Genomic DNA, 144,179 nt, shown 5'->3' with positions numbered 1-144,179 from the left:
AAAAGCATAGATAAAAAAAACTATTAATTTATTCTCAAGCATAGATTAATCTTGGGTATTTGTGTTTTTCTAAGAAAAGTTCGGTTGCAACAGTTGGTGGGGAGTGTTTAAAGGACGGCTCATGCGGCAAAAACCTATCCAGGTCTTGACCAGCCTGGGTATGGTGAAAAATGGTGTGCTTCCGGTACGATGGGCGAGGGCTGACAAAGCAGTCCCTGAGTGAAGTGCCAGGACACCTAAGGAGGATCCTGGAGGGTTCTGACCAGGCGATGCATGGGCTCGCAGTGCTTAGGGCACCCATACGTATGTCGTGGAAGATATATATATATGTATGATGACGAGAAAATTATTGTAATCTGTTACTAGATCTCGTTGTTGCTGACGTGTTGGTCTCAACAGAGAGTCCAGAGTGATACTGTTTTGTGAGAAACAAGGATTGAATGGAAATTTTGAGTTATGACATCTATAACCAATAATTGTTTATCAATGGATTATTTTTAAAAGTTAAAGTTTAAAGAGGAGTGTGTACATATCTGTATTCTAAAGCACAAGTTAAGAAAGGCATTCAATTATGGGTGGGTGAGTACTTATCTGGTTCTACTAATTCCAATGGTTGGGCGGTGGCTAACCCATGGGCCAGATGGGGTAAGCTAGAATCAGTAGAGTTTTAATAATAAAATTTGATTAATAAGAGTACACTTAGAACTCGAGTAGTTAAATAAAAGCTTGAAGACTTCTCTAATGAATAGATCAACGGCTGTGCCTGATTCAATTAGGAAAAAAGCGTTGATCCCTTCAAGTTAAGTCTGTAATAGTTTCCCTTCTATCTGGTTTATTCAGATGAAGGTTAGTTCAGTATCTTGACCTCGTTAGAAAAATTCGTTAATAAATGGTCGAATCGTCCCCGTTTTTCGGGCATGGGAAATTTTCCCAGTTTTAGTTTTCGGAATGACACCAGTTTAGTCTCGTGCCCGGACATTTGAGGGCGAGGCCTCGAGTGAGAAACCCTACCCCGCGCAAGAGGAAGCTACTTCCACTGCTACCATCTAGGAATCCGTGTCTCACTAAGTGGGAATTAGACCACTATCCATGGTGGATAGAGATACACAAGAGGGAGCTACTTGAGAGAGAGAAGGAGATGCATGAGGACTTTAAGAAGAGTTTTGCATGTGTTGGTGTCGAGGAGAATAGATTTCACCCACCTGGTAATAATTTTGTTTTGTTTTGTGTTTCATATTTAATGGTGTTTCTTCTTTAGTACTTATGTTTGGTTATGGTGCTATTTGTGCTTTAAAAATGCACTGTAAAGAAGAAGGATAAGGAGGTGATCAAGGAGAGTGATGACAAGGTTAAGTTAGAGAATAGCATGAACAATGATATGGATTAGTTTATTACTAAGTATGGACGGTTTTCCTTTCTTGGAATAGCTAGTTCTTTTACTTGCATGTTGCACTTCGCTCTTACGTTGGGTGTTTTGTGTGGGTGTTTATATGAATGTTGGTCGACGTGTCGTCATATCAAAAAGAACTATTTCTTTTGTATTTTTGCCTCCATCTACCGATGGGTTAGTTGCTCGAGGTCGAGATCATAGATGTATGGTGGTTCAAGGGGTCTACATTGCCATTGGGAGGGATTTCTCTCTAGGTCTCAAGAACCCAGTCTACACAGAGATCCATGAACATGTTCTAAAGAATGTTGGGGCATGTGTATGGGGAGAAGAAAGGTAGACTTATCTCTTGGGTAGTGGATTTGGTTTTTCTTCATCTTCCATTCGGTAGTGTACATATTGGTGGTGCACACACTCCTCCTTTGGGATATGTTGACAGAGGACCATGTTATTGCCATATACATAGGCAGTGATGTGTGTGAACACACTTAGGACCGCCGGGGCACTTTTTCCCTCTTTAGGAGGTTTTTTCCCCCGGCTTGTATATACGCCCATCATTCTAGGGCTAACTTATCTTTTGTACATTGACACAATCTAACACACTTTGTGTTGTGTGCATTCTTGTTTCTTCTTCTCCAAGCTTTGTGTGCTTTCCTGCAACCCTAATTCCAACAATTGGTATCAGAGCAGGCATCGGCTCCCAGGGCTATGTTGCCAGCACCCTCCGACTCACGTTCTCCGATTGAGATGAGCTTTCACGAGCACTTGCAAGTCCCTATACTCTACAAATAAACCGAAGGGCTATGCGTTCTCAGAATTTGCATCTGAGGTCATTTCGGGCTCCGTTTTTGCATTTCAAGTTCTGCACAGGTGTTTTCGTCATTTTCTGTAAAAATTTCGACAGTGCAGTTTTTTGCAAAACAGGCATACGTACTCTATTGTGGACCGTGCTACATAGCACAAGTTGTTTTCTGTTCAGTCTTTGCTTCATTACAGGTAGCTTTTGCATCAGTTTCAGTCAGTGGCCATGGTGGCTGATAACAGCAATGATGTATTTCGCATGTTATCTGATGACAAATTGGATGGAGACAGCAACTATCCACTTTGGGCATACATGATGCAGCATGTTTTGGTTGCAAAAGGAGTGTGGAACATTGTGCAGGGTATGGATGTACGTCCAGGTTCTGTGGATGTAGGATCTGTTGAGGATGTTGCAGGTTCTAGTAGCTCTACTGTTGCTGTTGTTTTACCCACTGCTGAACAAGCTCGTTGTTGGAATGGTAAAGATGCACAGGCTCATGCCTTGATTGCACTTTTTGTCAAACGTAACATCACCCCACATATTCATTCAGCTAAAACAGCAAAACAGGCTTGGGATATTCTAGCTGGTTTGTGTTTAGGTCGTATAACGAGGCAAAAATCGCTTACCTGCGTAAAGAGCTAGAATTAAAGATTATGCAGGAAGATAATGACATGAATGTTTTTCTTGCTGAGATTAAAGATCTCAAAGAACAGTTGATTTCTGCAGGTGAGATTATTCCTGATCATTCTCTTGTGCAGACTGTTCTTGATGCTTTACCTGAGACATATCAGACTTTTGCTTCCATGTGGAGACTTCTTGCTGAGGACAGACCTGATGCTGTCAAGTATGATACTTTAGTCAACAATCTCTTACAAGAAGCGCAGTCCAGGCAAAACAAGGCCAGGCAGCCTGCAGTTGATCAAGCATTTATTGCTGCCCAGCAGTAGAGAAGAAGTGGTAAGGCAGCCCCTTCCACTGTTTCTTCTCCTATTAGTAGGTCTGCAACTTCTTCTCCTTCCATGTTGAGATATCGAGCTCTAGTGAGGCGGTGGACACTGATGACCCGCCTGGGGGATAGGCCCCACACTTACACCACTGGCATGGTTGGTGAGATCTTGGGTGATATGCGGCCAGTGGGATGACAGGCTGTGTGACAGCCACTCTAGAGACTGGCATAGTTATAGCGCCAGCTCATTTAGTCGGGTTCACACTATAGAGAACCCGTGTATGTATTTGGTTGAGTACCTTTCATATTGTGTGTACTCTTATTCTTGTATATGGTGTGTTGAGTGTTGAGTAGAGAAGAAGAAGATTTTCAGCCTCTCACCTTGTGTGTTCTCTATTAGGGTTTTGTGAGTGTGTGTGTGTGTGCTTGCAAGAGCTCAAGCTCTCTTCCCCCCTGCATCATTTTATGGTATCAGAGCCTGGTTCGTGCTAAGGGCTGAGCTGCAAGCAAGAGAACCACAGGAAGCGGTACGAGGGTAAGAGCTTCAACTACTCTTCCCTATTGTGTTGGTGACTACACCCTTGTCGGGAGCTCTACGGGAGGCACCGGCAAACGATCTCCGATTGAGGAGCTTTCTTCGCTGGAGTGAAGCTATAGGGCAACTATACAGTCCTACGGACTAAAATTTTCGGGCCGAAAACGCGTTTCGGGCGCGTCTGGACCTCCGTTTTTCAGAAAGCAGGCGATTTCGAGCACTGCGGGTAAGTCATCGATTCTCTGCAGAACTCTGTTTTAAGAACTGCAGGAAGACAGATTGACTGTGCAGACACTGTGGGTGCTGCAAAGAGGTCTACAGTTGCCATTGGGTGTATGTATGCACACTGAAGTCACTGGTTGTGACATTTGAGAGTACTGCAGTACCGCTGTGCAGAAAATACTGCAGGTTGTGCAGAAAAAACTAGAGTGCAGGTTCTGGTGAAATTGTGTGTTTGGCAAGATGTCTAATGATGGCATAACACAGATTGTGGCTGAGAAGCTGGATAAGAATAACTTCTATGCTTGGAGGTTCAGGTTGACAAATTTCCTGATGGGAAAAGGCTATTGGGACTACATAGAAGGTGAGCATGAAGAGGCACCGGAGATACCGGATATAAATCCGACTGCTGCAGATGTGAAAGAGTTTAAAGACTGGAACCAAGGAGCCAGGAAGGTTATGTATTGGCTTTCCATTAGTATACAGGACACCATGATTGGGCACATTCAGGATGCCAAGTCCCCCAAGGAGGCGTGGGACACCTTGGTAAAGCTTTATGAAACAAATACCAAGGCACGTAAGATACAGTTGAAGAATGAACTTCATACTGTGGAGAAAAAGAGCATGTCTGTGAATGACTATGCGCTGAAGATAAAGGGCATTGTGGAATCCCTTGCATCTATTGGTGTGTCAGTAGATGATGATGACAAGGTGGAAGTCTGTCTACGTGGTCTCGGGCCACAATACAAGGCGTTTAAGACGTCTATTCAGACTCGGGAAAACATTCCCAACTTTACAGATTTGGTGTCTATGCTGATTATCGAAGAGAAGAACTTGGGTGAAGACCAACAGTCTTCACAAAGCAAAAACAGTTCAGAGCAACAGGCCTTCTACACGAGTTCAGGAAGAGGACGAGGTAGAGGAGGCCGTGGACGCGGTCAAGGAGGTGGCCGAATAGGTAATCAGAATTATGGCCAGCAGCAGCAACAACAGTCCCAGAATCAACAACAACAACAACAACACGCAGGTGGAAGAGGCAGATTCAGAGGCAGGGGGAGTCAAAGAGGCCGTGGAAATTGGCAAAGGCAATATAATGATGCACGTGAATGCTATTATTGTGGTAAGCCTGGACATGTGCAGTCAGAATGTTATAAGAAGCAGGCTGACATGCAAAATGGGAAATTGCAACAAAACAACTATGCATCCTCAAGCAGAAATAATGAGGATAATGAAAGATTGTTTGTTATGCAGCATGTCGTGAATGCCATGTCTGAAAATGTTGATGCAGCACAAAAGGATAATGTATGGTATGTGGATTCAGGCGCTTCGAACCACATGACGAGTCATGGGGAGTGGTTCAAGGAGATGAAAAACCCGGAAAGACCAGGTTTTGTGGAAACAGGGGATGACACTGCTCATCCAATTGCCCACGTTGGAGATGTGCCATTGTCTATGCAGGATGGCAAAGTGAAGTACCTTGCAGATGTACTTCATGTACCGAACATAACAAAGAATCTGGTTTCAGTTGGCCAGATGATTGAGCAGGGTTTGCAGGTTCGGTTTAACCCTGATGGGTGTTATGTTGAAGATTTCAAAGACAAGTGCAGGTTGGTTGCAAAAGGCAACAGAGTGGGCAGAATGTTTACGTTGAATGTAGACATGCCTGAAATGAGTGCTGCGATGTTTGCAAATGGTTCAGGAGTTGTTGCAGACACAGACATATGGCATAAAAGAATTGGACATGTAAATGTGCAGAGATTGAAGTCTATGCAGACAAAAGGAATTGTGACAGGGCTGCCAAAATTTAAAGTGGAAGGTATGCAGAAAATATGTGAAGCATGCCAATTTGGGAAGCAAACAAAGCATGTGTTTCCACGTAACAGATATGTGAGCAGAAATGCACTAGATGTTGTGCATTCAGATGTATGGGGTCCTACGAAGACCGTATCTATGGGAGGCTGCAGGTACTATGTCACTTTTATTGATGACCACACAAGGAAAGTGTGGGTATATTTCATGAAGGAGAAGAGTGAGGTGTTCACTCATTTTCAGAATTTCAGAGTTTTGGTTGAAAAGCAAACAGGGAAATATGTAAAGTGCCTAAGGTCAGATGGAGGGGGAGAATACTTCTCCAATGAGTTCTCTGAATTTTTGAAGAAGAATGGTATTCGGAGACAATTCACATGCAGATATACTCCGCAGCAAAATGGAGTTGCTGAGCGGAAAAACAGGCACATTGCTGAGATTGCACGAGCATTGATGGAAGAGAAGAATATGCCGCATTGCTATTGGGCTGAGGCTGTTTCTACAGCAGTATACATCATGAACAGGACTCCAACTGCAGCCATACATGATGTAACTCCAGAGGAGAGGTTTACTGGCAGAAAACCAGATTTGTCTCATCTGAAAGTCTTTGGATGCATTGCATATGTGCATGTGCCAGATGAGCTGAGAACCAAGCTGGATCCGAAAGCTGAAAAATGTGTGTTCATTGGATATTCCCTTGAGCAAAAGGGATACAGGTGTTATAACCCTGCTACACGTGAGTTGAGGGTAAGCAGGGATGTTGTCTTTGATGAGATGAGCAGCTGGTATGCTGCTGAAAAAGAAGCTGTTGGGGCTGATGTGAGTGGAAGTGTGGTTGCACAGAATGCAGGTCAGCAATCACAGTCTTTGAGTGGACCAGGAGAGTCCTCATCTAGTGGGTCTGTTGTGATAGACCATGGAGTGGCAGGCTGCGTCATAATACCAGCCCTGCAAATGTGATTACTACATCACGTAAAGGAAAAGAGAAAGTGGTTGAGCCCCTTGGTATGCCTGACATTTCTGCAGGGCATTCTCATGTTGATGGAGAGTCTAGTGGCTCAGATATGAGCCTTGATGAGGAGCTTGGGATCCCAGCTATGAGAACACCTGGTGTAAAGAAGGCTATGGAAGCCATGAATGAGAAGCTGCGAAGATCTGGGAGAGTGAGAAATCCTGTGCAGAGATTTACCTATGATGGTTATGTGGCACATCACTATGCATATATGGCAAAGGTTGTGCAGGTTGTTGAGCCCACATGCATTGATGAGGCTATTGGAAATGTGTGTTGGGAGAAAGCTATGGATGAGGAGATGGATGCACTATATGGAAATGAAACTTGGGATTTAGTGCAATTGCCAGAAGGCAAGAAAGCCATTGGATGCAAGTGGGTGTACAAAGTTAAACATAACAGTGATGGAAGCATAAACAGGTACAAGGCTAGATTGGTAGCCAAAGGATATGCGCAGACATATGGGATTGATTATGAGGAAACTTTCAGCCCAGTTGCCAAGATGGCAACGGTGAGAGTTGTGATAGCAGTGGCTGCGTCAAAGAAATGGTCTTTACATCAGATGGATGTAAAGAATGCATTCTTGCATGGGGATTTGCAAGAAGAGGTGTATATGTTGCAGCCACCTGGTTATGAGGATGTGGGTCACCCCGAGCATGTTTGCAGGTTGAAGAAAGCCTTGTATGGCTTAAAGCAAGCACCAAGAGCATGGTCTGACAAGATTTTTGAATATCTTGTCACTATTGGCTTTCATGTAGCCAATGCAGATTTCTCATTGTATGTGAGACATGGTGATAGAGGGGTTGTGCTTGTTGTCATCTATGTAGATGACTTGATCATTACGGGGGACCATGATGCAGAGATCTTTGATGTGAAGATCTTGCTTAGACAGAAGTTTGAGATGAAGGATCTGGGGGAGCTCAGATATTTCTTGGGCATTGAGGTGATTAGGTCACCACATGGTATTGGATTACTGCAGAGACAGTATGGCTTGGACATGTTGTCCAAGTATGGTATGACAGGCTGTAAGCCTATTTCTGTGCCATTGGATCAGAATGGCAAGTTGAGTGCAGATTCAGGAGAGATCTTGGGGGATCCTACTATGTACAGGAGCATAGTAGGAAGTTTGATCTACATGACGATCACCAGACCAGATTTGAGCTATGCTGTTGGGTTGGTGAGTCAGTTTATGCAGGTTCCACGGAAACCGCATTTGGATGCAGTGAGACGCATACTGAGGTATGTGAAGTCTACTTTGCATTGTGGACTATTCTATGAGACTGGGACAGAGATATGTGTACATGGGTACACAGATGCTGATTGGGCTGGTAGTATCTCAGATAGAAGATCTACCAGTGGATTCATGTTTTCTTTGGGGAGTGCTGCTGTGACTTGGAGCAGCAAGAAGCAGCCTACGGTTGCTCTATCGAGTACGGAGGCCGAGTACAGAGGAGCTGCTATGGCAGCATGTGAGGTAGCTTGGTTGAGAAAGCTACTTGCAGATTTGGGTCTATCAGTGGATAGACAAGTTGTCATTTTCTGTGACAACATTAGCAGTATACAGTTGGCCAGGAACCCAGTCTTTCATGCTCGTACGAAGCACATAGAGGTCCACTACCACTTTGTCAGAGAGAAGGTCTTGGCAGGAGACCTTGACCTTGTTTATGTCAGCACAGAGGATCAGGTAGCTGACATCTTCACCAAAGCATTGGGTACAGAGAAGCTCCACAGATTCAGGGCTTCGCTTGGTGTACATGAGATGGAGTTGAGCTCGAGGGGGAGTGTTGAGATATCGAGCTCTAGTGAGGCGGTGGACACTGATGACCCGCCTGGGGGATAGGCCCCGCACTTACACCACTGGCATGGTTGGTGAGATCTTGGGTGATATGCGGCCAGTGGGATGACAGGCTGTGTGACAGCCACTCTAGAGACTGGCATAGTTATAGCGCCAGCTCATTTAGTCGGGTTCACACTATAGAGAACCCGTGTATGTATTTGGTTGAGTACCTTTCATATTGTGTGTACTCTTATTCTTGTATATGGTGTGTTGAGTGTTGAGTAGAGAAGAAGAAGATTTTCAGCCTCTCACCTTGTGTGTTCTCTATTAGGGTTTTGTGAGTGTGTGTGTGTGCTTGCAAGAGCTCAAGCTCTCTTCCCCCCTGCATCATTTTATTCCACAGGTAGCAACAATAAGTCTGAGAAGGCTCTTGATAAAGGCAAGAAAAAGACCAGGTGCAACTATTGTAAGGCAAATGATCATGTCATTAAGAATTGCCCTAAGCTAAAGGCTAAAGAGGCAAAGAAGAAAGAGTCAAATGCAGCCACAATAGTGGATGCTTCTACAAATGCAGATTCTGCAAATGTTGTGCAGGATACAGAATGGGCGTTTAGCGTGTATTGCCAGTATGACCCATCTGTACATGATGCATGTTTGGCAGTTTCTGTTGACTCTCATGTATGGTATTTTGACAGTGGTGCTACAAAGCACATTACCTCGCATCGTGATATGTTCACTTTTCTTGAGGCTGTCCCTAATGGGAATATTGTCACATGTGCCAATAATGCTTCTTACCCAGTGAAGGGCGTTGGTAAAATTATTCTTACGACTGCAAATGGCAGTGCTTTCACACTTTCAGATGCTTTGTATGTGCCAGGGATAAAGAAGAATCTATTGTTTGTCTCTGCACTTGCTAGACTTGGACTTGTAGTCAAATTTGTGGATGACAGATGTACTGTTCATGATTTGACTTCTGGTGATACGATTATTGTATCTGGCACCTTGTTTCGTGGACTATATAGGCTCAATTCTTATGACAAGTGTGTGGAAGATTCAGCAATATGCATGAGCTACCAAGCATGAAACAAAAACCACTTGTGGACACTCTTGTGTCATAGCAACCAGCCCAATCTGAGTCCGAAAAGGCATGTAAATCTGGCGGCAACAATCCCCCCTTGGGATAAAACAACCCAAGATGTATGGTGCTACTCAAGTAGCAAAAGATGCATTTAACTGCCTTCCAATGCTGAGATCCTGGGCTATGCATAAACCTGCTCACCTGTGAGACTGCAAACTGAATGTCTGGCCTCGTAATGCAAACATAAATGAGGCAACCAACAACTGTCTGATAGAGTATGACATCAAAGTGATCTCCAGCATCATGAAGACTCAACTTCAAACCTGTCTCCATTGGAGTAGCAATAGGCTTGCAGTCTTCAAGGCCAAATCTCCTCAAAAATGTCTCAATATACTTTGTCTGACACAAAGCAATACCTCCATCACACTGCTTAAATTGTATCCCCAAATAATGATACAAATGCCCCAAATCTGACATCTCAAAAGAGGCATTCAAATCAGCCTTAAAATTAGCAATATGACTCTCATTTGGTCCTGTGAGTAGCATGTCATTGACATAGAGAGCAATGATTAGATGTACATCATCTACACATTTAACATACAAGGTGCTTTCTGTTGGACTATTCTGAAAACCATGTGCAGTCAAATATGCATGTATCTTTTCATACCAAGCTCGTGGAGCTTGCTTTAAACCATATAAAGCCTTTTTCAACCTGCACACTTTGTTTTCCTACCCTCTCTGAACAAAACCACGAGGCTGTGATACATACACCTCCTCATGCAAATCTCCATTCAAGAACGCAGTCTTTATGTCCAAATGATGTACATTCCAACCATTATGAGCTGCCAATGCACAAACGCTACGAATGGTAGTCATACGACAAGTGGGAGCAAAGGTCTCATCAAAATCAATGCCCTTTTCTTGAGCATAACCCTTTGCAACAAGTCTAGCCTTATAGCGATCAACACTGCCATCTGGCTTTTGTTTCAATTTAAAAACCCACTTACATCTAATGGCCTTTTTACCAATAGGCAAATCACACAAAGACCATGTACCATTCTTCATTATAGCATCATATTCACTTTGCGTTGCAGCCAACCAATTTTCTGATTTTTGTGCCTCATCAAATGAAAGAGGTTCTTCCTCTTCACAAATACTAGACACAGCCAAAGCATAACAATCTGATGCATAAGAGGCATGCTGAAAACCTGAACGAGTATAACTAGTCATAGGTGCCTCAATTTTACTATCACGCAAGGTTTGCACCAGCCATTTAGGCATACCTCTAGCCTACTCATTTTCAGCCCTATCCTCATGAATCACATCCTGTAAATCTGCATCAGAAATAGGATGATCTATGATGTCGTTTGAAATCTGCATAGGCTGAATATTTGCCTCATTAGGACTTACATTTGAATTCCCACCTGTAAATAGAGGCAATAACGTATCAAATACATCCCGTGAGCTCACACCTGTCTCTTTGGTACATGATAACAAAGGCTGCACAGCATCTTCCACAAAAACAAGAAAAGGCAGTTTCAGATGCAAAACTATGGCATGCTCGTTTTGGTCATCTGAACTTTGCTAGTTTGCTGCGTTTGCAGAAATTTGATATGGTTGCTTCATTGCCCCCTCTTGAGGCACCATTAAAACATGTTTGTGAAGGCTATATTTTGGGCAAAATGCAACGTTCTGCGTTACCAAAGGATGGTTCTGTGCGGGCCACTCGCAAATTACAACTTGTACATAGTGATGTATGTGGGCCTATGCAAACTCCGTCATTTGGTAAACACTTGTACTTCGTGACTTTCATTGATGATTACTCAAGGCATGCATGGGTATATCCATTAAAGGCAAAGTCCAAAGTGTTTTTGTGCTTCAAACAGTTTTTTCTTATGGTTGAAAATGTATCTAATTGTAATGTGGGCACCCTCCGTTCTGATCGAGGGGGGAGTACATGTCTAAAGAGTTTGATGCATTTCTGGCTAGTCGCGGGATAAAACACCAATGTACAGTGCCGTATACCCCTCCGCAAAATGGTGTTGCTGAGAGAAAAAACAGGTCACTTATGGAGATGGCACGATGTATGGTCAAGAGCCAAGCTTTGCCACATGCGTTTTGGCTTGAAGCTGTCATGTGTGCTGCATATGTACTCAACAGGTGTCCCACTAAGGCCTTGCAGTCTATTACTCCATATGAAGCTTGGCATGGTAGGAAACCTTCTATTGGTCACTTGCGTGTCTTTGGTTGCTTGGGCTATGCTTTAGTGCCTATGCAACAACGCAGAAAATTGAATGATAAGGCTGTCAAATGCATTTTTGTTGGTTATAGTGCTGAGAGCAAGGGTTACAGATTGTATCATCTGCAGTCAAAGCATATCTTGATTAGTCGAGATGAAAGGAACTTGGTGATCCCCAACCTGAACCCCAAAAGCTTTGTTGCTCTTTGTGCAAGGCACGAAAGAAGAAGTTAGCTCTCGTAGAAAAAGAGGCCAAGAAATTGGTAGAGGAAGAAAGCACTAAAGCAAAGGAGACTAAAAAAGTCTCCAAGAACTTTGAAACCCTCAAGATGGTTGAATGTTTTGTGTAATATGACTCGGCCCAAAGGACCCACAATGGAGAGCCAGGGATCTCTTATGATGGTCCAGCCAAGGTTAAAGAAGTTAACCTAGCATGCCTGAGCGAAGATCCAAGGCCTATCTACATAGAGGATGACCTCTCCACCAAACCAAAAAAAAGATCCCATCACTCTTCTCTCACAAAATTCCAGGATTGCTTTGCCTGGAAGTAAATAGATATGAAGGGTGTAGCTCCTAAAAAGTGGTCAAACATACCATCCCTATGGTAGAAGGAGCAAGACCAATCAAGCAGAGAGCGTACCCCATGAATCCTAAATACTCCAAGATGGTCCAAGAGGAAGTTGACAGACTCATGGCCGAATTCATCTATGAAATAGAGCACACAGAATGGGTTTCACCCATAGTGATAGTGCCCAAGAAGAATGGAAAAGTGCGAGTGTGCATAGACCTCAAAAAGGTCAATGCCACCACTATATGGGATCACTATCCTTTACCCTTCATGGAACATGTGCTCAAGAGAGTTGTAGGGAAGGAAGCCTATAACTTCCTTGATGGGTTCTCTGGCTATAACCAAGTGTTGATCGATATAAAGTATCAACACAAGACAGCCTTTACAACTGAATGGGCCACATATGCATATCGTGTCATGCCCTTTGGGCTGACAATACCCCAAGCACCATCTAGCATCTAATGTGCACAGCCTACAAGGAATATCTACTAAAATTCCTTGAAGTCTTTATGGATGACCTTTGCGGGCAATTCCACTTGTTGGAAAGAATACCTATAATGTTTACAGAAAGTGCTTGAGAGATGTTGGCTCTATCGAATCTCCGTGAACCCTCTCAAATGCTAATTCTGGGTTTGGCATGGAGTCATCTTGGGACACATTATCTCAAAACAAGGAATCTCAAACAGATGACAGCAAGGTGCGACTCATCCTTGAGCTGCCACCACCGACCAACTTCTTGACCCACTTCTCAACAAAGATCAAGTGAGGAGTCTCATTAAAAAGGCAACCCTTATCAATTGATTTTTCCAGACAACTCTACAAGCAAGGGAAGGATAAAATTTTACGACGTTGTGTTCGCGCGAGCGACGAAGATGAGTATGTCTTCCTTTTAGAATAGGCCCACTCCGCCTATGCAGGAGGGCCCTTCGCCTGCAGGAGGGCCCTTCGCAGCAGCAAACATCACTGCTCACAAAGTCCTCACAACAGGGCTATGGTGGCCCACCTTGATGGTGGTAGACATAGCAGAATATGTCAAACATTGCGAGCGAATGCCCAACGAGTGGCAATCCCATGCTTTAAGGACTATATTCCCCTAACCCCTATCATGTCCTTACAACCATTTAAAAAATGGGGCATTGATTTCATAGGACCCAGTAGTCCAACGGCTCAATATACCCAAGCTTGATACATTATAACGGCCATGAACTATTGCACTAAATGGGTTGAAGCCAAGGTCACCCACAAGGCTGATGCGAGATCCACTACGAAGTTTCTTTATAAATCACTGATCACTTGCTTTGGATGCCCTCTTGATATCGTTGACTAACAAACAATGGCACACACTTTGTTAATCAAGTGATATAATTCTTGTTACAAAAATTCCTAGTCACCCATAGAAAGTCTTCCCCTTACTATCCCCAAGCCAATGGCCAAGCCGAGAGCACAAATAAAGTCCTTTGTGCCATCCTGACCAAAACTGTTAGGCCAACTGCAATGACTAGAAATAGAAATTACCTACTGCACTCTGGGCATATAGCACATTCTACAGGACAACCACAAATGCAACACCCTTCACTTTAACCTATGGTAATGAAGCAGTCATGCCTATGAAGTTCTTGGTACCCCAGTTTGAGAACTGCAGTAGAGGAAAAACTCACAAGCAATGTCCTTGATTGTGACCTATTTGAGCTAGAAAACCTTGACAAAACACACCTCCTCAATGCATGATTGTAGAAAAACTGAGGTGTAAACAATGGTTTGACGACCAACTCAAGGACAAAAAAATGGACGAGGGCGATATGGTCTTCCTCTATAGCACAAAAAACCACAAGAAGAAATTCAAATTCAAAGGCTTAGGACCTTTCCTAGTCACTGAGATAACCCCACAAGGTGCAGTGCACATAGAAATGCTCGATGGCGTCGTCGAGATGCCGAGATATTTCAATGGCAAACACTACTATGGCCCAATCATTGAAACTACACTGAGGGCCATTCATGCCAAAAAACAGCCAAAAAAATAGCACGAAGAGATGAAAGAAATAGCCTAACAGGAAGCCAAAGAGCGGCAAGCAAAGCTTCAGGGCAAAAACATAGTGGTCAACATTGTAGACCTGGAAAAGAAGAAAATTAGGAAGTGAATCTTGCTCGGTTGTGATTAGGAATGACCACCCCGACAAGTTTCACCCAAAATTTAACTCTTGTCAACACAAGATCTAATCACTCACAACTTGATGTCCTATGACACATGGCTCTCCCTCGGGAGATCCGCATTACAAAACACCCTAGCCATAGTCGCCAAAGTGGCCTCACAATTGGTTCAATGTTTAGGCACAATCACAACCTTGTTCCATAACCCCTTGGAAGAGAAGTTTTATGTGATGCCTGCAGGAACCACGAGTGAACAAATTCGTCTAGGGCGTGGATGGATGGGACACAACCGCTGCCAAATAGATTGGGACGCAAGGACTGCCACCCTGCAAAACAGGTTCTCCAAGTTATTGTCCTAATGATAGATGAAGAACCCTTGCCCTCGGATAATCCACCCCAAGTTGATACCCCCACTCCTCTACCTGCTTCACTCCGCCCTCTGACCAATATAGAACCATGCCGCATTAAGAAGAGGCCTCTCCCCCCTGTGAATAACCAATTGCCTCGCACACCCTCATCAACACCCAGCTCGGCATCTCCCCGAACTTGCCTCAAAAATGCCACCACTATTGCTAACCCCATTCACAGGACTAACCCCACTAACAAGCCTAGCTCACCCCAGGAACACCTTCAGCCCCCCAAGGCACACCAGCAGAGCTCTCACCCCTAGGTACCCAAGAAACTCCTCTTAGCCCAAGGATATTATTGCTACAACTCTGTGGATCCCCCGTCGATCCACTTCCCAACCTCATACATTGGCAAAACTAGCTCCTCGTACCTCTTGATGGCCCCCAATTCGACAACCACAAGTGCACAAGGTACAAGAAAACTGCTGGCAAAAATGCTCCCCAAGGCCAACCCATCATCGACCACAACCTCGGCCTTGCCCATCGACTACTTACATGTGGATCTCAAAGCCTCTACTCCAAGCTTAGAACTTCTATGAAGGCAATCGACAAATTTAGGTCCCCAACAACCAAGGTACACTATTCCTCCCCTGGTTATCCCAAAGTTTCCCACATTTCAATGGAATCCCAAGATAGCTTCCACCACTACCACCACTACTATTGCACATGACAAAGGGAAAGAAAAGCTTCAAGAGGTCCCCTTGACCATCCAACCATAGTCCATTGTCCCCTGACAATGATACACCATCGACATCTGCTACCCCCCCCACCACTTATCATCCGACTCCCTTAGCATACTCCCACTGGACCACTTGCATCTCCAACCCCATCTAATGCCTCCCTGAAAGCCTCCACAATTCCATATGGAGCTACCAACCTCGCCAAACCAAATTGGAACCCTATAAAGTGAAATAGAGGTAAGAAAACTTCATTTCGTCATTGGCAGAATGTGAGAGATTACCGTTTCGCAACTTATATCATCGGAATGATTCCATAAGGTGTCAGTACAAAACCCACAATGGGTGCTCGCTACATAGCCTTAGGGTACAAAACATGTTCACAGGGTGCCAAAAAAATCCTTGAAGACACAGTCGTACCATCTTGAAGCCACGGCCATATCATCTTATATCATCGGAATGATTCCATAAGGTGTCAGTACAAAACCCACAATGGGTGCTCGCTACATAGCCTTAGGGTACAAAACATGTTCACAGGGTGCCAAAAAAATCCTTGAACCATCTTGAAGCCACACGGCCATACCATCTTGAAGCCACTGATGTACCCTCTTCCTCTGCTCAAGACACGGCCGTTCCATCCTAAAGCTACGACTATACCTTCTTCCTCTGTTCAAGACAGTCATTCCATCCTGAAGACACGGCCGTTTCCTTGTCAAAAAATGAAGGCATGGCCATGCCTTCTTCCTCTACTCAAGACACGGCCATACCTTCTTCCTCTCCTCAAGACACGGCTATTCCATCCTCAATACACGATCGTTTCCTTGTCAAAAAATGAAGACACAGCCATACCCTTCTCAACACCTGAAGCCACGGCCGTACCATCCTAAAGACACAGACATACACTTCTCACCTCCTGAAGACACGCCCGTACCACCCTTATGGAGACATGCCCATACCTTGGTGAAGACACGCCCATACCATTCTATTTGCCACGGCCATGTCCTTCCGTCATTTCCCTCACTTTCTGCTCTCTCCCTAGCCAAACTCTTGCCAATTTTTTTCTCAATCTCTCACCTTTCTCCACCAACCTCCTATCAACACCATGGCCGTGCACTTGGATTCCTCTTACGAGGTCCTCCCCCATACCCCCAGAAGAAGAAGCGCCCAACGGGGTGGGGGCGGTTTGAAGAATATGGGAAGCATCCCACCCAGCTGTCACACGGGTGGCCACACAGTCCACAACCTTATGAAGAATAATCATAAGGTGGAGCACAAGCTCCTTTACTATACATCACCATGCTATAGGGCAATTGCAAACCCAGCAATCGTAGCCCACCTAGAGCAAATCAGGCTCAACAGCCTACCCACATTATTGGAGCCTTGGGGCCCAGAGCTACTAAACTGCCTCTTCTTTATCGAGACCTATGATGCCAACGGAGCCACAGGACAAGTGCTGGATAATGAGAGCCACCCCCAAACAATCCATCTCAGTTTGGACCTCGTTCGGGAGGCGTTTCATCTCCCATGAATGGACCAACCTTATGTTCACCTCACCAATGTGACGCGCCTTGTTCGTGGCACTTTCCAAGGCTCCACCACCAAGGATGGGGTCGAGTGGCCAAATATTACCTAGGAGGAGCTCATCATGCTCGCCCGGGCCCTATCTTTTCTTCTCACCACACCCACTAGATCGACCGTTTTAGTCAGGTGCCACCTAACTACACTCACCAAGGTCCAGCAAGGAGTATCCGTAAACTGGGCTGAGTACTTACACAAAGAGCTTCACTCTATTTGTGTGGCAAACCCATAGGGGAAGCTTGTGGCCACCTCCCTCCTCACCAAGGTCCTCTACCATGCCATAGGGTGGATTGACCTCCCCATAGTTGTCTAGCTGGAGGGTACCCCCGCCATCCCCACCCCTCTTCCTCCACCTCGCCCCCCTCCAACCTCTTGACCCCCAAGCGCCATCACCCTAACCCTCCCCCACTCCCCCGCACACTGGAACAGATACAGAGGCACATGCTGCTAAAAAGTACCGGAAGGCCGCAGCGTCGTAAGGAATTTTTCGATCAGAAACTATTTGAGACACACCTACCTCATGGGTCTTCTCTATCCCCTCCACATTTCTCTGAAGCCAGCCCCTTATCCCCCGCCTCCTCCCACAGTGCAACACCCTGGAAACCCTCCATTGCGCACATACCGGCAACTTCAGATCACAAGAGGTGTATTCAAAGGGCTTTCATTCCACTCACGGTGTAGTGCCAGATTTCACCTAGGGCTTCTCTAGCTTGGCCCTTGAGCTCATGAAACAGATGATTGATTACATGCATCGACAGACAGGTAGCAGAAAAAAGTCATAACGGTGCAACAACAAATGTTGATCCTCGCAAAGGCAAACCAGCAAAACAACACCAGGGAGGCCCTCCATGAGACCACAATGGCCAATCATCAGCTCCAACGAGCCCTGGAGGATTGTGAGCTCACCATCGCCAACACACTAACCTCGCTCACAGAGCTTCAGCACTAGCTCCATGTCGCCCAAGACGCTGAACAGCAAACAAGCTCTCCATGACCTTCACCAAAGAGTGGCCCAAGTTGAGGAGAACCACCAAACCACCAACCTTGCCTTCCAGTAGTACAAAATCCCTCCACTAGAAAGACTCCCACCAAGCCACCAAGGCCCAGGCCACCCAACCTCCACCCACCCCTTCTGGCCTTGCTATCCCCTGCACAGTCAAGAACAAAGTCAACGCGCTCATGGACACCACCACTGAGCTCCTCGCCCTCGCTATCCCTCCCCAAAACCTCGCCGAACTCCTCGAGCTCAACTTCCAAGCCATTTGCCTTAACCTCCTCCAACACAACATTTTCCTCGATGAACCCATCTCCCTTGCCACCTTCTCATACATCCTCACCAAGTTTCCTCCCCGCCTCCATCTCCCTCCTAGCCACCCTTTTCTTCCAAGGCCAAATCTTCTTCACCCAACCCCACACCCTCTTCGATCTCCCCACCCACCTTCGTCAACTAGGCACATCTTCTCAAGTGCGGCCATGAAAGTATTGATGAAACCATCGACCTTGCAGTCCCAGACGGGCTTTGCCCCAACCCCTACTCCTCTACCTGCACCGTAGAGAAAGCCTTCGCTTCCTCCACCGCAAGGGATGGAACATCGTCTACGCGCCTACAGGGCCCTCCGCCCCAGTACACACTCCCCCCTTACACCCTTGAAGGCCTCCTCATTCTCTATCACAGGTGCCACCTCCAGTGCGAAGTTATCCAGGCCACCCGGATCATGCAATTTGATGACTCCCACATGGCCTTCCCCACAGATTTCTCCCCCGAAGCTGAGGCCCACTGCTTCTTCCACTCCAAGAGCCCCCGAACAACAACTCCTCCTTCAATGACAACGATGATAATTATGATAATTATCACAATGGAGGAGAGGCACCTCGCAACCCCCCGAACAAGCCACCCCCACCCTCATCTCCTCCGCACCAACCTCCTCCTCCTTCTAACCCATCCCACCCCAACACAAGTTCCCAACCATCACCACCCCCACCACCACCTACCACCACCTCTCTCTCTCTCTTCCCCTCACAATCCTCTACACCCCCTCACATACCTACTCTGCCTCTCACCAACAACCCCTTTTCCCTCACCCTGACACTCCATTTGGGCATCCCCCTTCACCTAAAAGACATCCCTTTGACATTAGCAAGGCCCCCACCTCTCCTCACCACAACCCTCGCCATGGTACCCTCTTCGTCGATAGCTACTCCCCCATCATCACAGCCTCACCTTGACATCCCTTCCCCCACACCTCTGGAGGAAGGAAAAATCCCCCCTCATCACAACCTCACCTTGACATCCCTTCCCCCACACCTCTGGAGGAAGGAAAAATCCCCCCATTCCCACCGCAAGAGAATGAAGAAGTGGATCCACCCCTTAACCCCTCAATTGGCGCAATCCCTTGGATCTCGTAGAGTTTGAGCAGGCAATTAATATCCTGCTCAGTCGACAACTCCAAGAATCCCCCATCACTAGGGTGAACGACCGTATGGACATCCACGTCTTACGGCCCTACCTCGATGCCAAACATAATGCATGGAAGCGCCAGCACCCCCCTCATCAATGTGGTGGCTAACCCCCCCCCCCCCCCCCCGCGCGGGCGCACTGCTCACCCCATCACATTCGGTTCTATGGGGGAGAAGCCTGCCTGACATCGGACCTTTCTTCTCAAGCCTTTTATCAGGGAGAAATTTTGCAAAGTGCCATGTCAACTCCGGATTGATCTGGCCTATCTGCCGATGTTGGGCTTGGGACCTCTTCCATAAAGAGCAAGTAGAGAACCCTAAATTTTGCAACAACTTTCCTTGGTTTGCCCCACCGACATCCCAAAGCCCTTGCATCATCGAGGCCACCATACTCAAGAAGATCCATGACTTCATTGGCAAATATGAGCAGCTCCCTGATCGCGCAATAGTTGGCTACCGTCCGCTTCTTCCACCTCATCATTACACTCTTGGAAGCTTTCCCAGACTGGAAGCACTACGATGAGGGCAACCAAAGCCTCACCTTCGACCTCAACAAGGGCCCCACCTTAAAGCAGCTATTCAACTACTATGAGTGCATCCAATGTAGACCTTTGAAGACATGATGGAGACCACCTTTTGGATGAGCCACAAGGTATTCCATCGATCCCCCCCACATCCCAAGTCGTGGCGCGACTTCATCTGCACCTACTCTATCTACTACCGCTAAGCACTCTTGCTAGCTCCGAGGACGGATCTGAATTAGAGAGGGGGTATGTTAACCACATTGGTTAACATCATTTTTCAAGCGTGGTTACGCTTCTTGTAATCCATTGTTATGTCACCATGCTAAGTGCTTAATGAAAAAGATATATGGAATGACTGAGCTTACAACTTGTGGAATGCCGGAATGAGCCTAGATTTACATAGAGCTAGGAAGCCAGTTTTGGGTCCCCAATTGTAAATGGGTGGCCGGCCATTGTAAAAAGTGAGCTCATGTATATAAGTGATGTATGAAATATGAAAAGGGACAATCCCATTATCTCACAATTGAGTCTTGCCTTCTCTCTCTCTCTCTCTCTCTCTCTCTCTCTCTCTCTCTCTCTCTCTCTCTCTCTCTCTCTTGTGGCTATGGTGGTAAGCTTGTATTGGTGAATGATTGCGTGTATTGGTGAATACTTGCTTGCTTGATTGTAGTGCGTGCATGGAGTGGATGATTCTTGTCTTGTCTTCTCTTGTCCCTCTTCTTGTCTCCTTCTCAAGATCCCTCTTGCATACACATTGGCATTGAGTTAAGGTAGAACTCTCCATAGTTCCCTTCCTCTTTTCTCACTACCTAGCTTGTGAGACTCCATTTGAGTGACACAAGTGGAGGTGGAGTGAGCCCCTAGTGGCCTTACATTGGGGAGTTAACCCTCATTAGGGTGGGTTGGCTAAATTCTAGTCTCCGATTCGGCCCTTGCATGGTATCTTTCTCTTCTTCTCTTCCTCTCTTGTGTAAGGTAGTATGTTTTTGGGTTAACACCCTTCTAGGAGAAGAAAGAGGATCGTGAAGTGTGCAGTACTTTGTACATGACCGTGAGAAAACATCAATAGATACTCACCACGCCAGATCTTATCTACAAGCTACACTTGAGCGGACACTTGAGCGACATCAATCTCTATATCTTATGAGTAAAATTTCTACTCACTTTACTCTACATTTCTTTCATACACCTTGCAGGTCTCCATTGTCAGCGGTCTTATTAGCAGCCACCTTGGTTTCATCAAAGGAGCACTTTTAGCACTTTAGTTTGTGTGATTACTTGCTTGGGTATTGTCATAATTGGTAGAAAACAATGTATTTCGGATGTTATTCTTGCTGAGGATAGCCTTGACAAGACCAACTACCCATTATGGTCCTATATGATGCAGCATGTATTGGTATCCAAAGGCTATGAAATGTTGTGGTTGATACTGAGAAACCTCATGGTTCCTCTAATGAACATGATGTAGAAGGCGCATCTACAAACATGGACTCGGTTTCACATGGTGTATTACCACAGCATAGCATACCTCTTACGCAGGAACAAACAAAGTGGGATGGAAGAGATGCGCAACACATGCATTGCTTGGTTTGTCAATCAAGAGGAGTATCGTTTCTCACATTCGATCATGCAAGACTGCTAAATATGCTTGGGATGCACTTGCGTCATTGTACCAGGTACTTAATGAAGCACGTGTTGCATATATTCACAAGAAATTAGAGTCAAAGCATATAGATGAGGAGGCTCCATGGACAGTTTCCTTACAAAAATAAAGGATTTTAAGAGCAGTTGGCCAGTGTTGATGAAATATATCCGATAGTTCATTGGTGCCTACTATCTTGAATGCATTGTTGGACTCATATTAAGGTTTTACTTCTACCATCAGACTCATGAAGTTTGATGAAAGGGAATACAAATGCCTTGAAGTTTGAGGAGTTGGTTTTATGCTCTTGCAAGAAGAGCAATCTATGAAAAACATATATGTCATGCATACAAGAGATCATGATTTTGCTACTAGTCAACAAAGAGATCATGATTTTGCTGCTAGTCAACAAAGAGGCAAAGGTAAATCCTTTCCTCAAGGTAGTTACAAGCCAAAACTAGAGTCATTGGGTAAGCTTGTAGACAAGGAAGGTGACAAGCCAAAGAAAAAGGGAAAATGTAACTATTGCAGGAAACCTGGTCACTACATTAATGAATGCAGGAAATGGCTAGAGAAGGAGAAAAGAAAGACTGAGGCATGGTTGCAAGCTGATGCATCAACATCCAATGTAGAAAACAAAGAATCTGCAAACCATGCACATGATGATTGGGCTTTCATTGTGCAATGCTGTTATTATGATCCTTTGAATAAGGATGTATGCATAGCTATTATAGATGTACATGTCTGGTATTTTGATAGTAGTGCTAGTAAGCACATTACTTCTCATCGTAGTTTGTTCTCATCACTTGAATCTTGTCCATAGGGAAACATTATAACATGTGCAAATAACTCCTCATATCATGTAAAAGGAGTTGGTAAAATTGTTCTCATTGTTGCATGGTAGAACAATCACGCTTTCAAATGTATTATATGTACCAAGGATCAAGAAGAACTTTTTATCTATCTTTGCCCATTACTAAGGCTGGCTTAGTGGTTCAGTTTGTGGATGATGTATTGTTCATGATCGTAATGATGACAACATAATTGTTGCTTTTGGTACTTTGTCTCATGGCCTTTACAGGCTAGATGCATATGAAAGACAAAAGCATGCTATGTGTACAGTTTCTACCACAAAGACAATGGGTGATGCTAAGCTTGTTGAGAAATGTGGTGCCAAAGAGCACAAGGAAGAGATAGGAAGTGAGTTGAGTAAGCCAAGCAAGAGCAAAGCATAGCATGCAACCACATGAGCAAAGGGATTTATTTATCCCACATTGATGTATAAGCATAAAGGTGTACCTCCTCATATAGAAGGGGGGAATTTCAAGCAATGAATCATATCACTAGCACTTATCTCAAGTTTCTCTATGTGTCCAAGTTAATCTATCTTAGAGTAAATTAACTTGAGTGGTATTTAATTAGCACACACTCATCATCATCATCACATGAGTTCACTTAGGTATCACCTACCTTAGATTAGTCATGTTAATTGTGTTGTCATTAGATTAGGATTAGAATCTAATTAGGCAGTTGATTGTCATTACGACACCACTGTTGAAGCCCCTTTCAATAGTCGGTGTGATTGAGGAGTGCTCAGAAACTGGCAGTAAACGACACCATTGTGGAAGTCTCTTTTGTCACCAAAAGTAAGCACCAAGGGGGTTTATCTCAGACATAGAACAACAAAGGGGAGTACTTAGAGAGCAAAGCAAAAGAAGCCAATAATCATTTGAGGAAACTTTGTGGTGGCAAGCGGTGCACAAGAGCAATGTATAGAGCATCTCTACGCAGTGGAATCTCTCCCTGCAGTCTTCTTGGCCTTTTTTCCTTGCACACAGCCTTAGTAGTGTGGAAGAGCTTACAGAGTGTAGCTCTACACTTGTGTCATCTCCATTGACTTCACAATACAACATTCAACGGTGCAGCACAATTCAATAGTAAAAAGGAGGTCAGAGATAAAGAGATAAGGTTACACGGGTTTTTTTTTACAAAAAAAAAAAACAAAGGTGTCCTCTATTAAAGGTTGTTCATATGGGCCTTACCAATTGTACTTGGGTTGCACCAAACAAGGTCATCACCGACATATACATACATGTTGGTGTCTTCAATCAAATCATCATCACCCCATCATAGCTTCATTGTCGATTGGATCATCATCACAACAAGGCCCTCATTAAAACTCACAACAAAATCATCCTCGATAAAAAAAATTCACAAAGAATTTGCAACCATTGTACATACTGCCAATATGAGCAGCCAAAAATCTCTTGAGTGTGAAAAAGATTGTAAAAGCGGCCAATATAAGTACGTGAGAGTGAGTGTGAAAATGAAGAGAAAATCACTCGTAAAAATGCCGCAACCACATAAGTGTGCAAACCATGAATGGAAAATTGCATTTAGTTCACAACATCAAAGGAGCTGTTAAAGACCAAGACCTAGGAAGCATTCAACAAAGTGAAGAAGGAGCTACCAATCACTACCCTAACCAAAATCATATATTATAAAAGCCACCAAATGAGTAGGCAAATCAATATGCAAATGTAAAACACTCGACCACCAGAGAGTAACCAAAGTAGCACCTTGGGGGGAGTGAAAATGTACTCGATCATCTCTAAAGTAACCTGTTACCAAGAGAGTAACCAAGCCAAAGAGACTCTGAGTTACCCAGACAAGTTAAAAATGGGGGGGTGAAAATATGTTATAAAACTGCAATAGCCCAAATATTTGGCACCAAGGGGGGGTGTTGAGAAATGCAGTGCCAAAGAGCACAAGGAAGAGATAGGGAGTGAGTTGAGTAAGCTAAGCAAGAGCAAAGCATAGCATGCAGCCACATGAGCAAAGGAATTTATCCCACATTGATGTACAAGACCAAGGGTATACCTCCTCATATAAAAGGGGGCCATTTCAAGAAATGAATCATATTACTTGCACTTGTCTCAAGTTTCTTTATGTGTCCAAGTTAATCTATCTTGGAGTCTAATTAGCTTGAGTGCAATTTAATTAGCACACACTCGTCCATGAGTTCACCCACCTTAGATTAGTCATATTAATTGTGTTGTTATTAAAGTAGGATTAGAATCTAATTAGGTAGTTGATTGTCATTTAGGAGAGCTTGATCCATGATTCTCAACAACAAAGCTGTGGAACTTGAACTTTGGCAGTTTGCTGCATTTGCATAAGTATGACATGGTGTCTGAGTTGCCACATCTTGAAGCCCCTATCAAACATGTTTGTGAGGGCTATATTCTTGGAAAAATGCAGTGGGCATCATTTCCCAAACATGGTTCAGTTAGAGCTATCCAAAAATTATAGCTTATACACAGTGATGTATGTGGTCCTATGAGAACACTATCTATTGGGGGACTACCTCTATTTTGTCACATTCAGTAATGATTATTCTATACATACTTGGGTATATCCAATTGAAACAGAAATCATAGGTTTTTATGTCCTTAAAGACTTTGCTACTATGGTTAAAAATGTTTCATGTGAGATTGGTACCTTGCATGCTGATCGAGGGGGGTATATCTCTAAGGAGTTTCATGCATCGTAGATGATCATGGGATAAAACACCAATGTACTATGCCCTATATACCTCAACAAAATGGTATAACTGAAAGAAAAAATAGGTCTCTCATGGAGATGACACGTTGTATGGTTAAAAGTCAGGAGTTACCTCATGGTTTCTAGTTAGAAGCAGTCATGTGTGCAACATATGTTTTGAACAGGTGTCCTACAGAGGCTCTGCATACAATTATGCCTTTTGAAGCTTGAAATGATAGAAAGCACTCAATGGCTCACTTACGCATTTTTGGTTATCTTGCGTATGCACTTGTGTTTGAGCAAATTCGTAGAGGAGCAAGCTTGACGATAAGACTGTTATGTATTTTTTTGGGATATAACTTAGAAAGTAAGGGTTATCGTCTCTATCATTCTACTACTAAGCGGATTCTTGTGAGTAGAGATGTATTTGTGGAAGATGTGATTCAGCCCTTGCTTTCATGTAAAAAATAGCAAAATGTATGTTCGCAGGACATATTTGACACTCTCCTTCCATTGTTCAATGGAGAACACATTGACGTAGAGTATTTGGGTAATCAAAAAAATGCTGAAAATAAGTCCACACAGGTTACAAATTAGCATGTTTTTTCAGCCCACATATTAGCCTATTGATGAGGCAAATGTGGATGATGTAGTTGGTGAGGAAAGAAGGGAAATTGAGGAGAAAAAAAGTACACTATGTGACAGCAAATTGGCCACTCCTTTGCCTAGTAGAACATGTGCATGTTCTCATTGTGTATCTCATGTTGATGCAGGTCATGCTCTTATTGCCAGTTTATGTAATGAAGAGGAACCTGTCTTCTTTGGTGAAAAAAAGGAATCTAAAAATTGGATGAGCGCTATGCAATCTGAGTTTGATTCGATAGTCAAAAATGATACATGGGATTTGCTAGACTTGCTTCAAGGTAAGAAGGCCATTGGCACGGAATGGGTTCACAAGCTTAACGTAAAGCTCACGGTAGTGTCGAGCGATACAAAGCAAGGCTTGTTGCAAAGGGTTATGCACATGAAAAAGGCATTGACTATGGTGAAATCTTTGTATATGACTACTATGTAGAGTATCATTGTATTAGCAGTACATAAAGGTTGGAATGTATGTCAATTAGATATCAAAACTACCTTCTTAAATGGAGATTTGCATAAGGAAGTCTATGTATGTTAGCCTTGTGGTTTTGGTTAGAAAAGTCAAGAATCAAAAGTATATAGATTAAAGAAAGCTTTATATGGTCTTAAGAAGGCTCCCATAGCTTGGTACGAAAAGATACATGCATACTTGGTTGCATAGGGTTTTTGCAATAGCCCAACTTATAGTATCCTCTATATTGAGAGGAAAAATGATGTTTTTATTCGTCATTGTGCTATAGTTGATGACATGCTGCTCAAGCCCTAATGATGATCATATTTTAGCTAATTTAGAGAAGGCTTTTGAGATGTCAAATCTTGAATTGTTGCACTACTATTTGGGCATTGAGTTTTGGTAACGTAATGATGGCATTGTTATTCTGCAAAGGAAATACATAAATACATTGTTGAAGAGGTTCAATCTTGAAGACGGTACACCTATGGAGCCAGGTTTACAAACTAAGTCTTGAAGATGCAGGTGCCCCTTTTGATGTTGGCTTGTATCAAGAAGCTATTGGATGCCTTATCTTTTTGTATAACATCATTCAATATCTGGTTTACAAACTAAGTCTTGAAGATGCAGGTGCCCCTTTTGATGTTGGCCTGTATCAAGAAGCTATTGGATGCCTTATCTTTTTGTATAACATCAGGGTTAACATTCAGTATCTGGTCTTAATATTGAGAGAAGGTTTATGCATAGCCCAAGCCGCGCAAAGCATTGGCGGTTTGTCAAACGGGTGTTCCGTCACCTAAAGGGCACCAAGCACTTTGAGTTATTTTATCCCAAGGGGGGTAAATCATAGCTGCATGTATTTACAGACTCAAACTGGGCTGGATGTTATAAGACACGAGTGGTTTTTGCTTTTGCTTTGGTGATTCATGTATATCATGGCTCAACAAGAAGCAACCCTTTGTGGCCACTTCTAGTTGTGAAGCTGAGTACGGGGTAGTGTTTACAGCTATAGTTGAGTATGTTTGGCTTTGGCACCTTATTGCTAATTTGGGTATTGGTGAGTCCTCAGTCACTACCATCTTCACTAACAGCAGTCAAAGAGCTATGGTAGATGTGAGGAATCCTGTTTTTAATGCTCGCACAAAGCACATTGAGGTACACTATCATTATGTCAGGGAGAGATGCTCTGCAGGGGAAATCAGCTTGGCTTATGTGCCAACATAGGACAACTTGGCATATTTATTCACGAAGGCTCTTCCACGATAGAAGTTTGAAGCTTTTCACAAAGCTTTAAACTTAATTCCCTTTGGGGACTAGTCTGGGCTCCCTACTATCACAGTCCAAAGAGCCTGGTATATCTCTCTACTTCTAGTGCCAGCTCACCCCTTATTCACATCATCACTCCAGGGGGGATTTGTAGCCATATTTGGTAGTATGTATGTGAACACACTAGGACCAGGTGGGGCACTTTTTCCCTCTTTAGGAAGTTTTTCTCTACCGTACTAGTATACACTCATCTTAGGGTATACTTATCATCTTTGTATAGCACACATTCATTATATATCTATCATCTCATTGTGTGCTCCCTTGAGCTTCTTTACTGTGTGTGTGTGCGTGTGTGTGCATTCCTACAACCCTATTTTCAACAATCATTAACTTGAAATAAACAATGTAAACTTGCTTGGGATTGTAAAAAGAGAGTATATGTATATGTATGTGTGTATATATATATGTATATGTGTGTGTGTGTGTGTGTGTGTGTGTGTGTGTGTGTGTGTATGTATGTGTGTGTGTGTGTGTGTGTGTGTGTATATATTTAGAAATTTCCATCCTATTTACTAACTTCATCATTTTACTAAGTAACCTTCTCCATTCCTTCCGGAGGAACCAAAGCATCAATAGTAGCTTCTCAAATCTCCCCACAACAAAGTCTTCTACTCGACCTCATGAGGATGCGATCGATTAATAGGAAGGGGGAATGTTAACCTGTTTTGGGGTTAACAGGAATCGCCACCATAATTCTACATTAAATAACAAAGACGAAGACACCAAAAGCATGTAGGATCAATCTATGAAGCAACGATGTCCAAATCTATAACTTGGACGGGTGCACAAAAATGGCCCGACATAATATTTATGGCAATTTTTGCTCCAAGAGTGTGTGGCAACAAGCTAGACTGGATTCCCTGTAAATGTACTTCATGCATGTTATGAGATTAAGCATTGTATGAGTAATAGGCTAATTATGAGCCTTGGACACCCGATCAACCATAGTTTAAGTGTGTGTAAACACTTATGGACTTGAATATAAGTCATATTCTCTCATAATACGATACACTCTCCCATTATGTAGTTAAGTCTTGCTCTTGGTAATTCTCTCTCTAATCTTCTTCAATAATGCATGCTAGTGAGTGTGTGAGTGGTGTGAGATGAGAGGAGGGACAAGGACCTGTAGTCCGACGTGATGGTGTGACAATGCTCGTGGGAGATGCGGCTACCCAAGGAGGTGTGGAGCTCTTGAACCAGTGAGCTCGAGCTTGGCTATTGGCCATGATGGTTGTAGCATACTAAGGTAATCTCTTTTGAATGTGTTTCTAAGAGAGGCCGAAGCATATAATAGCAGATACTCAACAGATACAAGTACAAGTACATAGGTACATGGATGTGGATTGCGCTGGTTGTGAGGTGCATTATTATTTTGTGAGGGTGAAGCTTATAACATGTGATGTGGATTTATTTTATGTCAGCACAGAGGATCAAGTGGATGACATCTTCATGAAGGCATTGGGATACATAAAATTCTCATAGGTTAAGAAGCTTACTTAGAGTGCAAGGTATAGAGTTGAGCTCGAGGGGAAGTGTTGAGATATCGAGCTCAACTAGTGTGGATATAGATGACATGCGAGGATATGACACCTCCATACTTTTGCCCACTGGCATGGTTGGTGACATTATGGTTGATATACCGCCAGTTTACAGGCTATACGACATCTATTTTGGTTACTAGAGTTATGGCATAGCTACAGTGCCAGCTCATATAGTCGGGTTCACTCTCTTTCCCTTGCACTTTGTGCAGGAAAAGCTTGGGTTCTATCTCTCATGGTAGGTTGTGACATATTTATGTGTCTGTTTCTGTGTGTGTGTGTGTGTGTGTGTTTACTTAAGGTATCTTTGCTTGTGCAACCCATGAAGAGTAGACATCTTTGCTTGTGCAACCCATGAAGAGTAGACATCTTTGATTTGCGACGAGTAGCATGCGTAATGAGCTTGTGGTAATGTAGGTAAAAGGAGGGAGGCTTCTCATAGGAGGGAGATATGCAAAGGAGACAACCATGGCATCTCTTTCATGGGAGGGAGGGAGAGAAGGAGGGGATCTAATGCTCCCCAGGCTTCAACTCTAGGGTAGTTCCCTTGAGGTATAAGAGAAGTCATTCGGACTTAACCTTGGAAGGCAAAGCAGGCTAGTGGTTTAGATCTCTAAACCCATGAAAAGGCCAGAGAGAGAGAGAGAGAGAGAGAGAGAGAGAGAGAGAGAGAGAGAGATCGTGGCATGTGAGACAGAGAGGCACCTATTTGTGTGTCTAATTTTATGCATGCCATAGACACATACTAAATTACCAAAAAAAGGGGATTCAAGAATATATATTGCTAATTTTGAACATTGAATTTAAGGGAGATGGTAAAACTATTCTCTAATAGTTAAATGAAACCCCCCAAAAACACCAAAAAAAGGGGATTCAAGAATATATATTGCTAATTTTGAACATTGAATTTAAGGGAGATGGTAAAACTATTCTCTAATAGTTAAATGAAACCCCCCAAAAACAACCAGTGGGGGACCAATTTACAAACTAATTTGTATATTGAAGACCCCCATATCATATTGGCAATTGGCAACAATAAACCTTAATAAATGGAACTTGAAAAGCCATGGCAATGGAGGAAAAGGAATGCCATTATGCCAGCAACGCGTAGATGACTTCTCTCTCTCTCTCTCTCTCTCTCTATCTATTGCATTCTGTCTCCTGTAGGACGTGTAGCTGATTGCACTGTGCAACCACGACAGACGAGCTCTATTTCCTGTTTATTTTGGGATCTCCTGACAAGAGATTAAAAGCTTTTGTGACGTGCTGTAACGAATTTTGATGGTAAGATCTGTATTATTAGTAGGAACCAGCTCCATATGCTTTGCCAGATGAACCTGCAGCGGTCATACGCGCGATGGCGCGCGATGCAGATCTTGGGCTAGCTAACACTATGATCTGCCGGATCAAATAAGGGGGACGGAATGTCCCATCACATGGACGCTTTTCCATCCAGCAGAAGGCTACCTTCGGTCAGGGGCCCTGAGCCTACCCCCAGGTCATCTGCAGATACCCAGTTAGCTGCTCCATCATTTTCCGACAGAAAGCAGAGTGCAGATTTGGCCACCCCATCATCTTCCGGCAGGGCCCACAGTGCAGATTTGGCCGCTCCTTCATTTCTCAACAGGACCCAGAGTGCAGATTTGACGACGCCTTCATTTTCCGGCAGGAACTATGGTGCAGATTTGGCCACCCCTTCTTTTTCCGACAAGAAACACAGCGTGGATCTAGATCCTGAGGTCTACAGTGCCGGACAAAGCCTTGCCTCCATTCTTAACAATCCACATTTCGGCAAGGCAGGTGTGTATAGTTCTGATGTTTCATGGGGGGGATGGTTCTTCTCATCATCAGCTGCTGATGTCCAGGACGCCATACCATCGACACCAGTGAAACCCATACCTGAAGTTACCAGAGCCGATTTTCAACCATATCTAGATGCGGTTTCGGATTCTTATGGCCGGTTTGCAGATGTGAGGCAGCATTCTAATTGGGAAAGGATCACCAATCAGGACAGTGGGGTGACCGCAAAGGATACTGTGGGTGGGGAGGGGATAGTACAAGGTGAAGGACTTGTAGCATGCCTCCGTGAAATCCCCTCTTTATTCTTTAAGGAGGATTTTGCTTTGGAAGATGGATCGACGTTTCAGGTAGCATGCCCCTACTCCTCGATACCTCAGAACATGATGCTACAAGAAAAGCTATCCCACTATCTAGACATCATCGAAGTCCATCTTGTCAGAGAGATTGAGGCTCGTTCAGACTCTTTCTACGAAGCACAAGGTCAGCTGGAAGGTTTGAACAACGAGATTATCAGAGCTTGTGAGCAAATCCAGGAACTGAAAGGGGTGGTAGGGCTATCAGAAGTGCATGTGGTAGAATCTGCACAACGTATTCAATGCCTAAGCCAGCAGCGTGACAGCTTACTCTTGTTGCATCGGAAGCTTAATCTCATGTCCTACGTCAATCAAGCACTTGGTGACCTTCCTTTGGTAAGTATGTTGAACAGTTTCTGAATTACAAGCTGGGATTGGATAGTATGGTTTCTCTGAAAATAAGTTTGGACAAAGGTCTGAGTTGCCTTTTTCTTGTGGGCTTAACAGCTTGTAGCTGCAGCAGATTGTGGAGGTGCACTGGATGTGATTGATGTTTTACAGCATCTCTTGGTGAGCAAAAAGCCATTCCCTATTTTTATGAGACTTTGGTTCTTTTTATGTGCGTCTAGCAGTCACTTTTTTGCTCTGCTTAGTATGCTCCCAAGTCGGCCCCTTTTTTTTTGGTAGAATCCTTGTGTGTAAGCACCTGTTTACTAATTGCACCCTCACCTTTGGATTCTTTGTAACAACTTCTACTTTGAATAAAGAGTTTCCTACAGGGGCCGGTCGTTCTGGCTCAGCGTTGTGTTGTCGCGTGCATTCTGCACTTGGATGCCATGTGGACATATCTGAACAAGGTGCATGACTTGGAGTAGCCCAATCCGGGATGAGTCAACCAGGGTTCCACTCTATGCGTCCAAGGTCAAGTGTGCATTGTCTTGCACATGATGCAGTGCTAGTCCACGTTGCGAGACTCTCTCTGGAATAATGTCAGATGCTTTGTGTATCTGGTTTGCAACTGGGTGCTAGACTTCTGTGGGCATGTAGGTTTGCATGTAGAGATGGGGCCAGCCCATAGGGCTGCCCTAGGGCTAAGATTTGCACTCTTAGTGTGGGCATGGGGGAGGTGTAGAACCACCCCGAAGGGGCCAGGAGGGCCCAGGCTGTGCCCACCAGCCATGGCTTGGGCTGGAAGGGGCTGTCAGCCAGCCCTAGGGCCTTTGGACAGCCAGCCGTTTGGGCCCCAAGCCCTAGAATGGCTGTCGGCCAGGTGTGGGACAACCCACACAAGCTGCCCAACAGCTCAATACCCATGCGCAGGTCTGCCCAGCAGCTTGGGCACTGTATTTGGCCCATGCGCAGTTTGGCCAGCAGTTTTGCATGGTGTGAAAACATTATATGGTACTTTTCCCCAAGACTCATAATTCATAAAGGATTGCTGCCTTCCAAGGGCCAGGACATCCAAGGGGAAGCTCCAATCAAGGTGAACATTGAAAGTCAAGATTTCAGTCTTTATTTTGTTGATTTGCATCATTCTAATAAAGCAAACACACCATTCGTGGTGGGGGCCCTACAGAGGGTATTTGGGACCCAATACCGTGTCCTCTTTGATCTTGGCTAGTTGGTATTTGGAAGGTGAGGTCATTCCTTGGTGGACCCATTGGACTCATGCCCACACCAAATTAGGTATGGCAGCCATAGTTGTTTCTCGTACCGGTACGAATGGATTTGTACGGTACGATATCGTACGGTACGAGTTTTTTTTTCCCCAAAAAATTATTTTTCCTTGAAAAAGAATTTTCCAAATGCTTAAAAAAAATATAGAAACCCTGCTTTACGAAGATCCCAAATGCTCGCAATACTTCGCAACTTTTGTATCCACTCAGTATTCCATATGGGGTTGTTGAGAGACCTAAAAAATCTGGCGAGGTAGATTGGTAGTGTACACTTGATTGGTAGGATGAGAGAATCTTGCTACATCACTTGGGGATCCCTGGTATAGGTAGGCTAGACAATTAGATTCTCAAGTTATGTACGAGGGAGAAGATTTGGACATGGCCATTTTGATCTAGAGAGGAGTCCCTAAACTTACTACCCTAGATGCACTCCTCGTATTTGTGCAAGGACGGTCCCTTAGTCATAAACGCTACACTGGGAGACCTTTGGTATTGCATTACCCATCCAGATTCTTTTTTGGAGACAATCGGGAGATCCAACTGGGAGAGACATATCCATGTTCTGGTTCCTCAAGCACTATAGACTCCTCCTCTCCCAACCTTCCCTCACATTCAAGCTTGAAGCTCCATAGGTTGTAAGTGTAAAAAATAAAAACCGTATTTTATCGTACGGTATCCGAAAATTTCATATCGTATCAAAAATTCCCGTACGGTATCGTATCGTACGGTATCGTATTTTCGTACCGTGACAACCATGATGGTAGCTTATGTTTGGGACGAGTTTATCCTTGACCTTAAGGAGCAGTTTCTACCGTCCCATTACCTTGAGCGACTCGAAGATGAGTTTAGGAGAGCGCGTCAAAATGGACAACCGGTCCTTCAGTTTGCCAATAAAATTTTAAACTAATGTTTGTAGTTGGGCTTATCTAATAAGGACAAGAAAGAGCAGTTCCTTTATGGCTTAGACACGCAAATCCAATGGGAGGTGTATATGTTTAGGCTAGCCACCTTTGAAGACGCACTCTCGTTTGCGTAGAGTATCGAAATGAAGCATAATGGCGGAAAGCCCAAGACCTCCTAGCCTGCCACTCCCAAGGCAACTGCCTCGGGGGGAAAAGGCCAGAATTAGATGGAGTCTTCCTCGAGACAGAGCACGGGAGTCTTTGGCTCTAAGAACTCGACCAATGCGCCCAAGCTTACTCTAGACCAGAAAACTCAGGGAGGCAAGACCGGTGGTAAATTAAGTGCTGAGGAGAGCTTAGAACAAGAAAGAGGGTAGATGCTTCTTTTGTCATACAAAAGGACACACTTCTAGGGAGTGCCCTAAGAAGACTATCACTCCATAGATAATCACCCCAGCCTCCATGTCTTCAGTGGTGAGCCCAACTCCCACACAGACCCCAGCGGTTGTCCCTAGTTCTTCAGATCCCAGTGCTTCGGTTGGTGCAATTGTTAGCTGGGAGCTCGAAGATAAGCAGAAGGGCACCCATGACCAGGAGTATGAGCGCAATGAATTGCTCAAGACCTTTGGCTACATAGGTGGCCAGAGAGTCGTCTTGTTTGATAGCGGCAGTATGGAGGATGTGGTCACGGAATAGGCCGCTCGGCAAGCCCGTTTCCTCGACTTCGATGGACAAGAAAGTTGAGGGATTTAGCACAGGCACGACGACGAGCATCAAGTTTGAAGCTCAGAGTGCTAAGTTAGTCATTCAAGGCATAAAGTTTGTGCGTGATTTTATGGTTGCCCCTCTTGTAGGAGCAGACATAATTTTGGACATTCAGTGGTTTCACAAGTTCCAACCAGATATCAAGTGGGACAAGCACACTTTCGTGATTAATCGGAATGTGTCTAAAGCTCCAGTGACCATTAAGTGTGAGCCAGGAATCCCGAACTTTCCTCTCATAAGTCATTTATAGGCTAAAAGAAAAATCAAGAAAGGTGCACAGCGTGCGATGATTTACATCTAGACTGTCCAGACGGTGGCCAGGGCTTGAGAGAAGTACAAGGTTCTCCATGACAAGTTCCAGAAGATTTTTCTTCAAGACAATCTCCATCCCCAGCTCCTCCTCTCCAGATCAGAGGACCATAGAATAGACCTCCTCTTAGGCTCGGATTCCGTGAGCAAGTTTCCATACCGCCTTTCCAAGGCAATGCAATCTGGCTTCATACGTCCCAGTGTGTCGTCATTTGCAGCTCCGATCCTATTTTTCAAGAAGAAGGATGGGTCTTCTCGATTGTGTGTCGATTATCGTGCATCAATAAGCTGACTATCAAGAGTAAGTTCCCGATGCCTGGAATAGATTACATTCTTGAGAGGTTGAATGAGACCAAGGTGTTCTTGAAACTCGACTTGAAGAGTGGGTTATCACCAGGTAAGGATTGTTGAGGGGGACATCCCCAAGACAACCTTCCATACGGAGCGAGCCCATTATGAATTTGTTGTCATGCCTTTTCGCTTGATGAATACCTTAGTTACATTCAACCGCATGATGATGAGTGTGTTATGGGACTTTATAGAAAAGTTTGTTCATTTTTTTGGACAACATACTAGTATTTTTAGTTATCGTTGAGCAGCAGGACATTGATGTGGAGAAAGTCTTGAAGTTGTTGGAAAGCAACAAGCTCTATGTCAATGAGTATTTGTTTGAGGTGCACTACCTTGGATACATTATCAGTGCCGAGGGCATCCGACTTGATCTTGCCAAGGTGGTCGAGATTGTCAATTGGGAAGTACCATAGACTGCGTTTGACATCAGATTCTTTGTGGGTGTATGCCAGGCATACTCCACCCACCCACATAGACAAGTTTTTAGACCTCTCGGCGGATCTCACCGATTTGCTAAAGGGTGTCAAGACTAGAAGGCAGCGGATTTGAATGACTCCACGAGCGTTGGAGGCATTCAAGAATCTCAAGGTGGCTTTGTTAGAAGCGTCGAGCCTTTTGGTCTGGAGTAAGGTGAGGTCCATTGTTTGAGTTCTTGAAGCCAGAGGCTCTCAAGGTAGACCCTGATTGGGTCTTGTTCTAGCCCTTGCCATTGGCTCCCTTGGCTACTCCGGGCTGGGAGATCTCTGGTTTTCTATTGTTGTATTTCATCTCGTTACTAGAGCTGCAAGGAATCACTCGTGCTCCACATGTCGTTGTCGTGTTCGCGTTGCCGCTTGTGTTCAAAGCTCTAACTTTCGTATCTGTAAATCATGCAATGCATGGGACTTCTATGTTAACTTTGCAATGGAGATAGCCGAAGCAGGTACGTGGAAAGGGATCTGGGAAGGGATCTTGGGGTGATGATTGGCGGAGGGGAGAGGGGTGGGGGATGGGTGTTGAGGTATCCGTTTCTCCAAGGCCGGTATAGAAGTTGCGCACGCGTGCACGTGTTTCCCTTGTTGCACTATGATGCGCATAAATTCTTGGTACATGGCGTTTGTATCACCATTGGTAACTTGGCTTCTGGAAGCCGTTGCTGTGGAAGAAACAGTTTCTTTAGGGGTCTGGTGTTCTCTATCATTGTCATAATTCGCGATAGTGGGAATGGTCAAGTTTTTCCTTGACCGCAATAAAACCATTCACTATGTGCATGGGAGACGTCTTCCGGTCGCTTTTGGAGGCTATAAACCAATCGTCCATTGAGGACAGGAGTCGCATCGGAATGGGAGTGTAGCCGGTGTTTGAGAACCAACCACACAAGCGAAAATTTTTCCCTTTTTTTCTTGGTTGAATCTCCAAAAGGCAAAGCTTTTTGATACCACTGTAACATGCTGAAGCTTCTGGCCCCACCAGTTTGGCAGCTGTTCCCTCCTCGAGATTCCCCCCTGATCCTCATCTGAGAGGCCGGCGGGCCTCTCTGAGCCCTCGGCGGACCCCTCCTGAAACCGGCCTCTGGTAGTAACCAAAGTGCGGTAGACTAGCAGTCACCCAAACCAATTGTAGTCCAGCAGATAAAACAAATATATGGGAGCTAGAGTGCTCCAACACGAAAAGAAGAACGACACCTATTGGCCCCAAAGCTTGGCACCCCTTTCGGTATTTCTTTATTCAAATTCAATGTAAAAGTTTAAATGAGTACAACATGGCCATTCATGGCTTGTACGTCTGCATGTCCAATCTGCCAATCCTTTGGACCTCTTAGCATAGAGGTTACACACAGCTTCGTGTCCCAAAAACACCACACTGTTATCTCCTCTAATCTGCTAAGATAGTGCATCCATGAGGCCTTGAATATGCATCTAACTGGCCCATGCACATAGCCACAAACTCAGCCATGAAAACAGTCCACAAACTCTTCCAAATCAGTCCAAAAACTTGCCCTGTTTCCACTCTCCAAACTGCCACACCCTTCCTCTCACAAAGGGCCAGAGAGAACAACTCCAGAACAATCACGAGCCAGTGAAAAGAGAGACTCAGTGTGACTTCCTGCAGTCCCACCTGCTCACAAAGAGAGAAACTTACAGTCCTCGTGTCACTTTACACAAGAGAGAGAAGGCGTGAGAAAAACCCTGTTCTGTCCTGCCCTCTTGTCTTGCAGCCGCCTGCAGTCCAGCACCTGATTCAACGCGTGAGAGAGAGAGAGAACACTTGTGGGTGAACCTGCTGTCCAGCCCTGCACTCCCTCCTACAGTCCACACCTGTGTCCAGCTCTGCCTGTATGTACAGCAGCGCAGCCAGCCAGCCTCTTGCCAAAAGCACAGGAGAAAGAGAGATTCAATAGGTGCCTGAGTGTACTGTTGCGCAGTAGCCAGCCAGCCCTCCAAAAGCCAAAGAGAGAGAGATTCAATAGGTGCCTGTGTGCGTGTTCTGTAGTACAGCAGCCAACCAGCCTCTCTCCAAAAAGCAAACCAGAGAGTGGTAATCAGCTGCGCTTGTATGTGTTCCAGGCTCCAGCGCAGCCCGCCAGCTTTCCTTCCAAAAAGCAAGAGTCGGAGAGAGAGAAAGGAAGCGTGCTAGTCCAACTCTCCAAAAAAAAAGTGTAGGCCCCCAAAATAGTCTAGGGGCCACGATGCTTAACAAAAAGTTTTTATAAAGGTTATAAACCTTTAAACTCTTGTTCCTTTTTGTCCCCTCCACACTTGGGGTTGTCCACATGAAACCGATCCCGTCAAGTGGGAAAGACTCCGTTGGACACCCACACGCTTAATAGCACAACTTTAAAACCACAAATATGAAAAGGACAACTTAAAACAACTTGAAATTTAAATGAAATGAAATGGAAAGATGGACACCAGCACTGGGGCCGGAACGGGCCGACCCCCCCCTCAATATATGATATATTTATTGGGAGTATTTAATAAATACAATGCTCCATGGGTTCCAAGAACCAGATAATGTCCATGTACATATGAAAACAGTACCAAACAAATAGGCTCGAATTTCGATGTAGAAGCTCGAAGCAGGACGACCACTAGTGTGGTCCAATCGCTACGGTCCTGTGCTTTCACTGGACTCCGCGGAGAGCGCCTCACTGGTGTTCCGAGACCACGCACAAACATGCGCTCTCGTACTAACGCCTGGCTCTCCCGATCTCAGCACCTTTGGACCGAGGTTCGCCAATATAGCTTGGACAACCCGGCACCGAACGGGTGTTGGCCGAGCGGGATGAATCCTTTATCAGATTTAAACATAAAATACTTTACTCAAATCTGAAAATCACTTACTTGTAGATGGTTGATAGAAAACCAATACTTGTGGTGTTTGTGTAGAATATGAAGCCACCCTTGTTGAAGAAACAGTTGCCTCGTGGTGAACCACCAAGACAAGAATCACCGCAAAAGACCACAGCCACCTGCTGTGAAAGAAGGAGAACCCACTTGAAGGAGAGGCCTGGCTGTAGTGTGGAAAGAAGATGGCCCACGTTTGCTTGCAAAAGAACAAGGCAACGCAGCCAGTGGGTAAACAGCCGCCAGATAAAGGGTTTAGCCGCCTGTGGGAGGAAGGGCACCTGGCTGCTGTACACAGGCGCCTGGCTGCAGTACACAGGCGCCTGGCTGCAGCCTATGTAGGTATTCGCAGCCTATGGAGTGGCGGCCAATCGCTTGTAGAGGTGCAGCGTGGAAGATTCAGCAACCGCTTGGTAAATTAAGCGCAGCCGTACAGTAGAAAAGATGGCAGCCGCCTTTGCGTAGGAAGAGCAGCCTGTAGGAGATGATAGCGTGGAGTAAGCAGCCGCCTGCAACTTTACTCAGCCACCTGTAGAGAGGCAGGCGCAGCCAGCAACAAAGGGTACTGATGCAATCGCCTTCATGAAGAGCATGCGCCAGAGGGAGAGATGGTCGCCGGTTGGTGAATAATCGCCGGATGATCTCACGTCAAAGGGTGAAAGCGATGTTGTTCTACGCTTGATGGAGAGAGCTTTTTTTTAATAAAATTAATGTGGAGTTAACTTTGTGATACCCACGTTTGCATGTGGGTGGGGAGTTTGGGTAGGTGCCCATGCCCACCCCCACACTCACTTAAAGTGGGGTTCCCCACCTTGGCCCCTAAGTGGGTGCCCAAAGGGGGTGCCCACTTTTAAATAAATGTGAACACCTAACCTTATAAAATAAGAGGTTAGAGATAAAATAATAAAAACAACATGTGCAACATACTTACCACCTGTTCACATGCACCAAAACTCGTCAGAATACAGAGCAGACTTCACGACTCACTGGCAGGCATCCCCGCTCAATAAGTAACACGTCAAGCAGGCAAACACACAAATACATGTCATGCGAAAACAGTTTCAAACATGCAAAATATGTGTGCATGTGCAAATAGTAACATGGACATATCTCCCGTTCATGGAACAAGTACAAAATATCTGTCGGCACAAAACTGGCACGACATAAAACATAAAAACCTGGTCTTCCTATGGAGTGACAGTCCCATAGGTAAGACACAGTTCCAGGCACGAGTCTCCCTATGGTGTGACAGTCCCATAGGCAAAACACGGCACGAATACTGGCTCTTCCATGGCGTGACAATCCCATGGGTCGAACACAGTCCAGGTCATACACGGGTGGCACTGGTCTGGCTCCCGTCCATACGACACCATCCTGCTAACACACGGGTGGCACCGGTCTGGCTCCCGTCCATGTCAGCAAAATACTGGCCTCTTCACACGAGACACCGGCCTGGCCTCAAGTGAACGAGACGCAAAAACTGGAGATGGACCAAATGGTCGGCCAATTGGTGACATCCCCCCGGGCTTCTAAAGAGTTGACCTCAACTGAAAAGCCTCAAGATATGCCTGCAACAATTGTGGATAATCTGCAAAATAATCCTCATTTACCCACTTGGCATCAATAGGCAAATAATTCTTAAACTTCACAAGGTATCTCCTGGAAAGCTTTCCTGCAGGTAGCTTTCTCTCCTTGTGAAAAACAATCTGTTCTGGCTGGAGGATCTCCTCAAGCTCTTCAATTTCTGGCGGATCTTCTGTGACAGGCTCATCAGGATCTGGCCCCACATATTTCCGAAATAGACTCACATGAAAAGCATTGTGAATCTTCCAATGACTAGGTAAAGCAAGCCTGTAGGACACTTCATCTTCTGAATCACCTTGAAGGGTCCATAATAGCGAGGAGAAAGCTTAGGATATGATCCTTCTCGTCCTGGCCTCTTTCGAAGCCTAGCCTTCTCAAATTTCAGCAATACCCAATCACCTTCTTTGACTTCCATGTCCCTTCTATGCTTGTCCGCAGCCATTTTATGCTTATCCTGAGATCTTGCAATGGCTGTCCGCACCTGACCAAAGGCAACATCCAAGTCACGAACATATTCATCAGCTGCAAAAATCTCATCCTTAGTACGAAGGATGGGTGGCAATACTACTCTGTCATAAATAATCTCAAACGGAGCCTTTCCTGTGGAAGCATGGATCGTATTGTTGTAGGCAAACTCAACAAGTGGAAGATACTTCTCCCATGCACTCTTTTGATCTGCCACATAACATTTCAACAAATCCAACACGGCTGAATTTGCAGCTTCACTTTGGCCATCCGTTTGGGGATGATAAGCTGATGAAAACTCAAGCTTAGTACCCATATTATCAAACAAAGCCCTCCAAAATAGGCTTGTAGTCCTGGGATCTCTATCCCCAACAATGGATTTAGGCATACCATGATGCTTGAAAATATTAGCAAGAAAAAGCTTTACCATATGATCAGCTTTAATGGTTTTCTTGACGGGCAAGAAGTGAGCTTGCTTGCTAAACCTGTCCACAATAGTCCAAATAGCATCATTCCCATGCTGGGATCTAGGCAAATCCATAATAAAATCCATCGTGATACTTTCCCAAGGTTGCGAGGGAATAGGCAATGGCTGAAGCAAACCTGGAGGCTTTTGCCTATCAGATTTCACCTTTTGGCAAGTAATACATGCACGCACATAAGCCTCAATGTCTTTACGCATGCTTGGCCAAAAGAAATACCTCTGAATCATGCGTGTAGTAGGCATAATACCTCTATGACCAGCATAAGGTGGAGCATGACATTCGTCCATAACCTTTGGACGCAAGTCCTTTACCACACATAGGCAATTATCCTTCATGAGATAACCCTCGTTGATAACATAAGAGGCATGTGAATGACCAGCCATCAAATCAGTCCATATATGGCAAAAATCAGCATCCAAATGATACAAATCTCTCATAGCAGATAGATCTCCATGAGAGGCCACTGAGACTGCAGCAATATAAGGCCTCCTAGATAGTGCATCGGCCACCACATTTTTCTTTCCTAGAGTATGCACAATCTGAAAATGAAACATGGAAAGAAAGTTTGCCATTCTCATCTGCTTCTCTGAAAGCTTGGTTTGAGATATAAAGTATCTCAAGCTTTGATGATCTGTCTTGACTACAAATTCAGCCCCAAGAAGGTAATGTTTCCAAATCTTTAAGGCATGAATTACAACCAAGAGCTCTTTCTCATAGATATCCATATGAAGCTCAGCATCATGCAAACGACGGCTCTCGTATGCAACTGCATGCCCTTCTTGATTTAGGACAGCTCCTATGCAATCACCACAAGCATCACATTCAACCACGAATGACTTGTGCAAGTCAGGAACAATCAATACTGGACCACATATGATCGCATGCTTGAGCTGCAAGAAAGCATCCTGTTCCTTTGAAGTCCATTTGAAAACAGTTTTCTTCTTCGTGAGATCATGTAGAGGAGTGGCAATCATGGCGAAATGCCTTATGAAACGCCTGTAGTACGAACATAATCCCAGAAAACTACGTACTTGATGTACGTTTTGCAATTCGGGCCAATTCCGAATGGTCTCTATCTTTGCAGGATCCATTGTAACTCCAGTCTTGGATACAATATGTCCTAGATAATGAATCTCTGAAAGAAAAAACTCACTTTTCTTGGCATTGACGAAAAGTTTATGCTTCCGCAACTCTTCGAACACTGTGACCAAATGAGTACTGTGTTCCTGCTCATTCTTGGAGAAAACCAAGATATCATCAAAGAAGACTCCTGTAAACTTGCGATGGGGTCGGAATATCCTATCCATCATACGATTAAAAGTAGCAGGAGCATTGGTGAGACCAAAAGGCATTACCAAGAATTCATATAATCCGAAGGCTGTCCTGAATGCAGTCTTATGGACATCTTGTGGCACCACGCGTATCTGGTGATAACCACTCTTCAAATCAAGTCTGCTAAAGCAAGCCGAACCATCAAGCTTATCCAAGATATCATCAATACGTGGAATTGGGAATCTGTTCTTGATGGTAAGCTTGTTCAAAGCTCTATAGTCCACACACATACGGAATGATCCGTCCTTCTTTTGAACAAGAAGCACAGGAGAGCAGTAAGGTGAGGAACTGGGCTGAACCAAACCTTTCTCTAAAAGCTCGTTTACCTGCTTCATGATTTCTTCTTGTTGTGCAGCTCTCACTTGGTATGCGGGTTTGTTAGGAGGAGAACTACCTGGCACAAGATCTATACGGTGATCTTCGGGCCTTTGGGGAGGTAATTCACCTGGCAACGAGTCAGCAAAACAATCGTTGAATGCATTAAGAAAATTCAGCCTATCATTAGACATAGCATCCACATTTTGATGATTTGGCACAAGACTATCACGCACAAAAACCAAGTACGCTGAAAGACTCTTTTTCATTGCTTTATTAATTTGGATGTGTGATACAACTGGGATAGAATCCCCTTCTTTGCCAGCATCAATAAAATGCATGCGGCCTTTATGCATAAAAGAAATCATATTGGACTTGTAGTCTTTGCGGGGCTCAAGCCTATGATGCCACGGCTTGCCCAACAATACATCACATCCATTCAGTGGAGCAACTAGAAAATGCTCATTATCAAGGTAGCCCTGGATATGGATGCGCAACTTCCCTATCAAAGGGGTAACCTGCACCTCTTTACCAATAAATGCAGCTTCGGCTTCAATCTGAGGTCCCATGTTTTCAACCTCAATACCCAATGCAGCTGCCATTTGCATAGAGATGAAATTGTCAGTTGCACAGTCATCAAACATGAAGAGTGCGGGCTGATCCTTGATTTGCCCCCAAGCCTTGCAAACCATACGCTCTTTTGCATCATGACCTGTATTACCTTGCACATCAGGAACTGCATGAACATTTGCTTTGGTGTGCTTGTCCTCGTGCTTTGGTTTGCGATCTGGGCATTGCCGAAACATGTGGTCTTTGCTACCACAAGAAAAGCATTTTCCATCCTTAGCATATTGCTCTCTTTGCTCCGGGGTTAATCCAAATTTGTTCTTCCTTGGGCCCTGTTCTTTAGATGTGTTATTTTCAGCTTTACCACCCTTGTAAGGCTCCCGGAAGTTCTTTTTAGGTGGCTGTCCACCCTTTTGCTGATTTGGGACAGCCTTGTTCTTCCCCTTGGAACCTCCTTGATCCTGCTTAATCTTGAGCACCAATTGCTCCGTAGCAAGGGCAGAAGCTGTGAGTTGTTGCAACATATGTTTCGGGTGCAATTCAATACCCGATCTATATGCTGGTTGCAGTCCAGAACGAAACTTCCTCTTTCTTTCATCCTCTGTGATTTGCATGAAGGGAGTCACTTCCAGCAACACTTTCCAAAATTTGTTAACATACTGTTGCACACTCTCGTTATCTTTTTGTTCCAGCCTGTCCCACTTTTGAGTGAGAGTTTGCTCTGCATTGGGTGGGAAGAACTGAGCATAAAATCTATCCTTGAATTCCTTCCAAGTAGAAATGGGATCCTTGGTGATCTTTTCAGTGATCCACCAATGGGCAGCAGTCCCTTTTAAAAACATGCTAGCATGGCGCACCTTTGACTTTTCTGTAAAGTTCTCATCGCTAAAAGCAATGTCGAACTGTGCCACAAACGCTAACACCTTAGAAGCATCATGTTCACCATGAAAAGCATCAAATTTAACAGATTTGTCACCTGCTTTGAATTCCTTGAGCTTCCTGGCATGAGGCTCATGGTCTTCTCTTTTTCTTTTCTCCTTATCCAACGGGGTAGCCCTATCTGCATGGGCTCCATGGGCCGTCATAGAAACTTCATGGGGCACGGTGGCATGTGCTCCATGAACTGGAAACTCAGATGCATGTGACTTACCTGCATATGGCAATGTCTCTCCATGAGACAACTCAGAAGGCAAAATTTTTCTAGAAGTAGACCTGTCACCATGAGATACATGTCTTGCATGCATGTGACTTTCATGCCCTCCATGAGCACTGGCATACATATATCTGTCAGGCTTAGTGCCTTGGGGAGAAGATGCATGTCGAGAGGTGACAGTCACCTCTTCCTTTTGCATAAAAGATTTCAGCCTCTGGGATGCGGGATCTCCATGCTTCAAACGAGGTGGATTTCTGAATTTTAGCTCTCCGTCATCCCCCTCTTTGATATCACCTTTGCGAAGGAGATAGGCAAGTGCCAACTCCCTTGGTTTCTTGCCCACTTCACGAGCCATTGATTCAAAAGTTACATCAACCATAGCATCAGCCTTCCTGGCTTCAATAGCACTTTGTAGATGTGGATCTTCATGCAAGAACTAACTCTTGCTCTTGAGCCTGCAAAAGTTTTCTCATATGTTCCATTTCAGCCCTTATAGCTTCAGGTTCTTGTTCAAGCATAACTGTCTTTCCTGGAGACAGTTGACCCTTGGATTCACTATCAAGAACCCTTTCAAGGGGCTTGTGCCTACCACGTAGGGCATCAGACCCACGAGAAGCACTAGATGGACCCCTCGAATTTGGTACTTCCAAAGGGTTGCCTTGGCTGTCCATTGTGTTTTAAGTTTGCTAAAAGCGGGATGTCCAGTACACAGGTTCGTTTCCCCACTAGGAAGAGGGAAACAACCGTGCTCTGATACCAATGAAACCGATCCCGTCAAGTGGGAAAGACGCCGTTGGACACCCACACGCTTAATAGCACAACTTTAAAACCACAAATATGAAAAGGACAACTTAAAACAACTTGAAATTTAAATGAAATGAAATGGAAAGATGGACACCAGCACTGGGGCCGGAACGGGCCGACCCCCCCCTCAATATATGATATATTTATTGGGAGTATTTAATAAATACAATGCTCCATGGGTTCCAAGAACCAGATAATGTCCATGTACATATGAAAACAGTACCAAACAAATAGGCTCGAATTTCGATGTAGAAGCTCGAAGCAGGACGACCACTAGTGTGGTCCAATCGCTACGGTCCTGTGCTTTCACTGGACTCCGCGGAGAGCGCCTCACTGGTGTTCCGAGACCACGCACAAACAGGCGCTCTCGTACTAACGCCTGGCTTTCCCGATCTCAGCACCTTTGGACCGAGGTTCGCCAATATAGCTTGGACAACCCGGCACCGAACGGGTGTTGGCCGAGCGGGATGAATCCTTTATCAGATTTAAACATAAAATACTTTACTCAAATCTGAAAATCACTTACTTGTAGATGGTTGATAGAAAACCAATACTTGTGGTGTTTGTGTAGAATATGAAGCCACCCTTGTTGAAGAAACAGTTGCCTCGTGGTGAACCACCAAGACATGAATCACCGCAAAAGACCACAGCCACCTGCTGTGAAAGAAGGAGAACCCACTCGGAGGAGAGGCCTGGCTGTAGTGTGGAAAGCGTTTGCTTGCAAAAGAACAAGGCAACGCAGCCAGTGGGTAAACAGCCGCCAGATAAAGGGTTTAGCCGCCTGTGGGAGGAAGGGCACCTGGCTGCTGTACACAGGCGCCTGGCTGCAGTACACAGGCGCCTGGCTGCAGCCTATGTAGGTATTTGCAGCCTATGGAGTGGCGGCCAATCGCTTGTAGAGGTGCAGCGTGGAAGATTCAGCAACCGCTTGGTAAATTAAGCGCAGCCGTACAGTAGAAAAGATGGCAGCCGCCTTTGCGTAGGAAGAGCAGCCTGTAGGAGATGATAGCGTGGAGTAAGCAGCCACCTGCAACTTTACTCAGCCACCTGTAGAGAGGCAGGCGCAGCCAGCAACAAAGGGTACTGATGCAATCGCCTTCATGAAGAGCATGCGCTAGAGGGAGAGATGGTCGCCGGTTGGTGAATAATCGCCGGATGATCTCACGTCAAAGGGTGAAAGCGATGTTGTTCTACGCTTGATGGAGAGAGCTTTTTTTTAATAAAATTAATGTGGAGTTAACTTTGTGATACCCACGTTTGCATGTGGGTGGGGAGTTTGGGTAGGTGCCCATGCCCACCCCCACACTCACTTAAAGTGGGGTTCCCCACCTTGGCCCCTAAGTGGGTGCCCAAAGGGGGTGCCCACTTTTAAATAAATGTGAACACCTAACCTTATAAAATAAGAGGTTAGAGATAAAATCATAAAAACAACATGTGCAACATACTTACCACCTGTTCACATGCACCAAAACTCGTTAGAATACAGAGCAGACTTCACGACTCACTGGCAGGCGTCCCCGCTCAATAAGTAACACGTCAAGCAGGCAAACACACAAATACATGTCATGCGAAAACAGTTTCAAACATGCAAAATATGTGTGCATGTGCAAATAGTAACATGGACATATCTCCCGTTCATGGAACAAGTACAAAATATCTGTTGGCACAAAACTGGCACGACATAAAACATAAAAACCTGGTCTTCCTATGGAGTGACAGTCCCATAGGTAAGACACAGTTCCAGGCACGAGTCTCCCTATGGTGTGACAGTCCCATAGGCAAAACACGGCACGAATACTGGCTCTTCCATGGTGTGACAATCCCATGGGTCGAACACAGTCCAGGTCATACACGGGTGGCACTGGTCTGGCTCCCGTCCATACGACACCATCCTGCTAACACACGGGTGGCACCGGTCTGGCTCCCGTCCATGTCAGCAAAATACTGGCCTCTTTACACGAGACACCGGCCTGGCCTCAAGTGAACGAGATGCAAAAACTGGAGATGGACCAAATGGTCGGCCAATTGGTGACACCACACATGGGGTTATAAACATTAATTCCCTTTTGTCCCCAAGTATGAACCTTAAACATATATCTTGCTCACCGACCACCATGCTCACACTTATGCTCCACAAATTCATAGGGTCATGACACCTCCCCCCAGTTTTTCTCTCCGATGGATCCCCCTCAGCAGCACCTCTCCCGGGCGTCTCCGCTCCTCCACCCTCTCCCGCCACCGCCACCGCCTCCCCCTTCTCCTCCCCCAGTCTCGTCACTGACTTTACCTGCAGCAGTGCACTCTGCCTTGCCTTTATTATCCAAGCTCTCTCTCTCCCGCCTTTTGCCTCTCCAGAGCACTCGTTGCCCCCCCAGTAGCCCCTGACCCGGTGCAGAGGCAGCTGGCGGGATCAGTCCGTCGCTTGATTCATTGATTCTCCGATCCGGTAGAGATGACCATCGCTGCCTCCCCGGTGAGGGCTCTCCCGCTAAAAGTTTCAAACAGGTTTCATAAAATCAGCCCAAAGTTTCCTACAAGTTTCCTACCTATAGGTTTTTGCATGTACAAAATTTCAAATATATACTGTATAAAATATGTAAAAATGACACTAAATGCATGGAATACATGGAAACATCAATTTGAAGCCTACAGTCTTTGAATCACAAATAACAAAAACCATATAATCATTCATCATCAATGTCAAATGATCATGATTCAAAGACCATGGTCCACTATCCATGATCCATGATCCATGATCCAATCATCCATCATTCCATGCGACAAAAAAAAAAAACCCTTAGACATTCTTTTCCTCCAGGAGCATCATCTCTCAGAGGGGCGCACCCGCAGATGCGGGAAGATTCTTCCAGGCAAGAGTCATACTTTCTGGTCCCCATCCTTCGGCCCCTCAAGGATGCAGGGAAGGGTGTGTATTTTTGTCAGTGAGTAGCTGTTGCCGGCCGTAGTTGGCTCAGGAGTCATTGTCCCAAGGCAGGGCAGAGTGGATTACCATTACTATTGGAGAGGATAGCATTGGCTTCCTCAACATTTATGCTCCGAACGCCGCTGTAGGTGTGACTCATAGGGGTGTGTGAGTAGTAGTCCCATCACGCGACGGCGGTGAGTTATGGATACAGGTTTTAAAGGTTAGGTGCCAGCGGGATTGTCAGCTACAGTGTTGGGGGCATGTTTCTTCCACTTGTAGTGTTAGTAGGACAGAGAGGCATTCTTGGACCGAGGGATACATGGAGATCCGGAAACCTTGTATCTAGAGATTGGTGCTCAACAAGCTCTGAGTTGAGGCTTGAGTACCAGGGCTGATGTAGACATTGTGAGTCTCTAGGGTGTCTAGAGGGGGTGCCAACAGGGAGACAGTTTGGCGGTGTTCTCTAAGGAGCATATTTTTTCTTGGAGGTAGAGAGTCAGACGACATCCTTTGTTGAGCTGAAGAGGGAGCACATCGTGTGGACTAGTGTGATACAGATTAGGTTGGAGATATGGACATCTGGTGGTTCATTTTGGATATTGCTGGACTTCTAGATCAGGAGCAGTTTCTTGGAGTACGTGGCAGAGGCGGGAGCAGATCGACTTCTCAACTTGCTTTGGAGGTTTCCTTTTCCAGCTTCTTGGACCGGTTTCTCTCCCAGGATCTGAGAGGCAATAGTAGCACGACCTCCTCCTCATCTAGCAACCCCCGACTACATCTCCCTCTTCTTTCGCACGGAGAAGTGCAGAAAATAGAGAGAGAGAGGGAGAGGTGGAGAGGACACAGTATTGGGTCCCAATTACCCTCTGTAGGGCCCCCACCACGGATGGTGTATTTGTTTTATTAGAATGATGAGAAATCTGAAAGAAAATAGAGCAATCTTGGACCTTTTCTTGGCTGGGAATACCCTGCCCTTGACCTGAAATCCTTCACCCCTTTGCTTAGCACCCTCTTGGCTTTGTCTAGCCTCTTATGCTTGAGCTCTTGGTGGAGAATGAGATGAATGAATGGGAACATGGGCTCTCCCTTTTATACTAGCCCAACTACAGCAGTCGGCCAGTACTACTACAGGCGGCCAGCAATAAATGCTCCCACGACTGGAAATTCAGCATAAAATGCTGAAAATATTCACATTAAATGTTGCTTTTTTTCCCAAAAGGCTAGGCATGATGCGCCTGCTTCCAGAGGGCTGGGCTTAGCCTTTGCCTACATTTCAAGGGCTGGGCAGCCTGTATGGGCTGCCCCATACCTGCCCTACAGCCATGCAAAGGCTGTAAACTCTTGGAATCTGCCTTTTGCTTGCCCTAGGGCTGTCCTACAGCCCCTCCATGGCTGGTGGGTTCAGCCTGGGCCTTCCTGGCCCTCATGGGGGTGGTTCTACACCGTTCCCATGCCCACACTAAGATCCGGGGTAGCCCTATGGCCTGGCCCCTTGTCCTAAACACTAACTACTCAGTGATCTAGCATCCGGTACCATACCAGATATAAGAATCACTGGCATCGTTCTAGAGGGAGACTCACAGTGCGGACTGGCACTATTTCATGTGCAGGACAGTGCACACCTGACCTTAGACTCATGTGCAGGACAATGCACACTTGACCTCGGACGACTGAGATGGATCCCTGGCTGACTCGTCCCGGACTGGGCTCACATGGGACCAGTTCACCATCCCAGGTCCTGCACCTTCTGTACAGAAATGTCTATGTGGCATCCAAGTGCGGGATGCACGTGACATCCCCTTCTGCTTAACTTGACGGAAGCTGCATAGCCTCCAAATAATCCGTCAATAACGCCGGATAGTCTTTGAAAAACTCTTTGCCGAGCCCAGGCTTAGTTCCGTACGTCGTACGACTGAAATCGTACGTACTTGCTGTACGGTACGGTACCGTACGGATTCGTACGATACCGTACGATTTTTTTTTGGGTCGTCGTCGTCGTCGTTGTTGTTGTTGTTGTTGTTGTTGCTGTTGCGTGGAGCAATTTCAGTGGAGCTCTATAGTGAGCTTGTGGCAGCAGATACTCGCAGCACCAAGAGTCAGCATGGACGGGGGTCCGAGCAGTTGGAGTTCATAGGCCTCCGCCTTCGGCATCGGCAAAGGGTGGCCTTCGCACATATGTGAGGCGGGGATCCTCGAGCTCCAATCCCCGCCTTCATGATGATATTCCATTGCCCCCTCATGATGATACCCCACTGCCTAGAGAGCCCTTGTTTGATGATGATGGCAACCTACTTAGCGAGAATGATCCCCAGAGTGTCTCGTCCACCTTCGAAGAGTCCTCTTCAGAGAACTCTCTTGATGGACACTCTAGTAGTGATCATGTTGATGATCATGCAGATGTTGGTGATGATGTAGACTTTTGATATGTTATAGCTCTCTAGGCATTGGGCATCTATCTCCTTCTAGCCCATCGATGATGTATTGTAGTATGTAGTATCATGTATGTACGCATGTTGGCGGTCGCCCATGCCATGAGTTTTTGGCCTATCCTTTTGTAGCAATTTTGTACTCTAATGGCATGATGACATTATGTTCATGGTTCTACTATTTTGTAACTTCTTGACTACAATTTTTAAGTTTAGGAAGTATTAAAAAAAAAAAAAACGTACTAATATCGTACCGTACCTCAAAAAATTTTAAGGTACCAATTAGTACCGTATTTTATCGTACCGTACCGTATCGTACCTTTCGTACTAACTAACCATGGCCGAGCCATATCGCTTCATGAGTTCCTTGGTCTTGAAACTTCGTGAGGAATTGTCGTAGTCTTCGGCCTGAGCAATGCTTGAAACGGTGCAGAAGGATCTGTTCTGGAACCGTAACTTCTACTTCATCCACAATGTTTGGTTCCGCTTCGTCTTTGACCTCTGAAGGGGTTGGACCTGCATATGGCTTTAACCAACTGACATGAAATACATCGTGCATAGTCCAACTCGGAGGTAGCTTTAACTGCATAGACACCTCATTAATCTTTTTCCTGATGGGAAAAGGTCCGAAGCTCCAGAAAGACAACTTTGGGCATCGCTTGCCCACCTGCTTCAATCTTTGCTTCATAATCGGAAGATAAACTCAATCCCCTTCTGAAAACTTCATATCCCTTCGGTCTTTATTGGCCTGTCGAGTGTAGGCCTCTTGCGCTTTAGCCAATCTGTCCTTTACTGACTCTAAAATGTCCTGGTAAGACACCGTCACTCTGTTCGCCTCCGGTACTGAAGACGAAGTCTTGGTTAACGATTGGAAAGGTCTTCCAAACGCTGCCTCATATGGAGTCCTGCCAATAGCTGAAGAAAAAGAATCATTCAAAACAGCTTAAACTAAAGGCAAATACGATTCCCACTTACCTTGCTGATCGTGGACATAACACTTCAGCACATCAAAGGCCAACTGGTTGTATATCTCTGTCTGGTCGTCTGTCTGTGGGTGGAATGCACTGGAAAAATTCAACTTAGTATCAAAATTATCAAACAATGCCCTCCAAAAGTGACTGGTAAACTTGGCATCTCGGTCTGACACTATGGTTCTAGGAATCCCGCCAATCGGGTACCAATGCCGAATGAATAACTGGGCAACATCCTCGGTGGTCACATTGGCCCTGCAAGGAATAAGCATAACAAATTTGCTAAACCTATCAACAATAGTTAAGCACTGCGTATTACGCTTACTTGGACTGGGAGGCAAATTTGTGACAAAGTCCATCGAAATGTCTTGAAAAGGACCCTCAGGAATTGGCAAGGACTGTAACAACCCTATCTTCTTTCGACGAGGAGCTTTCACCTTTTGACAAATGTCACAGCGTTGTACATATGTAAACACATCACGCCTCATCTTTGGCCAATAGTATTGCCGTTCCAATTTCTCCAGAGTCGAATTCATGCCCCTATGACCACTTGTAATGGCGTCACGGGCATCATGGAGAAGAGCTGCCCTGAACGACTCCATGACACATAGTCGGCCTTTGTAGAAAAGCCAACCATCGTGTATCAGAAAATGGCATGGTCCTGTGGCATCCAATTCCTGTTCCCACTGTGTACCGAATTTCTTGGAATCCGCGTACGTGTGCTTCATGTCCTCTAGTCCTGTACAAACAAGATCAAGTCTAGTGGTCTGAATCGTAGACACTCGTCCCCTCCTGCTCAAAGCGTCGGCCATTGGATTGGCCTTTCCTGGAAGGTACTCAATCATACCACCGAACTGCTGGAATATCTGACTCCAGCGGTGTTGTCGATCACTCCACTGTGCACTTGGCATTGTCTGAATCCAGCGTAATGCCTGATGGTCAGTGCGAACCTAGAAGTCACGGCCATACAGGAAATGTTTCCAATGTTTCAAGGCGTGTATCACTGCTAGGAGTTCACGATCATAGACTGAGTAGTACTTCTCGGCGGGTAGTAACTTACGAGACATATAAGCTACTGGATGACCATTCTGTTGCAATACACCTCCAATTGCGATGTTACTCGCATCGGTGATCACTTGAAATGGTTCGTCCCATGAGGCAAGTGCTAAACAAGGTGCTTCTGATAAAGCCACCTTGAGGTTTTGGAATGACTCCAACGCTCGTGGAGTCATTCGAATCTTTTGCCTTCTTGTTTTCACTCCCTTTAGCAGATCGGTGAGATCTACCGAGAGGTCAGAAAACTTGTCGATATGGGTGGAGTATGCCTGGCATATACCCACAAAGGATCTAATGTCGTAGGCTGTGTGAGGTACTTCCCAGTTGACAATCTCGGCCACTTTAGCCGGATCAAGTCGAATGCCTTCAGTACTAATTATATATCCCAAGTAATGCACCTGGAACAGATAAAATTTTGACTTCTTTTCATTGACATAGAGCTTGTTGCTTTCCAGCAACTTAAGGACTTTCTCCACATCAATGTCATGCTGCTCAACCGTAGTTGAAAATACGAGTATGTCGTCCAGAAATATGAACACACACTTTCCAATCAAATCTCGAAAAACACGCATCATCATGCGGTTAAATGTAGCTGGGGCGTTCGTCAATCCAAATGGCATGACCACAAATTCATAGTGGGCCCGTTCCGTACGGAAGGTTGTCTTGGGGATGTCCCCCTCCACAACCCGTACCTGGTGGTACCCACTCTTTAAATCCAGTTTTGAGAACACCTTTGCTCCATTTAGCCTCTCGAGGATATAGTCAATTCGAGGCATCGGGAATCTGCTCTTGATAGTCAACTTGTTGAGTGCACGATAATCGACACACAAACGGGAAGACCCATCTTTCTTCTTGACAAACAAGATCGGTGCTGCAAATGGCGACATGCTGGGGCGGATGAAGCCAGCTTGCAACAATTCTTGGAGTTGGCGGTCCAACTCCGATTCCATTGCCTTAGAAAGGCGATACAGAAACTTGCTTGGGGGTTCCGAGCCTGGGAGGAGGTCAATCTTGTGGTCCTCCGGTCTGGATGGGAGGAAAGCGTTAAAGGCTCTGCAAGTTGATCAGTATATTTTCGGAAAAACTCATTTGTCAAACCATCCCAACCAGGGCTCTTTCCCATGGGAAGTTTGGAGAGAACAGCTTCCACTTCCCCTTGAGTAACAGGAGCATCAAGCTGAACTGCTACATCAGGGTCAACTTGATATTGTACTTCAGCAAACAATGACTCCCTTGCAGCCAGGACAGCCGGCGAGACATCCTCTCGAGGGGCAAGCAAATCTTCATAAAACCTAATGCAATGCTGAATAACCTTAGAAGGTTGAGTAACAAGGTTGCCTTGGGCATCCATCAACCTAACAATATTCTCACGCATATGTTTTTGATACAACTTATCATAGAAGCGATGAGATTGACAGTTAGCATCCCGCAAAGCATCAAGACGTGCAAGTAGTTTAAAGCGAACATATTGTGCTTCCTAGGGTGCCGAAGGGTAATGACCATCCCATGGCGAGATGACCTCACCCTTCGAACCAAACACAAGAGGCAATTGTTGTTGTGCTTCTTTTGTTAGGCGACTTCTAATAGGATAGCGTTCTACTCTATCCACCCCAAGAGCCCTGTACCCTGAGAAAGTTGGCCTCCCGGCCTCTCAATCCTGGTCTGTTGCTGGGCATCTGAACCCAAAGGGCGACGAGCATATGTATGTAAGGGCCCCTGGTGAGTACGCAAAGGCCCCTGCCAAACAGCATCTGAGAAATCCCGCGGGGCAACAAATCGTGTCTTTTACCACGTACTTCCACCCATGGCTCCTCAACCTCATTCTGAACATCCACATGTACATCCATGTGCTGGGCATCATGTAAAGGAGCATCATGCTCATCTTCCACGGGCAACTGCCCATCAACGATATCCTTGGTAGCAACAACTTGTTCTTTCTTAGGACATTCAGAGACAAAGTGGCCCATCTCACCACATTTGAAACAGTGGCCAGCAAATGTATCCCACCTCAATTCATACATTAAAGGTTGCAGCCCAGCCATATTGACATGCAAATGTGTCGGCCTAGGTCTCCCAGTATCCCACAACATGCGTAGACGATTTCGGTTTCTAGATGTCATTCGAGGTACCACCAAGACATCACCCATACCTCGCATGAGACTTGGTAAAACACGCCAAAACATTGGTGGGAATTGTTTCACTTCAACCCAAACTGGGCAAGCCTGGTGCAACATATCTTGGTACTCTGCCATAGGCTTCCACGGAACCACATGAACCAACTGCCCATCCAAAAAGAGTGGCACTTGCTCCAAGACTGCCCTACGGGCTTCCGAAGTGCGAAAAAGTATTTCATAAAAGCCTCTCGGACCATCATAAATCTCCTCAAGTGCCTCAGGCGAGACCAAGCGGGCCAACCATGCTCTAAGACGAGGCAACAACGGAATACGCCCAGTAAAGAAGAAGATAGCAGCACGATCATGAAAATCTGCTAGCTGTTGTAGCAACAAAGGAGTCTCCATGCATACATCAGCTACACCACCATTATCTACTGCAGCCATTTGCACGCTATTTGCCTTCACATATTCTTGCAGAAGCTCACCAGTGATCTGCAGCAAACGTGCAAACTCCGGAGAAGGTACTTGAGAACTTTCCTCTGCATTCTCTCCAACATTCACCGGAGTGTAGCTTCCATCAACATCAAGCCTTTGACGTTTTTGTTGCTCTGAGGCATCTGAAGCATAACCCACATCCTTCTCGATCATCTCCTCAATAAGATCCATGTTAAGGCTATTGGCAGCCATGCCACCAACAACAGCAGTCGGGTCATCCAAATCCATGTACAAAAGCAAAGAAAACCTGTTCTCTCAAACCCTAATTCAGCACCTGCTGCAGTGCTGGCTGGAAACTCTTTTGTACCTGCAGGACCTGCAGTACTGGCTGGAAACTCTTCTGTATCTGCACCACATGCTGAAACCCTACTGTACCTGCAAGTCACCTGCTAGAAACCCTACTGTACCTGCAAGTCACTTGCTAGAAACCCTACTGTACCTACAGTACCGGCAGCTGGAAACTCTTCTGTACCTGCAGTACTTGCGGAAACTATTGTACCTGCAAGAACCCCTACTGTACTGCAGCACCTGTTGGAAACCCTACTGGACCTGCAGTACTTGCTAGAAACCCTAGTGTATCTACTGTACTTACAGTAATACCTTCAGAGTCCGCCGTCTGCAGGACCTTCCGCGTCAGGATACCTGCAGCGAAGGGCAAAGCTTCTCTGCGACGACAACCTCGTTAGGGCAAAAAACTTCTTTGCTTGTGTCTGTGCGTCTCTTCCGCTTGCACGACCCTCTGCACTCTCTCTCTCTCTCTCTCTCTCTCTCTCCAATTCTTTTCTTTTCTACCATCTGCTCTCTATTGTTCCACCAACACATGGTAGCAACAATCTGCAAGAGAGCACGTAGGACAAGAGAACACTACACAAGATATGTGATCTTGTAATCCGGTTCCTCCCTCCTGCTACTTGCTCCCATATTTAAGCATAAAAGCTTACCAATAGCAAGTAGAGTCGATGACAGCGGAAGTCTTCGCGATGGAAGTCCTTGGAGTGTCGAGATCTTTGATTTGTCGCCTTTCTTCGCGACAAAAGTCTTCAAGAGGATGAAGGGAACCTTGGGAAAGCTTCCCCTATGGTTCAACTTGAGAAAGGAGAGGTGAAATTAGGGTTTTCAGCAAAAAGACCAGAAATTAGACCAATAAAGAGAGCTGTTTTGCTGAATTTCAGTCATTGGGAGTGTGTAGGAGAGTGATTAGCATCCGGAAACACTCTAGGAAGCTTGAAAATCACCTTAGCAAGCTTGGAAATGGAGTTGGGAAGGAGAATGTGGAGAAAATGCTGCCCCTACAGCCCTCATGAAGGAGGCGCCAAACTCTAGAGAGAGGAAGAGGAGTGAGGTGGTGAGTTGTCCAGTGTAGGTGGCAGGGAGGTGCTTTGTGGAGCAAGCTAGAGTGGACACATGGCTGGTTACTCCCTTTGTACAAAGGGGATAAGGTCTGGGCGGTGAACATTGGGTTATGTCCACCTCGGGACATCAGTGTGTGTGAAAACTGGGCTGGTCATAATTTATAAGTGAGTTTTGGTCGCCCAAAACTTAATGAAGTGTGTACACACTCACTTATAAATTAGTGCTAACTCCTAAGGCCAAGTTTATGACCAATACTTACCACACTTGTCACATGCCACATAACCATGTTAGCAGACAGTTTCACACGCACGGTTCGCGGGCGGGCCTCCCCTTACCTAGAACTACACATTGGTCAAGCAAGCATGAAAACAACATGTAATTTCAATTGCAAGCAAGCACATAAAGATGCTATGCAATGCAGCATTGGTATGGACAATCCCCGTTCATGAGACTATACCAAAATAGACGTGCTCCAGGCAATTACACGAGGTACCAGACCCAATGGAACACCAATCCACCAAGCATTTTCGGGCATGTACATGGAGGCACAAGTCCCAACGGAAAGCCAAGTCTACAGTATCACACGAGTGGCATCAATCCCCGGCATAAACAATTGCCATGGACACCAATCCAATGTACATACATGATAAGAAAGCATGGGTGGACCAATTGGGTGGCCAAATGGTGACACTAAACCTCTAATGAACTGTTTTAGCTAGTCTTCTTTCAATATACCCAAGTGCTGGGCCATGGTAATGACCTTGTTGGAATAGGTCAAAACAAGGGAACGATGCTGAGTGAGTTTAAAACTTGTCCTCACGGTTGGTCATATATTGTGGTGGAAGAAAATGGGCCTTGAGGTCAACCACAAAAGTAGCGTAATCAAATTGAAATTGGCCTGTTAATGGGTTTGTGTGAAGTTGAGAACAATGCTACCACCAAGTAACAGCTTCCCAAGTGAGTTGAGGTGCTGCCACATGGACTTTGTCTTGTGGATTTGTGATTTTAGCTAAAGGAAAATGTGCTTAAAACTGATGAAGAAATTGAGTAACAATAGCGTGATTGCACTTACCATCGTACTTACTAAAGTTTGGTGAAGTTAGGATGACGATGGTGGTTGGGTTGTGGAGGATGAAGGATCTGGGGCCATCTTGGGGAGGGATGCCAGAATCTGTGCCATCGTTTTTTTTTTCCCGAGAAAAGATCCTTTCATTAGTTATATAAAAACGCCCGTAGGGCTACAAAAAACTCTCCTGCTCATAAGAGAAAAAGAGCAGTGAATACAGCATGGCAGTCCGGGAGACTCTCCCTAGGTGCTGCAAAATACAAGCATCAGCACAAAGGACTGAGAGGCTAAATCATACAATAGGGGGGGGGAAGAGCCAAACAGGTGGTCTGTAGTGCCAACGGGGGGAGCCCGTGTGTAAGGTGTAGAAGGGGCCACAGCGCCAAGTGGTGTGAAAGGCCTGGCGCCGCAAGATCGCCTCATCCGAGTCTCCCTGGATGCGGTCGTACTGTCCTCGTAGGGTGTGGATCAACTCCTGCCAAATCCCCCGTACAGTCTCTGCTGGTGGCTCCAATCTCCCCTCAAAGGCCGAGAAGCACCGGGCCCTCTAGGTGAACCAGATGGTGAGGCTGCTGAGGAGCTCCCATCGTAAATCCCTCTCGTGTGTCCAGCTGGCGGACGAGAAATCCGGTGCCGAAACCAGGCGAGGCTGGCCCCTAATAAATCTGATGGCCTGACTGCCCTGCTCCATCTCATAGCCCATCGCAGGCCCTGACGAGGTCGACCAAGCAGCGGCACCCCACGTAAACATACCCTCTGGAGAGAGGGGAGCCAGAATACGCAGCATCCGCAGCCAAATCTGCTGCGCCTGAGGGCAATCCCAAAGGCAATGTCTCTGTGTCTCCATAGGGTGGCCGCATCGGACGCAGGCCGCCGAAAGACCGCTGTAAACAAGCAAAGTGCCAACTGTTGAGCCCCTGTGGGCGACCAGCCACTCAAAAGTCGAGATCCTGCGGGCCTATCGACTAGCCCAGAGCTGAGCCCAAAAATCCTCCAGGAATTCCTGTGAGAGTCCCTACAGCCGCCAATGCCCCGCTGCCGCTGGAGAGACTGTCCTCCTCGCCGTCAAAATATGCCGCCCTAGCCAAACAGTATACTGGAAAAAGGTAATCTCTGTGGCCTCAAGGGATGCATAAGGATCATGCCACTTGTAACTCCCCGGAGTCCCACTGTAGCCGGGCCAAGGGGCGCGCTGCATATGCCCATATGCGCCAATCCGGGAGCACATCTGCAGGGTCGGGGTCAATATGCCACTTCCGAGAAGCGGCGGCCACTACCCGAATCCTCTGAAAGGTGCACTCTGAAACCAAAGGCGACTCCATCTCCACTCTCTGGAGTCTGCCCTCATCCTGAATCTCATAGTAGAGGCAACTGCCATCCTCAGTGCAAGCTCTGACTGCAATCAGGATCTCCAACTGTGTAAAGGCTCCCATCCACCCCCGTGGGGCCACTGGCTCGAGAGGCGTGAACCACTCCTCTGTGAGTGCCTCCTGAATATCATCCCTCATAATCAATTCCCCTCTGAAGTGACTCAGCCTCTCCACCTGGATCTCCTCTGGGAGACTGCAGAAGGCATGCCAGTCTCCAAAACTACGAGCTGGGCCTGCCGCTAAAGGTCCCCAGGCTAGACGAGGCCGAGAACCCAGCATATGACCCTGCTCCGTGCGAACCGCTGGGCTCCAGATGAGCGGATGTCTGGCCCGCTCCTCAACACAAGAAGGAGGTCGCTGAGAGAGCCCCGGTCTCAGCAGCTCCCAAGCTCTCAGGATACTCAAAGCAAATCTGTCCTCCCATCCTCTACTGAGGCCTGTCCTCCTCATCTCTATGAAGATCCAGCGAATCTCTGGTGCCCAAGTACCCCCTGCTGGGGGCGCCCGAGCTTGCAGCCGCTGCAAGAGGAGCTCTTTCCAAGGCTCAGCGCCTGGAAGCAACCCCCGAACAATAAGCTTCCCCAATAAGGCTCTACTCTGATCGACTGGATCTATAATGTCCAAACCTCCCTGAGCCAACGGAAGTGTAATAACTGCCCATGCAACCTTTGCCCGAGCTGGCTGACCGTCCTGCCCAGACCACAGAAAGTTCCTGATCAGCCTCTGTACCTGGCTGATGCAAGAGCTCGAGAAAATCCAGCAAGACGTAATGTACCACATGGTCGCTAACAGCACCTGATTTGCCACCACCACCCTCCCAGCCAAGGATAGTCGAGCTGTACTCCAATACAAAAGCTTCTTCCGAATGCTCAGAAGAAGCGGGGCAATCTGCTGCTCAGGTGACAAATCTAGGCCAATCTGGCATCCCAAATACCGCACTGCTGTGCCTGGAGGAATCCATCTAAAACTGGGGTCCGGGCTCCATGCCGGAGTGGGAGCACTACTGATCCAAAAGGCCACTGTCTTGCGCCAATTGATCAATGCTCCCGAAGCTGCACTAAAAACCTGGAGCGACTGCTCTGCCCGAAGAAGATTGGCCTCTTGGCCATGCAAAAATAAGCCCGTGTCGTCTGCAAACTTAGCATCAAGCAGGTCCTCCCCCCGGACTGGGAGCTGAAGTCCCCTCAAACCAACCTCCTCTGCCGTCAAATACATGCTCATAGCCTCCGCAAAGAAGAGAAAAAGAAAAGGGGCGAGGGGACACCCCTGACGGACTGATCTGGTCAGCTCAAAACTCGGCCCCCGTCCTCCTGCAATCAGCACCTGGCTGCGAGCTGTGGAATACAGAGCCGCCACCCCTCTGATCCATCCTGGCTCAAAGCCCAGGCGAAGCATAGTGCCCTCTAAGAAACCCCAATCAACTCTATCGTATGCCTTCTCAAAATCGAGAAGCATCACGACCAAGTCCTCGCCAAGAAATCTAGCTCGGGCTGTCGCCTCCCAGAAAGTAAAGATGTTGTCAAGGATACTGCGCTCCTTGACAAATCCTGTCTGAGTAGCATGAATCAACTCCCCCAGGAAGGGCTGGATCCTCAAACTCAAGGCCTTTGCCAAGACCTTGTAGACAGTATTGAGGATCGTAATAGGCCTCCAATGCCGAATATCATCTGATACTCCCTCCCCCTTGGGGATGAGATAGATCAAGCCCTCTGAAAAGCTCTGCGGCATCACCCTAGTGTCCAAAACATGCTGAAAGCCCCTGCGGAGGCCTGGCCCCAAAAGGTCCCAATAGCGCATAAAAAAGGCCGGCGTCAGTCCGTCCTCCCCTGGGCAACTATGTCGCGGCAGGACCCTCAAGGCCTCGGCAAGCTCAATCTCTGACAGAGGCGCACCTAGAACTGTACGCATATGGTCTGTGACCCTCCTCTGCACATGGGCCCACACAGTCTGTCTGCAAACATCTCGATCCTCAGTGGCTGGCTCCGCTGAAAGCAGGTCTCTATAAAATGCAGTGGCAATGGCTCTGATCTCCCCGAGCTCAGTAGCTACCGATCCATCCGGTCTACCAAGCTGGCGGACTCCTGCTCGCGCATGACGGGGTCCAGTGATCTCAAAAAACTCTCCAGTCACTCTATCACCAAGCTGCGTCCACTGAGAGGCCTGACGACGATAGTAAAACTCGTGTCTCTGCTCCTCTACCTCTCTAACCTCCTGGCGTACCTAGCTCAGCTGGGACGCCACCCACTCACATGCAGGCTGCTGCTCCTGAAGGCGCTGCAGCGAAGCAAGGCTGCGTCTCAGCCGATGCTCCCGCTGGCGAATCTCTCCCAGCCGTGTCAAAGCTGCAGCGTGTAGAAAAGAGCTAAGATCGGTGAGTCCCTGGGCACACTGGCCCGCTGCATCCTGGTCAGAGCACTGACTATCATGCCAGATCCTCTCAATGTCCTCAGCGAGACTGGGATCTGTAAGTACCCTCTCTGGGATCCACAACTGCAAGCTAGGCTCCCGTGTCCCCTCCTCCAATGTCAATATAACTGGCGCATGATCTGAAAATGAGGTGCCATCGAGAATGCCGACGGAGCCCCCTCGCTCCCCTAACCAGTCGCCCACGTAAAAGCGATCAATCCGTGATAGATTAGTCCCTCCCTGCCCGGCGATCCGACCGAGAGAAACTAAGATTGTCCTGAGACCGGGAGAAAACCCCATGCTGCCATGCATCAGTGATCCTCAGTGACATGCAAAACCGGTCCCAAGCTGCTACTCCGTGCCGTGCACTGTAACATGACTGCCTCCCACCCTATCTGCCGAGTCCTCAAGCATGTTGAAGTCTCCCCCGACACACCAATGTGCGGCCTCTGGCAATGCATCCGTAACCTGGGTCCAGAACTCTGCTCGGGCACTAGCATGATTGGGCGCATAGACGTTGAGCACACCCAATAGCTCATCATGCATCCTCAAAATGACATACTGTGCTCTACCAGGCACAATGATCCCTCGATCCACAATGGCATGCCGCCATACATCTGCAATGACCATGCATACTCCTCCCTGTCCACCCAAAGGACCAAACCCTGCAGATCAAAAAGTGTCCCATCTACCAGGCATCACCGAACCATATCTCCGGATCCTGGTCTCACCCAAGTGGTGCTCCTGCATCATCAACCTGCATCATCAAAATATCAATGCTGCCACCAACCAGGCATCTCTGAAGCTCCTGCCTCAAGCAACCACGATAGCGTATAAAGTGTGCTCCGCCAAGGCCCTGTACATTCCATGAGATGATCCTCATGGATGCCCTGCTGAGGTGGATGCTGTCTCAGCCGTACGGCAGGCCTTCGCAAGCGGCTTGGATGGAGAGTAGTCCCCATCCGAGCGGCTGCGAATCTGCCCACCCGGTGTACTGCAAGAATCCCGGATCAGGCGCCAGTGGCTATGGCCCATGGCGACTGCCTCCCGCTCTGACAGAGCAACCTTGTGTATACACACATATCCAGGGTCGCATGCTAAGTCTGCCACTATGCGCACGACCAAATGCCGGATCCCTGAGGTATCCACACTCCCGGGATCCAAGAAAAAATGAGCCAACTCCCAAAGTCGGCCTATCACATCTGTGACCTCCAGATCGCTCATGTGATGAGAAAACTCAATTGCCTGAGTCTTCAAAGTGTTGAGAGCGAGCTCTAGAGTCCACTCCCGGTCGCAAGGGCCACATAGAGGGAACGAGAAGGCCACCGCTGAGTCTAGTGCCTCCTCCCCGCGGGCCGGAGGTATCACTACATGAACTCGGATGGGTGCTGGCTCATGTGGGCCCTCTGCTCCAAAAAGCCGTGTGAAGGTATAATCAAAAGCCTCCGAGCGCTGTCTAATGCCAAGGCGACTCAGCCGACTGCGGATAGATGAAATCCGTGAAGCCCTAATCGGCATAGGTCTCCTCTGTGATGCTCGAGCGAGGTCAGTGCTCAGCGCTCTCCGGACTGCAGGTGACTGCCAGGGAACTGCCAGGGCCTCTCGGGAGGGTGAGGCGGGCGGAGGGGGAGGAGGGGGAGGCGAGGGGGGTGGAGAGGGAGCCGTTGCCGAAACCGGAGGGGAGATGGGAGGAGGCGATGGTGGAAGCGAGGCGGTGGGAGGGGACGGGGGTTGGGGGGGTGAAGGAGGGGGTGCTGGCATCGCCTGGTCCTCAGTCGTCGCCGCGGGGGTCTCCTCCTGGAGGGGAGAAAAGCTGTTCCTCACGGGAACCCAGTGAGGCCGAGACTGTGGCTGCTGCTGCAGCAGTCTCTGGGCGTGCTGCTGTGGCTGTCTCCCTCGGCGGCGCCCCTGTCCAGGCTGCCACTCCGAGGTCTTTGTGGCCTGAGCAGGTGTCCCGGAGGCAGCCTGCCGAGCCGAATCTGTGGGCGGGCCATCAGTAGCCTGCTGCTGTGGTGAGGGTCGGGGTCTCCTGCGAGGGCAGGCCTTGGCCAGATGACCGACCTGCCTGCAAATGAAGCACTAATTCGGGAGCCCCGAGAACTCCATTCTCTGATCTATCCATCCCCCCCCCCTATCCTAGGTAGCTGAATGACCTTAGGAAGGGAGGAGATGTCAGACACCAACACTCTGACCGAAGGTATCCCAGCTGCTCTGGCCACCACTGAAGCTGCTGAGGGGCCAGTCTCTAGTACCGAGCCCACCAATGCTCCGAGCCTGGAGAGGAGCGGAAGATACTCCCGGCGGAGTCCAGGGAAGCAAACTGTAACATGGAAGAGGCGCTCTCCCTGCTCCGCCGCTGCTGGGTCAAATCCATGCTGCCAAGGTCTGAAGAAAGCCCGAGCACCCCTGATGTCCAGGGGACTCATGGCAAGGACCTTGGCAACGCTCTGGGCGGCCTCGAACTCGATCTGATAATGTCCCCGGCCCAGGAGCTGTACATCCAGGATCTTGCCCACATCTGCAAGAAGGCGGGCCTGAAGAAGATCCCTGATCTCCCCTCTGTTGGGGCGAGTGCCGACTATACGGCAGATGGTGGAATGAGCCTGGAGGGGTTCCACCTCTGCGGTGAGGCCCGCTTCCTCTTCTGGCGAAAGAGAAAGCCTGATGGGGGTGTCCTCAGGGGCGGGCGAGGGGGCTGCGGATGAGTCCCTCTGAGGCGGGGCGGGAGGAGCCTCCATCAGAGTCTGAAGCTGCGGCGAAGGCGGGAACCTGCTGAAACCAAGTTGCACACAGAGAGGGAGCAAAAAAGGAAAACAAAACCCCCAGGGGGCGGAAGCAAGAAAAAGGAGGGAGGGGGGGGGAGCAGGCGAAGGAGATAGAACCTAAAAAGGGGGGGGGGGGAAGGGCGGGGGCTGTGCGCAAGAGGGATGGGAGGAAAGCGAGCTGGCGGAGGGGGGGGGTGAGGCGCTGCAGAGGGGAGGAGGGCGCGAAGACAAGGGGGGGAGGCGCGAGGGAGAGGAAGGCGGCGGCAGCGAAGGCAGGCGGAAGGGGGGGGGGCGCAGTAGCGAATGCAGGCAGGGGGGGGGGCGGGCTAAACGAAAGGCGGCGGGGGTCAATGCAGGCGGCGGGCAATGCAGGGAAGGCGGGGGGGGCAAGGAGCGAGGAGGAAGCGAGGGGGCGAGCAAGCAGGGAAGGCGATGGGCGCTGTGCAGCAACGCGAGCAGGGAGAGGGGGCGGGAGCTTCAGCGAGCAATCGAAAGTTGAATCTGTGCCATCGTTTGTTGATGTTGGATTTGCATAGCCTCACAGTTGAGTCTTTGTTGGAACACTCTCGGTTGGCTTCTTCTTGACGGCGTTGGTCTTCCTCATACTTGCATGTGGCTTTCTTATCCCATTGTTCCTCGGAAGAACATTTTTGCCAAATCTGAGAGGCCTTCTTTGGGCTTCTCTTTTTTTGCGACAAGCTACATCTTCATTGAATTTATTTGCATCATTATTCTCAGGAGCTCTTCCGTGCTTGGCAGAAGCGTACTTTCTTTTGGTGTGTCGCTTTGGACGCTTTGTGCCTCCATAACTGTTGACCGTCTGGTCCTCCAGGAAGTTCTAGTGTGAATAGACCTACTCACGGGCATTTTTTCCCTATGATTGGACATAGGTTTTTTCCCGTGTGAACACACTTATGTGTGTTGGGCACTTAGCCCTAGGTTATATTGTACTTGTACTTGCACATCTTATTATTATCAAGTACACACTTTCTAGCCCCCTATACCACAACCCACAGAGCCATGCTCCACAGTCTCCACCTTCTCACCCCACCTATGGTTAGGAGGGCCATATGCTGACTCCAACATGGACGGGCGACAGATCATACAGGATTACAGGGAGAGCATCTCATCTATGCTATTGATACATTGGCACCATTTCTTGCTCATCTCTTCAACAGAGCTCTGTCAGAGGGGTTTCCAGCTGAGTGGACGATGCACACTATTGTGCCGATCCATAAAGCGGGAGATGTACTAGACCCCGGGAACTACAAGACCATCATGATTAGCCATATATTGGCCAAACTATACGGGGGAGTTTTGGAGGCAGAGCTAAGCACTCATGCAGAGGTTGGGGGATTGAGAGCAGCAGGCCAGGCAGGCTTCCGTCGAGCCTTCTCGACCATCGACCACATTTTTACATTGAGGTGCCTGATTGATCAGGCCAAGGCACGGAGGCAACGGCTCTATTGTTGCTTTGTGGATTTCCGCAAGGCATTTGATACTGTGCCCAGAGAGCGCCTCTTTCGGCGACTACAGACACTAGGCATACCTTCAGACATGATGTGGGGCATATACAGGCTATATGAGCAGGTCTTTGGGAGAGTCCGATGCCCAGGAGGCTTGTCCGACACAGTTGCTAGCACCATTGGTGTGAAGCAGGGGTGCCCGCTCTCCCCCACGCTCTTTGGGCTCTATATTGATGAGGTGGTCGATTACATCACACAGGGAGGAGGCTCTGGGGTTGAGCTATCAGGTATTACTGTCCATGTTATGCTTTATGCTGATGACATCGTCTTGGTATCCGACACGCAGGTTGGGCTTCAAAGACACCTTGTGGCTCTTGATGACTTCTGCGCACAGCAGGGGCTCACAGTGAACCTTGGGAAAACCAAGGTTATGATCTTCCACACTTCACCCGCAGTCAGGAGCCACACTACTCTCACATTAACAGGAGGGCGGGTCGAGGTGGTGAGCTCTTATGTTTACCTTGGCATCACATTTACTAGCTCAGCTGGACGCTTCTCCATGGCTCAGGCAGTCCGAGACAGAGTGACCCGGGGGTATGCAGCTCTTGCTGGCCTTGAGCGTCAGTGTCATCAGGCACATTTTGAGGAACCCCGCACGAAGGGGTGGCTCTTTGATACATTAGTGACACCAGCCTTGATGTATGCAGCAGCGGTTTGGGCACCAGGGCTTGCAGCCTCCACATGGGTACAGCTGGAGAGACCACAGATCTTGATGCTCTCGAGGATGATACGCAACAAACCATCCGTCCCGCACGACATTGTTCGAGCTGAGTCTGCTGCACCACCTATGGCAGTGGAGGCATTGTTCTAGACGATCTCCTTTATATACAAGATGAGGGAGATGCCCACGGAGAGATTATCCCGCCGAGCTTTTGAGGCATCCAGACAGCTGGCCGAGGCTAGACACACTGGATCTTGGTATGCACAGATGCTACAGTGGTTCTCACATCATGGGATAGACATTGAGCGGTTGCCACCTTTTCAGTATGATCAGTCTGCTCCACGGGGTTACCTCTCTCTCAATGAGAGGAACAGAGTGATGAGACAGGACATATGGCAGCACTACATACAGGAGACATGGACAGCACCAGAGAGCCCACTACCACCGAAGATGTTGTATTACAGAGACCACTTTATGAGCATCTCAGGGGATGGGTTTATACATCGACCGCGGTACATGGATGTATACATGCCACACAGCTCTCGCGTTGCTATTGGACAGCTACGAGTCTCATCACATCAGCTAGAGATAGAGGCTGGGAGAGCGGCACGGGTTCCCAGAGCTGAGCGGATATGCAGATTGTGCCGCGAGGAGGTGGAGACTGAGGATCACTTTGTATGTAGATGTAGAGCTCACCAGGGGGTCAGAGATAGATATGCAGGATTGTTTGAGGAGCACTCTTCACTACATCAGTTGATGGAGGCCTCGGACCAGCGACAGCTTGGCAGACTACTACTAGAGCTTCATAGTTCTCAAGAGAGACTCCTCCAGACACCCGCTCCCACTAGGGGTGGGAGATAGTCCCAGCTCACAGATTTCTTCCAGAGAGCTATGCCAGTGCCAGCTGATGTACCACGTGGGGTGACCGCATAGAGAGCAGAGGAATTGAGAGCCAGGAGGAGACCTAGACAGACTGGACATAGAGCACCCCGACTCCGTCACCGAGAGATAGCAGCTATCCGAATGAGACACCAGATGGAGACACAGGAGAGGCTAGCTCGCTTTCATTCAGACTCAGGGTACATGTTCATGCCATTCACAGCCTCAGCGTCGGCGATGTATGATATCCTCCCTCTTATGGCACTGGATGGAGTTAGACATAGATCTGCATAGCATGCTTGTACTACCCCTTCAGCATATAGAGATGCATCTTGCCTTAGCACTCCATCCACATCCCCAGCCCCCTTATATTGTTTGTATATGGGCTCCACCGATCCATGATGATTCACAGTTGTATCCAGACACATGCACACTTTTTCTTTTGTTTCTTTTCTTCCGATGACCGGAAGAACACAGTTGTATTATTTTTTGTCTCATAGGCCGACTTTGGCCTCTCGTAGACGTTAATATATCTTTCTCTCTCTCTCTCTCTCTCTCTCTCTCTCTCTTCTGTGTTTCTATCTCAGTGTGGTGTGCATTAGGGTTGTGCTGCAGGTATCTTCCCCGACCCAAGATTGGTATGAGAGTAGTGTCACTCCCTCCATTGGGACCTGCATCTTTGCAATTAGGGTTTTCACCTCTGTCCCTATAGCTGCACCTCTGAATTTGCTCATTTTAGGGTTTCAGCAGTTTAGGGTATTTTCTTTGAATCTGACCAAACCCTTCATACAGGGGACTCGTCAGACCATTGGGAATCTAATTTTGGAGGCGTTTTCAAAAAATCCTAATTTTCAGCTGCACGACTAGTCCGTACAGTTGTACGAACAAACCCTAAAATCAGATTTGACATCAGCTACGTGTTCGCCTCGCTCTGTTGCATCTAGCTATACAGCTCTCAGCTGATTTCGCCTGTCCGTACAGCAGCCTGTACTGCCGCTCGTCGTATAGCTGTCCACCTATTGTACCTAGTGTACCCAAGTGCCCACCTACTTCACCGTACCTCTTCACTCTGAGCACATTTTCCCCTTCTCTGAAATTGGGCATTTTTACAAATTTCCCTCATATGGAAATCTCAGATCTAGTTCGATTTCACTTGTAAAATTTGGGGCTTTTCACATTTTTGTGACATTGAGCACCATTTGCAAGCATTGGATTGACATTGATAAGGATTTCATTGGAAATTGTTCGGAAATTTGAGGATTTTGTCCGATTTGGGGCTTTTCAAAAAATCGATCTCCTGCAGCACCAAATCGAACAATTAATTTGGGGCTTTTCACATTGGAGGATTGCTATTTGACGTTGGGCTCGGAATTGGACCATTGGTGGCTTCTACCTTCCGGATTTGACATTTGGGGGTTTTTCTGCATCGGATTCGGCAATACACTCACTTGTAAATCATCTATCCCTACACTTGTCATTTTTATACATTTGCAGGTCATACAAATCAGCGAGCTATTTGTGCCTATTGGGTACAATCAATAGCAGGACAATTGCAGTGTAGTGGATTGGATATTTGCATTTGGTGTGGGACACAATATCTTTTGCAGGTTGAAATGGCAGGCAATGATGTATTTGGTATGCTTACAGCTGAGGATAAGTTGGATGGCACCAGCTATCCTATGTGGGCATACATGATGAAACATGTATTGGTTGCCAAGAATTTGTGGGTGTATGTATCTGGAACCAGAACCCAGACCCATTGCTCCTGCTACAGCAGCATAGGTTGTGGATGCAAGTGATGTTGCATCTTCAGGTGGTGTTGTCACTTCAACACCCTTGCCACCTACATAGGAACAACTCAGGTGGGATGCAAAGGATGCTCAGGCTCATGCATTGATTGCCCTCTCTTGCAAGAGGCAAGTTATACCACATATCCGTTCATGCACTTCTGCAAAAGGTGCATGGGATGTACTTGCTTCATTGTATTAGGTTCGCAATGAGGCTCGTGTGGCCTATCTTCGAAAGAAGATTGATACTGAGCATATGGATGAGGGTGATTCTATGGACAAATATCTCACCCGCATCAAGGATCTCAGGGAGCAGCTCATCAACATTGATGAGATCATTCGAGATAATTCACTTGTACCTATTGTACTTCAGGGGTTGCCGAAGTCCTACTAGGGATTTGGCACCAGTGCACCACTCTTCATCTACTCATGAAGGGTAATCCGGATTTGTACACCTTTGATGAGGTAGTGGCTCTCTTATTTGCAGGAAGAGCAGTCTTGGTCAAACAGATCTACTATGCTTTTTGCGGATCAGGCATTCGGTGCCTTTGATCGCCACATAAAGGTAAATCTGGGGCTTCATCCAGTGGTATCTACTCATGAAGGGTAATCCGAATTTGTACACCTTCAATGAGTTATTGGGTCTCTTACTGTAGGAAGAGCAGTCTTGGTCAAACAGATCTACTATACTTTCTGCGGATCAGGCATTCGATGCCTTTGATCGCCATAAAGGTAAATCTGGGGCTTCATCCAGTGGTAAGCCTAAGAGCAAACCACTAGTCCATTAGATTCTACCTCCTCCAAGGAGAGTGACACCAAGAAGAAGAAGAGATGCAACTATTGCAGGAAGCCTGGTCATCTTATTGATGAGTGTAGAAAGAGGATTGAGAGTGAGAAGGAGAAGGAGAAGAAGCAGCAGTGCTTGGCTGCCACAGTGGACACTAAGGAAGAGGTGAACTTTGCCCATGAGGGATATGCATTGGTTGTCACATGAAGTTTGCCTGCTTCTTGTATGTCTATTTCAGCTGGTGATTGGTACTTTGACAGTGGTGCTTCTAAGCACATCACTTTATGTAGGTCACTATTTGCTACATTGCAGGATTCTCCTCCAAGTGGCATAGTCATGTGTTCCAATGATGCCTCTTATGCCATTAAAGGCATCGGCAGTGCTATCGGCTTGTAATGGAGACAATTTTACTTTCTGTGTCACATTGTATGTGCCAGGCATTAAGAAGAATCTTATCTCTGTTTCAGCTCTTGCATTATTTGGGTTTAAAGTTCAATTAACGGATCATTGTTGCTTAGTGTATGACAGAAGAGACACAGATTCTCTTGCACTTTTTGGGACATTGGGCAGTGGCTTGTATAAGCTTGATATGTATGACAGGAGTACACACTCTCATGATGCTATGGTTGCTTTCACTTCACGTATGTTGAGTGACACTGAGTTATGGCATGCTCGGTTTGGTCACTTGATTTCCCATCTCTTGTACGCTTGCAGAAGCAAAATATGGTGCATGAGCTTCCGCCTATGGAGGTTCCAGTCAAGCATGTATGTGAGGGATGCATTCTTGGAAAGATGCACAGAAATTCCTTTCCTATAGACGGTACTATGAGGGCTGTCCGCCCATTACAACTCATTCATAGTGATCTTTGTGGCCCTATGAGGGCTCCATCTTTTGGAGGACATCTGTATTTCATTATTTTCATTGATGATTACACTCGTTTATGTTGGGTGTATGGTTTGAAGGTGAAGTCAGGTGCATTTGTAGCTTTCAAAGATTTCCGTCCCATGGTGGAAAATGCTTATGGACACAAGCTTGTCACATTGCGTACAGATTGAGGGGGGGAATATTTGTCAAATGAGTTCACATCTTACATGCAGTTACATGGTATTTCCCATCAGTGTAATACCCCCTATACTCCTCAGCAGAATGAAGTTGCAGCGAGACGTAATCGTACACTTATGGAGATGGTACGTTGCATGCTCAAGAGCAAGGATCTGCGTAGTAAGTTTTGACTTGAAGCGGTTATGTGTGCAAATTATGTGCTTAACCGTTGGCCCATCAAAGCCTTGAAATCCATGACTGCCTATGAGGCATGGAATGGCAGGATTCCAGTGGTGACTCATATGAGAGTCTTTGGGTGTCTGGCATATGTGCATTTGCCCACACAACTAAGACATAAACTTGATGCAAAGGCAATCAAAAGCATTTTCGTTGGCTATAGCAGTGAGAGCAAGGGATACCGACTCTATTTGCTTGCTACGGGCAAGATCATTGTATCTAGGGATGTTATTTTTGATGAGTATGCATCTCAGTCCCGTCTTACATACACAAAACAGCCATCAATTGGGCTAGAGGATGTGTTCGATACATTGTTGCCTTTATTCAATTCAAATGTGGATAATGTGGAGCCCATACAAGCTCATTTACAGCCACCTATGCTTGCTGAAAACCAGCAGTCAAATTTGCCCCAAATTGATCTGAAATGCCTCAAATTGGTCAGGATATGTTGGGAGATGCATTGGCAGAGCAAGATGCAGATACTAGGAAGTCAAAGACTGTTCCTAGATGGTTGGTTGAGACTTTGCGTGATAGCAAACAATCTTCTTTTATGCCAGGTCGTACATGTGCTGCCTCTTTCCATGCACATTTAGTACATACAGCTCTTGTTGCCACCGCTTGTAATGAGGAGTCTCTTTCTCATGTTGATGCATTGGAGGATGACAATTGGGTTGTAGCCATGCAGTCGGAGTTAGACTCCATTGACAGGAATGGTACATGGGAGTTATGTGACTTGCCTCTTGGCAAGCATGCCATTGGCACAAAATGGGTCTTCAAGCTGAAGCGTAAGCCTGATGGTTTTGTTGATAGCCATAAGGCTAGATTGGCTGCCAAAGGGTATGCCTAGCGTGAGGGTATTGACTACGAGAAGACTTTGCTCCCACTTCATGTATGACCACCATATGTACAGTTATAGGATTGGTTGCACAAAGAGCATGGCATGTACATTAGTTGGATGTCTAAACCGCTTTCTTGAATGGTGATTTATAGGAGGAAGTGCATGTATCTTAGCCTCTTGGCTTTGTTCAAAAGGGTGCAAAACACAAGGTACGCTGCTTACATAAAGCACTATATGGCCTGAAGTAGGCTCCTCGTGCTTGTTTGGTACCAAAAGAATCGTGCATACTTGACTGCCAAAGGGTTTCAGAACAGTTCAGCTGAGCCACATTGGGAACAATGTACTCATTCTCATTCTTTATGCTGATGACATGCTCATTACTGGCCCTGAAGAGGGTGATATTTCAGCTTTCACAGATAAGGGGCATTTGCAGCACTACTTAGGCATACAGTTTGTCCGAGTTGAGGGGTCTATTATGCTAACACCAAGATCGGCTAATAGGTGTCATAGCCAAACACATTCCACAATAGCTGTACATGTTGCCCTGTATTCAGCTTCATAGCTAGAAGTGGCTACTGCAGGTTGCTTCTTACCGAGCCATGAAATGCACGAGTCACCAAGAAGAAAACAATTACCATTGGTTGACACCCTTGTGTCATAGCATCTTGCCCAACTGTCTGTGTATGCGTGCAAGCATAATGTAGAAGACGTGCCATAGAATAAGGTAAAGTTTGATGTGCCCTTAAGATATCTGAAAACACGTTTACATGCTTGCCAAGGCCCAATGCATAGTGCTTGGACAATGTATGAACCTCCTCAACTAGGAAACAACATACTGAATATCCAAACGAGTAGAGCATAAGTAAATGAGGCATCCCATAGCCTGTTGATAGGTGGCAACATCAAATGGCTCTCCAGCATGCTCAAGTGACAGCTTTAAACCTGGTTCCATAGGAGTGGAAACAGACTTACAATTTGACATTTGAAACCGCTCAAGGAGCGGCTCAACATATCTCTTTTGAGAAGGACAGCAATCTCCTACCACCATTCATATTGACAGTCAGAGTGCTTTGGTAGTTGCACGAAACCTAGTTTTTCATGCCCGCACAAAGCACATTGAGGTTCACTATCATTATGTTAGGGAAAGGCTCCATGCAGGAGAGATTGACTTGGCTTATGTGCCTACACATGCCAATGTAGCAGATGGGTTTACAAACCCTCTTTCGAGGGAAAAGTTTAAAGCTTTCCGCAAAGCTTTGAGCTTACAGTCACTACCAGGGTAGTCGACTACATCTTGTTTTCATTCACACTGTTCACTTCAGGGGGGTTTGTTGACCATATGGTCCTTCGGGAAGTTCTAGTGTGAACAGACCTACTCACGGGCATTTTTTCCCTATGACTGGACGTAGGTTTTTTCCCCGTGTGAACACACTTGTGTGTGTTGGGCACTTAGCCCTAGGTTATATTGTACTTGTACATGCATATCTTATTATTATTAAGTACACACTTTCCAGCACCCCACTCTCTCTCTCTCCCTCCTGTGTTTCTATCTCGGTGTGTGTGCATTAGGGTTGTGCTGCAGGTATCCCCCCTGACCCAACAATAACTTCGTGTTGGCTTTCTTCTTGATGAGATGCCTCTTCTATATGGTGGAGGCATGGGTGGTTTTTCCGGACCGCAGTATTACCATCCACCAGATGCTCTCACTTCTTTAGGTTAGCTGAATTGGGTCACCAACTTGATGCTCTGATACCAATGTTACTTACATACACTGAGGTTGATCATGGTAACACACAACAAGCCTTCTCTAAACCTTTACTTTGATGAGATCTTTAGCATCCATTCATTGAGTAGAGAGAGAGAGAGAGAATAGAAAAGAAAGTAGACGACATACTATTGGGTCCCAAGTATCCACTCATAGTTGTTTCTTGTACCGTTACGAATGGGTTCGTACCGTACGGTTCGTACGGTGCGATATCGTACGGTACGAGTTTTTTTCTCCCCCCTCTCCTCCCCAAATTTTTTTCTTTGAAATTTTTTTCTCCAAATGCTTTAAAAAAATATAGAAACTGTGCTTAACGAAGATCCCAAATGCTCCTTCACAACTTTCGTGTCCACTCGGTATTCCATATGGGGTTGTTGAGAGACCTAAAAAATTTGGCGAGGTAGACTGGTAGTGTACACTTGATTGGTAGGATGAGAGAATCTTGCTACATCACTTGGAGATCCCTGGTTGTAGGTAGGCTAGACAGTTAGATTCTCAAGTTATGTGCGAGGGAGAAGATTTGGACATGGCCATTTTGATCTAGATAGGAGTCCCTAAACCTATCACCCTAGATGCACTGCTCGTATTTGTGCAAGGACGGTCCCTTAGTCATAAACGCTACACTAGGAGACCTTTGGTATTGCATTACCCATCCAGGTTCTTTTTTGGAGACAATCGGGATATCCAACTGGGAGAAACACATATCCATGTTCTGGTTCCTCAAGCACTGTAGACTCCTCCCCTCCCAACCTTCCCTCACATTCAAGCTTGAAGCTCCATAGGTTGTGAGTGTAAAAAATAAAAACCGTATTTTATCGTATGGTATTCGAAAATTTCATATCATACCAAAAATTCCCGTACGGTATCGGATCGTACGGTATCGTATTTTCGTACCGTGACAACTATGTATCCACTGAAGGCCCCCCCTTGCAAGCAGGAGTATTTGCTTATATTAATTCTTTGGAGAATTGCTGCACAATGCTTTAGAACAAGATCTAAGATTGCTCAACGCAAGGACGAGGAAGACTGTACGAGAATCCACCAATCCAAGGGCATTGTTGAAGACTCTTCTAGGCCACTTATGCAAGTCCAGGATAGATGTAGGAGTGCACATATGCTGGAGAACCTTCAATGATTGCTAGGAGAGGAAGGAAATCTGTATGCTAACTTGAATTTATGCTGAATATCAGCGCTTGCTTATATATGGACAAAAGCTGCCGGTCGGCCAGTACTTCTTGGACAAATAATTGCTAAATAAGTATTTAATGCTGCGCTTCCTTCTGCTGCTGGCCGACTGCCCAATGGCTATGACCTGCTGCTGTAAGCCCTCCATGCTGCCCTTTGCTGGCCGATAGGGACATGATTGTTCCCTCATGCTGTCGGTTGGCTCTACTTGGTGTTCAGGGCTGTAAACAGCCCCCAACCAGGCTGCGAACTGTGGCAAACAGCCATGAGCTGGCTTTTGGCTGGTTCATAGACATGCCTTCCTAGCCTATATGCTAACTACATGCTTCTGATGCAAACCTAATGCTAAGGCTGACTGCTACATGCACTTATCTGATGAATTCTCCAAGTGGGTTAAGAGGACTGATTATAGCTGTATGGCTTGGAGACTGACCTATGTAGCTCGTGCCTGATTTGTCCATGGACTGAGGGCTACAATGGGGTCACGGTGTACAACAAATATTCCTAAAAAGGTACTACTTCTATACAAATGTTGCATTGATGATGATGCCAACGTGTCACTGTGTACCCTAGTGCAAGGTGCACGTGATCCCGTGGTTACTAGCCAACAACCATACATTTATGCAGACTTGCTCAGGTGCCTTTATACATCTCAGACACTTTTCAAGGTGCCTTGCATCTCATCTTGTGTTGTAACATTGGTTTTCACCCGTACATATTGTTAGTTTGTTTCATGCTAGACCTTCCAATGTCACTCCTGGTCAAGGCTATTCAGCAGTATCACTATGCTCGTTGCTAGCAAGTTCTTGTGCCTGATCATATTATTGTCTCATTTAAGGACTTGTTTTAAACTCCTACTTATGCAAGTCAATTTTTGGCATTATCCATGGCTCCTTGCAGAATATTATGGGGACCAACCTATTCTACTAAAGAAGTTTAACGATGACAAACTCTTATTTTTCTTAAATGCTTTCTTTTCGTCTTTGTAGGAGAATGGTGAACTTGTTGGTTTTCATTCCTTCCGCCACCTTGCTGACCGACTCGCGTCTTTCATGGAGTCTGTGAATAGGTACATGGCCATTTGCAATTTGAGGATTCTAATGATCTTGTAACTTTTTAAGGTTTGCACTCTACTTGTATTCAACTGTTTTGATCCACGTGCCTGGGGCTTTGTATACCAGCATGCTTGCAGCGGACTTTGTGAGAGTGGCAATTCATGATACCAAGGACCTTGAGGCCTCAGTGATTGTGGCTAAGTTCAGAAAAAGAAACCTTTCATATATTACAAATGCTGATGAGGACTTTTCGATTGAGGTATGAGAAGACATGCATGGTATCATGTTATTGTTGTAAGTAGCATGGGATTGATTGGTTGTGCTAGTATGGAGCTTTATTAGGAAAAAACCATCAGGTCATCGTGCTTGTATATTATTACAGGAGAACAAGGAGAAAGAAGACGATGAAGCTGGTCTGCGGGACCAGCTTCTTCCCCTCGTCATTGGTCTGCTACGAACGGTAGCAACTTTTTGTTTTTTTGATACTTTTACAAAATTGTTGGAAGTTTTCATACAAAACTATTTATTGAATGGATAATTATGTGAAAATATCAATGTTTATAAGGACTTTACTTTGTTTCTTAGCTTTAATTGTTCTGCAGTCAAAACTTCCGGCAGTATTGAGAATCTACCGGGACACTCTGATAACAGACATCAAAGCAGCCATCAAAGTGGTGGTTGCAGAGTTGCTTTCTGTTTTAGTTTCCAGGCCAGTTGACACAGACACGCAGTCTATTGAGAGACAAAGTGACATGGAAGGTAAGCTGTTTGCAAACTATGCAAAACTTGCTTTCAATAGAAGATAACCTGGCATTGTCATTCGCGCTTTCTGCAAAATTTTCTTGAAAATAACAGACAGCACTGTGCAGGTGGAGGTGTATCTCTTGCAAGCAAATTACGTAGCCTAACAGCTGAAAGCTTTGTTCAGCTTCTTACTGGAGTTTTTGATGTAATACAGGTAATAGCAAACTGTAGTGCTCCCTACCCCTGTTCTTGCTATCCTCTTCATGTGTCTGTGACTGATGATTGGTCTCTCTAGGAGTCATTAACTCTTTCCGGAGTCACTTCATCACAAAGAGGAAGAGGATCATGCATTCTAGAGTTTATCATGATAAAGCCCCATTGATGTGTATCGGCAATCTCATAGTAGGCAGGGAAAGGTCGTGCTTGTGTGTCGATCTCCCTCATCTTGAATAGCTGGCAGATGGGGCTGCAATGTACAAATGAGGTGGAGAGGTGATGGATGAGTGATGTGGGGCTAGTGGGCCTCCTATGGGCAGCTGATCATCAGAGGCCCTAGTTAGTGCCAAGCCTATGCTGCCCCCTTCCTGGCTCGTGGCTGCTTTGATTGAGCATTCTTTTCAGCTTGCTTAGTCCTCTATGGAGAAAAGAACAAAAGTAAGATATTTTGACTTTGCTTGTCTGTGCAGGTCCGTCTCATGCGTGCGGCAGAGATTCGTAAAATGATAGAACATATTATTGGAGGGCTTCAAGGAAGCTATGCAGAGGCTGCTGTGGCAGCTGCTTTTGCATCTGGGGCAGCGGCTGCCGCCGCTGCAGAGGCTGCAGCTGAAGCGGCTCAAGAAGACTTAGCATTTCCTGTTCAGTCTGAGAAGGCTAGTTTCTCTTATGGAGTATCCTTAAACAGGGGCTTTGAAGCTCCCAGCCCCACAACAATCTCAAGAAATTTCAGGTAATTGGACTCAATTTTTGAAATAACTGTTGTTTATTCAATATGGGGGAAAATGTGTGTGTGTGGTCATTCTCTTAGAAGAATGAATCGAGCACCTTGATACAGTAGCCTTTTGTCTCAGCTTGCTGCTGCTCAGAAATTTTTGCAATACAGGGCAGATGTTCTCCGTGAGAATACTGAAGCTGTGTGCTCAGCATGTCACGCTGCTCATGAGAGATGGGCTAAATTACTAGGTGTACGTGCTTTGATTCATCCTAAGCTCCGACTGCAGGAATTTGTTAGCATCCATAACATCTCTCAGGTCTTCATGTTGGCCACTGAGAAGGTACTAAGACATGATAACATGTGTAATATTTATGTTAAAGCCTGCCTTGTTTGGAAACTCTGTGAGATCTGTACCAAGGTTTCTTGTGTGTTGTAGATAGGAGGTCGTTATGCCTCAAGCATACGAGGCACACTGCATTCTCAGTCCAAGGCATTTGTTGACGTCCAGCACAGCATACGGGTAAGTATGCAGGTTTACAAGTGCTGTATGAAGTGTGAAACTTTCCATTCCTTTTTGCACTGATGCTCATGATTATATACTTCCAGATGTCTAAGATCAGCGCCGTGCTAGAACAAGAGACATGGGTTAGCATTGACACACCTGATGAGTTTCAGGCCATTGTGGACATGTTTACTCATAGTGAACTGGTTAACAATGGGAGCTTGTCAACAGAGGAGGTAGGAGAGACAGACTGCTCTTCTAACTCAGACACCATGCTCAATGAAGTCTTCTGTGCTGAATCAGGAGAAAAGCTTTCTGAAATCGATAGGGACAAGACCCCAATAGTGAGGGAAAACTCTGTTACATCCTCCAAGGCTATGCCAATAAGTATAGAGCTTCAAAAACAAAGCAAGTCAGAGGCTGCAGGGCATCTGGAGGGCCCACAACCTGCTTTTCTAGAGAGTGATGGTGTTGCAAATGGAGTTGAGCCTAAAGGTGCAAAAATCCGCTCTACTGTTCAGACAGAGGATGGGGCAGCTATGGATGCTTCGGTGAAGAGTAAGAAGGGCAGGGATAAGCTGACTGTCAAGACTCTTCAGATTCGAGGTGTCGGGTTCCACATGGTGAATAGGTATGCTCTCTATGATTTGGTTGTTTGTATTCTTTGGAACAGGTTGATCCTGGTACCTTGCAGTGATGATGCTTTTGTTTGTGCAGTGGGCTTATACTGCTGAAGATGACTTCTGAGTACATTCATATCAGTACTGCACTTCCGAGCTTGGCTGCTGAAGTCGTACACAGGGTTGCAGAATTGTTAAAACTCTTCAATGCACGCACTTGCCAGCTTGTACTGGGTGCAGGTGCCATGCAGGTTCTATGTTGTGTCCCCTCAAGCTTAATCGGAATTCAAGGTTTCCTGAGTATAGGTCAAAAAGTACTTTAAAAAAAAGGCGTGCACGCACATATACGCACTCACGCACGTGCAGAACACACACACACACACTCTCTCTCTCTCTCTCTCTCTCCCCCCCCAACAAGTGAGATAGTCTTGTTCTGTTTCTATTTTATTTTCTGTTACATGATGAGATATGCCATGGACATTATTATATCACTTTGGTCTCAAAGGCCCATTAGAACACGTTTAATATCTCTCTCTTTCTCTCTCATAGGTTGTATGATGATGATGGTCCCACTTTGTATCATATGGCTCAGATTTGACATTCCGAGCTCATAGCTCTAGTCTTTGTTTTCTTTGTACCATGATGAGATTACATGGACACTATTGTATCACTTTTGGTCTCATAGACCCATTGGGTCTTTTGAAGACGTTTAGTATAACTTTCTTTCTTTCTTTCTCTCTCTTACCATGTATTTGCTACATGCCATGGAAATAGCAGGTTTCGGGCTTAAAGTCGATAACAGCAAAGCATTTAGCTTTAGCGAGTCAAAGCATCAGCTTTTTCCATGCACTAATAGCAGGTAAACAGCTCTCAATGTTACCTTTTTCTGATTTGAATGTTGATGTTAGTGGAGGCTTTTTTTTTCTCCAGAAAAAGATCCTTCTATTAGTCATGAAAGAAAGAACATCCGCAAAAGCGGACTTCTCAAATGGAACGGTCTGTACACCCTCTAAAGAGGTATAATCAGAGAAAAGAGGGGGTACTCTCTCTCCGGATGGCCCCTTTCAAAGGGGGTCTACATTTGCCGCCGCGCGGGGGGGGGGGGGGGGTGTTGGGGGGGTTATAGTGTTGAAATACTAGGGCCTGTAGGAAGGGTGTTCCAGACCCATAAAAAGGGCCTCGGCTCTGCTGTGTCCTGTCAGAATCGCCAACAAGGCACTCCCATCTCCCTTGGAGAGATTGTATGATGACCATCCAAATGTGTGGGATAGTCTCTGCGGGGCTGCCGCCCGTCTGCTTGGGGGGCGGGGGGGGCAACCGTCGTTAGCCTTGTGACATCTGGCATGCCAAGTGTGCCAAACGGAGATGCTCAACATTGGTATACCTGGGTTTCTGGGGTCCAATGAGATGCTGGTATGGCTGAGGCTGAGATGGCCGTAATCCTGAAGTGAAAGTTGAAAGGCCACAAAGCCTCCCTTGCCTTCGTCACCCAGGCCATTATCCCCTAGGTGAGGAAACAGTTGGTGCTGGCCTCTGAAGTGAATAGGCAGAGGATCTGCCACCAAATTTTCTGTACCTGTAGAAAGTCCCAAAGGCAGTGTCTTTGAGTCTCCTGCGGGATCCTGCACCGATTGCACTGTGTGGGCTTCCTTGCAACAGCCAACCATGTACCAATTGTGAGGCTGCCATGGGCTAGGAGCCACAAGAAGAGGGTCATCTTCCGCTGCCAGAAACTCTCCCACAATCGCCGCTAGAAGTCCGAGCGAAAACTCCGAGAGATACCTTGCAAATGCCACCAAGAAGGGGCCACATGTTATGACCCTTACATGTGGCAACACGTGGGACGGGTACACGGATACGCAAGATTTAGATGCTAGTAATGCGTGGGACATGCGGACGTTGCAGGGGAAAACCAATGGCGGCATACTATTGCACATCACTATTCATGGGTGACGGTTGTAAGCCAAAGACTTAGTGATGTGTAGAATGGGGACCATCGGGGACACAGGGATATAATTTACAGGATGTGGCTTATCGTTGGTGGAGGAAAATTCAAAAGGACAAGGCAATCCTGAATACTTGGGAGGAATTTAAGGATATGTTTATTCAAAATTTTATGCCACCAGACGAGCAGAGTAGAGTCCTTGATACTTGGTTTTTTCTCTCTCAAAAGAATCTTACAGTTCAGGAGTATGTTGACGAGTATCGAGAGGTGCTTATGAAAATTCCATAAATTTTACTAGATTTCTTACAGGTTCGTAAATTTGCCTTGGGGTTAAATGATAAACTTTGACCATAAGTGCGCTGTGAGAATTGTAAAACATTATTCAAAGCTATAGAAATGGCTTTAGTTTATGAAGATGGTCGAAAGGGTCAAAATCAGGCAATGGGTCAAGTTTCCAAGTCTCATTTTATGCCATCTACTTATGAAGCTTCGAGGTACACTAGTGGGTGAAAGGAAAAGACATCTATGTCTAGTGTACATTCCTTTACAAAGGCTCTTGCAGGAGTTAAAAGAAAGGTGTCAATGAAGAATGACGGTAGGTCTTCTGTCACTCCAGAATAGTTTGAGAAAGCAAAGAGTGAAGGCTTATGCTATGCTTGTATGGGCAAGGATCAAAGGCGTGATTGTCCATTGAAGAAGCAACGCATAGCTACAAATATGACCACTGAGCCTATAGATTTAGATCACAGGAATGATCTTGATGAAGATTTATTAGATGATACTCTAGAGCAGACACCCCAACATTCTACTAGAATCTATGGAAATAGGTACCCACGGCTGTAGATACAGTCTTATCTTCAGAGGCTAGTCGTGGTTATCAGTTTCCGATTACAAAACTCATTGTCATGAAGAGTTCGATTGAAGGAAAACCAGTGAAGGTACTCTTCGATACGGGCTCTAACTATAATGTGGTTAGTTCTCAACTTGTCAAGAATTTAAAGTTGAAGACTCAACGATCGTCATATCAGTACATGGTTGAGCTAGCAGATAGCAAAGAAATAAAGGTTTGTGACCAACAGGTTGTAGGCCTTGGTCTCACCATTCAATCCTACTTTGAGGAGCTCAACTTTGATATTACTCGACTAGCATGTTTTGATGTTATGCTAGGAAAAGAATGGCATGCATGGAAGAAGCCTTTCATCAACTTCGCAATGCATATCTCTCAATTTATGCATGAGGGGAGGACACATCACATTAAAGGTGAGCCAGATCTACCCAAGAATGTATTAATTACTACTACACAAATGCTTAAAATATCTTGTAAGTCTCTCTTTTTAGGTTGCGTTCAAAAAAATCTAAGTGTTGTAGACACGCATAAAAGTGGAACTCCAACTTGCAATGCCATAAAATCTTTGCAAGAGAAAATTCTGAAGGAATTTTCTAATGTTTTCAAATTTGACCTGCCCACTTCTTTGCCGCCACGCAAAAATATGGAGCATCGAATAGAGCTTGTGCCCGGTGTAACTGCGGTCAATAGACAGACCTTCGTACCGGCTGAGTTTGGTCGAGGAGAATGAGGTGTCAAAGGTGATTTAGGAGTACCCAACGAAAGGACTCATTCACCCCAGTTTCTCACCGTTTGCTTCTCCGGTTTTGCTAGTTAAGAAGAAAGATGGTTCTTATTGAATGTGTATCGATTACAGAGCCTCAAATAAACTTACTGTAAAACATTAATATCCAATGCCAAGGACCGATGATTTGATAAACGCTCTAGGTGGAGCTAAAGTCTTTAGTAAGATAGATTTAAAAAGTGGATATCATTAGATTCGTATTAAAGACAAAGATGTAATGCCATTTGGGCTTATTGGGCTAGTCCCCCACTCCCTAGGCTTGTCTCTCTACTCTTCCACTTACCCCCCGTTTTTTCTTAGGGCACGATGAGAAGTGCTTTTGGTGGCTTGTTGGAGGGCAAGATCAGGGCCTCTTAGAGAGGCAAATCACTGACCAAAAAACAGGATTTGAGGGACAACAAAAGTGCTGGACAAGTGTCTTTATCAGCGTTTCCAGAGGGGAACTTTATGGGTTGATCTAGGCCAAAAAGGACTTTGATGCAGTTGAAGAAGCCATGTGAGAAGGCAACTTCAGGGAGGCTTCAAAGGTCTGGCAGGTATCATCTTCAGTGGGGGTTTGAGCTTTTATTGCAAAGACTCTTGGAAAAGCTAAGTGAGTAGTACACCAACATGGTCAAGCGATGATGTTTGACACAGGTGATTGGGTTTTGTAGAGATTTTAAAAGAAAAGTACTAGGTAAAGTTTCATGTCGGTATTTGGTGAAGTTCAGGAACTATTCACCTGTGGATTCGAAGTGGATGGAGGAGGGTGACTTAGCAGATTTACCTATGGTTTTGCAACTTTATCTTGATGTTTTTGGTTTGGAGCCTACCATGGAAAATGCTCACACAGGTTCAACAACAAAGTGTGGATTTGGAGCATTGCTTGATGCTCAAAAGGGGGGTTTCTTTGCTCCCTTGTCACATACGTACTCAGATGGGATCTAGGAGTCGCTTGGTGATCTCTTTATGGTTCACCCGAGGTACTGAGGGTTGATAGTACATCTGCTTGCGGGACTTCTATGATATGTGTACTAGTCACATGGCTTATGATATCTTTTAACTAAGGTATGGTTGGAAAAAGATTGGGACGTTGATCTTTACCATATGGTCTTGGATGTACTCATATTTGTGTATGGAAATAATTGAACATATGGATTATCTTGCATGTATTTGTCTGTGATGATACTCCTAAGTACGGAACCTGCGGGATGGCCATATTTTGGAGCAGTTGGGACATCACCTGGAGACATGTATATTGCATGGAGTGGATGCTTGGTTTTTTATGACACTTGTTTTGTGTTTATCTTTCTCTGTGTTCTTTTTTAGGCTGTCAAAACTTGGATGTTCCGGTTGCACTAAGTAGCGCAATCGAGGACGATTGCATTCTTTCAAGAGGGGGGTATGTCACCACAGTGCATGTTTTTCCTAGGCGGAAACCCTAACCCTAATTTTCAAGATTGTCAGAATGAAGATCTGTTTGCATCATCGTCTCGCGAAGAGCTCGTTGAGAGGAGCAACTTTGTCTCTTATAGCATCTTCAAATTTTAATCCCCAACCCTAACCCTAATTTTCATGATTGACAGAATGAAGATTTGTTTGTGTCATCGCAAAGAGCTCGTTGAGAGGAGCAATTTTGTCTCTTACAACATCTTCAAATTCAAAGTGGTTTGAGAGATTTTTAGGAGGATGACTTTTCGCATAAAAGTCAATACGTTGCTTTTTAAAAGCAAGTTACTTATACTAGGGAATCAGCCATGTCTGGTCTCCTTATACTGGAGAATCAGCCATTGTGCTCATCCAGGGACTATCATGCTTGTGTCCTCCACCACCTGGGAAGCCATGGAGTCTCCTATTGAAATGCATACTCCTCCTTGGTTTATTGAGGGGCCCAAAAGCAAGGGACCAGTAGGTGTGGCTCTTTCCGGGAAGAATCTTCCCACAACTATGTGTGGCCGGCAGTAAGGTGATGCTCCTGGATCAAGATTACATGAATGGTTCCCCCCACAAGGGCCCTATGAAGCTCTGTCATGATAGTAGACTGGTGCCTTTTGCAGAAAGCGCGTCCTAGCCCTCAAACATTACATAGGACGATCCTCATGGCTGAAAGTGCCACGGCCAGCCTCTCCATGGTGCAGCTAATCTTTGGATTGGGTTTCGAAGGGGAGTAATAACAGTCGGTGCGAGGGTGGAGCCACTCCAAATAGGCTTTGATGTGGGCTGAGAGGTGCATTCACTCCTCCCCAGCCTGCTATTTGGCCTCCTCTGGCGCGACCTCCTCTTTATGGAGGTGTCTGTAGACCCCACGCTTTGCTGTAAAGCTGAGATGGAAGTAAATGAAGAGGTGGAGCCTCCTCCATGCTGGAAGAAGACTAAGGACCTCCATCTTGGCAGTCTCCCAGGAAGCATTGATGACGTCTGTGACCCGAATGTTGCCCACCATCTGAGAGTGGTATATGGGTCCTGAAAGCTCCGGGTCACAGCCTCATGATCCCACACCGTCCCCCAAGCCGTGCTCAAGGGAAAGGAGAAGACCACCGCTCCGACGTCGGCAGGGGTGGGGTGGGAGTGGTACATGCTGCAAATCCAAAGGGACGCTCGATCCTATGCGGCCTCCATTGGAAGACAACGGCAGAAGGCATAGTCCACCGGGAGTCCCATAAAAAGGGGGGGCCCCTGCGGTGAAACTGGGGAAAACCTGGTGATGTGGAAGGAGAGGATTTGGGTCTCCAAGGGATCGGAGAAGCTCTGAAAGGATCTCTAGCAGGGCTGCCCGCTGGATCCTCGAGGAGGAAGGTTGAGCTTCCCTCTATGCCGGGGGGAGGCGGCGGGCCTGGGGGAGGGTGTCCACTGGTAGGAGGAGTTTCCTGATGGGGGAGAGGCTGAGATGGCTCCGGACCAGGGTTGGGCTGGTCTGGCTCGCTGGCAGGTGGTGGGCGCTTGGGGGGGGGGGGGTATGGGGGCTGGCTCATCATTCAATGCGAGAGTGGCTCCGGGGGCCTAGGGGGGCATCGGGTGATCTTGGGGCGGTTCGAGGAAATTTCCGATGATCCATGTGCAAATACATCTCCATATCAGGACACAAAAGAAACCTCATATGAGCGTGGTGCCATCCTCATCCATCCAGAATATGCAACATAAGGGAGTCTATGACTATCAAGAGGTTCACCATGTGCATCACAAGTGAGGGAGTGTCCCTGTGTTGCTGGAGAACCTCTACGGTTGGGAGCTGCTGTGTGGAGGGTCGCCATGGGTTAGGGGCCCGTGGAAGTCGGGTGCACTGTAGCTTGTGAGGACGGTCCAAGGTGATTCCAGGTGGTCAAGGTGGGGTGTGGATTGGCACAGTAGGGCAGTGGCTGGTCCTCCTGGGTGGGTCTACGGGCTCAGGTACCTCTCCGGGTTTCCGACTGGTGCTGCCATTATGTACTTGGAAAAAGCTTGCAATGGTCAGCTGGGAGGTGTCCTGAGGGTAGGCTGTACTAACTCTGAGGAGCGAGCCTCTGTGCCCACTCAGCTCTAAAGTCTCAGGCATTGCTGATCAGGGCAAATCTCTCTCGTAAGAGGCAGTGAACTCTCCCCCAGATCTAGTAAGCTGGGCATCTGCAAATGTAGTACTCCTTTGCCTCGACCTCCTTCACAAGTTCCTGTCCTCTCTGGCAAAGCCCTCTGCTCTCCCTGTCTCCCTCTGAGGTGATGAGCATTGAGATGAGACCTCAATCACCATCTGCAGGGCATGTGACATATGATGTCTGTGCAGGTTTCCCGGCTGCTGCATGAATCCATTTGCTGGACCCCTGTTCCCCAGCCCTCACAACAAACCACCTTATGGGAGCCTTTCGACTCGTACGGCTCGCCCTCCCAGATCTGGACTCTGGGCATTACGATCGCTGCAGGCAGGTCTTTACCCGTTGTTCTGCCATTGAAAATGCCCAGTGTAGCTTGCGTGTGGAGTGGTGTACAGATTTGTTAAGAAAGTGTCCATTGCCTTGGTAGGGAACAGTACAATCCTGGACTGGCCCTCTTCTTATTAACCGTGTGCAATCTATGTCACTACGAGGCCTTTGAACTCTTCAAGGACGCTGTCATGGGGATGGTTGGCCCCGACTCTCGAAACTACTAGGTTTTCCTTTTTAGCAAGAGCTGTGGCCCTTGCTTGTCATGCGGAAACAAAAAAACCTTACGGAAGCAAGCTCACCAGTCAGCCTATGGGCGCATGGTAAGGTGTTTGGTTTTTTCCGGATCTATAGAGATACTACGAGTCCTCCGTCCCAGATTCCCGAATCCGCGGTGTGAGCTTCAAGAAGTGATCTTTGTAGAATTGCATCTTTGGATAGGTGTGTCTGTTTTTTATTGTTGTCTTCTTTTATCGAGGAGTTTAAAATGAGAATTAGTGGGAACCCTTCATCTTCTTTCATGATATCCTTGGGGATCATGCCACCTCACTTTTTCTTCACTGAATCGGTGTAGTTTTGTCTTTGTATGGTCTAAGAAAAAATCAGGGTGGTTGTTTGTCAGTGTAATCTACTTTAGAAATGGCTTCACTTGGACCATCCTTCAGTTTTCATGTACTCTTATCCTTTGGGCTCATGCCATTTTTCTCTCTACACCAAATTTGAGTATTACATGCTGTAGTCATAATATTCATGCACTTTGTGCTGGTGTTTGCAGATTTGAAGCGTCTTCTGGCAGCTCATATACCTGATACCAGAAAGATGTTGCTATTTACAGAGATTGATCATGTTGCTCAGGTAGGCTGTTGTTCCTTGGATTGTATAATGGTGCCAGCTCAAACTGTAGGCATGGAGCTTCCAGATAGTTCAATTCACAATATGATAGTGTAATGGTGCCAGCTCAAACTGTAGGCATGGAGCTTCCAGATAGTTCAATTTACAATATGATATTGTCAATTTGGTGGAATGAAGTGTTGTTTGCATCAGTGAAAATGCTGTTGTCTTGCCTGATTCATACTTCATAAGTTTCAGGTTTTCTACTAACAGAAGATCTGCTGTACATGCAAGAAAACGTAACAGGATTTCTGACCTGGAGACTGATGGAGCCGATAGTGGCCTTTAGAATATTACTGTCCTTCATCCTTTCTTTTAGCTGGATCAGAGATGCCCATGCCTCTCCTTCAATCTAATTTGAGATGCAGCTCCATAGGGACAGGCACAGGAAGGCGTGTGCCTTTCTTCCAGATAACAAGATATTGCACTAGCTTCAAGATCACAATTGAGAGGATACTCATCAGGGTACACCCTTTGTGGAGGCACCCTATGGAGGACTTTTGAACAGCCGATCCCTTTCTGCCTACTGGGATCACAGACATTTAAATTATTGATATCGCACTATTGACAGCTACTCAAGGTGATAGCGGCAGCACCATGGACACCAACTCATGATGGATGCATGCCCCCGGCTTGGCTCATTCCAGAGGAACATGAGCATAGACTTCTGGTTTCCTGAGAGAGAGACTGTGTCACATGAGTCTTGTGCAAATGCGTCCCAGCTTATGGAGCTTATAGATTGTTCAGTGTCAATCCAGTAGTCATCTTGTATTTTCTATTTTTCCTCTTATTCCACTTGGACATGGTACATTTGCTTCACAAGGCCAAATCTGTGTGCGCGCGTTGCACACGTGTGCACACATACACATGGTTTTGGATTTTATCACTCTTCTAGTCCAGCCTTACATGGCATTTTGCAATTTGAATTCTCAGGACTACAAAGTGCACAGAGATGAGATTCACTTGAAACTGGTGCAAATCATGAAGGAGAGGTTGATGGTACACCTACGGACATTGCCACAAACAGCTGAAACATGGATTAGATCAGATGACCAGGATGCACAGCCCAGTCAATTTGCCCGTGCTTTAACCAAGGTGCGTGATTTATTCTTTTTTAATGCATTCCTTTGTTTTAACCTATGGTGCTAGAGGCTATACAAATCTTCTCATTAGAATGCATGCTTATTCCAACTGACCACACCTTTTATCTGATTTTGTTTAAAATACAGGAAGTTGGTGTCCTGCACCGGGTTCTCTTCCCATTGCTTCTGGAGTCAGACGTGCGCTTCATTTTTACGTAAGTTAGCTTGTGCTTTCATACTATACTGGCTGCAATAAAGAGAGCCATACAGTCAGACCACATAAGTTTTCTTTCATAATCAATAATTTATTTTATTAATACTGTAATTAATGGTATCTTAAATGCTAATTGGAATTTTATGACTACGAGGGTCTAAAGATCATATTTGCCTCACAGGCGAGTGGTGGCCTTATTCCACTCCCAGCTCGTGGAATCTTTCTCAAAACTGGATTTGAGTTCTTCTCCTATGAAACAAAGGTATGACAGAGGCATACACAGTGCACACAACTAATGTTCTTAAGTGTAACAAACTTTTTCAGGGACATTAATTTGCTTACTTGCCAACTTCTTCCAAATGAAAATAATCTATTTTGGATCAGATTGTACTATGATATACAGCACATTCTTGCTTGCATGCGAGGGTTGCCTTCTGATGCAGTGGAAAATAGTAATGTGCAAAAACGGGGAGAATTGGATGAGTTTTTGCGACAGAGATATGGAAACGAAACTTCCGGTTGATGTATGAAAAGAGCCTATGTTCTGGCGCTTCTTATTGTTACAGGGTATAACTAGAGAGGTGGTTCCAATTTTAAGAGAATCCTCAACTTTCTGATGTGATAAAGAGTATTTGTTTGGTAGCAGGACTTCAGGAAACTCTATTCAAACGGTCAAACCACATGACTTAACCTGCTCTACGAGCATTCCCATCCAGAAAATCAGGTGATGCCAAGTTATATAAGTAGTTCTTACAGATTTGGAACATGTTTTCTTGCTTTATTGAAGGGTGGTTACAGATGAAACCTCTGCCCATTGCAGGGCCCCATCTCGACCGTCAATGCTCCTTGGGTGGAGGATATCCCCCGTCCAAGCCCTGCTCGACTGTCGGATGGGTGGGGCTTTGTCTGTAAAAAGCCTAAAGAGTAGTTCCTTTCCTAGCATACAATGCTTCCTTGTTCTTTAGTGCAATTCCAGCACTCGGACTAACAATTGGGCTGTGATGTGGATGTTGCAGGTATGGAATCCATGGAAGCAGAAAGCGTGCAAATGTGTGTAGCTACTTCTAGAACAAAAGAACACAAATTTGAGAGAATTGTACACTAAATCGTGTGGTATCGAGTGGCCACGGTCCCGTTTTTCGGTGTTTCTTTTTGTAACATGTCCATGGGAGATGGAAATCATTTCATTGTTTGTTACCATTGTTCTCATGATTCTTGTGTCTATGGGGGAGCAGATAGATATTTCTTGTGATAACGATCCACCACTTGTACGGATTGTTTGTTAATGTATATAAAGCAGCCATGCAGCTGTGAAGATTCTTTTGACTCACATGTCGATAGTTTCTCTTTGAACAAGGGGCTGCCAATGTTCTTAATTTGTGCACATTAGCAACACCCCCCCCCCAACACACACACACACACACACACACAAAAAAAACCCCCGAACACCATATGTCAGGCCCCACTTACCCTTACCGATGCAATGGGGTCCCGTCTGTCAAACTAAATGGGCATATCCAAACTGTCGAAAAAACTGGATTTGAATTGCTCTCCAGGGTCATACCATACTAGCTATGACACAAATTTGATCATAAAAGATATACAAGGCTCTGACAAAATTGGCAATGCTCACTCATCTCTCTTTGATAGCACATGCTAGTGGCACTAATGTCATCGCAAAATCCATGCTTATGTGTTGCTTGGGCATGCGTTCCAATCATGAAGATGTCTTGCGAGGAATCATACTAGTAACAATTGCTACAATATGGTAGCTTTGCAAATAACTATTTAGCATTACACAAAATAAGTCATTGGGCTACACAGTCACCCTTTACAAATGGGATAGCCATTGGAATCTCTTATATGTTACTTCCATATACACAATCGTACAGAGCATATATACAGATTGGTGTAGCCAAACTTGTTAATTTCTCATGTTGGAGAGCATGCTACCATCACATGGGTAACCATTTGATTAACATAAGGCTTTGTAAAATATATGTATCGTGAAGCTCGTCAAAGATCCCATTTCCTTGGAAACATTATGATGGATGCACGAACTCAATAACATGTATGTTATGGTAACTATGCCATCATATAATTGCCAGACAAGCTAGTAAGAGTGAGTACATGACATCACATTAGATGCACTCACAATGTCTATAGCTACAAGCATGGTTCTTGTGGCATTCCATCATGTGCACGTGGTCTACACTAGGACATCAACTACATCTGCACATTGATAGCTTACAAGCCAAGCTTAAATATGCACCATTCTTTGTTCTCCATGTAGCATCAATGTACTAGGAGCCGACTACGGAAGAAACTTGCTTAAGCTCTCAATTTAGGTCTGGTTTGATACTTGCTTGAGCAACCAAGTGTGTGCGTCTTGAGCATTGGACACGTGAATGTGGAGAGGCTAAAAATAATCCAATCCAAAGAGTTATTGGTGATAGGGTTGCCTATGTTGAGTGTTGTTGGAACTCATGGTACATGTGGTGCTTGGTAGTTTGGTAACAATAAATCCATGCATCCCTTTCATAAGCGTCGGAATATGACCATGAGACCCTTAGAGGTTATACATTTGGATGTATAGGGGCCTACACAAATAACTTCTCTTAATGGGTGTCACTACTATGTTTCATTTATGACGACCATGCTAGGAAAGTATGGGTCTATTTTTATGAAAGAAGAGCAAAGTGTTTGGGTATTTTCAACAATTCAAAGATCTTATGTGTTCGAGAAGCAAAAAGGCATGTATAGAAAATGCTTGACGTTTGATGATGAATGTGAACATTTCAAATGAGTTCTATGCATTGATAGCAATGATGAGAGATCGTTCACTTTTGATGAGCAAATTTGAGATGGAGGAGTTGGGTGAGCTAAGATACTTTCTTGGCATTGAGAAAAGGAATCAATCTAATAATTTTTGGAGAGGTAATCAATAGTTCAAGGAACAAGGTAACAAAGGTGAATTTCAAGAAAAAAAACGAACCTCCAAGATGGAAATCAAGGAAAAAATCAAATGAAAATTTGGAAGTATAATGTGAATTTCATTGAAAGAGCTTAAAGGTTGGGAACATGTTATAGATGTGGAGAGCTAGGGAACATGATCTTTCAATGCACCAAGAAGGCACCATTTCCTAATCCAAAACCAAATGACTCTCTACCACACGAGAGATAAGGTATGTCCATATTCAGTGTAAATGAGAGACCTATTGCTATCTACAACTCTCTACCACACATAAGAGATAAGATATATCCATATTCAATGTAATTTTACTAATTTCCATTTACACTTACAAAGCTATAAAGGATGCCCAAATGTTATTAGACACTTATTGCTATCTACAATGCTCTTACATACATGAGAGATAAGGTATGTTGATATCTAGTGTAATGGACCATGTTACACTGTTCACACCATTCCATATTGCCATGAGTCATCAACCAATGGTTTCTTGAAAATATCAGTCCCAATGGTTTCTTGAAAATATCAGTCCCACATGCTCATTTGAGCCAACATAAACCATAAAAATATTACCTTCTAAAACCTTCTCCCTAATGTAATATGATGGTGCACCTAATGTGCTTTGTTCTAGAATGAAACATTGGGTTACTATGTCGCTTTTGTTGTCACAAAGAATGATAAAATTGCATCTCCAATGGGTTGATCCAAATCATTAAGTAGCTTTCCAAGCCAAGCTACCTCACATGCATCCATATTAGTTGTAATCTACCTCACATGCATCCACAATACTTGTACTACTCTACCTCTCGATGCTAAATAAAGCAAATGCCATGTTGCTTTTTAGAACAACAAATTGTTGCACTCCCAAGGCTAAACACGTAGCCAATAGTAGATCTTTTATCCATGAGAGAACTGCCATCCCAATCTGTATTTGTGAATCAATATACATAAACCTCCTTGCCATCCTTAAAAAAAACTATAATGTATGGTTCCCTTCACATATCTTAATATGCTTCTCATCGCATCTAAGTGACACTTCCACGATACATACGTAAACTGACTCATAAGCCCCACTACATAACTAAGGCCATCCCTCATTATGGTCTTGTAAATAAGATTTCCTACCATCTTTTGATACATGGTAGGATCCTCAAGAAGCTCACCTACATCCATTGTCTCAACATGCATTAAGAGCTCTATTCGTTGCTTAAGAAAATCAATGTGTGAAGTACACTGTGTTTGTTGCACCATTTTCTAGTTGCTTCCACCATACTGATTTTTACTTATTAGCTCACATGGAGCTCACATAGGGTCTTTGGAGATAAGGTACGTCGATATCCAGTGTAATGGACCATGTCACATTGTTCACACCATTCCATATTGCCATGAGTCAGCAACCGCCGATGGTTTCTTGAAAATATCAATCCCACATGCTCATTTGAGCCAGCATAAACCATAAAAATATCACCTTCTAAAACCTTCTCCCTAATGTAATATGATGGTGCACCTAATGTTCCTTGTTCTAGAATGAAACATTGGGTTACTATGTCGCTTATGTTGTCACAAAGAAATGATAAAATTGCATCTCCAATGGGTCGATCCAAATCATTAAGTAGCTTTCCAGCCAAGATACCTCACATGCATCCATATTAGTTGTAATCTACCTCACATGCATCCACAATACTTGTACTACTCTACTTCTCAATGCTAAATAAAGCCAATGCCAGATTGCTTTTTAGAACAACAAATTGTTGCTCTCCCAAGGCTAAACGCATAGCCACTAGTAGATCTTTTATCATGAGAGAAGTGCCATCCCAATCTGTATTTGTGAATTAATATACATCAACCTCCTTGCCATCCTTAAAAAAAACTATAATGTATGATTCCCTTCACATATCTCAATATGCATCTCACCGCATCTAAGTGACACTTCCACGATACATATGTAAATTGACTCACATCCCTCATTATGGTCTTGTAAATAAGATTTCCTACCATCTTTTGATACATGGTAGGATCCTCAAGATGCTCGCCTACATCCATTGTCTCGACATGCATTAAGAGCTCTATTCGTTGCTTGAAAATCAATGTGTGAAGTACACCCTTTTTGTTGCACCACTTTCTAGTTGCTTCTACCACATTGATTTTTTACTGGTTAGCTCACATGGAGCTCACATAGGGTCTTTGTTCATATAGCTCAAATGAGCCCTTCATAGCTTCACTTCACATAGACGGGCATCTTTAAAACTTGGGTAGATGTCCATGTTCATTCAAATTAAGCAACCATGGAGCCTCACAAAGGACTAAAGTGAATTTTGTTTTGCTTCCAAGCTCTTTATCTTTTCACTGTTTGGGGCTCACTATGAGCTCAATGGAGATGGCAATTCGAGATTTTTTAACTATGTACTAAGATAGGGGAACATAAATCACTGAGATTAGGAAGCAATTATGTTGCAAATCTCTCTCTCTCTCTCTCTCTCTCTCTCTCTCTCTCTCTCTCTCTCTCACACACACACACACACACACACACACACACACACACACACACACATGCACGCACGCACATTGATTTTCTCAACAAGATCCTTGCATAAATTTCAATAGGATCTCTCCCAGATCACACACAAAGGTAAAAGAGACCTCTCTTTCTCTCAAACTCAACTCTCACATAGAAAGCATGTTAACCAATAGAGTGGCATAACAAGCCCCAGGGTCTAAGTTCCTAACATCATCAAGGTCAATAATGGTGGGTTCTTAGGTGGGTTTCTATTAAGATATCAAGCTCAACTAGTGTGGATATAGGTGATACATTCACGGACAATAGCTTTACACTTACACCACACTAGCATGGTTGGTGAGATTATGGTTGAAATGCCACTAGTAGTTCATAGGCTATGTGATAGTAGCCACTTTCGTTTACTAGAGTTACGAAATAGTTATGGCCCCAACTCATAGGTTCACATTATAGACCATGTTATATGTTCTAGAAGTATAGTTATTTTTCTTATAGTATGTACTCTATCTTTATGTTATGGTTGTAGAGAAGTGAAGAAGACATAATAAAATTTAGCCATTCATCTCTCTCTCTCTCTCTCTCTCTCTCTCGTGTACTTGTATATTCTTGTGTGTGTGTGTGTGTGTGTGTGTGTGTGTGTGTGTGTGTGTGTGTGTGTGTAACTTTGCAAAGGAGCTCAATCTCACCCTCTCCCCCACATTCTTCTGATAGGGATCAAAGCATCAATTGACATAATGATCTCAATAGACAAGTAAGAGGCAAGCAAAGATAGCAATACATAGGTAAGGGTAGCTCTATCTCTTTCCCTTTTGATTCAAAAGCAAATCTCTGTAGGTAGCTACTAGTCAAGGATGGTGGTTGGTATAGCACAAGGGGACACTATCATATCTTAGAGATCCCTCTTTGGTGAAGAAAATGTGCAGTGTAATAGGAGTCATTTCATATCCCATTTTGGCCCTGGCAAGATTTTCATAAACACTGTAGAAGTGTTGATAGTTACAATTTTTTACTCAGCACTATGTCTATGCACGTTTTGCATAGATTATTATGCATAATGGTTTATTTGAAGTGCCTACAAGGAATTTGGAATGTGCGCATACATGGTAGATGTATGCTAATGTTATTGGTTTGTATAAAATTACTGCATGACAAGTTTACAATATCATTGTTGTTAATTATTTATATATTTGCAGACAAAATATTAGAGATTGCAAGAATGTTGTGAGTGTAAAAGTTACTGCAAGTTCTATTTGGCCTATAGAATACTATATTTGGTGTAGGTGAAGATACTATCATGCCATGCATTAAAGGCGTATTGTGGAGTGGGACTTTCTTTCGAAAGCTCGAGCTCCTTGTCATCACTTATAATAAACTTCCGATAACCTTTTTTCATGAGGAAGTTTGGCATTCTAAACTTCCACCCTTGTGGAAGTTGTTCTTGTCTAGCTTCTTTCTCACAATCTAGGATAACTTGTCAACAAATGTTGTTACGTGTAGAGGGCCTGCAAGGTTATGTACTGGCTGGTTAGTAGTGTCTCTTATTCTATGATATCCTAGACCTTAAATAGGTTGTTGTAAATAAACTAAAGGGTATAAAATGATAAAGGTCTACTTCTAAGGTTGAATGCACTCGATTTATTCAAGGGGGGAATATTCTATTCCCAAATTTCTCTGTTTTTTAACGTAAATTTTCTAAGAATTTTCCAAAGATGAGATTAATCTTAATAAATGAATCTAGGCCTTTCTCCCCATTTAATATTCAAGTAAGGGTAATTTAAGGTTAAAAAGAGACATAACATTAACTAATTTACAATTTTTTAATTCTCTGTTAATACATAGAGAATTTAAATACAAGGAAACAATTTAAAATTAAACTATTTCAATAAAAAAAAGGAGTAAGGTACCAATTTTTTGGTACTTCAAAATTCTAATTTTAGCTTAGGGGATAATAACCAACCTTGATATTAGCTTGAATATGTTAATCAGGGTCTATAGGAGATGAAGTATACCTCTCCACTAGCTTGAATATGGTGACTAGGGTTTGTAGAAGATAAAATATACCTCTTTACTAGATTGAAAATCCATGAGTTTTTCTTTCCTTGGAAATGGAGCCCAATTATAATGTAGACTAACACAAAAGACTATGTCAAGGGCGATAGTACCTTGTAGCATTAACTAAGCAAAAGTAGTATCAAATTTATCTCCTTATCTCTCTAACAACAAGCTTGGAGAAAATGACAAGGGAGAGAGGGTATTTATCCTTATTTGGGGGCCCAAGACATGCACCAACCAAACTGCCAAATGTCAGGCTATCCCAGAATCCTTCTTTACTTAACTAGGCATAAAGTTGAGTTTTGCTAGTTCTCAACTCCACTGAACTTAAGCATGGTTCCAATATTGATATTATTCCTTCTGTCCTATCGTTTTAAATTTTAAAATTTGACCCTTAGTCTTAGTTGATTCATAAGGTTCATTAAATAGATTTACAAGACCTTATACTTAACCCTTGAAGTTTCTTTAAAAGCGTTACATCCATTTAATTTCTTCTTGACAAATTTAATATTTTAAACCCAACCTTAGCACAAAATAATTTCCATCTTATTAATTATTCACTAGTCCTAGATTAATACACTAAGGTCACATGCCTAGGTTTCACATTAGACCATTAATTCTTTATTATTTCCAAATTCTCAATTTCACAATCCTTACTAGATTTTTCCATGGTACCCATATTTCCATGGTCAAGTTATGTGTATTTATCCACATATGTATATACATGCACATGTGCACATACACACCATCATGTGCACATCTTGATGTACATATACCACCCAAGTAGATCTAGACATACAAATGACAGGAATCTTACATTCTCCCCCACATGAAAATCTAAGATGTCCTTATCTTGTGTGAATTGGGGATAAATGTGAATCTTTCTTTTCCCAAGTAGCATCTTCAACCGAAAAGAACTTCCATTTAATCAAATATTCTCTTAGATTTCTATTCTTGAGGGGCTATTCTTTGACGTCCAGAATTGCTTCAAGTTCCAATTCCACTTGGCCTTGATTAGGAAAGGAAACCTTCTCATCATCCAATACAGAACTTGGATCTTGTACATACTTCTTCAATAAGCTCACATGAAAGACATTGTGGATCTTCAAGTATGGAGGAAGCTGAAGCTCATAAGCTTGATCCCTAATTTTTCATGTAATTACATAAGGTCTGTAATAGCTTCTTGTAATTATATAAGGTCTTAGTAGCTTCTTGAACAAGGAAAGCGAACTCCTCATGGGTCATACTCTCAAGAAAAACCATATCACTTTCTTGAAACTCCCCAAAAGTAAGCTTCATGTTGGAATATTTCTTTTGTTTGTCTTGGGCAGCTTTTATATCTTTCTTATTGAGTGCATCTAATGATCCATTTCATCTAGCATCTGCTTTGATACTTCCACTCTACTCACTGGGTTAGACCAATTCAAAAGGGTGTCACACACTCTTATCCATAAAGTGCCTTGTATCTTTCTTAATTGACTACATCTAGCAATCCATTTCATCTAACATATGCTTTGATACTTCCACTCTGATTAATGGGTCAAACCAATTCAAAGGTGTCACAAAATCTTGTCTAGAAAGTGCCTTGAATGGACTCATTCCAATGCTCCAATGATGAGTTGCATTATAGACAAACTCTACCAAATGAAGATAGTTTACCATCTTTTGGGCTCTCTTTCATAAAATACTTGAAGGATATCTTCAATTAATTGGTTCATTTTCTTGGTTTGGCCATTAATATCTAGAGGATAGGTGGTATTGAGATCTAGAGAAGTTCCCATAGCTTCAAGGAAAGCAATCCAAAAATAGGATGTAAACTTCACATCTCGATCATTGACAATCCTTCTAGGGCAATCCATGAAGTCTAAATATCACATTGATAATCCTTTTGGGCAATCCATGAAGTATAAATATTTCTTTTTTAAAAGTACTTTAGCAATGTCAAGAGTTGAGTAAGTCTTCTTTATTGGAATTAGATGAGTGAACTTTTTCAATTGATCTACTACCACTAAGATGGAGTTATATTCAGCATAAATTGAAGGCAATCCAATAACCAAAGCGCATTAGCCATTTTGTGAGAGGAATTGAGTGTTTTGTGCTTGCACAAAGCACATTGAGGTGAATTATCGTTATGTTAGGGAGAGGCTCAATGTAGAAGAGATTAGCATGGCTTATGTCTCTACACACAATAATGTGGCAAGCATGTTCATGAAGGCTCTCTCACGAGAGAATTTTGAAGCTTTTTGCAAAGCTTTGAGCTTATTGCCATTTGGGGATTGATCAACAACAAGATCCATGTACATGTTCACATCTTCGCTATCAGGGGGATCAGGAGGGATTTGTAGCTATTTATATGGTAGTGATGTGTGGATGTAGGCTAATAATATATCAGGGTACTTTCGCCCTCTTTACAAGGTTTTTTTCATGAGCATATGTATGGGCTCTTATGAGCATATGTATGGGCTCTTATGAGTGCGTGTAAGTGACCTTATCATGTCAATTCACTTGTTCTTCAATTATTCTCATCAATCTACTTTGAGTTTTTCTCTCTCTCCTTGATTGATACATCTATGTGTGTGTTGTTATATTGATCTACACTCCAACATATTTAGGGTTCATAGTGTCAAAAGATGGTATAATAAATAATCCCCCAAAGGTGCAAGCTGGCTAGAACCAAATATGATAAAAGAAGTAAAAGGATTCCTGGCATTGATGGGGTGCTATCGGTTTTTTATTCCCTACTATGCCAAGATAGCTTCTCCTATTGACATCATTTCTTAAGAAGGCTATTCCATTCTGTTAATCTATAATGTACAAAGTTCTTTTAATAAGTTAAATGATGACCTAGTGATGAATCCAGTGTTGAAATTACCAAAGTTTGGGAATCCTTTCGAAGTTATTTACTGATACTAGTAGTGGATTTTATGTTAGAGGAATCCTAATATAGGAAGGAAATCCCAAATTTCCAAAGTTTGGGAAGCCCTTTAAAGTTATTATAGATGCTATTGGATTTGATGTTAGAGGAATCCTAATATAGGAAGACATCCCATAGCTTATTGAGTATTGGAAATTAAGACCTCATGAAAGGAACTATATTGTTCATGATCTTGAGTTGCTTACAGTAGTGCATGCCCTAAAGCTTTGGTGACACTATCTACTTAGATAGACATTTACCCTGGTTATAGATCATAAGAGCTTAAAGTGATCTTAACATGAGGTAGAGAGGGTGGATGCAGACACTTCAAGAGTTTGATTTTAAGATCAAGCATACATCATATAAGGATACTGTGCTTAGCAAAACGGCTTCCTTACTCATTGTGGTTATGGTAATTTCTAACCCTTTACCTACTCAGATCATCAAGGTCAATATTAGATTAGATAAGAATTTTACCCTTGTTAGCATTGTAGACTACTCAGGAAGGCAGGAAAGTTCAAGGATGTAGAATTGAAGAAGGATGCACGTACTTCAATAATCAGTCATGTGTTCCTAAGGATAGAGATCTTAAGAGAAGGATTTTAAATAAAGCTCATGATAGCCTTATAGCAAGGTACCTCAACTATGTAAGGACTTTCATGGAAATAAAGAAGAGCTTCTTTTGGCCCGAACTAAAGAGAGCTATATTGCAGCATGTTTTGCAATGCCTACTCTAAAAAGATAAAGGTCAAAAGGATAAAGATACCATGAAAGTTGCATCCCTTGGACATTCTATAGATGAAGTGGGCATGCATAAGCATAGACTTCATAAAAGCATGGGCTGAACTGAGTTCTCAACAAAGACAACATCTCTACTCACCACAAAATCCAATTTGTGGCCGAATGGTAGGTTTATACCCTTTGTTTTCTAAGCTGTATCCTACAAAAATGCATTTTACCACCTTATCCCAACTTATTACGTTGTTGCTTAGGCATAAGAGCATAGGCAAGACAACCATAAACATATAAAAGAGCCACAGGGATATTTCTACCATTCCAAGCTTCATAAGGGATAATTGTACAAGGCCTTGGTAAGGCATTTGTTTAGCACATAAGTGGCACATATAACTACCTCCAACCAAAAAACATTAGGACCACTGGCGTCTAGAAAGAATATCCTAGGGACAAAAGGAATCAAATAGGTAGCAACATTAGAGAATTGGTATAATCACTCATGAAATGTCTTGGTTGCTAGCATCTAAAGCACTTGTGTTCTTTCATGACCTCTAGGTCCACGAGCTTCTAACATATGGCTCTGATCTGGACCCTTTATTCCTCTTAGACTTAGGCATAACATTTAAGGTAGTTCTTCATATCTTCCCATCACATCTAGTTCTAATTAATACGGTTGGACATAAGATATATTTTATTTCAATAAGTTTTATTTGAATACATCAAGGAAAGGTCATCAAATAACCAAGCCTAGCTCTCATAGTAGAGAGCGATGATACATCTAAACAAATATGCCATAATACACTCAATTAGAGGCTTTGCTGGCTGTTGTTTTGAGATCCTATGCCAAGGAATATAGCATCTAAGAGTCCTATACATAAGGTTGTGAACCTTGAGATCTCCCCAAAGAGATCTATAAATAACTATGCCTCTTATGACATGTAGTGGAATAAGTATCACAAGGAAAATGATCTTTAATCCTAATTCCATGTAGCCATAATCCACTATTCAGAAAACCATATGTACCTATGGTCACTAGGATTTGGGAAGTAAAGAATCAAAATGATGAGCTAGGGTGACTCGATCTACACAATAAGGTGAAGAGAGGAGATGCTTGAATGCAAAGGTTATCATGTCATCCTCCTGAGATAGCTCGATGACTCCATATAGATACGATTTGACAAACTACTACTCTATCTGAAAGGGAAACCCATTATTAGAATATTGAAAGTTTTGGTTCTAGGCAGTACATCATAGGATAATAGTATATCTAAATCACAATCTCACATCTAAACCTACCCCAGCTCTGCTACTTGCTATGAGACCCCTACCTCTCTAACAAGGCAATGAAATCATACTAACGGTAGAGTGACTCACTCAAGGCTTCATTTTATAATGTTCTAATGCTTGGCTATCCCATCAGATCCTCCCAATCTGACTAGGATAACCCTTACGTAGGAAAGGTGAATAATTGCTCAGGTGTATTCCCTTCATAATTCTCACAAGCAAGTCACATCGAGCGGCTCATTTTGGCTCAACAAGATGTCTTGTCTCCTCAACTATGAAGGCAATGCATCTATCCTAGCTCATGATTTGCCCACTAAACTATTCATCCTAGGTTTTTATTGTTTCAAAAGTATAATTTATTTTGGTTTGGAAAGTGCCCATCTCCTTAGGTCCACTTGGCCACCCACATTTTGGTGTTTTAATCCTTTTTCTACTTTGATCAAATCTACAGGCTCAATCTAGCCTCGTCCAACCCCATGGGTCTAGTCTGCCACTCACCACACCACCACTAAACCTATGGAGCTAATGATACGTATAACTGAAGTTGCTGCTTTACTCACACACACCACTTACAATAGAAACTAAGCACACAATCCTTTATTAAGGCAATCCTTTGTAAAAGAAAACATACATCACATTTATATGTTGAAAACCATGCGCATACTATGTCCACATCACATAAGTAGCACATCGGTGTCACCTTAATCAACATAAATCTCCTCGCACCATGACGATGATCCTTAGACCATGATGGTATACACTAATAAGCCCAAATAGTCCTAGACCACAATGATGACTGGAGAAGCCCTATAGTATCTCGCATCCATATCAATCTATTGGTCGTCACCAATCCTAGAAGCATGAACGCTCCAAGTACTGACATTAAGGGCCCGATGATGTCAAGTACCAGCATACATACTCAGTCACATGAGGCACTTCCACCATGGCCGTTTCACTTTGGATCCACTTTGTTTCCTCACACGGATTGTGCCAAGAGCACACCCACATTCAACCAGAGGGGTCAAGGTCTCGGTGGATGACTGTCTTCGTGTGATGCACCTCTCAGATGAGATCACACCCACATGTCAATCTATAAACCTATGTGGTACCTTCACAAGCTACACACAAATATCTATAATACATGAATACATTATTCCAAACAAATAAGTAGTATTAAATCATAACACATCACATTATTATCCTAAAAAGTAGAGTAAACCATTGTAAGTTTGACGAGACATCACAACTCTCCACAATAATCGAAACTTCAAACAAGTCGGATGCCTCTAGCCATAACATATCATGGCTAGGTCTTCTCAAACTCTTTCCTTCTCGGAGATTTTTTAATATCTTAGCCAATCATTATCTAAGGTTTTCCTTGTACAAAGATGATCATCTTAATCTCTTAGAATTTAGTCTTCCTAAGGTCTTCTTTATACAAGGATGATCATTTTAATCTCTTAGAATTGAAGTCTTCTCGTATATTAAGAATTCTTTAGTGAGTCTTCAGGATCTTGAGGACTACTGCTAATTGAGAATTCCTTTTTATGAACGGGTCTTTTTGAATCTAATGTAATAATCTTAAAAGACTTTTACTCTAAGCTGATTTCAAGGCATCACACACCGCTTTAAGGATACATCTTTTTCTTAGATTAGAATGTTCTTAATTTTAAGAGATTAAGGGTATGCCTAGGATTTCTTGCCATAGATTTTTTTTAAAGACTTAATCCTAGATATATTAAACATCAACCATACGTCTTTGAGCTAATCCTCCATCTTATCTTAACCTTGGTCTTAATTCTACTTGTTCAAAAGGGGTCTTTTCATTTTTTGTTTCTAACTTTCTTTTTTCTCTCTCAAGAATTTTACTTAAAGGATTCTTCTCTCTATAGGGTCAAGGATTTTCCAAAATTATTTCTTATTTATGTGCAGTATGTGCACATTTGTGTGCACCATGTGCACATACTTGTGCATCCCCAGGGCATACACACTATGCATAGACTCAATAATTAATTCATAAAAATCAAGACTTCTATTCCCATTCTATCCTAGGTCCATCCCCATAATTCTAGAGCAATAATGTTTCTATTTTTTGATGTCTTAACCTTGAACAGGTTTTAAACCTATGGTTTGACTGAATAATATAAGGTTTAGCTTAACTCATATGCACCTAAATCACATTCACTTCCATGAATTCCTATGCACATGTAGATGTGTAATCTTTACATATGGGATTGCACGATTATAAATTTGCACCACCAATCAAGGTGATTGGATAAGTACAATTGAGTGATTGGATCAGCCTATTGAAGAAGCATTGAAAAATTAAAGCGATTGGACTGTGAGGCGATTGGAAAATCACAAACGATTACATATTTTATCTACCACATATCGCATTATGGTGAACCAGTGGAAACTAGGGGAATTGGATGTCGACATCCCTCGATTGGCAGCCTGATGAAAATTAGGTAGTCGAGAGTTGTCATCTATTGTGATTGATTGATTGTAGCCTTTGGCGATTGTAAGCTCCTTGCTATCAATTGCACTTTGTTATATTCCACAGACAAAGAAGAAGACTTAAAGAAAGAGAACCACCTATAATGAAAAACTTGCAAAGCTGATCAATAACTATTAAAGCTTCAACCAATCAAAATCCACACTATTTTGCAATAAAATGAAAGCTATAAAAAGCTTGAAAAAATAAGCTATGAAAATCTTTAAATCTTGAACAAAAAACGAAGCTATTGTTGAGACTTGTCTTTGATACCATTGTTAGCTTTGAATATAAGTAAATCTCCAAACACTCACTTACTCAATGTTTATAGATCAAAGAGAACATAAGGGGGAGAAAGAGGGTAGAAGGCTAGTTCACTAGGAGCAAGTATAAAATGAACGAAAACCCTAAATTGAGAATGAGGTTACTTATATTCTAGTGTTAACCTCTCCGGTTAACATGGCCTTGACCATCCTATTTTTGCAGGGCATTCCGCCAACTTATAATGCCGTCTCACTTTATCTCTGCACTAAAAAGACATCTCTGTATTTCAAAAGACGTAACATTTTGTATGACGATAATTGTAGCCTTACACTGGGCTTATTTTAAAATAGGGAAAGTCTTGGCCTTCATATGTGACTGCTTAGGCTAGTAAAAGGCCACCATGGACTATTTTTAAGTCATGGCCGACCAAGTGTGAACACTAGTCACATGTACATAAGTCAAATTCACAATAAGCAAAGGAGAATCATTCTCCTTTTCAATAGATTGTATGTGAACTCTCTCTCTCTCTCTCTCTTGCATGTGATTTGTTGTAGTCTTGCATTGCATGATGGAGTGCAATTGTGATTAGGGTATGATTAGTGGTTTCCTTTTGTATAATATTTTCTTTTTCAAGTGAGTGTGAGAGATTACCAAAGTAGAGTGTTACAGGTATATATTTTATCATATTTTTTATGAATTAATAATCGTAAAAAAATATGCTTAATTTAATTTATGTAGGATTCAACTTAATGGAATGTGAAAATGTGCACAAAGTTATTTTATGTAGTAACAAGGCCCATTAGCAATTATATTTGGGCTAAGGTTTCTATATGTACAAACCTTAGGAGATTTCATATGGTTAATAATATGTAAAGCAATACCCCTAAAGTGGGAAAAGCAAGCCCAATTTGTACGCACATCTATTCTTAGCTCCTTGGGCTATTTTTATGAATAAATTCTTTAAATACTCAAGTCGTGGAAGTGGAGCTACACACTTGAGGGGGGAGATTGCACCCAATCTTGTCTTCTGCGTGTGGTACTCTTTATCCTTTACTCTTTTACTCTTGATGTGGTGATGTTATTCTATTTCTCTTGCCTTGTGTTATGCTATATTATTTAGTTTTCAATTTAATTCAAGTCTTCGTTTCAATTTTGATGTAATTTGTGAGTTTTTAAATTATTTCTTCAAGAAGTACAAAAGGATCCCGTGATAGTGGTATCAGAGCTTTGGTTTAATTCAATCTTCTTAAAGCCAGTCACAAAGACTTGTGGACAAAGAGGTGAAAGAGACAAAGGCACATGTGATTTTGGTAAACTTTTTTAATTTAGTTTGAAGAAGAATATGTTTATGTTTATGTATGGTTGAAAGAAGGCTTGTCTTTAACCATTGGACAACAAATCTGCATCAATCTATTACCCAAAGGGTAAAGCAAGGTGGAAAACCATTAGTGGGTTTACAAAAACCATAAAACCACCTTTAATCTCACTAATCCTCTTCCTAATCTGTCTGTACTACTGATCAAATCAACAAGGGAAAGACAATAGAGGACCATAGCAAGATTGCTAAGCCAGTGGAGGTGTCTGATTTCTTTAATGGACGGATCTAGGAGTTTCTCAAATTAATTTATGGTTTAAAAATCAAATCATTTTTCTCACAACCATAATTGGATTAATTGGAGATTAATTTAGGGGAGTAAGTATTAATCCTCTCCCTCCAATTCAAGGCAAGGGTGGCCTAGTTGATTTGCTTCCTTGCGAAATTACATCGGCAGTCCTCTAGCACTTGCTGCAAGGCGGGTTCTTTAAAAAAAAACCGTGAAGCTACATTTTTGAAGCTTTATAAGCTTTGTTTAAAGGCTAAATAATCAAGCTATATATATATATATATATATATATATATATATATATATATATATATATATATATATATATATATAGCATTGTGCACTGTTTTTAAAAAAAAGCAGCGTTGTGCACTGTTCAAGTCCTTAGAGACTTGTTAAGCCTTGGTTAAAAATTAATATATATATATAAACCCATGCTAGATTGTTGGCAGTTGGCCGTGGTGCATGAATATGGAGAGGCGTAGTTGAAATTAAAGGTATATATATATATATATATATATATATATATATATATACATGAGGGCTCCATGTCCCTTACACACTAGCTGCTTTGTAACCTTTAGTAGTGCTATCTTGAAACTAAAAATTAAAGCTTTTAATAGCTTTAATTATCATTCTAAAAAGTTTAGAGAAAACTTAGAGAAATCTTAGAAAAAGGGAAAGCTTATTACTATAAGCTTCAAAAATCTTAATACCAATATAAATATAAATCTTAGATATTATGAAGTTTATATTTTCATAACACCAAAGATTTTCATAAGACCAAAAGAAAAAGAAAAAGAGAAGTCTTGTGAAATGACCATCGTAGGGTTAGACAAGTAGTTTAGTGAAGCCTACACCAAACTATCCAGCTTATCACTCTCGCAAAGAAAACATTTATAAACTTTACCTCAAGATCCCTCAACTCACCTCATCCGTAATTCAATTATACTGACCACCTATATGTTTTATTCTTTCTTCATCTTATCGATTTGTCAGTGCCTCCTCACTATGTTCAATAGTAAAGCATAGCATATAAATAGGGGCAGTTTAAAATTATGCTTCTTGTTCAATTGTTTAAATTTTTTCTTCTTGATTGAATGTTATGAAAGTATTTAAGAGACCCTTACCTAGAATTTTAGATAAAATACGTTTGCTCACAAGCTTCTTTGTCTTGTAAAGTTCAACTACTTTGTCTTGAAATCAACATCGATAAAATGGCTGGACAACCCTTGATCCCGACCACTCTTATTGGCCCTTAGAGAGACTTCTGGACCACATATCTATCTTTTAGTCAAGAAACTCATCGACCATGAGCCTCCCCCATGGCCCTTCTATGAGGGATGGACTTCTATCACCCTATGGGCGCGTGAGGAATTGTTTGGGACTCAACAATAAAAGTCGTGGATTTTGACATCATGTCAATTACCCATAATACCTTTCCTGACGCCTTACCTAAGCTGTATATTCTATACTTTTTTGACATGGTTTCTGAAATTCATATCCACGTACCCAACTATTTGGAAGTATTCCCCATAATAGCTATAACAAACCTCATGAATACTCTTCCCCGACATCTTTTTAGATTGTTTGAGCAGGGCTCCTAGCATCCTTGGCCCTAGACAAAAGATGTATTTAAATTTATTTTATCTTGAATTATAGACTTTAGCAATTGTATTCCTTCCTTTCATTTCTTTTACAATCTAGATTGTTAAAATTGTTATTTGTTTATTATTGTATTTAAATTATAATAGTGCATAACCTCAAGACTCTCTCACTAAAACCAAAATTAATTATACAACATTGCACCAACTACACTCAATAAGACATCATGTCAAATTTTTTATTTTAGATAATAGCATATGACTCGATCATCACCTCATGATCGTCATACGCCTTCGGAGCTCATGGGACTCATGACACAATGCACCTTCTTAGCATATTTATTTGAACGAAATCATGCTATTTTTCAACAACTGCTATGGATATTCAACAACCGGCAACAAGATGAATGGTCAAAGATTTGGATGCATGATCACGAAGAATGTTTTGTTGTCATACCCATTGGAAACATGATAGTTTTTACTCCAAACATATGCTTTTGTCACCTTCTGGAGAGCAGATCGACATCATACATGGATATCCTATAGAAGATGATTCATCGATAACAGATGAAGAGTTTATGAATCAACTCTGTTACCTTAGAACCAGATTACCCCCTGAGAAAATGATAATACCTAACCATACCCGCATCATTAGAAGAATGTAAATATTGTCTGATTTCTTGTATTCATTTCTCTTGTTGGTATCTCTTTATCTTTATGCCCATAGTCAATTGTTTCTCCATTTTCCATAGTTTTAATCTTCACAGCAAATTAAAACGTCACATGTGCTTGTGGTATTTGTGTCCTTTTTAATAATGTATCTTGTAGCAAAACTATCCGGCCGACACTTGCAAGTAAGTTGCTATTTTCCATAACTTAGTAAATAAATCTTTCAATATCTTTATGAAAGTTTTATCTTTCAAACAGTAATTCAAATGTAGTCCAAGTAAGTTTCTCATTTCTATCCTTACAATAATCATGCTTAAATAATTATACATAGAGTTTCAAATCATACTACTATAAGTTCTATTTCTTATAAAGTCATAATTAAATATAACCCTAGCTATGTTTGGAAGAATAATTATATTTCAATCCATTCGCATTGTTTCTCATTTTTCTCAATGTAGAGCATCATTGCAATCGAATATATAAAAGGTACAACTTTCTTACGCTTAAGTTTCATGTTTATTATTCAAGTTTATTTCAACTTCAAATGTAAATTAATCTTTCATTATCTAGACTTGTTCACTTAATCAAGATTATTAGAATTATTACTAGTCATTCATATTTAATCAAGTTTATCCACTCTTCATTTATAATCTCACATCCTCTCAAACAACTTTTCAACTCAAGGTTAGTATTCCCTATCCTTATATCCATAACCAATTTAACTTTCATTCTTATGATGTTAATCTTCTCATGAGATTTTGTTTAATAACTTTATATACCCTATCCATAGAAGTAATAACAACTCACGTCTCTTTGAGTATCAAAATTATTTTGATTGATAATTTCAATGACACCAACGATGGAGGTATGTATATATTCACTTCCTTTTATATAACTTTTTCATAAATATTTTTATAATATTTTTCCAACCTAAGAACCTAATTAATAAACCATAGATTCAACATTAAGATTAGTTCAAGTTCAGTAACTTAAGTAAAACTTCTAGATAGAGAAAATTTGTGTCGGAATTTAAGTTTCAGAGGGAACTGGCCACTTTGCCTCAAACTTCTATTCTGAAGGAAGTGATGTATGGAATTAATCTAGTGGTATGGGACATCAGATTGGTTTCATATACTTACTCCAGACACATTTATGTCTTCTATCTTTTACCATCCTATGTGTGTATAAGCAACATGCCTATATGGTATGGGACACTTAGACTCATCTTACATACATTCATTTGATTGGTTCATTGCATATGCATTATGTGTAGATCTAGTCTTCCACACCAATCATGAAGCCATCCTCTCATGCGTTTATACAACTGTATATCGGGGATGCCTGTATATGGCATGATTTTGGGCCTCCACTATTTGTTTCAGTTGGTTTGTATGGAGGGGTGATTCCCAGGTTACTGACACCTGGCAAACATGTGTGTGGCTATTATTTGAATACTTATGAGTTGTCTATATCTCAAGACGACGTTGGGATTAATTGATGTGTTCAATTAATCCCAACGTCAATTAATTGTTTAATTGATGTGGATAGTGTCTATGAGTATAGTCAACGAAAAGTGCGGCGAGAGTACCGATTGAGGTGTCGCACTGCATGAGATGTGCAAGGGTACCAATTGAGGTGTCACACTATACGAGGGTACCGATTGAGGTGTCATATGGCTGGTGGATTGAGGGGTGATGTGATGCTGATGATCATTTTTCTTTTGTGAATCATGTATTAGACTTTTTGTGTATATTATTTTTAATTTGATGATCAGTCATGAATCCTAAATTGAAGATGAGACTAGTTATATACTAGCTAAACCTAAGGTGCCCGTTCACACCTAGATGGCCATGGGAAAAATGGGACAAAACTTTCCATGGCATAAGTACATGTCCTCAATGTATTACTACCAAATATCTGACTGTACTATATGTACTATAAACTAGACTAGCTAATACCTATGCATTGAATGGCTTCAAGTACTATTGTAAAAGAGAAGAAAATGACATTAAATTGATAGCTTCTAGCTCAATTAACCAAGCATGGGAATATGAAGGGGAAAGGGTTCAGGCCTTTTATAGCCAACTAGGCCCCCTCATGCATGCATAATGAAAATTGCCAAATGTAGGGTCAAATCTCAATGGAACTCATCTAAATGGTGGAAATAACTAGTTAAATGGTGGGCTAGGGGCATGGTTGAGTTCTTCTCTAGCTATTTGCAAGGGTTGGAAATAGATTTTTGGTGGCTATAGACTAAGGCTTAGTCTCATGCATGCAAATAATTCCAAAATGAACTAATACAAGAGAGAGCACGACACTAGTATTCCCAAAACCATTTCCACTTTCAACTAACCCAAAAACCATGAGAGGTGGAGGTTTATCACTTACCATTTAGCATAAACCTTGGTTTCACAACCTTAGCCAAGACCGTTACTCAACTAATTTAATTAAATGTGTACATTAAAGGTTTAGGCCTTAATCAAGACCGTGGTTTTACAACCTTAGTCAAGACAATTACTCAAATAATTTAATTAAATGTGTACATTAAAGATTTAGGCCTTAATAAATTAAAATTTTCTATGTGAACCATGATCAATTAACTCCTAATATTTTACTATGGCCAATCATACTAAATTAATTTTTTAATTTTCTTAATTAATTGACTTCAATATTTTAGCATTTAATAAGTGCGAGAAAAATGTGCACATGCTCCTAGTGGTCACAAAATAACTTCAACTTTCTAACATATGAGATAGACTATGAATTTGTTTTAAAAAAGGCTATTCCACCTTAGATAAATTTTATTTTATCAGAAGATGAGGATTTTTAACTAAGATTTGTAAACTCTCGTTTTCTCTCTCCTCAAAACTATATAGTTTGGTAATTTTACAGTTAACAATTTATAAGGGATAGGAGGGATCTTACATTCTCCCCACTAAAAGAGCCAAGATATCCTCATCTCACAAACTAGGGATAATCTTTGGCTAAGTCCTCCTCTTTCTCCCAAGCTGCATCTTCAATAGAGAAGAATTTCCATTTTATGAAGCGTTCTCTTAAAATTTGATTCCTTATAGGATTTTCTTTGATATAAAATATTTCCTTTACCTCTAACCCAATCTAACCTTGAACATGCATGATTGCTTGATCATCTTCCAAGATATTTTCAGGGTTTAGATGATACTTCGTCAAAAAGACTGACATGAAAAACATTATGCACTTATGTAAAGGGAGAATGTAAGATTCCTCCTCAGCCCTGAATAATGTATAAGCTTTTACCTCAATCTCGTGTAATCATTCCCTATTTCAAAATGCAAGAAAATATTATTTTTCCTTGTTTTGGCTTAGAGAGAGAAAATATTCTAGAGAGAGATAATTCAAAATTGAGATATTTTTGGATACAAAATTTCTCCTAATATCTAAGATAAATTTCCCTAAAATAAAAATTTAAAATAATTTTTTCAATGTGCATTAGGAATTAATTGAATATGTCCATTAAAGACCTTAGCCTAAGAGTCCACATTTTCAGAAATTTTTCGATTAAGGTCCAAATAAGGTTCCAAGGGGCCAATAGGATTAATCCAAGTGTTGGGATGACATAAATACAAACAATAAAATAAAATACCTAAAAAATGAGTAAATGCTCACATAAGATGAAGAGTTGACTGAGTACAGAGTTTATTAGTTAAAAATTAAGGTATATTAGTTAAAAAATGAGATATTTTGATAAAATGATGGATTTTTGACACCTCAATAAGGAGGGAAAGCCACTTGAGGTAGGAACCTTTTTTATCATCATTGCTTGGCTTTTTTAATTCAAAAACATTAAGATATTTGATCTCTCCTCTCTCTTGGAGCAAACTGGATCAAAAAAGGGAGTCAAACTGATCCAAATCTTGTCTGAATTGGATCAAACTAAAGCTGGAAGGCTCTAGAACCTAGTTGGACTTAGTTAGTGGCCTCCCTCACCTATAAATAGACCCTCATTCCTTTGTATTTTTATCTTTGAGCAATACCATGCCAGTATTATCTCTAAATTAGCATATTTCTATTATCCCTCTAATTTGCCTCTTCTCTTGGGAGCTTTGGAGCTTCTCTATTCTCCCTCCTCTCTTTGAGATTACCCTCTCCCTCTTGGTGGCCAAGGACTTGCTTGGGGGCTTCACTTCTAGCCAAAGAATCAAGCCAAATTCAAAGGTAAACCTAATTTAATGGTTTTTTTTCAATTCTCTCAATGCTTTTCTTCTTCTCAACCCCTCTAAAGCTTGAGAAGCTTTCAAAGCCATGGTTTTTTCTTCAATTCAAGCTTTCCAAAGATTCATAATGTTTAATTAGATTAAGGTTAATCTCTATGCTTAATTATAATATTTTCTTTAAGAAAATCTCTCTTTTGGAAAGATTAGTCATTCTTATGGCTAGATCCTTGGTAAAAGGATGATTCTCAATGATAATCTCTTTATTTTAATCTAAACTCTAAGCTTGATAAGCTAGAGGAAGAGATTAGATATTTTCATGATTTTTAATCTAGTAAAAATGATGGTTAATTCTTTTTAGCTTGATTATGAGTAAGAAAAATCATATCGACTCATTCTAAATTGAAAGAGGGTTATGCTAACATTTTTAGAAATGAGGAATGGTTATTTTAGTTTAATCAAGAGAATTAATCATAATTATGCTTATAATTATGGTTATAATTATACTATGTATGTATAATTTAATTTTGGTCTAAAAGAGGAGTTTCTATGATATTTTCATTACAAGTATTCAATTTAAAATAAAAAATTGAATATTCTCAGTAGTTGCAGTGAAGCTATGGTAAATTTTCCAGGAAAAAAATATAAATCTTATTTTTATGCATATTTTTAATAAAGAAAAAAAGAGAAATTCCTATCATATTCTAGGTTTAGATATTTTATGCTAAAAGAATTATTTTTATCATATTTATGGAAAATACTTTTTTTGGTATTTATGTATATTTATTTAATTAAGAGAAAAGAGAAATTTTTGTTATATTTAATTTTCATGCATAAAATTAAGATGCAAAAAGAGGAATTTTCACAATACTCTAGATTCAAACATTTCAATGTTAAAAGAGGAATTTTGGCATATTCTAAATTATGGATATTTTTATTTATTTAAAAGAGAAATTTTCATTTTCTTTTAAGGTAAAAAATGCATAAATTAATTTAGATGTAAAAGAGAAGTTTTCACCATGATTTCATGTAGGAAATTATGGGATATTAATGTTGAAGATCAATTTGATGATGAAAACGAAATTTTAAGATATTTTTATACGAATAAATCAATGTATGCAGATTTATAAATCGAGTATTGGAAAAGAGTTATTTTTATAAAATCCCATGATTTTCGAATAGAACTATTTTTGAATTTATTGTGGTAAAAAAGAATGAATTTTTATAAAATTGGTCTTCCCTTACGGTTGGAAGTCACCGTTAATTTATGAGTTAATTAGAAGAAAAATCCTTAGGAATCAAAGTTAGAAGTAAACCATTTTTTTTTTTGTTAGACCATGACCATGAGAATGGCGGGCCAATAAATTACTTGCCCATCTCCTAGACCTAATATCATCGAGAAATGAACTGGGAATTCATTGAAATTTTATGGGTGGATATCCCTGACATGAGATTCGTGTTTTTCATTAAGAAAGTCGGGTTTTCGAGAAAAAGGGTTTTGTGGAATCAAACTCAAAACAAGAAAATTCTTACTTACATAGAAACTTTGTTTTTGAAAAGGACTATTTTATGCCAGAATGCTGGAGGAAGCATTTGGCTTATGTTTAACTGAGGAGAGATTCGTTTGCAGCTAGGGGAGTCGTCAAAGGACGTCGCGCGCGACAAAGCCTGCCAAGGTCTTGACTAGCCGCCCTTGGTATGGTTAAAATGGTGTGCTTCTAGTACGATGGTGGGCGAGGACCGACGAAGCGATCCCTGAGTGAAGTGCTAGGACACCTAAGTAGGATCCTAGAGGGTTCTGATCGGGTGATGCACGGGCTCGCGGTTGCTAGTAGGACACCGATGTGTACGTCGAGGAAGATATGGATGGACTGGAAAGGAATTATTTATGTAAACTAGAACTTGATATTGAATCTGGTTGGTTGACTAGCTAGTCTTCAACGGAGAGTTCGGATGATATTTTTATAAAACAATGAGCAAGATATTTTGGAGGATTAGGATTAGTAATACTATGGTTTCATTAAAAGATTGCTTTAAAGAGCCGAATCTGTTAATGGCAATTTCATATTGGGTGCGTAAGTGGTGTGTCTGAATTATATTTGCATGAGTGCCGTCTAGGGGGCCTGGGAACTCTTCTCCTTGGTACTACCCGGGACAAAACATAACCAAATTTTTATATAAAGGGATCCCACCAATACAGTGGTTGTGGGCAGTTGGCTAACCCATGGGCCGGTTGGGTTGGATCAGTGGATTCCTGTGTGATACATATAGTTACGATTAAGTTACGTTAGCTAGATTAAGTCCCTGGAAGACCCTTGTTATGTGGGAAAGAATCAACGGGCTGTGCCTCGCTTAAGGGGAAAAAAGCAGTGATTTCTATGAGCCAAGTGCAAGTCCCTTCCTTGATCTGGCCATGTGACCTGCTAGTTTGATTGGATTAGAAAAGTCAGTTTATTAGGGCCTTGACTCGTTAGATTAATTCTTCCGTTAGATGATTTTCCTGGTGGAATCGCTTGTGCCTTCTGGGCGAGGGAAGTTTTTACGGGCTCGGTTTCGGAGGAACCACCGGACTAGTCTCTTTTCCGGACATCTGTGGGCAAGGCCCCGAGTGGGAATTCCCCACCCTGCGCAAGAGGCCGCGCGCAAGAGGCCGATGCTGCTACTTCCATTGCCAGCGTCCCGAGGGGGCTATCGTGGAGGGGGCGGGGGTCTCACAGCTGGTATTAGAGCGTTGTTGAAGGCTTAAGAGAAAAAAATGAATTTTATCAGAGATTTATAATAAAAACTCAGAAAGAGCATTTACATATTATTTTTCATTCCTTAAGCTTCATTAATGAGGACTTTTAAATCGATGAATTGGATTTTATATATGGATGTTCCATGTTTATCTACTATTCCCGATCTCACTCCATCTCAGGATATGACTGCTTTCGCCTTTGAGCATATCCTCTCCTCAGCTACATCTCGAAGGAGTAGAGCAAGACTCGCAAATCATTTTGAGGAATTATATTTTCCCGAGCCAGTGCAGAGACGTTAGCATAAGTGGTATGCAGGGCATTATGTCCACGCCTCTTGCAGCCAGTGCCACCTGATGCTACTGAGGGAGAATATCTCTTTGGCCCCATGATCCTGTTGAAGCTAAAGATGGTTCTTGGTGTTATCCTGTATCATCCCACGCCTCCTGATTTTAGGCTTTCTTGCTATATTTATAGACTTCTTAGCTATTTTATTCCGAGAGAAGAAAGATTGTAGCACCCTTAGTAGTAAGGGAACCGTGGCATGTCTATAGCCCAGTATCGCCGTCTCATGCCATGCGTTCCACGGAGGTTTTGACTTTCTGGAGCCAGGATGCTCTATGTACATATTGCAACCTTTAGATAAATAAAGAAATGTTTTGTGGAAAATTTCTAGTTATATAAGTGATTTGTTTTTTATTAGATGACGAGTTGAAGAAATAAGATCTATCCCTCAGACGTATGTCGTAGATCTCTAATAAGATCGATTATCTTGTTTAAGTAATTATTTCCAAACCTCTAAAGTCTTAGGATGACGAAATCAAATAGAAATTTAATGATGTATCATTTTTCTGGCAAAATCATGAGACGCGCAAACCATGGCCGACAGCCAGATCCTCTCACAGATGAGGAAGAGCTTGACCCCGATATTCGCAAAGTCCTACACATAACTCAGCCAGGTCCCTTCAAGAGGGCGAAGGGGAAAACTTGGGCAAGGCTATGGAGAAGTGGATCGAAGCAATGGAAGAACACTTTGATATCACTGGATACAGTGAGAGGAGTAAAATGGCTCTTGTAAGGCTGAAGATAGTAGAAACAGCCAAAGTGGCATGGAGAAACCATTGCGAGACCAACCATCTGGATCGGAACAGGTAGACATGGATTGATCTCAAGGCTTATCTAAGGAAGAGATTTTGTCCTCCTAGATTTTTGAAAACCAAGATAAATGAATTCTTGGAGTTAACCCAGGGGAGCAGAACTATTGAAGAGTATCACCAAGCATTCGCTCTCCTCCTCAAATACTCGCCAACCGCTGGATGAAGAATAGCTTATGGCCAGGTTCATTCAGGGAATGAACGAACCCTTGGATACCCTAGTAAAGAATTCCAAGCCAATTTCAATGGCTGAAGCAGTGAGGATGGCAAAGGACTTTACCAAGGCCTTTGTTGTGAAGGTCCTGCCAAAGCCACCTCCCTCATCCTTCAAAAGATTTTAGACACCGGGAAATTATTTCATCCTTCCACCTCCAAAAGACATCAAGGTCCCAATCAGAACCAGGAGACAGGAAGTTTCCAAAATGAAGGAAGACCTTTTCAGCGAAGCTCTTTTTCAGGAACCCCGGCCCTTTTAAGAATGTAGAGGGAAGAGCTTCGAAGCGAAAACATGTGCTTCAGTTATCAAGGGTTTGGGCACCAGCTCAAGGATTGCCCAACTCCTTCTATGGGCCAAGGAAGCCAAGGTCCCAGAGTTCAGAGATCGACTCCTTCGTATCAGTCCAGGGTCCCCCTTGCCAAAATCAGGCAACCCCAGAAGAGTGCCAGCTCAACCTGCAGCCTCAATGCAAAGTAGTCTCAGAACTTCCTCCTAGAATTGGGGAAACCAAAGAGAGAGAGTTCCACCTCAGACTGCAGTAGCAGCTAGAGCCGTCACAATAGCTGAGGAAGTGGAGGAAGAAAAAGAACAGATCTATGCTGCCACACCATTGAGCATCAGGGGCCAAATCGTCAATTCTCAGTCCTCCAAACTCTAGCAGAGTACAAGGGTAAGCAATTCAAGCTTTTGAGATTGATTCAAGGCAGTACACCTTCTTTTATTTCCCCAGGATGTCTGCGCAAGTTAGTCCTAAATCAAAAATCAGGAAAACTTATGCAAGTGGAATTGGCCAGTGAAAAGATTCTTTTCACACACCTTGAGACAGACCATATTCAATTTAATCTAGATGGGAATGTAACAAATTGCTAGTTCAGATTCCTACCCTTGGGAATCTACGATGGAATCCTTGGAATGGATTGGCTCCATAAGAATCAGGCTGACATTCACTGTCTCACAATGGAACCATTTCTTTCCTCGACCTGCACTCCTCAACCTGCATGGGAATTGAGTCCAAGGAAATGGAATTTTTGGATCCCTAGCTCTGCAATTAGTCAAAGCTTCTAAATTGCTGAATGAACTCAGAAGGAGGCAAGCTGTCTATGTCATTAAAATGAATCCAGTAGATAGAAAATGTAAGGCTATGGAACCAGAATGGCTAAGTGAGTATGCCGATGTTTTCTTAGAAGAGCTGACTGAGATGCCTCCGACTCGTGAAGTAGATCATGAGATAGAGTTAACCCCCGGAGCTCAGCCAGTAGCCCAGCATGCATACAAAATGCCAGTTCCAGAAGCCATAGAACTTAAGGAGGAGCAGTTAAGGCAACTGCTAGAGCAAGGATTCGTAAGACCCAGTGTTTCACCTTGGGGTGCGCCCGTTCTCTTTTAGAAAAAGAAAGATGGAATGTTAAAACTCTGTATTAATTATAGAGGGTTGAATCACTTAACAATTAAAAATAAGTATCCTATTCCTAGAATTGATGAACTTCTGGATCGGTTAAGTGGAACCCAAATGTTCACAAAGATAGATCTCAAATCCGGGTACTTCTAGATTAGATTCAAGGAACAAGATATCCCAAAGATAGCTTTCAATACTCGCTATGGGCATTATGAATTCATAGTCATGCCATTTGGATTGACTAATGCCCCAACAACATTTAATCGCCTCATGCAGGATATTCTCAGAGAATACTTGGATGATTTTGTTCTTGTCTTCTTTGATGACATCCTAGTATACTCTAAGAATGCAGCAGATCATGAAGATCATGTGCGCAAGGTTCTGGAGATCCAAAGGAAGCACCAACTCTTTGCAAAGAAGAGCAAGTGCACTTTATCTGCTGACCATGTAGAATACTTGGGATTCATAGTATCTAAAGATGGGATTTCTCTTGACCCCACTAAAATCCAAGCAGTTGTGGAGTGGTAAGAGCCCAAAACAATGAAAGAAGTCAGAGGATTCTTGGGACTAACCGGATGGTATTGAATCTTTATACCCAGGTATGCTCAAGAAGAGCACCCTATTTCAGTGGACTGCTATGTGTCAAAGTACTTTTGATAAGCTAAAAATAGCTTTAGTAACCAAACCTGTCCTAAAATTGCCAGATTTTTCCTTACCCTTTGAGGTAATGACAGATGCTGGTGGTTTTGCCCTAGGTGGTGCACTTATGCAGGGAGGTCATGCAGTAGCCTATGAATCCAGAAAGCTCAGAACGGATGAGAGAAATTATGCCACCCATGACTTGGAGTTACTCTCAGTAGTTTATGCTCTGAAGTTGTGGAGACATTATCTCTTAGGATAGAGATTCACCTTGATGACAGATCATCAAAGTCTGAAGTGGATCTTCACCCAAAGGGATCTCAACATGCATGCAGACCCAGATAAAGTATCGGCCAGGGAAAGAAAATGTGGTAGCCGATGCGCTCAGTAGGAAAGCCTCCTTGCTTGCAATTACATTGGTGTCAAATCCATTGATCAGTGAAGCAAGAGAGAAAATCATGTAGGACAGATTCTTTGCTCCCATTGCTACCCTACTGATGCAGGAAAGCAAGACTCCTCAGGAATTGAGTCGAGTTCTTGGGTACAAATTGGATGAAGGATGTATGTATTATAATAATCGGCTATGCATTCCCAATGATGAGGGAATAAAGGGAAAGATTCTGAGAGAAGCCCATGATAGCTCGATAGCTGGACATCCAGGATTCATAAAGACCTACCCTACATGTCTATAAAGAAAAGCTTCTTCTAGCCAAGACTCAAAAGGGATGTACTCAATCATGTATGTTAGTGCTTAACATGTCAAAGAGTCAAGGTAGAAGGGTTAAAATGCCAGGTAAGCTGCATCCCTTGGACATTCCATAGATGAAGTGGGAATGTATCAGTATGGATTTTGTTATTGGATTACTGTTAGTGCAATCAGGTTACAGCTCCATTTTTTTGGTAGTTGACAGATTGACCAAGGTTGCCTATCTGATTCCAGTAAAAGAAACCTACTCTGCAGTGGATGTTGCCAGAGTCTTCCTCAAGAAGGAGATTTTCAGACTACATGGCTTACCAAAGAAGAGCGACAGAGATTCTAAGTTCACATCAAGGTTTTGGACTGCATTCTTTGAAGCAGTAGGAACTTCCTTAGATCTCAGTACAGCTTATCATCCAGAGATAGATGGTCAGTCTGAAAGAGTAAACCAAGTAATTGAAGATATTCTTCAGTCATGCTACGGCAGAGAGCCCAAAAAGTGGCTAAGCTACTTACATCTAGTGGAGTTTGCTTACAATGCCTCTTATCACCGAAGTATCAAGATGAGCCCATTCAACGCTCTATATGGACAAGATTGCCTCACACCATTAACTTGGTCCGACCCATTGATCAGGGGTCGAGATGTCCAGACAGATGCTTGATGATATGGAGTAGCAAATGCAGGCAATCCGCAAAGATATCAAGGCTACCCAGGATAGACAAAAGCAGTATGCTGACAAGAAGAGATCGGAGAGAGTGTTTAAAGAAGCAGATATGGTTTGGAGATCTAGCTTATGAACTTCTTTTGCCTCCCCATCTCAAAGTACATAATGTATTCCTTGTCAGTTTACTTAAAAAGTATGTACCCAGCCCGAGTCATGTACTTGATGATGAACTGTTGATTTCTATGACTCAAGGCCAGATGGTACTCCAACATGAAGAAATCCTTGATGTTCGGGAGAAGGTTCTCAGGAGAGAGTCCTCATAGAGTTTTTGGTCAAGTGGAAGTTCTACCCTTTAGAGGACGCCACTTGGGAGAAAGAAGAAGAGTTGGTAAAGGATTACCCCCACTTTGCGAGATGAGGACATCTCGCGTTTTTTCAAGTGGGAGAGGATGTAAGATTCCTCCTCAGCCCTAAATAATCTTTAAGCTTTTACCTCAATCCCCTGTAATCATCCCCTATTTTAAAATGCAAGAAAATATTATTTTTCCTTACTTTGGCCTAGAGAGAGGAAATATTCTAGAGAGAGGTAATTCAGAATTGAGATATTTTTGGACACAAAATTTCTCCTAATATCTAAGATGAATTCCCCTGAAATAGAAATTCAAAATAAATTTTCCAAGATCCAATTTTATAAAAATTCATTCTTTTTTACCACAATAGATTTAAAAATAGTTCTATTAAAAAATAATGGGATTTTATAAAAATAATTCTTTTTCCAATACTCCATTTGTGAATCTGCATACATTGATTTATTTGTATAAAATTATCTTAAAATATTCTTTTCATCAAATTGATCTTCAACATTAATATCCCATAATTTCCTACATGAAATCATGGTGAAAACTTCTCTTTTACACCTAAATTAATTTATGCATTTTTCTACTAAAAATAAAATAAAAATTTCCTCTTTTGAATAAAAAATATCCATAATTTGGAATATGCCAAAAACTCCTCTTTTAACATTTAAATGTTTGAATCTAGAATATCGTGAGAATTCCTCTTTTTTCATCTTACTTTTATGCATGAAAATTAAATATAACAAAAATTTCTCTTTTCTCTTAATTAAATAAATATACATAAATACAAAAGTATTTTCATAAATATGATAAAAATCATTCTTTTAGCATAAAATATCTAAACCTAGAATATGATAGAAATTTCTCTTTTTTCTTTATTAAAAATATGAATAAGATTTATATTTTTTTTGGAAAAATTTACCATAGCTTCGCTACAATTACTGAGAAATAAAAATCATGAAAATATCTAATCTCTTTCTCTAGCTTATCAAGCTTAGATTTTAGATTAAAATAAAGAGATTATCATTGAGAATCATCCTTTTACCAAGGATCTAGCCATAAGAATGACTAATCTTTCCAAAAGAGAGATTTTCTTAAAGAAAATATTATAATTAAGCATAGAGATTAACCTTAATCTAATTAAACATTATGAATCTTTGGAAAGCTTGAATTGAAGAAAAAACCATGGCTTTGAAAGCTTCTCAAGCTTTAGAGGGGTTGAGAAGAAGAAAATCATTGAGAGAATTAAAAAAAACCCATTAAATTAGAGGGATGAGCTTAGAAGAATCTTCCCCTCTTTGAATCTTACCAAAGTATGCTCTCATAGCTTCCCCCCTGACTAATCTTCTCAAGAAGAATATCCCGTTTCAATGCTCTGCCAGGTGCCAGAGTGCTTTTGATAAGCTGAAGACCGCCTTAGTAACCAATCCCGTTCTGAAGCTGCCAGATTTCTCGCTACCCTTTGAGGTAGTAACTGATGCTAGTGGTTTTGCCCTAGGAGGTGCACTCATGCAGGAAGGTCATGCAGTGGCCTATGAATCCCGAAAACTCAGAACGCATGATGAGAGGAATTATGCTGTCCACGACTTGGAACTACTTTCAATAGTATATGCCTTGAAGTTGTGGAGACATTACCTATTGGGTCAAAGATTCACTTTGATGATGACAGATCATGAGAGCTTAGAGTGGATCTTCACTCAGAAGGATCTCAACATGTGCCAGAGAAGGTGGATGCAGACCCTACAGGAATATGATTTTGAAATCAAGTACCACCCAGGCAAAGAAAATGTGGTAGCAGATGCCCTCAGCAGAAAAGCCTCCTTGTTTGCAATTACTGTAGTGTCAAATCCTTTGATTATTGAAGCAAGAGAAGGATAGATTCTTTGGCCCTATTGCTACCCTACTTATGCAGGAAAGCAAAACTCCATAAGAGTTAAACCGAGTTCAAGGGTACAGTCTGGATGATGGAGTTATGTATTATAATTGCAGGCTATACATTCCCAATGATGAGGAAACTAAGGGTCAAATTCTAAATGAAGCCCATGACAGCCTTATTGCAGGACATCCAGGTTTCATCAAAACTTACATGTCTGTGAATGAAAGCTTCTTTTGGCCTGGTCTAAAAAAGGATGTGCTTAATCATGTATGTAATGTGTCTGACCTCTCAGAAAGTCAAGGCCGAGAGAGTAAAAATGCATGGAAAATTACATCTATTAGACATCCCCCAGATGAAGTGTGAATGCATCAGTATGGATTTTATTACTGGATTACCTTCAGTAGTGCAATCAGGTTACAACTCCATCTTCGTGATAGTTGATAGACTATCAAAGTTGCCCATCTGATTCCAGTAAAAGAAACCTACACTGAAGTGGATTCGGCCAGAGTGTTTCTCAAGGAAATCTTCAGATTGCATGGCCTACCCCGAAGAATAGTAAGTGATCGAGATCCTAAATTGACGTCAAGATTTTGGACTGCATTTTTTGAAGCAGTAGGAACTTTCTTGGATCTCAGCACAGCTTACCACCCTGAGACCGATGGACAAACAGAAAGGGTAAACCAAGTAATCGAAGATATACTTCGGTCATGCTATGGGTGGCAGGGAACCCAAGAAGTGGCTAAGCTATCTGCACCTAGTCGAGTTCGCCTACAATGCTTCTTATCACAGAAGTATTGGGATGAGCCCTTTCAAAGCTTTGTATGGACAAGATTGCTTAACTCCATTAACTTGGTCCGACCCATTGATTAGGGTCGAGATGTCCAGACAGATGCTTGATGACATGGAGCAGTAGATGTAGTCAATTCGCAAAGATATAAAAGCTGCCCACATGATAGACAGAAGCAGTATGTAGATAAGAAGAGGACAAACAGAGAATTCGAAGAAGCAGATATGGTCTTCATTCGAGTACGCCCCAAAAGAAGTTCTCTATCTCTTGGAAAGTACAAGAAGTTATCCCCCAGATATTGCGGGCCATATCTGATTACAAAGAAAGTAGGTGACTTAGCCTACGAGCTTCTTTTGCCTCCTCATCTCAAAGTACATAATGTATTTTATGTTAGCCTTCTTAAAAAGTATGTACCACGCCCGAATCATGTGCTTGATGAAATCTTAACTTCTTCAACCCAAGGACAGATAGAAATCCAACATGAAGGAATCCTTGATGCTCGAGAAAAGGTTCTTAGGAACAGAATTCTGAGAGAATTATTGGTCAAATGGAAGTTCTATCCTTTTGAAGATGCCACCTGGGAGAAAGAAGCTAAACTGCGGGATTACCCCCAGTTTGCGAGATGAGAACATCTCATGTTTTTCAAGTGGGAGAGAATATAAGATTCCTCCCTAGCCTCTCAGGATGTCCAACATCTTCCCCTGTAATCAAATCCCTGTTTAGAAATATAAAAGATCTTGTTTCTACCTGTTTTGGCCTAGAGAGAGAAAATATTCTAGAGAGAGATTATTCAAATTTTGAATATTTTTGGACAGAAAAATATCTCTTCTTATTAAAATAAGTTCCCCCAAAACAGAAGTTCAAAAAGATTTTCAGAAGGTGCATTAGAAATCAAGTATAATCTGTTCAAGAGGCCTTACCCTAGGGGTCCAGATTTTTGAAAAATTTTAAATTAAGGTTTTGAGGGGCCAATCAGATTCATCCAAATGTATGGAGAAGATAAATAGAAGAAATAAAGAAAATCCCCCCCAAAAAGGAGTAAATACTCACAGAAGATGAAGAGTGGACTAAGGACCAAAGGAATTCTAAAAAAATGGATTTTTGACACCTCACAATAGAGATTCCCCCCCTTCATCAATGAGGTGCCTACTTCACACATGTGGTGGAGTTTTAAATCATAAAAATTTGAGATATTTCATCTCTCCTCTCTCCTAATTCAAGTCTAGTTCCAAAAAGTAAGCGAAACTGACCTAAAAATGGTCAAAATTGACCAAACTGAACTGGAAAATTCTAGAATCAATTTGCTTGGTTAGGAGCTCACTTTTTCCTACAAATAGAAGTCTCCCCCTTTGTTGAAGCTTAATAGTGTTTTATGCACTATTACTCTACTCCTCCCAAGAGCCAAGAACTGTGAATTTCTTAATAATTCACTAGTTTTTGACCATTCCCTCTTCTAAAGAATTGGTGGCCACTCTTGTTGCAAACAAGAGTAGAACCCTCAAACCATCAAAAGCCAAAGGAAAGCTCCCAGAATTTATGTAAGTTAGAAATCTTATATTTTTCTTTATTCTTTTAATGGTTTTCTAAATTGTTTGTTATCTTAAAATGATAAACAGATGCTATGCCTTCTAAGAAAGGCTTTCCCCCTCTCTCATTCTTAAAATCAGCCCTTCTTTATCCTAGTTAAGTGATCTAATTGTTGGAATTAATCTTTTCATATTGTTTCTCTCTTAAAAATAAAAATTGATTAATTTAGAATGATTTAAACCAATTGGGGATAATTCCTAAGTAGATTAAGGTTAGAAAAATTGAAAAATGGTCAGCCATACAAAGGATGTTATGGTAAAATTTAAAAAAATTGTGAAATAAAATTTATTTTTATTAATCAAAAAGAGTAATCCCCATCGTTAGTGTATTCTAAAAGTGTCATTTTCATTTATGCATAGAAAGATACATATTGATTATTTTAAAAGAGTGATTTTTAATAGAATTGAATTCTATGCACAGAAAGATGCATATTGATTATTTTAAAAGAGTGATTTTTAATAGAATTGAATTCTATGCATAGAAAGATGCATATTGATTAATTTTTTTTTATAAAAGAGTGATTTTTAATAGAATTGAATTCTATGCATAGAAAGATGCATATTGATTATTTTTTTATTATAAAAGAATATTTTTTAATTATAAAAGTGTTAATTTCATTAAAATAGATTTTTATGCATAAATAGTTGCATAAAAGAATTTTTTTTTATTATAAAAGTGTTACTTTCATCATTATGGATTTTTATGCATAAATAGTTGCATAAAAGAATAATTTTTATTATAAAAGTGTTACTTTCATCATTATAGATTTTTATGCATAAATAGTTGCATAAAAGAATAATTTTTATTATAAAAGTGTTACTTTCATCATTATGGATTTTTATGCATAAAAGAATAATTTTTATTATAAAAGTGTTACTTTCATCATTATGGATTTTTATGCATAAATAGTTGCATAAAAGAATATTTTTTTATTATAAAAGTGTTACTTTTATCATTATGGATTTTTATGCATAAATAGTTGCATAAAAGAATATTTTTTTATTATAAAAGTGTTACTTTTATCATTATGGATTTTTATGCATAAATAGTTGCATAAAAGAATATATTTTTTATTATATCATTATGGAATTTTATGCATAAAATGATGCATAAAAGAAATTTTTTTATTACAAAAGTGTTGCTTTCACCAATATTGATTTTTATGCATAAAATGATGCATAAAAGAAAAATTTTTATCAAAATAAGAGTTCACTTTAATCCTATGTTTAAATCCCATGAATATAGGAAAGACGAATAAGTAAATACTTAGTGAAGGCAAATTATACCGTTTCATATTCTCTACAATGGTAATGAAAAAATTCAAAAAAAATTGAAATATTACCTTCGAGAAAGATGGTTCAGGGAGAACCTTTCCAGACTCAAACCCTGAATCAAACTATGACCAAGACGTAACTCCGTCAGTTTCAAGAAATGACGATGTGACCAGTTAAGTAATCTACACTCAAATCACCCACCAAAAATTGAAACTAAGTTGAGACCTTTGATTTTGATATGAGGATCGAGTAATTCTGCTTGGGAATCCAGACCTCTGATCTAGAAGTCTTGGGATACGAAATTAAGATATACACATTTTATCCAAAATAAAATGAAAACTGAAAACTTGCATAGAAACCCTGTTTTCTTAAAGGACTGTCTTATGCTGGAGGGAGCATTTGTTGGTATATATGTGTTCTAAGGGAAGTTTGGTTGTAACAGCTGGCGGGGAGTGTTCAAAGGGCGGCTCACGCGGCAAAGCCTGCCCAGGTCTTGACTAGCCTCTCGGTATGGTTAAAATGGTGCGCTTTTGGTACGATGGACGAGGGCCGACAAAGCGGTCCTGAGTGAAGTGCGAGGACACCTAAGGAGGATCCTGGAGGGTTTTGACCAGGCGATGCACGGGCTCGCGGTGCCAAGGACATCCATGCGTATGTCATGGAAGATACATATGTATGATGACGAGAAACTTATTGTAATCTGTTTTTACTGGATCTCGTTGTTGACCTGCTGGTCTCAACGGAGAGTCCAGAGTGATACTGTTTTATGAGAAACAAGGATTGAATGGAAATTTTGAGTTATGACATTTGTAACCAGTATAATTGTTTGACAATGGATTGTTTTATAAATTAAAGTTTAAAGAGGAGTGTGTGAGTATCTGTATTCTAAAGAAAAAGTTAAGAAAGGCATTCAATTATGGGTGGGTGAGTACTTGTTTGGTTCTACCAATTGCAGTGCTTGGGTGGTGGCTAACCCATGGGCCAGATGGGGTTAGGCTAGAATCTATAGAGTTTTAATAATAAAATTGATAAATAGGAAAACGTTTAGAACTCGAATAGTTAAATAGTAACCTGAAGACTTCTCTAATGAATAGATCAATGGCTGTGCCTGATTCAAACAAGAAAAAAGCGTTGATTCCTTCAAGTTAAGTCTGTAATAGTTTTCCTTCTATCTGGTTTAATCAGATGAAGGTTAATTCACTATCTTGACCTCATTAGAAAGATTCGTTAAGTAATTCAAAATGGTGGAATCGCCCCCGCTTTCCAAGCATAGGAATTTTCCCGGTTTCGGTTTTTGGAATGACCACCAGCTTAGTCTCGTGCCCGGACATTCAAGGGTGAGGCCCCGAGTGAGAAACCCTGCCCCATGCAAGAGGAAACCACTTCCGCTGCTGCTACCATCCGGGAATCTGGTGCACAGAGGGGGCAGTGGGATCTCACATCTTTAATACACATATTCAATTAATTCCTAATGCACATTCCCTTACGGTTAGAAGTCACCGTTAATTTATGAGTTAATTAGAAGAAAAATCCTTAGGAATCAAAGTTAGAAGTAAACCGAATAATTTTTGGCTAGACCACGACCATGAGAATGGTGGGCCAGTAAATTACTTGCCCATCTCTCGAATCTGAATCAAGCAAAACCTCGTTACCAATTCCAAATCTTCGTTTTACGAAGAATAGACTACTAGAGCCAAATTAGAGAAGTTTTGCTAGACCCGATATCATCGAGAAATGAACTGGAAATTCATTGAAATTGATGGGTGGATTACCCTGACATGAGATTCGTGGTTTTCATTAAGAAAGTCGGGTTTTTGAGAAAAAGGGTTTTGTGGAATTAAACTCAAAATGAAATATGCGCCAGAATGCTGGAGGAAGCATTTGACTTATGTTTAACTAAGGAGAGATTCGTTTTGCAACAGTTGGCGGGGAGTCGTCAAAGGATGTCGCTCATGGCAAAGCCTGCTGAGGTCTTCACCAGCCTCGGTATGGTTAAATGGTGCGCTTCCGGTATGATGGGCGAGGACTGACGAAGCGGTCCCTGAGTGAAGTGCTAGGACACCTAAGTAGGATCCTAGAGAGTTCTGACCAGGTGATGCCCGGGCTCGCGGTTGCTAGGACATCCATGAATATGTTGAGGAAGATATGGATGGACTGGAAAGGAATTATTTATGTGAACTAGAATTCGATATTGGATCTCGTTGGTTGACTAGCTAGTCTTCAAGGGAGAGTCCGGATGATATTTTTGTAAAACAATGAGCAAGATATTTTGGAGGATTATGATTAGTAATACTATGCTTTCATTAAAAGATTGCTTTAAAGATAGCCGAATCTGTTAATGGCAATTTCATATTGGGTGCATAAGTGGTGTGTCTGAATCATATTTGCATGAGTGCCGGATAGGGGGCCTGGGAACTCTTTTCCTTGGTACCCGGGACAAAACATAACCAAAATTTTATATAAAGGGATCCCACCAATACAGTGGTTGGGCGGTTGGCTAACCCATGGGCCGGTTGGGGTTAGGCTGCTGGATCGATGGATTCCTCTGATACAGATAATTACGATTAAGTTACGTTAGCTGGATTAAGTCCCTGGAAGACCCTTGTTCCGTGGGAAAGAATCAGCAGCAGTGTCTCGCACTTAAGGAAAAAAAGTGGTGATTTCTATAAACCAGTGTAAGTCCCTTCCTTGATCTCGCCATGTGACCTACTGGTTTTGTAAGATTCCTCCTCAGCCTGAATATCAAATAAGCCTCTACTTCAATCCCTTGTAATTATTTTATCGTTCTGAATACAAGAAAATATCATTTTTCCTTGTTTTTACCTAGTGAGATAAAAATTTCTAGAGAGTGGTAAATCAATATTGGGATATTTTTGGATAAATAAATTCTACAAATATTAAAAAAATGTTTCTTGAAATAGAAAATCAAAATAGATTTTCCAAGGTGCAATTGGAATTAATTAAAATTGATTCAGAAGACCTTAGTCTAAGGGTCCAGATTTTTGAAATTTTTTTTATTATGGTCTAATTTTTTTTATTATGGTCCAATTAAGGTTCCTATGGACCAATAAGATTAATCCAAGTGTTGGGACAAGATAAATCCAAAGAATAAAAGAAAATACCCAAAAATGAGTAAATGCCCACATAAGATGAAGAGTTGACCAAGTACTAGGTTTATTAGTTAAAAATTATGAAGTATTAATAAAACAAATGAGATATTTTGGAGTAATCATTCATTTTTAACACATGTGTAAGGAAAAGGGAGAGCTTCAAGGAGGCACCTACTTCACATGCTTGGATGAGTTTAAAACTAAAAAATAATAGGATATTTTTATCTCTCCTCTCTCCTAAATCAAACCAAATAAAAAAGGGAGCCAAACTGGACCAAATCTTGTCCAAATTCAGCCAAACTGAAGCTGGAAAATTCTAGAACTCAGTTGGACTCAGTTAATGGCCTCCCTCTCCTATAAATAGACCCTCATTCCTTTGTATTGTTATCTGTGAACTAAAATATGCCGGTATTACTTTAAACTAAGCTTAATTTCTATTATCCTCTAAAAACCTCTACAAAATTGAAGAGATTGGAGCTTCTCTCTCTCTTCAATCTTCCTAGGTGACTCCTACAACATACCAAACCAATTGATTGGTTGGGGGCCTCTACTGTGATCAAAGAATCAAGTAAATTAGAAGGTAAAGTGTGGATTATTATCTTTTTCTTATTAAAACTCCAAGTGCTTCTCTTCTCAACCCCTCATTTATGCTTAATTTTAATGGTTTTTAAGCATTTCTCTCTCCCCCAAAAGAAAGGTCATTCCTATGACCTATTCTCAATCCAAATGAAGCTTCTCATGAAGCATTTCTCTAATCCAAAAGTAATTTCTATGCTTGTCTAATTGGAGGCCAAAATAATGGCTTTTTTATGCTTTTATATTATTTATTTCATAGAGAAATTATGAATCAATCCATAATTGGATAATGATCCAATTAGTGGTCATTCTAATCATATCAATAATATAAAAACTTCATTCTTTTAATTAAATTGAGAATTATCACTAATAGCAGTGGAGCTATGGCAAAATTTCTATAAAATAAACACATAAAATATTTTCATTCATATTATGAAAAGAGGACTTCCTACCATATTCGAGGAATTATCATCCTAGATTAATTGAATGATTCTCATTGTAATCATGGAGAAATTGATTTTTATGTTTATACATAATTAGTAAATTACAAAAAAGAGAAATTTCTAGTAATTTATTTTTATGATAAAAGAGTAATCCCCATGACATTGGAAATCCATGTATTCCAATGATTTAGAGAAAAAAAATTGGAATGCTAAAATAATGTATATTTTATGAAAGATTTTAGTTAAATTTATCTTTTTGTATAGATAAATTTTTATGATGAAAGAGGAATTCCCACCATATTGGAATCCAATTAATTAAATGAAGAAAGTATAATTCCTAGTGCAAAGGAATTAATGAAGATTTTTATTTAATTTTTAAGAGAAAATATAGTTAAATTTATCTTTTTGTATAGATAAATTTTTATGATGAAAGAGAAATTCCCTCCATATTGGAATCCAATTAATTAAATGAAGAAAGTGTAATTCCTAGTGCAAAGGAATTAATGGAGATTTTTATTTAAATTTTAAGAGAAAAATTTGGTTAAATTTATCTTTTTGCCTAGATAAGTTTAAATGATAAAAGAGGAATTCCCACTATATTGGAATTCAAATGTTTAGATGAGAAAAGTGGAATTTTTAGCTTAAAGGAATTAATGGTTATTTTTATGTAATTTTAAGAAGAATTTTAATAGATTTAATTTATGGAAAAGAGGAATTCCCATGATAATTGGATTGCACTCATTGAAATGAGAAAAAGAAGGATTTCAAGTTTATTAAAAAAAAAAGGTAATGATATTTTAGTTAAAAGATGAATTTCCATGATATTTGAGAAAAGATGGATTTGAATTAAATTCTAATGTCAAAAGACGAATTTCCATCATAATTCTACCTAATAAACTAAGATTGAGAATTTATGTGGGAAAAAGAATATCTTGGATATTTGAATTGGTAAAATCACTAAATGGATATTTACCCAAAAACTAGATGTTTAGTTGAAAGGAATCTTGGTAGAACTAAACTGAATGAATTTAGTTAGACTACGAGAGGTCGGACAGTAAACCTAATTGTCCTTCTCTAGATGTTTAGTTGAAAGGAATCTTGGTAGAACTAAACTGAATGAATTTAGTTAGACTACGAGAGGTCGGACAGTAAACCTAATTGTCCTTCTCTCGAACTGAATCAGACAAAAACTTCGTGACCAATTCTAGTTACTAAATCCAAAGAATAGACTATCGGAACTAATCTAGTTTTTCCCTGACCAATCTCATCAAGAATCTAGTTGGATAAATGGATAAAATGACGGGTAGATTACCCTCATGAGAGATCAAGGATCCTCGTTATGAAACTGGGAATTATTGGAAAAAGGGTCTTTGGAACCGATCTCAAACTGAAATCTCACTTGCATTCGAAACTCTGTTTTTCATTCAAAGGACTGTTTTACGCTAGAATGCTGGAGGAAGCATTTGGCTTATGTTTTTCTAAGAGGAGGTTTGTTGGAACAGCTGGCGGGGAGTCGTCACAAGGGACGTCGCCCGAGGGGGCAAAGCCTGTCGAGGTCTTGACCAGCCTCAGTACGGTTAAAATGGTGCGCTTCCGGTACGATGGACGAGGACCGACAAAGCGGTCCCTGAGTGAAGTGCTAGGACACCTAAGGAGGATTCTAGAGGGTTTTGACCAAGCGATGCACGGCCTCACGATTGCTAGGACACCCAAGCATATATCGAGGAAGATATCTGATGGACAGAAAAAAGGAAAGGTTTTGGGAACAAAAATTTGATATTGAATCTCGTTGGTTGGCTAGCTGGTCTTCAACGGAGAGTTCAGAGGATGCATTTTTGTAATACAATGGACTTGGAATTTTGAAAAATGATGATCAGAATTATTATGATTTTATTCAAGGATATGTTATAAATGGCAATTTCATAATGGGTGTGTACGTGGTATGCCTAATTGACTTTTGCATGAATCACCAACTAGGGGGCCTGGGAACTCTTTTCCTTGGTACCTGGGGAAAAACCCAATCAAATCTTTATAAAGGAGTCCCACTAATTCAGTGGTCGGTGGGTGGTTGGCTAACCCATGGGCCGAGGCTTGGATCGGAGGATTCCTGAGAAACAACTAGATATGATTAGTTACGTTAATCAGGTTAAATCCTAAGAAGAGCTTGTTCTGTGGGAAGGGATCATCGGCTGGCCTCGAAAATGAGGAAAAAAGCGGGGATTCCATGGACCAAGTGCAAGTCTCTTCTTGATCTGACCATGTGACTTCATGTTTGGTCAGATTAGTTTAATTTAGTCAACACTTGACTCGTTAGAGTAATCTCCTAGTTAAAAGATTTTTCCCCTTCCTAGCGGAATCGCCCGTGCCTTCTGGGCGAGGGGAGTCTTCTGGGCCCGGTCTTGGAGGGACCGCCCCCCGGGCTAGCCTCTCATCCCGGACATCCGCATGCGAGGCCCCGAGTGTGCATGACCCCCACCCCGTGCAGGAGGCCGACGCCGCTTCCGCCCGCCCGACAAGAGCCCCAGAGCGGGCGGGTGACCTCACAGCTTTTGGTATCAGAGCGTTGTTGAAAGCTAATAAGGATAAACAAATTCTTATCAAAAATTGATAATAATAAACTCAAAAAAAGCATTTTTCATAATGTACTTTCATTCCGTAAGCTTCTTTAATGAAGAACTTTTAATCAAAGAAATTGTTTTTATAGATGGAAGTTCCATACTTATCTGGTATTCCCGACCTCACCCAGTCACAAGACATGATTGCGTTCGCCTTTGAGTATCTCATCTCTTTCACTTCAACTCGAACAAGCCGAGCAAGACTCGCACGCCATTTTGAGGATTTATATTTTCCTGACCCAGCGGAGAGACGACATCATAAGTGATTTGCAGGATAGTATGTCCACGCCTCTTGCAACCAACGTGTAATGCTGAGGTAGAACCTCTCATTGGCAATGATTCTGTTAAAGCTAAAAATGGTGCATGGTGTCATTCTATATCATTCAACGCCTCGGAATTTCAGACTTTCATGCCAAGTCTATAGACTCCTTAGTTGCTTTATTCCTAAGGAGAAGATAATAGCTCCCTTGTTAATGAACGTTTGTATCAGGGCATGGCTATGGCCCTATGGCTATGGCCCTCTGGTACCATCGTCTTATGCGTCTCCCGAGGAGATTTTGAATTCTGGAGCCGAGCTACTCTATGTACATATTGTAACTTTTATATAAATAAAGAAATGTTTTCTGGAGAAAATTCCCTATTGTATAAGTGATTGTTTATGGGACGAATTGATAAAGAAAAATCTATTATCGGACATATGTCATAGATCTCCAATAAGATCATTGTCTTGTTTAAGAAATTATTTTTCGAACCTCTTAAGTCTTAGGATCTCGTGGATGATATCAAAAAAATAAAAATTTAATAATATATCATTTTTGGCAGAATCATGAGACGAGGAAACCGTGGTCGTCAGCCAGACCCTCTCTCTCTGAAGATGATGAGCTTAACGTGATGTTCGCAAGGCTCTTCATAGGACTCAGCTAGGACCCTTCAAAGGAGAAGGGGAGAACCTGGGCGAGGCTACGGAGAAGTGGGTGGAAGCCATGGAAGAATATTTTGATGTCATAGGCTACAATGAGCGGAGCAAAATGGCTCGTGCCAGGCTGAAGATAGTGGAAATAGCTAGGGTGGCATGGAGGAACCACTGTGACACCAACCATCTAGACAAAAATACTCTGTCTTGGAACGACCTTAAAACCTATTTGAGAAAGATATTTTGTCCCCCCTGGATTTTTGAAAATCAAAATGAACAAATTCTTAGAGCTAAAGCAGGGGAGCAAAACCATCGAGGAATATCACCAGGCCTTTGCTATTCTACTCAATACTCACCACCTCTAGATGAAGAGCAATCATGGCCATGTTCATTCGGGGAATGAACAAACCCTTGGACACACTGGTTAAAAATGCCAAGCCAGTGTCCATGGCAGAGGCTGTTAGAATGGCGAAGGACTTTGCCAAAGCCCTCATCGTAAAAGTCCCATGCCAAAGCCAGCTCCCTCATCCTTCAAGAGATTTTAGACATCGAGAAGTTCTTCCAACTTTCCGCCTCCAAAGAGACACCAAGGTCCTAACCAGAATGTGGAGATGGGAAGCTTCATAAATGAAGGAAGACCTTTCCCCCGAAGTACATCCTCAGAAACTCTAACTCTCTCCAGAATGCAAAGGGAAGACCTTCCAAGCGAGAACAGATGCTTCGAACGTCAAGGACTTGGGCACTAGCTCAAGGATTGCCCATCTCCTTCTGTGGGCTAAGGAAGCCAGGGTCCCAGAGTTCCGAGACAAACTCCTTCATATCAGTCCAGGTTCCCCAGTGCCAAAATCAGGGTAACCCCAGAAGAGTGCCAGCTCAACCTGTAGCCTCCATGCAAAGCAGTCTCCAAACTCCCTCCCAAAATTGGAATACCCAAAGAGAGAGAGTTCCACCTCAGACTACAGTAGCCAGAGCATTCACCATAGCTGATGAAGTGGAGGAAGAGAAAGGACAGATCTATGCAGCAATTGAGCATCAGGGGAATAACCGTCAATTCTCAGTCCTCCAGACTCTAGCAGAGTACTAGGGTAAGAAATTCAAGCTTTTGATTGATTCATGCAGTACTCATTCTTTTATTTCCCCAGGATGTCTACGTAAATTAGTCCTAAATCAAAAATCATGAAAACCTATGCAAGTGGAATTAGCCAGTGGGAAGATTCTTTTCACTCACCTTGAGACTGACCTTATTCAGTTTAGCTTAGATGGAAACATAATAGAGTGCCAGTTCAGAGTCCTACCCCTGGGAATATATGACGAAATCCTTGGAATGGATTGGCTCCAAAAGAATCAGGCTGACATTCATTGTCACAAAGGAACCATCTCTTTTCCTTAGGCGGTGCTCTAATGCAGGAAGGTCATGCAGTGGCCTGTGAATCCAGAAAACTCAGAACACATGAGAGGAATTATGTCGTCCAATGACTTAGAGTTACTCTCAGTAGTGTATGCTCTAAAGTTGTGGAGACATTATCTTTTGGGACAACGATTCACCTTGATGACAGATCATCAAATTCTGAAGTGGATCTTCACCCAAAGGGATCTCAACATGCGTCAAAGGAGATGGATGCAGACTCTGCAGGAGTTTGATTTTGAAATAAAGTATCGAACTGGGAAAGAAAATGTGGTTGCAGATGCGCTCAATAGAAAAGCCTCCTTGCTTGCAATTACAGTGGTGTCAAATCCATTGATCAATGAAGCAAAGGAGAAAATCATGCAAGACAAATTCTTTGCCCTTATTGCTACTCTTCTGATACAAGAAAGCAAGACTCCTCAGGAAATGAGTCGAGTTCTTGGATACAAAATGGATGAAGGTTGCATGTATTTTAATAATCGGCTATGTATCCCCAATGATGCGGGAATAAAGGGAAGAATTATGAGAGAAGCCCATGATAGCCTGATAGTAGCTGGACATCCAACGTTTATAAAAACCTATATGTCTGTGAAGAAAAGCTTCTTCTGGCCAGGACTCAAAAAGGATGTACTTGATCATGTAAGGAAATGCTTGATGTGCCAAAGAGTCAAGGCAGAGAGAGTCAAGATGCCAGGGAAATTGCAGCCTCTAGACATTCCACAGATGAAGTGGGAATGCATCATTATGGACTTTGTCACTAGATTACCTTCAGTGCAATCAGGTCACAACTCTATTTTTGTGATAGTTGACAGGCTAACCAAAGTTGCCCATTTGATTCCAGTGAAAGAAACATACTCTGCAGTGGATGTTGCCAGAGTTTTCCTCAAGGAGATCTTCAGATTGCATGGTTTACCCCAGGAGGATAGTAAGTGACCGAGATCCCAAATTCACATTGAAATTCTGGACTGCGTTCTTTGAAGCAGTAGGAACTTTTTTGGATCTCAGCACAGCCTATCACCCGGAAACAGATGGCTAGATGGAACGGGTGAATCAAGTAATTGAAGATATCCTTCTATCATGCTGCAGCAGCAGCAGGGAACCCAAGAAGTGGTTAAGTCATTTGCATCTGGTCAAATTTGCTTACAATGCTTCTTATCATCGGAGCATTGGGATGAGTCCTTTCAAAGCTTTGTATGGACAAGATTGCCTTACACCGTGGACTTGGTCTGATCCATTGATCAGAGTCAAAATGTCCAGACAAATACTTGATGACATGGACCAGCAGATGCAATCAATCCGTAACGATATAAAGGCAGCCCAAGACAGGCAAAAGCAGTATGCAGATAAAAAGAGATCAGAGAGAGAGTTTGAAGAATCAGATATGGTCTTCATTTGAGTTCGACCAAAAAGAAGTTCCTTATCCTTAGGGAAGTACAAGAAGCTCTCTCCCAGATAATGTGGGTCATATGCTATCATAAAGAAAGTGGGTGATCTAGCCTACAAACTTCTTCTGCCTCCCCATCTCAAGGTACATGATGTATTCCATGTCAGCTTGCTTAAGAAATATGTACCTAGCCCGAGTCCCATGCTTGATGATGAGCAATTGATCTCTCCGACTCAAGGTCAGATGGTACTCCAACCTAAGAAAATCCTTGACGTTCGGGAGAAGATTCTCAGGAGCAGAGTCCTCAGAGAATTCTTAGTAAAGTGGAAGTTCTTTCCTCTAGAAGACGCCGCCTGGGAGAAAGAAGAAGAGTTGGCGAAGGATTACCCCCACTTTGCGAGATGAGGACATCTCGCGTTTTTCAAGTGGAAGAGGATGTAAGATTCCTCCTCAGCCTGAATATCAAATAAGCCTCTACTTCAATCCCTTGTAATTATTCTATGTTTCTGAATAAAAGAAAATATCATTTTTCCTTGTTTTGCCTAGTGAGATAAAAATTTCTAGAGAGTGGTAAATCAATATTGGAATATTTTTGGATAAATAAATTCTACAAATATCAAAAAAATGTTTTCTTGAAACAAAAAATCAAAATAGATTTTCCAAGGTGCAATTGGAATTAATTAAAATTGATTTGGAAGACCTTAGCCTAAGGGCCCAGATTTTTGTTTTTTTTAAATTATGGTCCAATTAAGGTTCTTATGGACCAATAAGATTAATCCAAGTGTTGGGATAAGATAAATCCAAATAATAAAACAAAATACCCAAAAATGAGTAAATGCCCACATAAGATGAAGAGTTGACCAAGTACTAGGTTTATTAGTTAAAAATTATGAAGTATTAATAAAAAATGAGATATTTTAGAGTAATTATTCATTTTTGACACATGTGTAAGGAAAAGGGAGACCTTTAAGGAGGCGCCTACTTCACATGCTTGGATGAGTTTAAAACTAAAAAATAATAGGATATTTTTATCTCTCCTCTCTCCTAAATCAAACCAAATAAAAAAGGGAGCCAAACTGGACCAAATCTTGTCCAAATTCAGCCAAATTGAAGCTAAAAAATTCTAGAACTCCGTTGGACTCAGTTAGTGGCCTCCCTCTCCTATAAATAGACCCTCATTCCTTTGTATTATTATTTGTGAACTAAACTATGCTGGTATTACTCTAAACTAAGCTTAATTTCTATTATCCTCTAAAAACCTCTACAAAATTGAAGAGATTGGAGCTTCTCTCTCTCTTCAATCTTCCTTGGTGACTCCTACAACATACCAAACCAATTGATTGGTTGGGGGCCTCTACTACTGTGATCAAAGAATCAAGTAAATTAGAAGGTAAAGTGTGGATTATTGTCTTTTTCTTATTAAAACTCCAAATGATTCTCTTCTCAATCCCTCTCAAGCTTGAGAAGCTTTAATTTGAATGGCTTTTGATTACTATTGAAGTTCTTTTATGAATTGTAATAAAGAAACACATAAATTTCCATTTATGCTTAATTTTAATGATTTTTAAGCATTTGTCTCTCTCCCCCCAAAGAAAGGTCATTCCTATGACCTATTCTCAATCCAAATGAAGCTTCTCATGAAGCATTTCTCTAATACAAAAGTAATTTCTATGCTTGTCTAATTGGAGGCCAAAAATAATGGCTTTTGTATGCTTTTATGATATTTATTTCATAGAGAAATTATGAATCAATCCATAATTGGATAATGATCCAATTAGTGGTCATTCTAATCATATCAATAATATTAAACTTCATTCTTTCAATTAAATTGAGAATTATCAGTAATAAGCAGAGCTATGGAAAATTTTTGTAAAATAAACACATAAAATATTTTCATTCATATTATGAAAAGAGGACTTCCTACCATATTCTAGGAATTATCATCCTAGATTAATTGAGTGATTCTCATTGTAATCATGGAGAAATTGATTTTTATGTTTATGCATAATTAGTAAATTACAAAAAAGAGAAATTTTTAGTAATTTATTTTTATGATAAAAGAGTAATCTCGATGACATTGGAAATCCATGTATTCCAATGATTTAGAGAAAAAAACTTGGAATGCTAAAATAATGTATATTTTATGAAAGATTTTAGTTAAATTTATCTTTTTGTATAGATAAATTTTTATGATGAAAGAGGAATTCCCACCATATTGGAATCCAATTAATTAAATGAAGAAAGTGTAATTCCTAGTGCAAAGGAATTAATGAAGATTTTTATTTAATTTTTAAGAGAAAATATAGTTAAATTTATCTTTTTGTATAGATAAATTTTTATGAGATGAAAGAGAAATTCCCACCATATTGAAATCCAATTAATTAAATGAAGAAAGTGTAATTCCTAGTGCAAAGGAATTAATGGAGATTTTTATTTAAATTTTAAGAGAAAAATTTAGTTACATTTATCTTTTTGCCTAGATAAGTTTAAATGATAAAAGAGGAATTCCCACTATATTGGAATTCAAATGTTTAGATGAGAAAAGTGGAATTTTTAGCTTAAAGGAATTAATGGTTATTTTTATGTAATTTTAAGAAGAATTTTAATAGATTTAATTTATGGAAAAGAGGAATTCCCATGATAATTGGATTGCACTCATTGAAATGAGAAAAAGAACGATTTCAAGTTTATTAAAAAAAAAGGTATTGATATTTTAGTTAAAAGATAAATTTCCATGATATTTGAGAAAAGATGGATTTGAATTAAATTCTAATGTCAAAAGATGAATTTCCATCATAATTCTACCTAATGAATTAAGGTTGAGAATTTATGTGGGAAAAAGAATATCTTGGATATTTGAATTGGTAAAATCACTAAATGGATATTTACCCAAAAACTAGATGTTTAGTTCAAAGGAATCTTGGTAGAACTAAACTGAATGAATTTAGTTAGACTACGAGAGGTTGGACAGTAAACCTAATTGTCCTTCTCTCTCGAACTGAATTAGACAAAAACTACGTGACCAATTCTAGTTACTAAATCCAAAGAATAGACTACTCGAACTAATCTAGTTTTTCCCTGACCAATCTCACCAAGAATTTAGTTGGATAAATGGATAAAATGATGGGTAGATTACCCTCATGAGAGATCAAGGATCCTCGTTATAAAACTGGGAATTATTGGAAAAGGGGTCTTTGGAACCGATCTCAAACTGGAATCTCACTTGCATTGGAAACTCTGTTTTTCATTCAAAGGACTGTTTTACGCCAGAATGCTGGAGGAAGCATTTGGCTTATGTTTTTCTAAGAGGAGGTTCGTTGGAATAGCTGTGGTGGGGAGTCGTCAAGGGATGTCACCCGCGACAAAGCCTACCGAGGTCTTGACTAGCCTCGGTACAGTTAAAATGGTGTGCTTCTGGTACGATGGGCGAGGACCGACAAAGCGATCCCTGAGTGAAGTGCTAGGACACCTAAGGAGGATCCTAGAGGGTTCTGACTAGGCAATGCATGGGCTCGCAGTTGCTAGGACACCCAAGCGTACATCAAGGAAGATATCTGATGGTGGACAAAAAAAAAAGGAAAGGTTTTGGGAACAAAAATTTGATACTGGATCTCCTTGGTTGGCCAGCTGTCTTCAACGGAGAGTTCAGAGGATGCATTTTTGTAATACAATGGACTTGGAATTTCAGAAAATGATGATCGAAAATATTATGATTTTATTCAAGGATTGTCTTAAAGCTAGTTGAATCTGTTATAAATGGCAATTTCATAATGGGTGTGTACGTGGTATGCCTAATTGATTTTTGCATGAATCGCCGGCTACGGGGCCTGGGAACTCTTTTCCTTGGTACCCGGGCAAAAACCCAATTAAATCTTTATAAAGGAATCCCGCCAATTCAGTGGGGGTCGGCGGGTGGTTGGCTAACCCATGGGCCAAGGCTTGGATCAGAGGATTCCTGAGAAACAACTACATACGATTAGTTATGTTAATCAATTTAAATCCTGAGAAGACCTTCTTCTGTGGGAAGGGATCATTGCCTCGGAAATGAGGAAAAAAGCTGTGATTCCATGGACCAAGTGCAAGTCTCTTCTTGATCTGACCATGTGACTTCAGGTTTGGTCAGATCAGTTTAATTTAGTCAAGACTTGACTCGTTAGAGTAATCTCCTAGTTAAAAGATTTTTCCCCTTTCTGGGCGGAATCGCCCGTGCCTTTCAACGAGGGGAGTCTTTCGGGCTCGATCTCGGAGGGACCGCCCCCTTGGGCTAGCCTCTCATCCTGGACATCCGCGAGCGAGGCCCCGAGTGTGCAGGACCCCCGCCCCCCGCGACGCGGAAGGCCAACGCCACTTCCGTTGCGCCGGGCGACGGCAAGAGCCCCGGAGCGGGCGGGGGACCTCACAGCTGGTATCAGACCGTTGTTGAAAACTAATAAGGATAAACAAATTCTTATCAGAAATTGATAATAATAAACTCAAAAAAGCATTTTTCATAATGTACTTTCATTCCGTAAGCTTCTTTAATGAAGAATTTTTAATCAAAGAAATTATTTTTATAGATGGAAGTTCCATACTTATCTGGTATTCCCGACCTCACCCAGTCTCACAAGACATGATTGCATTCGCCTTTGAGCATCTCATCTCTTCCGCTTCAACTTGAACAAGCCGAGCAAGACTCGCACGCCATTTCGAGGATTTATATTTTCCTGACCCAGCGAAGAGACAACAGCATAAGTGGTTTGCAGGACAGTATGTCCATGCCTCTTGCAACCGGTGTGCAATGCTGAGGTAGAACCTCTCATTGGCAATGATTCTGTTAAAGCTAAAAATGGTGCATGGTGTCATTCTATATCATTCAATGCCTCAGAATTTCAGACTTTCATGCCAAGTTTACAGACTCCTTAGTTGCTTTATTCCTAAGGAGAAGATAAAAGCTCCCTTGTTAGTAAGTGAACGTTTGTATCAGGGTATGGCTATGGCCCAGGACCATCGTCTTATGCGTCTCCTGAGGAGATTTTAAATTTTGGAGCCAAGCTACTCTATGTACATATTGTAACTTTTATATAAATAAAGAAATGTTTTCTGGAGAAAATTCCCTGTTGTATAAGTGATTGTTTATGGACGAATTGATAAAGAAAAATCTGTTATTGGACATATGTCATAGATCTCCAATAAGATCATTATCTTGTTTAAGAAATTGTTTTCCGAACCTCTTAAGTCTTAGGATCTCGTGGACGATATCAAAAAAATAAAAATTTAATAATATATCATTTTTGGCAGAATCATGAGATGAGGAAACCGTGGCCGTCAGCCAGACCCTCTCTCTGAAGATGATGAGCTTGATCCTGATGTTCGCAAGGCTCTTCATAGGACTCAGTCCCAGGACCCTTCAAAGGAGAAGGGGAGAACCTGGGCGAGGCTATGGAGAAATGGGTGGAAGCCATGGAAGAATATTTTGACTTCACAGGATACAATGAGTGGAGCAAAATGGCTCTTGCCAGGCTGAAGATAGTGGAAATAGCCAGGGTGGCATGGAGGAACCACTGTGACACCAACCGTCTGGAGAGAAATACTCAGTCCTGGAATGACCTTAAAACCTATTTGAGAAAGAGATTTTGTCCCCCTGGATTTATTGAAATCAAAAAGAACGAATTTTTAGAGCTAAAGCAGGGGAGCAAAACCATCGAGGAATATCACCAGGCCTTTGCTATTCTACTCAAATATTCACCACCTCTAGATGAAGAGCAACTCATGGCCAGGTTCATTCGTGGAATGAACGAACCCTTGGACACATTGGTCAAAAATGCCAAGCGAGTGTCCATGGCAGAGGCTGTTAGAATGGCGAAGGACTTTGCCAAAGCCTTCATCGTAAAAGTCCCGCCAAAGCCAGCTCCCTCATCCTTCAAGAGATTTCAAACACCGGGAAGTTCTTCCAACTTTCTGCCTCCAAAGAGACACCAAGGTCCTAACCAGAATGTGGAGATGGGAAGCTTCAAAAATGAAGGAAGACCTTTCCCCCGAAGTACATTCTGAGGAACTTGAGGAACTCCGGCTCTCTCCAGAATGCAAAGGGAAGACCTTTGAAGCGAGAACAGATGCTTCAGATGTCAAGGACTTGGGCACCAGCTCAAGGATTGCCCATCTCCTTTTGTGGGCCAAGGAAGTCAAGGTCCCAGAGTTCTGAGAGACAGACTCCTTCATATCAGTCCAATCAGGGTCTCCAGCGCCAAAATCAAGGTAACCCCAGAAGAGTGCCAGCTCAGCCTCCTGTAGCCTTCATGCAAAGCAGTCTCCGAACTCCCTCCCAGAATTGGAATAACAAAAGAGAGAGAGAGTTCCATCTCAGACTGCAGCAGCCAGAGCAGTCACCATAGCTAATGAAGTGGAGGAAGAGAAAGGACATATCTATGTAGCAATTGAGCATCAGGGGAATAGATAGTCAATCCTAGAATGTGGTAGGAAGTCCTCTTTTCACGTTATGCATAAGAATGAATTATGTATCAATTTCTTAAAATTTTTGCCAGAGCTCCGCTGCTATTACTAAGACAATTTTTAATATTTTTGAAAAGAATAAGACAGTAATGTAATTATGATAGTATAACTATCTTTTAACCTTAAATCCAACTTATGGATTTAACTCATAAGATTACCATAATTTACTAGCATATAAATATAAAAAACCATTTTCTTAACCTCTAGCTTCACAAGCCTAGAGTTTGATTTGTGAATTGAGAATTTCTCCCATGATAAGCATCAATTGAATAGAGAATTGGTCATAGGAATGACCATTCTTTGGGGGAGAGAGAGATAATTAAGCATAAATGTAAACTTTTCTTAATTATTCATTACAACTCTTAAGAAAAGCTTGATTTACATTATAAACACTTAATTTAGGAACTTCTCAAGCTTGAGAGGGGTTGAGAAGTGAAAACATTGAGAATAGAAGAGAAAAACCATAAAACTACACTTTACCTCTTATTTTTGCTTACTTCTCTATCTTAGAAGAAGCCCCCAACCAATCAATTGGCTAGTGTGTTGAAAGGAAAGCTCCAAGGATGGTTGAAGAGAGAGAGAGGCTCCACTCTCTCCAAAAGTAGAGGATTTTTAAGGGATAATAAAAAATATCATTATTTTAATGTAATACTGGCATGGTATAGTTCACAGATTTTTTTACAAAAGACTAAGGATCTATTTGTAGGTGAGGGAGGCCTCTAACCAAGTCCAACTAGGTTCTAGAATTTTGTAGGTGAGGGAGGCCTCTAACCAAGTCCAACTAGGTTCTAGAATTTTCCAAGTTCAGTTTGGCTGAATTTGGACAAGATTTGGACCTAGTTTGGCTCCCTTTTGATTTGGTTTATTGATCCAAGACAGAGGAGAGATAAAAATATCACAATTTTTTTGAGTTAAAAACTCCACCACATGTGTGAAATAGGTGCCTCCTTGAAGTCTCCCCCCTTCTTACCAAGGTGTCAAAAATGTATCATTAATACCAAAATATCTCATTTTTTTAGTAATATCTCATAGTTTTTAACTAATAAACCTTGTACTCAGTCAACTCTTCATCTTATGTGGGAATTTACTCATTTTTGGATATTTTCTTTTATTCATTGGATTTACCTCCTCCCTACACTTGGATTGATCCTATTGGCCCATAGGAATCTTAATTGGACCATAATCCAAAAATTTCTGAAAATCTAAACCGTTAGGCTAAGGTCCTTTATACATATTTTTAATTAATTCCAATTGTACATTGGAAAGTTCTTTTTGAATTTCTATTTTAGGGAAAACCATTTTAGACACTAGGAGGATTTGTATATCCAAAAATATCTCAATTTTGGATTACCTCTCTCTAGACATTTTCTCTCTCTAGGCCAAAACAGAGTAAAACAAGATCTTTCTTCTATTTCAGAGAGGGGAATAATTACAAGATCAAAAGGGGAGGTTCTTACACCTGTACACCTCAAAAGCTGGAGGGAGGAGTCTTACACTCTACAAATAAGATCATGAACCAGTTACTTGAATATTCATAAATAAAGATGTTTACTGCACTACAATGAAATCTTCATTCATGACAAACAATGTTCATCCTCTTCAAGTTCAATACAAACAATGTTCATGCCTATTTTTTGTGCTACCATAGCACAATCTCCACATCCAGCATAAAGCTCTACTAACACTTGTCCTTGCTTTACATGAAGGCTCAACAAGCTATCCCAAAGGCCATATACACGCTGAGATCCACCTGTAAAGAAAACATATCTCTTAATTCCACAAAACAATGTTGTTAATTCCATTTTGGATTAACAAACATGATCCTCAATTGAGGACATTAATAAGTGTCATGAAACGACACTATTAAAGTTATACATTATGAGATATTGGCCACCCAAGTGTGAATAAGGGCCAAACGTATATAAGGCATTTTCTCATAATGAAAAGACACAATCCCCTTTGTGTTATAGAGAGCTGTTTCTTGTGTCTTGAGA

At 42.6% G+C, this 144,179-nt stretch overlaps 1 protein-coding gene across 21 annotated transcripts; it reads left to right on the top strand.

Annotated features, from left to right (window-relative positions):
* The first annotated feature begins 30,317 nt into the window (after nt 1-30,317).
* On the top strand, nt 30,318-89,901 carry LOC147621327 (vacuolar protein sorting-associated protein 54, chloroplastic-like). 21 transcript variants are annotated; one of them, XR_015269807.1, is made up of 21 exons: nt 30,327-31,788; nt 31,900-31,962; nt 76,071-76,150; nt 76,263-76,395; nt 76,519-76,596; nt 76,739-76,895; nt 77,006-77,094; nt 77,567-77,829; nt 77,983-78,154; nt 78,251-78,334; nt 78,421-78,947; nt 79,034-79,187; nt 79,714-79,795; nt 87,160-87,239; nt 88,209-88,370; nt 88,505-88,572; nt 88,753-88,833; nt 88,956-89,095; nt 89,218-89,295; nt 89,392-89,465; nt 89,588-89,901. XR_015269807.1 is itself a non-coding variant. In XM_086824060.1 (20 exons), the coding sequence occupies exons 1-20, from the start codon at nt 30,724-30,726 to the stop codon at nt 89,674-89,676; spliced, it is 3,579 nt and encodes a 1,192-aa protein (XP_086680186.1). In that variant the 5' UTR covers nt 30,327-30,723; the 3' UTR covers nt 89,677-89,901. The 21 variants fall into 21 exon arrangements, 6 of the variants coding, with proteins under 6 accessions (XP_086680186.1, XP_086680184.1, XP_086680185.1 ...); XR_015269804.1 differs by having other exon boundaries at nt 30,328-31,788; nt 79,711-79,795; XR_015269796.1 differs by having other exon boundaries at nt 30,343-31,788; nt 79,711-79,795; nt 88,735-88,833.
* Nucleotides 89,902-144,179: the final 54,278 nt, after the last annotated feature.

This window comes from Cibotium barometz, chromosome 30 (genome assembly GCF_041138505.1).
Source record: "Cibotium barometz isolate CiBa-2024 chromosome 30, ASM4113850v1, whole genome shotgun sequence".
NCBI lineage: Eukaryota > Viridiplantae > Streptophyta > Polypodiopsida > Cyatheales > Cibotiaceae > Cibotium > Cibotium barometz.
Note: the sequence above shows the minus strand (reverse complement) of the source record. Positions and strands in the feature narration are given on the sequence as shown.

Excerpts from the sequence above, each read along its gene's own strand:
- LOC147621327 (XM_086824057.1), top strand. The coding sequence starts at position 30,724 with ATGTCCCATCACATGGACGCTTTTCCATCCAGCAGAAGGCTACCTTCG. Across the intron at positions 31,789-31,899 it reads CACTTGGTGACCTTCCTTTG|CTTGTAGCTGCAGCAGATTG; the intron begins GTAAGTATGTTG and ends TGGGCTTAACAG. Across the intron at positions 31,963-76,070 it reads ATGTTTTACAGCATCTCTTG|GAGAATGGTGAACTTGTTGG; the intron begins GTGAGCAAAAAG and ends TCGTCTTTGTAG.